The 144,179-nt window shown below is 36.1% G+C and overlaps 2 protein-coding genes and 2 pseudogenes across 4 annotated transcripts; all 4 read right to left on the bottom strand.

Annotated features, from left to right (window-relative positions):
• Nucleotides 1–38,134: 38,134 nt before the first annotated feature.
• LOC145791337 (disease resistance protein RPV1-like) lies at nucleotides 38,135–90,111 on the bottom strand. The gene is made up of 10 exons (XM_082871693.1): nucleotides 89,877–90,111; nucleotides 89,590–89,660; nucleotides 43,191–43,777; nucleotides 41,738–42,190; nucleotides 41,221–41,692; nucleotides 40,303–40,632; nucleotides 39,157–40,212; nucleotides 39,007–39,065; nucleotides 38,574–38,835; nucleotides 38,135–38,308 (listed from the first exon to the last, which is right to left on the bottom strand). Exons 1-10 carry the CDS (start codon nucleotides 90,109–90,111, stop codon nucleotides 38,135–38,137), a joined length of 3,699 nt encoding a protein of 1,232 aa, XP_082727819.1.
• Nucleotides 89,680–95,286, bottom strand: LOC114288366 (disease resistance protein RPV1-like; annotated as a pseudogene). Its single transcript, XR_014329393.1, has 7 exons — nucleotides 94,632–95,286; nucleotides 92,791–93,892; nucleotides 92,270–92,700; nucleotides 91,242–92,159; nucleotides 90,531–91,140; nucleotides 90,265–90,359; nucleotides 89,680–90,181 (listed from the first exon to the last, which is right to left on the bottom strand). The product of XR_014329393.1 is annotated as a disease resistance protein RPV1-like (transcript).
• On the bottom strand, nucleotides 90,264–92,638 carry LOC145791336 (disease resistance-like protein DSC1). Its single transcript, XM_082871692.1, has 4 exons — nucleotides 92,270–92,638; nucleotides 91,242–92,159; nucleotides 90,652–91,140; nucleotides 90,264–90,359 (listed from the first exon to the last, which is right to left on the bottom strand). Exons 1-4 carry the CDS (start codon nucleotides 92,636–92,638, stop codon nucleotides 90,264–90,266), a joined length of 1,872 nt encoding a protein of 623 aa, XP_082727818.1.
• Nucleotides 95,287–128,175: 32,889 nt separating the features above from the next.
• LOC145790567 (disease resistance protein RPV1-like) lies at nucleotides 128,176–133,511 on the bottom strand (annotated as a pseudogene). The gene is made up of 7 exons (XR_014329392.1): nucleotides 132,856–133,511; nucleotides 131,003–132,105; nucleotides 130,469–130,910; nucleotides 129,452–130,359; nucleotides 128,728–129,340; nucleotides 128,462–128,556; nucleotides 128,176–128,314 (listed from the first exon to the last, which is right to left on the bottom strand). The product of XR_014329392.1 is annotated as a disease resistance protein RPV1-like (transcript).
• Nucleotides 133,512–144,179: the final 10,668 nt, after the last annotated feature.

Here is a 144,179-nt window from a genome sequence, read left to right as displayed (position 1 = left end):
CTGAACTTAATTCTTTTCGTTCTTAGTATGTTTCTAAGTCTTATCCTCGTTTTTATGTCTTAATTAGGGCTTAAGAATGCCCAGGATGCAATGAAGATACCAAAATGTGATTCAAAACACTTAGTCAAATTTGCTGAAATCAGGGTCTTCTCTCAAGCGTAACTTCCTTCGCTCGAACGGAGGGTCAAAAAAAGAGTGGTCGCTCGAGCGGTCTATAAACTCTACAAAAGTACTGATTGTGTGAATTTTCCACTCGACGGTCACTCGAGCATGAGACTGAGGTCTTTGCACGAGTGCAACTCTAGTCGCTCGAGCGGTCTGCAAAACTTGTAACCTTCTGGGAGCATGCATTTTACGCTTGAGCCAACTTTTGGTCACTCGAGCGGAAGTGCAAAACAAAGGGTGGTCGCTCGAGCACAAGATCTGTCACTCGAGCGGTGAGGCAGAATTTTGGAATTCCTAGATTACACTCCCAAGTTCAAAACTCAAATTCAAAGCTGCAAAACATGTTCTTTTAGGCTAAAAACTTGAAGAAACATGTGTAAACTTGTAAAACATTGTGAATTCAAAATCATTTCGCAAAATCAAAGCCCAAAAAGCAAGTCAATTATTCAAACCAACTTTGAAACTTATATGTATATGACATGTGTGCAATGCTATGAACTCAAACTTGTCCAAAACTTCATCAATTTAGATAAAATGGTGTAGAATAAGATGAATTCCCAAAACTAAGTTTGAACAATGGCATGCATGATAGAATTTCTTAGAAATCAAACTCAAAATATGAGGAAATGAACATGCATGTGTGATTTAACTTCTAATTCACCTCTCAAAGCTTAATTCTTGTTCTAGTTCCTCTTGAATTCATGTGTTAAGTCTCAATTACACAAGTAAAGGTTTAAATCCTTAACTAAACTCTTCAATTAGGCTCTAGATTGCTATGTCTTTAAGCTTCCAAACCAATTCCCTTTAATTCTCTAGCAAATTCCTTCCAACCTCAAGTTTTGATCTCAAATCCTCTTGGTCTCTTCTTCCTCTCTCACGTTTTGTTTTTGTAGGCTCAAAGATGATAAAGAAAAGATGACTCAAGTGGTGTATAAGCCTTATATATGCTTGATTAGGGAATTAATTAAACTTAACATAAGCTAATCAAATTGACATTAATTATTCTCATTTAATTCGTTTCGAATTGAATTTCAATTAAATCGACCATAATTTTCTAAAAATTCTAAGTAAAACATATACTATGTCAATTTCGTGTTCCCATGCCGATAAGGCCTTCAATTTGCAGAACAAAACAGAAAGACAAACAGATATTCCTATATCAGACAAATATAAACACAAATAATGCAATACACATGCAATTAATTCAAAATTTCATCTTAATTACTTATTAGGAATATTTAATCATGGTTTATCGGCTAATCATAGGTCAGGGTTGTTACACAGATACACAAACAAAATATATACATATATATACAAATACAGCATATATGCATATATATATATATAGAATATATATACATATAATACATACAAATGCTTATACAAACCTCTCTCTCTCTCGCTCTCTCTCTCCTTGCTGTTTTTGTCTCTATTTTCCTCTCCTCTCTCTTCGTCAAACGCCGCGTCTAGCGTGCGATTTTAATAATCATAGCGCGCGTAACCGACAACAATTAAACCGATGTAATGCCCCAAACTTTATTACTCGAATATTATTATCTAATCCCTAATTTTAGTCCATTTCCATAATAATAAAAATAGTAGCAAGAATAAATAGCTAAACGATAAATGTTCTCTCTCATATGTACGGTAATGAACTGTTCAACTACAATAATTTATAACACGTGCCCTCAGGCTTACACAGAAGAAAATAAAACAAAACAAATAAATAAAAAGGGATCAACCCTTATTACAATAAGATGGCATTCCGCCTACAAGTAATAGACCTCGTGGCTAACAAATAAGGAGACTCCATGGTCTTGAACAATATTCCAAACTTCTAACCTAAAAAAATGGTTAACAATGTAGGATGAACACTAATGTCCAATAGAGATCCCAATGATTCTAAACAATAGTATATTATAAATATATATGATCATGAATACTCCAACTCAATAAATATATAAGGTAGTATTGTTTTCCATATCCAAAATAGACATACATACGTACACTTTTTCTCAAAAGAATCCTTCTTTATCATTTCAAGAAAATCCATTTTCAGACCTTTGTAACTTATCATTTTCAATCCAAAAAGATTTTCAAACCTAAATCACATCTCGAATATCATACATACATTAACCATTTCGGCAACTCTGTGTCTCATCTTTTATAATCCAAATGATTTCATCACATTGTTAATTTTTAAAATCAATCCACAATACTCTCGTGCTACTCATTTACATCAAACAACACTTACATTATTACCAAATTCAATATCCACCTCATAACACAATCTCAACGATATTCTCAATACATATTTTCATCAACAATAATCTCTACAAATATGCACACATTAGCAATAAAATCTCATAATAAAATAAACAACTTGTAGTCTCGCCAAGCCTCACATTACCATCGTGGTCTTGCCAAGACCCATGTCTGCCTGCTTTACCGGTTGCTAGCCGGAAGGAACACATTACCTCTATATAGCACAACCTGTTTTACCGAGTGCTAACCGGAAGGAACGCATTACCTCTATATAGCACATCAGCCCGCTTTACCGGTTGCTAGTCGGAAGGATCGCGTTACCTCTATATAGCATAATCACATTCCATAACACGTGCATCTCAATTTCCTTCCATTCATTCTCATATAATTACGTAATTATGTAGTTAATCAACAGCACATAAGGTTTCACATCAATTCTGCAACAACTACTACCATCCTCCACCGATGGCCAAGGACAAAACCTCTAAGCATTTAATAGTAATAATATAAATTCTTATAAACAAGATAGTGTGTTTCTCATAACATTTCCATACCTCAATATAACCAATATTGTCTAGAGTTAGATTAACAATTATATCATCTCGTAATGTCCACAATTGATTCCACTATTTTCAATCACCAATATTTACAACGTAAACCAATTTCATGATAATCATTTACTTCATTCTATTTCTACTTTCCACTTCTAGTTCACAATGATTATTACAACCATCTATTAATTACTTTTTAACTATCACATTTCTCAATTTACCAATAACAATACCTAACTCAATCATTCGTAAACATTAACTCTTTTCCATATTATATAACTGTAGACACCCCATTTTTGATCGCCCTTAAGACTTGGGCGCCACCGGTTGATCACCTGATGGTGAATGTACATGCTTGTCCAAATGTTGGACTTCCTCAGCAAGAAACCTCACTTTTGAGCCTCAAAAAAAGAAAAAAAAAACTACAAACCCAATGCCTTGTTTTTGGACCAAAACAGTAGTTTTTGAAGCCTTACCATCCGAGGAACCAGCAGACCCACTAGTGGCCTACCGCCCACTAGTAGTTGCCTGCCGGCCACTTGTGTAAAATTTCAGATCTTTTTGCCAACTCTGCCAACTGTGCCAACTCTCTATACAGATGCATGCACTACACCAGCTGTGTCTGTATGGATATTTCTGAGATAGTCACATATATTTCTATATATAGATGACTCCCTCTCATAATTTAGGGTTAGAAAATTTTGTGGAGTAAAAAATCTTGGAAAATATTTCTCTCTCTACACTTCTCTCTCTCCCTTACAACTTCAATACCCTTTGCCTAGACACTCTAAACAAAACCTTGAGGGTTATTTGCATAGGTGTTTCAGCTTGCATTTTAAGCTCTTGAGGATGTGAAATTAGTGATTTATAATTCTAAGGGTCATTCCTCTTCAAGAGGTATAACTCCAAGCTTCTTTCCCTTATTCATTTATCATCATTTATTATTGTTTTTGTACTTTTTTTTCACCTATATTTATAGGATGAAACTTGTGGTTTAAGGCCATTAAAGGTGGAAGGGTGGATAACCCTTCTTTGAACCTTGCTTTCTAGGGCTTTACCCTTGTGTTTCCAACCTTGTCATCAACTTTTTTTTAGGGTTTTTACCACTGAATTTTAGAGGTTTTCAGAGGTTAAAAATAGTGTTTTGAAGTCCCAAAAATGGAGGGGTTAGCCTCCCCTCCATGTGCTTGTTTGCTAGCTTAATTTTCTCCATATTGTAGCTCACTTGTTCAAGCTTATCCATATGAATTTCACTGCTATTTTTGACTGTCTTGGGACTGTTTTAGGCTGTTAGTTTCATTTGTGCTTTGTATAGCATGCTTGTAGTGTAATAGTCCTCATAGGTTTGGTGTTTTAGGCATTAGACACCAGCCTATTTGAGTTCATAGCATTTATTTCACCTTTTCCATACTTGTGTTCATCTCTAATCACCTCTGTACTTCCTTCATTTATTTGGCTTCTCCCTTGCTTTGAGAGTTGTTTCAAACCGATTGTTTGTTTAAGCTTGGGATAAAGATTGTTGCGCTTAATAGTTTAATCTCTTTGGAGGTTCATTACCAACGGCATGACATCTCTCTCATGCCTAAACTAACCCTTAGTTTGACACTTCCCTCCTTTAGTGGACTTAATCTTCATTTTGGACAAAAATGGACTAATGAATAGGAAGGTAATTAAAAAGGGGTAATCAATGGCTTAAAATGGGGCAAGATAATAAAATGGTTTGGGGTTCAATCGGACATTAATTGAACCCATTGAGTCATGAGTCATTTCATACTTGTTAGCGATGAAAATGGTTCAAGAGTCAATGTCAACCGCTTCCCTTGATCAATATCATGATGGGGCGAAGGTTCATGAGTCTTTCATTGTGCATTTATCGAAATTGTATCCCTTGATTCATAGGCCATCATGCAATGAATTTGCATCGATTTATGGTTTCCGAATTGAGCCTACCCCTCCTTTGAGTTGTTTGATGATAAGGAGAGGTAGGGTGGACCGGCATCCCCCGAGAATGCTCTGTTTGTTTTCTATTGCAGCACGAGAAACCCAACATTAGTGGCCGATAGGCCACCTTTACTGGGCGGCATGCCACTATTAGTAGGCGGCCAGCCACCACTTCTGGCATGCCAGCCACCTTTTTTTCAATTAGGTAGTTTTCTTTTTCCAACAGAACAGAGCAGAGGTAGAGGTAAAAAAACAGTGCCATTCTCTAAACGCAAATCATAAGCATTTTGGCAGCCAAACAGAGACATTTTCAGGTTAAAATTCATGTTCATTCATGAGTCCTCCCTAGCATTTCGAGGCCCGTTTAAATTATGTTGTTATCATAGTTTGTAATAGTTAGTTACTTAGTTTGTTCAATTCCTAATTTGTAATAATTAGCTAGTGTAATTAATTTATTTCATTTGGTTTGTAATAGTTAGTTAATTCATAGTAATTAGATAGGACATTTATTCGGACCCTCTTGTGCGAAGGCCAATATGTAATAATGTGCGATTGCCTTCCAACCCCACGTCTTTCTCCCTTTTATTTATTTGCTTATGATGGATAGTGTAGGACATCATGTTTCCTTAGCGTTTCCTATTATTAGCATTTCTTTGCCTTGCATGCATTAGGCTCGGTGCATCATGCTAACAAACATTGTCGTTTAAATGCCTCTATGAAAATGTGTTTAAATGGCATGCTATCAAATTGATTCACATGCCATATTAGTAGCTAAGTCTATTAATTGCATCTTGTTTGTGTCGCATTAGTCAAAATTACATTAATTAGGAGCATGCATGTTTTCTAATTCTTTTGCCTTGTTTTGGCTTGCCTTGGAGTACTAGGTGAGCACTTATTGCTTTAGCATATTGCATAAGTGTGATTGTTACCATATCAAGCATGTTTTCCATTAGGCTAAGTGCTTAATTGATATACCTGTTTGAATGCTTGTGGATGGAGGCTAATTGCTTAAATTGGTATAATTTGAGTAATATACATATGAGATTACTTTTTTAAGTGGTACATATGAAACAATGTTCAAACAAACATGAAAATCAAAGTGTTCCAATTCTTGCAAATTAGTCTATACTTGTGTGTGTCACATAATAATACTAGTCTAATAACCCGAACAAGAGCATATAATGTAAATAAGAATCGCATCATGATTAGTAGAGGCCAATCTTTGATCGGGTGAGTGGGGTGCTCAATTCGTGACCTTTCCCTCTCATACCTAAGTTCCTGAGCTGAGACATTTTGGTGATGACAGAGAAGTGGCCTTTGGCACGAGTCTCGAGTTTGCTAAATTTTTCAAAATATTTAGGTGGCAACTCTGTATCTAGCAAAGCAATCTATTTTTGGCATTTTGATTCAAAATCAATTTTCCAAATGAATTGTCGAATGTGGACTCATTTATGTTTATCTATTTCACATTGCACTTGTGGAATCAGATTCAGAACCACGAGAGTCCGAACTCTAGGGCTATCGTATCCGAAAGGAGCATGAAAAGCATGCTACAGTTTCTGGCAACTTTGCTGGGGACTTTAGAGAACTTGACTCGAACTTCATGATGTGAAATTTTATCTACACTTATATGTTATCTGCATTGCATTTGCATGGTTACTTTAAGTCACAGTGTTTTCCATCTACTATTCCTGGACAGTTTGCCGGAGTCTTACCCAAAAGGCTGATCAGCCATGGGCTATGCCATGTTGGAAACACAACCCTTTGATCTGGATTACCACTATACCGCTTGATCCACCTTTAACTTCTCGATATTAGGTGTGAGAGGTATATTAGGTAATCTTGCTGAGGTATCCTTTTGGACCAATTGGCTTAGTGCATATAGTACGCTCTAGTGACCTTTCAAAACTAAGGCAGGATGCCCTCCTTTTTTTAGGATGTTGTGATATCGTTTGTTTGAGTAGTACAGCTGTAGATCACTCCAAAAGCTAGGACAGGGAAACCCTAACCTCTCATAGGTGTGTTTTGAATGCTTTTATGTAAAATCTTTGGAAATGCGTTATGCAATCCTAGGAGGGTCTTAATCTTAAGGCGATTCCTTTCAAAACTTGAGGGTCATATCAAAATCAGAATTTGGGTCGAAATCCAAGGGTTTGTGTTTGATATGGGTGAATTTTCAGCAAGACCAAAACAAGGGCCAAAAATTGTATCTTGCTTTGCTTTGACTGGCATACCTGGTATCCTGATTTGATGAGGCATTTGTTTTTAATGTCAGGTTTGGCTAAGCCAAAGAAGAAGCAATACCCAACTCAGCAAAGGCCCAATCCAATCCAACCCGAAAGGGCTTAACCCATCACAGTCCATCCAAATCCCAAAAATACCCACTCAGCAAAGGCACAGCCCATCTGATCCCCAAAGGCCAACTCAGAAAAGATCCACCTACCACCGAAAGACCCATTCTAAAAAGCCCAATCCAGTCGAATCCAGTTCAGATACATCAAGTATAACCGGGTCGAAATCCTTGTTAGTCAGCTCTTATCTTACACCCATCTAATTCCCTGATTACCAACTCAGTAGACCCGTGATGGCACAGAGTCCAGAAGAAGTTGTGGCCATGATAAAGGCCCTAGACTAGGGAATTGTCGTGCAGGATGAGACCAGTAGTGAAATGCAACGCCCATCTGGGGCATCTACCACACATCTAGTCCCCACCCCCCAACCAAACTTTGACCCACCTCCGCCAGCTAAAGATTTGCAAGGTCCGGATCCTCAAGAAGGGTTGGCTTAAGCTCGAGTTTTCAAACCCCTGGTGTAGCCTAATAAGGGGCTTTATCCCCTTGATATTAATGATCTCAACCCGACCTTGTTAAAAATTGTTAACCTTGAGAAGCAATTCAAAAAGGCATAGGGAATTAACTCCATTCCCGACATTAAGGATGGGTACATCGAGACTGCCGTAAGGCTCTCAGACAGATTCAAAATGCCACACATTGACCGTTTTGATGGATCTGGAGATCCTATGGTACATATCTGGCTTTTCTTGGATGTCCTGAAACCGATGGGTCTGACTAAACCTCAGAAACTCTCTCTGTATGGAAGAACCCTGTCGGGGTATAGCAGGTACTTGGTACGCTAAGTTGGAGGATAAAGTGAAGCAGAACTAGGAAGATTTGGCTTAGGCATTTGTCAATCAGTATTCTTATAATACCCAAATTGAAATGACCACCCAAGAGCTTGAAGCAACCCACCAGAATCCTGAAGAACCTTTTGTGAAATTTGTTACAAGATGGAGAGCAAAGGCAACACAAATGACAGATCGACCTTCTGAGAGGGACCAAGTGCGGATAGTAGTGCAGAACCTTGAGCCTGATATGTTACAAAAGTTAATAGTCGCTCCACTATTCACTTTCAAAAATTTGCATGAATTAGGGATTCAGATTAAAAGTGCCTTTAACAGAGGGTTTATTCCTAGAACAAGCGAACCAATAAAGAGGGTGTTTTTCGGGAGTACCGATGCTAGCAGTAGCACTATTTCCAAACCCACTGAAATCAATACTGTCACCAATCCCAAAATTACCGACCCTTTTGCCAATACTAACCCACAAATAGCCAGCCCAACACAAGCTCAGGGCAGAACTTTCACACCCTCCATATGAGCCTAACTAGCGCACTAAAAATCCTTATGGAAAGAGGGTATCTCAAACCCCTTTATCCCCAACCTCTTCCTGATCCACTCCTTGTTAGACATAACCCCACCAAACACTGTGCATACCATCAGCAGCGCAGTCATGGCACCGATCGTTGCTACTACCTTCGTTATGAGGTTTAGAATCTCATCGACAACCAGATGATAGCTCCACCTCAAGACCCCAATGTTACCACCAACCCACTTCCCATCCATGACCAAGTGTCTCCTGCCCACCTTAACCTCATCTATGCCCTACCACCTTCCTTCAACCCCAGCATATACATCACCCTAGCTCATTTGCCTAAGGCAAAGGTGTTCATTGTTGAAAGTACCGATTTGTGCATGATGGATGAACCTAATTTAGTTCGAGTACGCCAAGAGCGCTAAATGACCAAACCCACTACTACTGAGATGTTAGGAGTGATTGAAGACCTTCAAGGAACCGTGGCCGATTTAACCTTCGGGGTTCCGAGCCCGTCAAAGGATTCTCTAATCTTGGGACAAGCTAAAAGTGGAATGAGCCAATCAAAAGCAAATAGGCCTTTCCCAGATATAGTCGTCTGACTCTATGACAAGGCTGAAGCAAGTAACAAAAATGAGTTTGGGGTGACTATTGACCCTTGTGCACATCTCTGACAGGTTGTCGAAGTGCTGAAGACCAAAGGTTTGAACTAATGGCAAGTCCTTGCAATTATTGAAAGGGTTGTAAATGAAACTTTTGCTGCTTAACACACCAATGCTCAAATGGGGGTTACTCACAGGTTGGCAAACAAAGGAAGGCCAAACAATGAGGAGAGACACTTTACCATAAATGCCCCTCCTGAGTCTAGTCCTAAGCTCAGAAATACCCAACCAACACCCGCCAACCCATTCGCCAATATTTCCAAAACTAGTGCTCCTTGCTCCCAAAAATGAACCTTTGCCCATCTCCATATGAGCCTAACTTGTGCATTGAAGGTACTGACAGAGAAAGGGTATCTCAAACCTCTCACTCCTTGACCTCTCCCTAATCCTCTCCCATCTAGACATGACCCTACCCAATAATACACATTCCATCAGCAGTACGATCACCATACTAATCGTTACTTTCGCCTTCGCCATGAAATTCAAGACCTAATTAACAATAAGGTCATCACCCCATTTGAAAATCCCAAAGCTTTCAATAACCATCTCCCTGACCGCAATAGATTGCCACTCCATAACATAAAACCCACCCACAACTTGCCACCAACCAACCACTACCCTAGCCAACACATCATACCTGCCAATGAACCCGAACCCATTGTGGTCATTCCTGAATCTTCTAATTCTGATCTGATCAAAGGAACAAAATCTTTGAAGAGATAGAAAGTTTACTCGTTCTTGGTGAGTTCAAGCTTGATAAAGCAGTGGGCTCTCTAGGGATGCCAGCACTGATAGTTAGAATGATGAACCTCAGTCTTAACTAGGGAAATTGTCAAACGCATTGGGAAAAGACCTTTTAAACTAGGGGCATGGTGTGAAAAAGCAATTGTTTCAGTCAAGAAGATATGTGGAGACAACATAATTATGAGATTCAATTTGTGAGACCCAATTTGAAAGTCGAAAATCAATCCTTCTAGGTGTGGATGTGTATTGCTAAACTGAATGCGGGTTTGGACCTTCTCGTGGGATACTTGAAGTTGTTTTTGAAATTCTGCAGATGGACTTGGAGAGTGAAAACCTCCTTTTGTCTCAAGGATGCTGATTTTGTTTTCAATCGTGTCTTGTAAATAGTTGAGTCTTGAGTTTTATGTTCTTTTTCTTTTCTTGCATTGTCACATCAGTTAAGTCTTTTCCTTTGAGTCGCTCTTGTATACCCTAGGGTCTTTGTTTTGTTGTTTTAAATAATAAGAAAGTGGGAGTCAAGTTTTTGATCATTTTGTTTTGCCTACAGGAATGCATGTGTGACCTTTTAAAAAATAGAAAAAGCTTTGAATTTGTGTTTTGAATGAGATTCTGTTAATAAGCTCTAGTGTTGAGAATGATCCCCTCAATGAATTCTGACTTATCGGCGCAAAGTCCTTCATGATTTCAAAATTTTAAGCTATTTCTTTTGTACACTTGCAAAGATAAGTTCAGAATTGTGCACGGTATTTTACATTGTCTTGGGGATTCTCTTCGCCGTTAGGCGATCATTGTGGCAAGCACAAGGCAGCTTTGAGACTTGCAAGCACAAGATGGCTTTCAGACCTCACAATTAAAGAATTTCTCCCCTTGGTGTTTTCAAAAAGAAATGGATAAGCGAAACCAAAAAAGAAGAAATAGAAGAAAAGAAAAAATAGAAAATGAAAAAAACAAAAGGGAAAAGAAGTCAACCATCAAGCTAGGGGTATTCATTGGAATGAAATTCAATCAACCATGAGGAAGGGAACTTGTGTCTGCATTCAGGGAAGCCAATGCGAGGAAGGTACCACATTGCGAGAAGAATAAACGTTACAAATGGAGCGAAAGAAAATGAGGAAGACATGTATAAGGGAATGGAGAACCAAACTCAAATCAAGGTGAAGCCAGTTCCAGTGTTAGGGCAAGGATGACTATTGATCAAATTCCATCACAAATGTTGTAACGCTATCCTTGAGAGGCTCTCTAGGCCGAAAACCCGAAAAGGCGACCTAGGAAAAATTTAGAGCATGAAAAATGAGAAATCAAATAAATAGAATCTTGAAGTTTGGTCTCAACCATATCCATCTCAGTCATCTCGATCCAATCATCTTTCCCAATTCACGTCGTCAGCTTCGTATCAATCCATGAGCTACTCCGACTGCTGTGCATATCACATACTTGCGTTGGGTAAGAAAGAACTAGCTTGAATCAACAACTGGAGAAATTTTCAATACTTGAACTTATTAGTAGAATCTCTATCTTAAGCAAAAAAGGATTTGAAACTTGGGTTTTGCGAAATTCAGTTTTAAAGGGAGCATAAGCAATACTAGGGGCACTATGAATGATCAGTGACCTTGAGTCTTTTTCTACTTTCAGGTAAGTTGTGAGTTCTATTGTGTCGTGCTTGGTGTTTGTCTCAGTCTGCGCTTTTCATCGAGTCACCATAACGTGTCTGTCGTTCAAAAGTGCTCTTCAGCGAGTCACCCTAGCAAGTCTATCGCTCAAGTTCAACAAAGTGGCATGGTCAACATTCTATACACGAGTGTTCGCTCTGAACTCAAAAATAAGTCCATGTGTGGAATTCATAAACAAACTGAGAGTGCCCATACATGGGGCATCACATTCATGATTACTGCAAAGTGTATATGAGGAATCTGTCACTACATTAGGAGAGGACTAGAGTAAGTTCTCAACATGTTAGGAAAGAAGAGAAGCATAAGTTTGATTGGTTGGAAGATGTTCCAATATATGATAATCCCCATCGCACGAGCCTGCATAATGTTGAAAACGAGGGCCAGTGACTGGATACTATGGGCAATTTTCAATGCATCTGATCAGGCCATCCATCAAACAAGGGGCATGAACCCAACTGGTGGCCAATGACTGGACACTAGGCGCAATTTTCACTGCATTTGATCGGGTCATCATTTCAATAAAGGGCATGAACCCAACCTTTCTCTCAATCCGCTCAAAGCCATTTGTTGGCTACTTTTCCCTGGATTAGGGTAGTTCACCCCCATGATGATTTTGATATGATTCAGCTTTCAAAGGTTGTCTCGAACCATTTCAAAACTCTCTTGGGCTTGCCATCTTCCCTCTGATTAATACATGTTCTTATGCATGCATGCTCATACACTTTGGTTGTTTTGAACTGTGTGATTGGTTGCTCTTGCTCTTGCTCTTGACTTTGTTTTGCACTTAACAGAGTTTCATTGAGTTACCTTCTGCAGTGTTGTGCTACTTTACATACTGCTCATTACCTTAGCATCGCACTGTCTTGTGCACTTGTATCGCACTATCTTGTGTAACTCGCATCGCATTGTTTTGTGCACTTTGTATCGCACTGTTTTGTGCAACTTGAGTTCGCACTGTTTCATGCACTTTGTATCACACTGTTTTGTGCACCCTATATCACACTATTTTGTGCACTTTGTATCGCACTGTTTTGTGCACCTTGTATCACACTATCTTGTGCATTTGACTTTGTATCACATTATTTTGTGGACCTTGAGATCGCACTATTTTGTGCACCTTGTATCGCACTGGTTTGTGCACCTTGCATCGTACTATTTTGTGCATTCACCTTGCATCGCACTATTTTGTGCACCTACATAGCACTTTCTTGGGCACCCTGTATCGCACTATTCTGTGCACTTTGTATCACACTGTTCTGTGCACCCCAGCATCGTACTGTCTTGTGCACTTGGATCGCACTATCTTGTGCAACTCGCATCGCACTGTTTTGTGCATTCACTGGCTTCACACTATTTTGTGCACTTTGTATTGCACTATTTTGTGCATTCTCCTTGTATTGCACTATTTTGTGCATCCACCTTGAGTTCGCACTATTTTGTGCACCTTGCATCGCACTGTTTTGTGCATTCACCTTACATCGCACTATTTTGTGCAGTCACCTGGTAGCCCACTATTTTGTGTACTTCATCTTGTACTGTTTTGTGCACCTTGCATCACACTGTTTTGTTCATTCATTCACCCGCACAGCTTTGTGCACCTCACCCACACTGTCTCGTGCATTCACTGGGTCTAGGAGACCTTAAATCCTCTAAAGGTGCAATTCCTTTGGTGTTTGTCATGCCCGAACGGCTTCAGGCTGTCTGGTATAGCCGTCTAACTGTGTTTGTAGTGAGTTCCTAGGAGATTAACTGAGACGGTGAAAACTAAAGTTCGAATGGCTGAGGCCTAGAACGCAAAGGTTTGGGATTTCCAAGACTAAAGTCTGGTTTAAATACCCAGGGTGTATCCTCGGCTTGAAATCTGTAAGGTAGCCCCATAGGTTGAGGTAGCTTCTGTGCAGCTCAATTCTGGATACTGAACCAATCTAGTCTGTCACCCTGTTGGAGAATAGGGAAAGTTGCAAACATAGTCAGGGAGAAAAGTAGCACCTGTGGTTTGGAAGCGTAAAATGCAGGAAGAAGTATTGAAACCAAGAAGAAGAGGTAAATCCCCAGCAACATAAGGTGAGTCATCACCAATTACCCTTGTAAGGTGCTTTCTAAGGCACCACTTCTTAGCTGCTACATCGCATCTATCATCTAGTACTTTTATTGCATTGCATATAGCATCTATCGCATGCATCTACTGCACTATCCATTATATTCATTACATCATACCATTTTATCACCTGCATCCTTTCCATGTTAAGCATAGTTTGGCATGTGCTCATACATTTCCCTCGTTGAAACATAGTTTTCTCATGTGTAAGTACCCATGGTGCGCTAAGGCCAGTATTGAGGGTGTCAACACCTTTTCTATGTTAGACGTGGTCTATTTTGTGTCCATGCCTTTTCTAGGTAAAATGTGGTTCGGCCTACGCCTTATTCACTGCATCCATTGCCTCGTACTTTGTCTTGTTACATTCAGCATTTAGAATTAATATCTTTTCCCAACAGATCATTCCTCACTTACATCGTACCACCTAATTACTTGTACTCTTTCTACAAAAACCATAGTTCTACATGTGCACCCCTTTCATGTTAAAACATGTGTAAGCACCCATGCTGCGCTGAGGCTAGTATTGAGGGTGTAGGCACTTAGCCAGTGTTAGGTGTCATTTGGTTGTGCCCACTTCTTTTTTATATAAAACGTAGTTTGATTTTGCATTCCCATTTCTTTATGGTATTCGTGTGTTTTGCACTACTTGTGGTTTGATTATATTATTGCATTGCAGTATATATCATTTGCATTCTGCCCCTGAACTACCCTGGTTTGATTCCTTTCAACGGGATACATAGGCAACCCTCGGGTTCAACCAACTACATCTGCATTTTGTTTATTTGTCGAAGTCTTATGGCCTTGTCAAAATGGGTCGTCTTCGGGCTTTGACATTCACTCACGTCATTTCATGACTTCGAGCTCTATCAAAGAGGGGCAAATGTAGACATCCCATTTTTGACCGCCCTTAAGACATGGGCACCACTGGTTGATCACTCGATGATGAATGTACACGCTTGACCAAATGCTCGACTTCCTCAGCTGGAAACCTCACTTTTGAGCCTCAAAAAAAAAAACTACAAACTTTGTGCCTTGTTTTTGGACCAAAACAGTAATTTTTTAAGCCTGACCATCCGAGAAACCAACAGACCCACTAGTGGCCTGCCGCCCACTTGTGTAAAATTTTAGATCTTTTTGCAGCTGTGCCAACTGTCTATATAGATACATGCACTGCACCAGTTCTATCTGTATGGATATTTCTGAGATAGTCTCATATATTTCTATATATAGATGACTCTCTCTCATAATTTAGGATTACAAAATTTTGTGGAATAAAAAATCTTGGAAAATATTTCTCTCTCTACACTTCTCTCTCTTTCCCTTGCAACGTCAATACCCTTTGACTAGACACTCCAAACCAAACCTTGAGGGTTATTTGCTAAGGTGTTTAAGCTTGCATTTTAAGCTCTTGAGGGTGTGAAATTAGTGGTTTATAATTCAAAGGGTCATTCCTCTTCAAGAGGTATAACTCCAAGCTTCTTTCCCTTATTCATTTCTCATCATTTATTGTTGTTTTTGTACTATTTTTCACCTATATTTATGGTCTGAAACTTGTGATTTAAGGCCATTAAAGGTAGAGGGATGGATCACCCTTCTTTAAACCTTGCTTTCTAGGCCTTTGCCCTTGTGTTTCCAACCTTGTCATCAACTTATTTTAGGCTTTTACCACTGAATTTTAGAGGTTTTTAGAGGTTTAAAATGGTGTTTTGAAGTCCCAAAAATGGAGGGGTTAGCCTTCACTCTTTGTGCTTGTTTACTAGCTTAATTTTCTCTCCATATTGTAGCTCACATGTTCAAGCTTTTCCATATGAATTTCACTGCTATTTTTTACTGTCTTGGGACTGTTTTAGGCTGTTAGTTTCATTTGTGCTTTGTATAGCATGCTTGTAGTGTAATAGTCCTCATAGGTTTGGTGTTTTAGGCATTAGACACCAGTCTATTTGAGTTCATAGCATTTATTTCAAGTTTTCCATACTTGTGTTCATCTCTAATCACCTCTGTACTTCCTTCATTTATTTGGCTTCACCCTTGCTTTGAGAGTTATTTCAAACCGATTGTTTGTTTAAGCTTGGGACAGAGATTGTTGTGCTTAATTGTTTAATCTCTTTGGAGGTTCATTACCAACGGCATGACATCTCTCTCATGCCTAAACTAACCCTTAGTTTGACACTTCCCTCTTTTAGTAGACTTAATCTTCATTTTGGACAAAAATGGACTAATGAATGGGAAGGTAATTAAAAAGGAGTAATCAATGGCTTAAAATGGAGCAAGATAATAAAATGGTTTGGGGTTCAATCGGACATTAATTGAACCCATTGAGGCATGAGTCATTTCATACTTGCTAGTGATGAAAATGGTTAAAGAGTCAATGTCAACCGCTTCCCTCGATCAGTATCGTGATGGGGCGGTGGTTCATGAATCTTTAATTGTGCATTTATCGAAATTGTACCCCTTGATTCATAGGCCATCATGCAATGAATTTGCTTCGATTTATGGTTTTCGAATTGAGCCTACCCCTCTTTTGAGTTGTTTGATGATAAGGAGAGGTATGGTGGACAGGCATCCCCCGAGAATGCTCTGTTTATGCGTTGTTTGTTTTCTGTTGCAGCACAAGAAACCCAACATTAGTGGCCAGTAGGCCACCTTTACTGAGCGGCAGGCCACTATTAGTGGGCAGCCAGCCACCACTTCTGGCCTGCCGACCACCTTTTTTCAGCCAGGCAGATTCATTTTTCCTGCAGAACAGAGCTAAGGCAAAGGTAAAAAACCAGTGCAATTCTTTAATTGCAAAACAAGAACATTTTGGCAACCAAACAGAGGCATTTTTGTGTAGAAATCCGCATTCATGCATGAGCCATCCCTAGTATTTCGGGGCCCATTTAAATTATGTTGTTATCGTAGTATGTTGGAATTAAAGCGATGAACTTGTAATAGTTAATTACTTAGTTAGTTCAATTCCCAATTTATAATAATTAGCTAGTGCAGTTAATTTATTTCATTTGGTTTGTAATTGTTAGTTTATTCGTAGTAATTAGCCAGGACATTTATTCGAACCTTCTTGTGCGAGGGCCAATATGTAATAATGTGTGAATGTCTTCCAACCCCATGTCTTTCTCTCTTTTATTTATTTGCTTATGATGGATAGTGTAGGACATCATGTTTCCTTGGCATTTCCTATGATTAGCATTCCTTTGTCTTCCATGCATTAGGCTCGGCGCATCATGCTAATAAACATTATCGGTTAAATGCCTCTGTGAAAACGTGTTTAAACCGCATGCTATCAAATCGATTCACATGCCATATTAGTATCCAAGTCTATTAATTGCATCTTGTTTGTGTCGCAATAGTCAAAATTGCATTAATTAGCAGCATGCATGTTTTCTAATTCTTTTGTTTTCTTTTGACTTGCCTTGGAGTACTAAGTGAGCACTTATTGCTTTAGCATATTGCATAAGTGTGATTGTTACCATATCAAGCATGTTTTCCATGAGGCTAAGTGCGTAATTGATATACCTGTTTGAATGCCTATGGATGAAGGCTAATTACTTAAACTAGGATAATTTGAGTAATGTACGTATGAGATTACTTTTTCAAGTGGTACATATTCAAAACAATGTTCAAACAAACATCAAAATCAAAATGTTTCAATTCTTGCAAATTAGTCTATACTTGTGTTCGTCACATAGTAATGCATGTCTAATAACCGGAACAAGAGCATATAATGTAAATAAGAAGCACATCATGATTAGTAGAGACTAATCTTTGATCGGGCGAGTGGGGTGCTCAATTCATGACCTTCCCTTCTCGTACCTAAGTTCCCGAACCGAGACACTTTGGTGATGACGGATAAGTGGCTTTTGGCATGAGTCTCGGGTTTCCTAAATTTCTCGAAAATATTTAGGTGTCGACTCTGTATCTGGCAAAGCAGTCCAATTTTGGCATTTTGATTGAAAATCAATTTTCTAAAACAATTATCGGATTTGGACTCATTTGTGTTTATCTATTTCACATTGCACTTGTGGAATCAAATTCAGAACCACGGGAGTCCGAACTGTAGGGTTATCGTATCCGAAAGGAGCACGAAAAGCAAGCTACAATAACCATCAAATAAAAATTAGGGTTTTCCATTTTAAACTTCACAACTAACTTTTAATAACATCAATTGATCATATATTAACCAAGACATCACAAGATCAACAATTTAAATTTCTTTTTCTTTTCGTTTTACATTTCTTATTCACAAAAAAAATAAAAATAAAAATAAAAATAAAAATAAAAAAATATCAACATGGTTCAATATAATCTTTTCCTTTCATTCTCATAAACATTAAATTAAAAATTAGGGCTTTTTATTCAACTATCATAAACATGTTCTATTAGCTTAAAATTTTCATAATCGACAACAAAATAAATGATTAAACTATTTGATTCAAAATCCTAAATCTCATCTGCATGTATTTCAAAAATCACTACAAACTCTTTTTTTTTTTTTTTATGAAATAGAAAGTACCACATATCCATCTATAGTGATATATTGAAAAGAATCAAAAAAATCCCTATCTCAAAATATAAAGAACGAATCCAAAAATACAAAGCTTTCAGGATCAAGAATCCGAAACTACCATCGCGAAGAGTGCAATGAGCTCTCCAACTTCCCTTTACAAAGATTGTGCAAAATCTCACTCCAAGCTCAAAGCTTGAGTAACAATGGTGAAACACTAAGAAAGAGAGGGAAAGAAAGAACCGAGAGAGAGAGGAAGAGACAGTCTGCTCAAAAGAAGAAATGAAAGACAAAATAAAGAGAAGGGAAACGAGGGGGGGCAACCACGTGGCTTGCTCCTCTCCATTTATTTATATATGTATAGATATGTATTCATCTATATATAGATCAATTAAAATCATTTTAATAATACCTTAATATTTTATAATATAATTAACAAAATGATGTAATTTTTTTTTCACCATAAAATATATATTTCGTTAGATGGTATTCGTAACTCTCTTATGATGACAATAATAAACAATTATAGATGAGATATAATTTAATCAATTGGGTCCAAAATGAATGAAATTTATCAATCTAAAATAAATCTCTAATTGAGACTATAGTACAAAATACTTTAAATTGACTCAAGATGGTCCCCACCGCTCACAATTAAAAATGACCAAACAGTTAAATATGGGTTGTACAAGCTCAAATTAAATTAATTCTAAATCATTGCTCTTGAATTAAATTTCCACCCATAAACCAAACATGGCCCACATTTATATCAAACTAAACCCAGCAAACTTTATCTCAAGTCATGGTCTAACACTCAAAATAAACACAAAATCGAAATTGGGTCATAAAAATTCTGTTACGTCAATTTATAAAATACCGATAAGTCCATAAATTTTATAAAATTAAATATTCATCCTTTGATTCTGAAAAATTTGCCCAATATACTAGATTAAAATGGGAACATCGTATAAAAATTTTATAAGCTTCTAAATTGTGAAACTATTTTTAAAAGTTCATAGAATTAAAATCTAAATAAAAAGTTTGAAATTTTTATTGGTCATTACAACCGACCTTGATTTGTCAAAGATTGCCTCGACAATCCGCTCTTCTTTGGCCTCTTCTTCCTCCATTCTCTTCTTAAATGAGCCTTGTGAGTTGCAAAGAATAGAGCAAAGCTGCAAAATCCCTCTACCATTACTCTGCCAATCTCTCTTCTTGGCATTATCCTCCCTTAAAATGGCCTCTTCTCGCCGTCCTCTCATTCTTTTCCTAGACCTTATTAATTCCCCAATCTACGCCTCGACAAAGTGCCCCTGCCCCTGCCCTTGTGATTAGCCTTCATGTGCTGTTAGTTGAACAGCTAATGGCAGCGCAGTCTGACATTGACGCCAATCACTACACGCTGAAGTCCTACATAGAGGCTGCAACTGAAGTCTACAATTTTTTCTCACCGGCTGCAGAATAGGACAAATGAGGTGCACCAACTCAAAGAAAAACTCTCTCTACTCCATAGCATGTTTCAGGATGCTCGAAAAGAGATCACCCAATTGAAAAAGCGCAACACAGAGCTGAAACGACAAGCAACCACTGCAGCTCAAGTTGGAGCTCCCCATTTGACAGACGATAAGGAGTAATCTCCTATGGAAGCTCTGCAAATGTTGAAGCAGACTCTTCCAGAGCTTCCAAAGAGTGAAGATATGGTGAGCCAAGCAAGGAAGAGTCAATGAAGCCATCAGAAAATGAAGTCGGTTATCGCTGAGCTGCCACTAGTGATCTAGGAAAATTCTTCCATCTTTTTTTTCTTCTTTTTTTTCTCTTATTTTTTTCCCCTTTTTTCTTGCCTATAGTTTTGCTTAGGAGTGGGCACTTATAGTTTCAACTCTCTTTTGTACCACTTTAATCGAGGTTTGATCCCTGTTATTCAATAAAAAGAGTTTTGTTTCGCAAATCCGAACGGCATGAATGGCACTTGAGCATGAAAACCATTCAGCATGCTTGGTTATCATTTTTCAAAAACAATTTTCAGAAAATTCTACTTTCTTATTTTCCGTGTTTTTTTGTTTTTACTGAATTTTTTTAATATTTTGAGCAATTTTTTTAATTTTTAGACATACCTAACATAAATATACCTAAAAAGTAAAAAAAAAAATTTGAAAAAAACCTTTTAAAAATTCACTAAATACCAAATATACAAAAAAAAATACGAGAATTCAGTACATTTTTTGTATTTTTATGTATTTATTAATTTTTAAAAATATTTTTTCACAAATTTTTTACTTTTTAGATACATTTAAGTAAAGTGCATCTAAAAAAGTAAAAAAAATGTTTAAAATTTTAAAAATATTCACTAAAAACTAAAAAACACGAAAACTAAAAAACTTAGTTTTTAAAAAACTTAATTCAAAAAACTCAAACCAAACACACTGATTTGTTTTGAATTTTGAAATTGAGAATGGTTGCATTCTGAATTGGACATCGAGCCTATAACTTATCAGAAATCAGAGAATGACTCAATGAAAGAACAAAGCAAAAATAATCCAAAGACAAGACTAAAAAACAAACCATTGAGCCTACACAAATTCTGCAGTTTTTTTTTTTTTTGATTAAAAAATTGGTCAGCTGACTAATTGATTGACCGGTCAATCGATTTGTTGTCTAACCAGCTGAAAAATTTACAGGCCGGTTGATTCATGAACCGCTCGACTGAACGAGCTGATGAACTAGTTGGAAAACAAGTGGTCAGAAACTAAAATGACTCAATGAAAGAAAAACAAAGCAAAAACAATACAAACACACCTATTGACACTTGCCGAAATAGAAATGACACAAAACTTCAACGTGGGCGCAATTAGAAACACCGTGGGCGTGACAATCGCGGGCGCAGTTTAGAATATTACAGGCGCGATACATTGTCGGAGACAACTATTATGCACTTTCCGGCGAGTGAGTTGACAATGGAGACTTTCAAGAATATGAGAAAAAAAAACTGATTTGATTGTGCCCCTAGTTTATCAATTTGACTATTTTTTTCGTTTTCTGCTAAAAAGATTTTGACCAACATGGGAGTTAGATTAGTGTGCTTGTTCCACTCTGCTTTGAAATCATGTAAGTCAAGTTGTGAGCACTAAAAAATTTCCTTTTTGAGTCTAAGAAATGGTTCAATTTTGGAAAAATAGAATAATTTTCAGGAAAATTAGTCGACTTCACTAAAAATCTTCAAAATCTATTTTCGCAAATGGCCACTACCCGACCAACATGGAATTAACCCTTGAGATGCACAAACTCAAAATAGATAACCCGAACTTGATTTCTCTTGTAGCTAAATATGTCATAAAGAAGAGATAGGACAATCGAACCAAATAAAGATAACCCAATTGAACATGGACAAGACAGCCAAGTCAAGTTAAACTATACCAATCAAACATGAACAGGATGAGTGAGTTGAACATGGTTGGAACCGAACTTCAAGATGAAATTGCCAACGTATCCCAAAGACAGGAATTAGGCCTTAAGTAGTTTTGGGGGATAAGGCTCACTCGAGTATTAACACTCTCCTTTTGTACTCTAACTTTTGCCAAAGTCGCCCTTCCAGGTTTTCAACCTTGCAAGCTTTTCTTCATTTTTTCACTTTCCTTTTTCTATTTTTTTCATTTTTCATTTTTCCTATTTTTTTGTTTTTTTGCTCTAACTTTTGCCTGGGTAGCCCTTTTGGGTTTCGGCCCAGCAAGCCTCTCAAGGGTAGTACCTGTGTAGCTTGTCCATGTTGATTGGTTGTGAGATCTCTAGGCCATCTGAATCCATGAGAATGGTTGTCCTCTTGACCAAAGAGACTTGATGATGTAGGGACCCATCCAACTGGGTCTAAATTTGCCCCTAGTGTTGTGGATGGGAACTCGATTGTCCTTCAGCACTAAATCTTCTTCTCTCAAATTCCAGGTTTTGACTTTCTTGTCGATCTCCATTGGCTTGAGAAACGATCTAGTTTTGATTCTTTGATCACATCAGACCTTATTGCCCATAGTTCAAGGGTTGCTTCCAATCCGGATCATATCTGAGCTTATTGCCCCTAGTTCAAGGGCTACTTCCAATCTAGCTATGCAAACCTTACATGCTGGTTGATTATTGAACATTCTGAATCAAAGATTTGAAAGCTAGGGGGTTAGACCTCAAGTCAAGAGAGGTCCTACGTTATACAATCTCAAGATCAATTCTAGGTATGTCTTCGTAGGACCAAGTAAAAACATTTTTTGAAATATTTTAATAAAGCAACTAATCGCTCATGCTCTTTTGAAGACAATGTAGAACTAATCCGGACTGAGCCACCCACATTAACAGAAATGATCTCATCCATCAAGAGCTTAGCACACCTCTCTTCCACTCAGTTGATCAAATTTTACAAATCGCAAGGAATTCCTTCCTCTTCGTTTTTATCAAATTTTTGGGGGGAAAAAAGTTTTGAAAATTTTGGTCAATGCAATGATTTAAAGTTACGGAGAAATAGGAAAAAATTACTGTATTTTCATTCAGAATTTCTAGCTCAATGGTCAAAACAGACTTGAAATAAAGAATGAAAGGACAGACACAAATAGGATAGTGATGTCCAAGTTATCACCCCTAAAATCACCAAACTTAGACATGCTAGAATAACTTGAGCCTGATCTCAACTCTACAAACTTGGTGGAATCAAACTTAGACTCAACACTCAATTCAAAACTTAAAATAAAACCATTCTCAAATTGCTAGTTAAAGTGTGGGCCATCCACCACATTGAAAATAAAGCTTGTGTAATTAACAGACAGTTATTGCCCAATCACAGAAATGGTCAGATATCCCACAAGTTCTATTTATTTACACTGGTAGACTTTGTGGGATATCAAACTTTTCTCAAGCTATAGTGCTACAACAACTTAGCAAAAACCAAAAACAAAACCCCCAATCAGAATTCCTACAACACTTTGACTCAATTGATCATTATGCACACTGAACTCAACCCCTTAAAATGATATACCTGACCTACTAATCAGATTTGAGAACCTTAGTTCCCATACGTTGCACATAGAAGGAAAGAGAACAAACACCCCTATGGAGGTGGGGTTATCATGTCCTGGCTTTGAAATGATCTAGAGCTTCACTATTCAAACAAGTGGTATCATACATTCTAGAAATGAGAGAGTATCATGTCCTAATTTTGGAAGGTACTATTGTAGCGCGCCTTTTCGCGCCCCCTTTCAGAAGGTTTGAAAGAAAGCCCTACAGTTCGGACTCCCGCAGTTCTGAATCTAATCTCACAAGTGCAATGTGAAACTGATAACCAAAGAGTCCAAATCTGGCAAATCGTTTTGAAAAATTGATTTTAGGGTCAAAAATGCCAAAGTCGGACTGTTTTACCAGATACAGAGTCGCCACCTCAATATTTTATTTTGGGGAAATTTAGGAAACCCATGACTCGTGCCAAAGGCCACGTGTCAATCATCACCAAAGTTGCCTCGGCTCGGGAACTTAGGTACGAGAGGGGAAGGTCATGAATTGAGCACCCCCACTCGCCCGATTAAAGATTGGCCTCTACTAATCATGATATAATTTTTTATAAACATTAGGTGCTCTTATTCCATTCATTAAACTAGCATTACTATGTGATGTGCACAAAGTATAGACTAGTTTGCTTAATTTGGAACAATTCAACTCATGTTTGTTTTGCGAAAAGGGTTTAAATTTGCCACCTCAAGTGGGCTTAAAGATTGTAGATTTGCCACCAAACATAGTGGGCTTAAAACACGATTTGCCATTTAACAAAGTGGGCTTAAAACGCACATTTGTAGAATTGTTTCAATTCAAACAACAAGCCTTCATCCACAGGCGTTCATGCAGTTTAGCATTTAAGCACATAGCCTCATGGCAAGCATGCTAATCATGGCAACATTCACACTTATACAAGTATGCTAAAGCGTAAAAACTCACCTAGTACTCCAAGCTAAAACAGAAACTAGTTAGAAAAATGCATGATCCTAACTATACAAGATGTCTAAGGCAACGCATGCGAATAATGCAATTAATAGGCTCGACTACTAATATGGCATATAGATCGATTTGAACAACATGCGATTAAACACGTATTCAAAGAAGATATTGAGCTAGCAATGCAATTTGAATGATGAGCTGTGCCTCGGTGCATGCAAAACAAGATGAAGAGACACAATCATAAGCTATGCTAATTTGAAACATGATGCTCCTAATCTAACCATCAAAAGCGGATAAATAAAAGGGAGAAAGACATGGGGTTGGAAGACACACATACACGCATGCATACTTATTACAGCATTACGCCCTCGCAAAGGAGGATCCGAATGAATAAAAGCTAACTAGCTAGCTAAACTAAATTAATTAAGCTAACTATTACAACACTTCAAAAGGATTAACTAACTATTCTAAGTTAATTAAGCAAAGCAAATAAATAATTAACTATCTAAGTTAATTAAATATTACAAAGCAAACTACTTAGCTAAATAATTAACTAATTAATTACAAAGCAACTAAGCTAACATGAACTAATTAACTAATCTACTTGAATAATTATATCACTTGCAAGCATTAGCTGCAACTAATTAACTAAACAAATTAACTAAAAGGCCATGGGAAACGAGGGATACATGCATGCTCGATTTTTCACCCCAAAGGCCATTGTTTTGCTGCTGCAAGCCTCTGTTGCACAGAAGCACTTACGCTTTCTCCTTCTCTAGATCAACTCTGTTTTGTCTCAGGAGCACACTATTGAATTTGCATTGGTGGCCGACAAGGGGGCCGGTCGGCCACTGCTGATGGTCGGTCAGCCAACAATGGTGGCCAGCTGGCGACTGATGGTGGCCGGTCGGCCAACAATGGTGGCCAGTTGGCTACTGATGGTGGCCAATCGGCTACTGGTGGTGGCCGTCAGCCACCACTAGCTTGGACTTCCTTGTTGCAACAGAGAGCAAACAGAGCAAAACAATGTACTTTTTGAAGGTTTGTTTGTACGGCTACCCTCCTTATCATAAAACAAGTTCAAAGGAGTGATACTCTTGGCTCTCAAACCATCAACCAAGCAATTTCATTGCATGATGGCCAAAGAACCAAGTTTGTACAAGTTTAATGAATGCAAAACAAGACTCAAATGACCATCACCCTATCATGCATGATCAACGGCAATGTAGACTTAGGAAAATGGCACATTTCATCACTTTTGAGTATGAAATGTTCCCTTTTCCTTGTGTTCAAACTAACGTTCGATTTGAACACATGCAATGCAACACAAAGAAGTGCTTATCTTGCCACTTTTACTTGCCAATTTTGTTTACACATTTTAATTACCAAATCATTCTTTAATCAATTAGTCCATTGGTGAGTGTCTTCTAAGGTGATAGAAGTGTCAACCAAGGGATAGTTTAAGGCATGAGAGAAACTTCATTCCATTGGTAATGAACCCTCAAAGGAGGATAAAACCATTAAGCATGAGCCTCTATCTCAAGCTTAAACAACCCTAGGGTTGAAAAAACCCTCGAAGCAAATGAAAAAGTGAAGAAATGAGAGAGATTGCGAAGATTATAAGTGATTAAATTAGGTGAGAAAAAGCATTAAAACATGCAATCAACTCAAACCAATGATGGTTAAAGCCTTAAAACACCACGCTAGTGAAAAGACTTACACTATAACTATGCAATACAAGACTCAAAAAGCACCAAACAGCCAAAAACAGAGTTAAAACAACCCTAAATATAGCCTAAAACATGTTGAAATTAAGCTACAAAAAGCTAGAAAAGCAAGCTAATACATAGAGCTAACTAGGCTAGCAAACAAGGCACAAGGAGAGGCGGCTCACCCTCCTATTTTGAATTTCAAAACATGATTTTTACAACTAAAAGTACTCTGAGAATCAATGTTTAAAAGCTTGAAAAAAGATAGTAAAAGGGTGGGAAACACAAGGGCAAAACCCTCCAAAGCAAGGTACAAAAAAGGGCTATCTACCCCTCAACCTTTAATGGCCTTAGGACTATCTATCCAGAGTGCTTGGGGAATATCTACTTGGTCTGAAGCAATTGTGCTAAACTACCTAGCAAAAAGATAAATAAAGCAATAAGGAAATAAACAACCAGACAAACGGACAGCATAACAGCGTAAATAAACACACAACACACAGTTGGGCATCACAACACACAGTTGATAAGCTGAATAGACTGTTCTCAAACACTGATCACTGTTCTCAAATCACTGCCCCCAAACTGAATCTGATACCCTCAGATAACTGACTCCGAAAATACTGAACTGGTGCCCGCAGGCTTGATACCCAAACTTGTAAACTGATACATGCATTCCTGTAGAGGCGCACTCTAAAAGCATATAGCAAACAAGTGAGAGCCAAAAACACCCCTATGTTGGAGTAGGATTTCCCTGTCCTATTTTGTCAAGAGCTAGGGTTTCACTACGCACGCAGTGGTTTCAAACAACCTATAATCGGGTAAGCAACCTGTCCTAGCTTGGAATGGTCACTACGGATTCTGAATATGCCCTAGGTCGAATGGTCAAAAAGGGTGCCCCGGTGAAAATCGGGATTTGTGTTCCCATCGTGGCAGAGCCCGTAACCGATCAGCCTTATGGCACGCTTCTCAAAGCGAGCCTCCGGCAAACCGTTCAGGAATAGTAGATGGCAAACACGGTGTCCTAGGCGCACCAATGCAAATGCAATGCAAAGAAACACATAAGTGTAATCAAAACAAGATATCATGAGTTCGAGTCAAGTTCTCTAACTCCCCAGCAGAGTCGCCAGAAACTGTAGACGTCCCCGAACATCCCAGGAGGGAATCCCGTTTTGTTCATTTGGGCTTACTACAGCTCAGGACTCAATGTCACGGTCCTGTATCTAATCTCGCAGAGTGCAATGCAAGACCGATGAATCATCAAAGAGTCCAAATCCGGCAAATCATTTTGAAAAACTGATTTTTTAGAAAGAAGTGCCAAACATGGACTGCTTTTCCAGATATAGAGTCGCCACCTAAATATTTTATTTTGGGGGAATTTAGGAAACCCTGACTCGTGCCTAAGGCCACGTGTCCGTCATCACCAAAGTTATCTCGGCTCGGGAACTTGGGTACGATTGGGGAAGGTCATTTCATGAGTACCCCCGCTCGCCCGATCGAAGATCGGCCTCTACTAACCATGATATCAAATTTTGAAAACATTATGTACTCTTATTCCGGTTATTAGCCTAGAATTACTATGTGATGCACACAGCATACAAGTATAGACTAGATTGCCTAAGTTGGAACAAAACATCGCATATCCTTGTGTTTTGAAAATGGATTGAAGTTTGCTACTCGCAAGTAGGCTAAAACACGGGTTTCGATGAATCATCCCAATTCAAGCAACCCAACCTTCATCCACAGGCATTCAGGCAGTTATATCACGTAAGCACATAGCCTCATGGTAAGCATGCTATCATGGCAGTCACTCACACGCATGCAAGGATGCTAAAGCATAAATACTTACCGAGTACTCCGAGCCAAAGAAAGAAGCTAATTAGAAAACATGCAAGCATCCTAACTATGCTGAGATGCCTAATGCAACACATACAAGAATGCAATTAAGATAGGCTCGGCTATTCTAATATGGTATATGAGATGCTATAGGTAACATGTATTCAACTTGAAATTGAAATATGATGCAGTTAGCATGATGCGCCGAGCCCGGTGCATGCAATACAGTTGAATGAATGCAAACATGCGAGCATAAGGATGCTAATTTAAACGTGCCTTAAAACTAACCATCATAAGCTGGTAAATAAAAGGGAGAAAGACGTGGGGTTGGAAGACATACATCACACACACACACTTATTATAATATTGCCCTCCTTGGAGGGTCCAAATAAATAATACATAACTGAATGAATAACGAACTACAGCTAATTATTACACGACATTAACTATTTAACAAACTAGCTAAGTAAGCATGTAAACTAAGTGAATGCGACTGCCTCGGCTCTGTTTTGCATGACAATGGATGCGTGCATGCTTGAATTGCCTTTGTTGGAAAATCCGTCGCTATGCTTCATCTCGCCTTTGTGTGCAATTTATTTCAGAAACTTGCACGAACCTCCAAGAGGCTAAAACTCCACTCTGGGGAGTTGTGGGAGGGCTGTCGACCAGCCAATGACATGGGGGACCACCTGCCGACCACTCATTTGTGGTGGAGACCAAAAAGGGTGGTCGGCCTGCCAGAAAACCTGGTCGGCCGACCACTTTCTGCCCCTGGATTCTGGTTTTCTGCAACACAAAGCAATAGGGAAGCATGGCAAGGTATTTTCAACAAATGTGTGCTCGACCACTCTCCCTATCATAGCATAGGCTCTAGGGAGTGTAACCCTCGATCCTCAGACCACCAATCACGCATCTCGATGCATGATGGACGAGGAGTCGGATTGCACGACTTAATGTGACATGAATGCACAAATAAGCATCTAAAGCCAACAACTCTATCATGGATAGTCAAGAGTGTCGGCGACCGGGAATCAAGGCACGTTTCATCACTTGGAGTATGAAACGCCCCTCGTTTCCCGTGTTTGGGCTACCTCCTATCCTAAACATGATGAAACAAGAATGGCATGCTCAATGCAACTTCTAGCATGCAATCCTAATGTAATGCAACTAAATGATACAAAGATGCAAGGAATGACATGCAAGCATGCAAATGGCATACATAATGCTATGAACTACACATGACATACTCAATGCTTATGGACTAAACAATGGCATACACAATGCACATGTGAAGATTAACAAACACAATGAGATGAACAAGGCATGCTCAATGCAATGATCAACTCATGCGACAACATGGGCTATGTGGCATACACAATGCAAGATGGACTTAAACCAAAGTGAATGGGCCTCGGCCACACCCAAATCAGTGGCCAAACATGATGAAATCAAAGCAACAAGACACACATAAGCATGCACAATGCAAAGGCTTGAATCTAAGGCATCAAATGCCACTCTACCAAAGCATGGCAAGGGATGAGATATAGCATACAATCATACATTTTTCAGCCCTAAAATGATATGCAAGATGGTCCCGAATCATGCAAATATGTCACACAATGCATGCTAGATGGCCCGAATACCGAAACTAGTGAAGTGCATTACACTAGAGGTATACAAAGCAATGCACAAATGGAAAAACCAGCCCCAAACAGACCCTAGGCAAGTCCAAGACAGTGGGAAAATGGCCTAAGATGATGGCTCAAAATGCATAGAAATGAAGCTGATGCTAAGGCTCGAAAATAAGGCATACAAGCACAACTCTCAAACATATTGAAGGAGTGATGAACATGAGAATATGGAAACCTTATATGCTCTAAAATATCATGCTTGATGATGCCAAAACATGTCAAGGGCCCAAACAAGGCATGCTAGTGGACCCGATATGCAAAGCTAGTGAGCTTAAATTGAACTACGGCCATATAAAACAATGCATGCATGACCCAAAACACTTCAAACAGAGATAAGGCAGCCCAAAATATGAATAAAATTAGTTTGGATCATGGCCAAAATATGCTAGGAAAGAGGGCCAAAACATCATGCAATACAAGCTAGTGAACCATGATTTACACTACAACCATATGAAGCACATGAGAGGCCCCCAAACCAGTCAAAAATAGAATCATGGCATGTCAAATAAAGCCCAAAAATCCACTGAAACTTGACCAATGCATGCAAGAATGACATGCCACTTTGATAGGCTATAAAGAGGGTTGTTCTACACATGCAAGATGGACACTCAAAATGGAAAAAAGGGCTCTGGAAAGGGCCTATACAGGTCCTAAAATCCACCAAAAATGGCCTGAAACATGGCTTGGAAGCATGCAAATATAGGCTCCTTTGATATGCTAAATATGCTAATAAATAAGACAAGGGGTGAGAGGGTCACCCCTCTCTGATTTTGGTGCTCAAAACAACATAATAACCACTAAAAATCTGTTGGATTTCAGTGGTCAAAAGGGCCAACAAAGCTCAACACAAAGGCCCAAATGCATGGCTTAAAGCAAGATGAAATGAAGCATGCAAGGGGGTAGATGCCCCCCAACAGAAAAATGGTCTCAAACAAACATGTTAAGGACCTCAAAATAAGACTTTTTTTAGTTTATGACAAAGCCCAAATATGCTTTCAAACTTGGCTAAGAGATGGAACAAAACAATGCTAAAAAGAGATAAATAGAGTGTTACCCTTGTAGCCAAAGAGACCAGCAGCTTCTGGACCAAAATAGCACACCTTCAACCTCTGAAAACCAGCTCCAAGGTGCTTAGGTTGATGGCGGAGGTGTTGTGCTAGGAGATGGTATGCAAAGGGGTCAAGAACTATGCAACTTTAGAGCCCGAGTGTAGAGATATAGAGAGGGAGGTGTATATGCCTTTGACAAATTTTTTGAACCTTTGCAAATGAGGGAGAGGGTTTCTCTTATAGAGGAACCAAGGTCCAAGCTTCTTCAAGAAGCTTGTGTAAAGGTCCAAGCTTCTTGAGGAAGCTAGAGCAAAAAAGGGTCAAGCTTCTTGAGGAAGTTAGAGCCAAAGGGTCAAGCTTCTTCGAGAAGCTAAAAAAGGTCAAGCTTCTCTTAGAAGCTTAGAGCAATGGGTCAAGCTTCTTTAAGAAGCCAAAAAAAGGTTGCCAATCCTCCATACACGTGTATGGAGGATGCAGTTTGTGCCCTCCAGCTGGCACACACTCACAGAGACAGATCAGGGGGAAGCTGGCCAACCAGTTCAAGTGGTCGTCCGACCACCTGCCCTGGTCGGCCGACCAGGGTCAAAAGGGTCAAGCTTCAAAAGTTGGTCGACAGCCTCTAGTGGTGGTCTCCCAACTCAATGCAAGCTAGTGGTATGGTAGGAGACCAATAATTGTGCCTCAAAAGTCAAGGAGACCAGCTACCTGACAAGAAAAATCGGCCGGCAAGGAAAAGTGGTCTCCAAGAAGAAAAGGTGGTCTCCCACCCTTGTACCACCTTCCAAACAATGAAAATAGGGTCCATGCCAAAAATGAACCAAGACGGATGCAAAACGAGGGTTCGAGGGCCAAAACACGCAGCCGGGTGCCCCGAAAACTGACTGTTAAGCATCGAAAGTGGCATGCGACCACGAAGGTGGTCTCCCGGGCCATAGTGTCCCTCTAGAGAGAGGAAACAAGGTGTGTGCTAAAAAACGGAGCAAACGGAGAAAGTTAAGCGGTCCCGAACCGAGGCACACGGCCGACGGCTCCGAAAATCAGAAACTGGTCTCCAAACGGGAACAGTGGTCTACGACCACGAAAAGTAGCCTACGGCCACTGAGAGATGGTCTATGAGACCTCTCCCTTCCTTCGGGAAGAGAAAACAAAACCTGGTTTGCAAATTGAGACAAAGCACAAAAGAGTCCCGAAGTCCAGAGGCAAGGCTCTCAGCCGAGACTCCATAACCTCAGAACGAGCACAACATGCGCAATCACCGAGCGCTCAATCGATGACGTCTGAGTCTTAAGGTCGGTCAAAAATGGGGTGTCTACAAAGGAGAGCTCCAATATTGGTTTAGGAAGCATAGAGAGAGGGTGTATAGGTTGTAAGATAGAGATAGAGAGAGAATTCCAAGAATTAGAGCTTTTGGAATTTTTTGGATCCTTAAATCAAGAGGTTTGGCCTGGTATATATAGAAAAACAGCCTAACAGGTCGAAAATATCAAGCCTTGAATAGCTAGAGCTTGTGGCAGATAGCTGGCCAAAAATATCTAGGTTTTTCACCGGTGGCCGGCCGGGCAGAAGTGTGGATTGTCAGCCACCAATGGTGGCCGGTCGGCCACCAAAAATCTGCTTCCAAACCCGACTTCAAACGGGCATATCTCTTTCATCTAGACTTGTTTGTAGGTCATTCTTGAGTCTAAATTGAAGCCCCGGAAGTATAATTTTCAATGAAAGTGGCCTCACACCTAAATTCTAAGTGTGAAAAGAGATATTCCTATTTTAATGAAGGTTGCTCATTTATGGCTTAAACGGATGGATACCTGACTTCACACAGCCATATCTCCCTCATCCGAACTCGGCTTTAGGAGATTCTTGAGTGTAAAATGAAGCCCCAGAAATCTAATTTCCAATGGTGGTGGCCTCATAACTTAAGTCCAAGTGCACAAAAAGATGGACCTAATTTAGTGAAGGCTGCTCGGTTCTCTTTTAACGGTGTATGCCCAACTTCTTCCCCAACTAGGTTTCTTCCCTCTCCTCCAATTTTCTTCAACTCCAAACCTCTAAATAAGATGTTTTAATCTCTTCCATTTATTTCCACTTTGTCCTTGCTTGCTTTACCGAAAAGTGCAATTTTTAACGAAATGCGAGCCTTGGAACATCGTAGAAGAATTTTCAAAAATATTTTAAAAGAGAGGGTTTTAAGGTCTAAAATAGTTTTGGTCAAAATAGTTTGGTCCAAAATTTGGTGCAAGGTTAGGATTTAGAAGCTCTTCTTGCTGAAGAAATCAAACATTTGCGTAGCACAACTTTCATCATCGAGTGATCAATTAGTGGCGCCCAAGTCTTAAGGGCGGTCAAAAATGGGGTGTCTACAACTATAGCTCACTATATATACAAGGTTGGCTCTACTCTAAGAGTTGAAGTCAAGGTGACATTACCAAAGAGTCCTTTGGGTAATAACCAATGAAGATCCCAGGAAGTTAGAAGAGTCAATATAACCGCTCTTCGAAGTCTAAGAACCTTAGATAGCAGAGCTACCGTTTTGACAGATCTCAAAAAGTTATAACACAAGGCCTCAAAAGTAACGTAGAGATAGGTGCAGTGTCACAAAAAGCTTGTCTGCGCTCCCACCATTATATGGGCAACACAGGGACTTTAAGTGCACTAAAGCATGCAATGTAATGAACATATAATTGAAAACAAAATTCATATCATGGAGTTGGAGTCAAGCTTTCTTAATGTCCGCAACAAAGTCGCCAGAAACTGTCGCATCGCCCGGGCGGTACCCACAAGTGCTAAACAGTTCGGACCCTCGGTCTCTTTGATCTAGTCTCACGAGTACAATGTGAAATGTGGATGAGAGTCTAGATTTGCCAACTTTTATAGAAAATTCATTTTATTGCAAAAATTCTTGCCAGAAATGGACTGTGTCATCAGATCTCAAAGTCGCCACCTAATATTTTGGGAAAATTAGGAAACCCGTGACTCATGCCAAGGCCACTGTTCGTCGTAATCAAGGATGCTTGGCTCGGAACCTTACGTATGAGAGAGGAAGGTCATTAATTGAACACCACTAATCACCCGATCAAAAATCGGCCTCTACTAAACCATGATATGATTTTATTGACTATATATGCTCATATTCTGATTATTAAATAATCCTACAAATTACTATGTGAAGCAAACAAGTATAGACCGTGTCATTTATTCTGGAACGATTTGAGTTCATGTATTTTGAAAAGGGTTTTGAGTTTTGTACAGCTAACAATTAAATTGAGCCCACAAACATGAAAACCAATATTGTTCCAAACTAAGCAACAGAACCTCCATCCATTGGCAATCATAGAGATATATCAATTAAGCATGTCGCCACATGGTAGGATGCTAGACATATCAAGAAAAAAAAGAACACACACAAGCAGGATGCTAAAACATAAACACTTAGATAGTATTTATTGACGTCCCGCAGAAAGCTGCAAAACAAAGTTACAAAATATGCATGATCCTAGATGTAAGAATCTAATGCAATACATTCACAGAAATGCAACTAAAAATTCGGCTACTAATACATGACATGTGAATCATCTCAAGAACATGAGGTAGCGCACATAATCACATAATAATTTATTAAATCCACAAATGCAAATGAGACGAATTCTAATGCATGAAATATGGATGTAAAGCATAGATATGATGAAAAAAATAAAATATGATACTATTTACAAATATGGAAAGCAAGTATATAAAATGGATAGAAAGAAATGGGTTTGGAAGACATACATATAAAGGGATACAAAGAAGTGGAGAGGGGAAATTATTACAACACCAAATATTTACAAAGCCAAATAAAAGACATGGGGTTGGAAATTATTACAACAAGATCATAAGAATATACAGAAATGATTTAACAGAAAGCTAAAATCATCTGCTAGAAATTGCCTTGTTTGTTGCTTGGAAACTACTCTGTTTTGCTCACCTGGGAATTCTTTTTTTTTTTTTTTTTTGTAGCAAAACCAAAACAAAACAAACAAAACCTTTCTAAGTGATGCTACATCATATGTACAAAAAGCTATAAAATGGAAAATCTAACAAGTATGTGAATTAAAGCTAGGAAACACCAAACCAAAGAAACAAAAGGAAACTTAACGTGATGTTTATAACAATTTATCAAATTAAATAAATTAAAACAAGAACAAATTCAGGCCTAAGAAATAGATGGGAACCTACATCAATCTCTTTGTGAATAAGGTCAAACTTATTCCCAAATCCATGCTATTAATTGGAGAGCATAGATTGGTGCACATCATTTCTTAGTGGAAGCTTTGCTTTTAAAGTAAGAGATTCTTCAAATTTATTGAAGACTCCTCTTCATCTCATGGAATAAGAATGTTTCCATCCCTTTCCATGTTCAAAATGGTTGAGAAGAGAGTTTTCAACATCTTTGACCAAAAACCTCTTACTCTACTTCCAAAAAACAAAATATCAACAAAATGAAAGCCAACAACCTCCTCAATACCAAATCTCAAGAATCATCCAACTATCTACATGCAACAACCATCACTACTCATTAGAATTGAGTATGGATTGAAGCAAATGAGCCAACATGTTTGGATGATAGGATAGATGATGAGAAACTATATAAAAATGAAAGAAATTACATTGCATAATCAAATATTCTAGGGAAAAAAAATCTAAGGAATAGAGGCTCGGCCTTCCATTTCTACAACCTAAATATCGTATATTTAAAACAGTCAAGAAAGTGCAAGAAAATAAATAAATTACATATAAAAATAAAGAAACTGCATACTTAAAACAATAAAGAAAATTTAAGAAAAAAAAATGAGAAGATTACAAAAATCCACCCTTGGAGAAAAATGATGAATTTTTCGATTATCAAACTTTCTTCTTTACACTCTCGCGATTATGATGTATGCTTTGGAATCTCAGGCAGATGTTTCAAGTTTTAGCTTTAATGTAGTTTGGGGTGGTATATATCGGTGGTTTTTTTTCTTTTTTTCTTGTTGATAGTTCACTAAATAAAGGAACGACATAGAGGATTACAACGAGTTAATAAAAAAAATGTTTGATAATGGGGGGATTTTATCAAAATTCATCATAATAAAATTTTAATGCATTAAGGATGAGTACAAAAAGTTTTTCTTCAAAAGTGTAACACATAGCACTATTATTAAAATATTAAACTTTAAAATGATATAACTTTTGATCTAGATGTTGATTTTTAATAAAATTAAGTTTTTTAGAATCCTCTCATCAAGATCTATAAAACAAGATATATGTTGACTACAAAATTCTTTTCAAAAAAAAAAATTTACTAATGTCAAAATTGATGTAAACAGCAACATGTTACTCTATCTCATAGTAACATGTTACTCTGACAATATTATCTAAGAAAAAAAAAAGATTATTTTACTTTGTCCTTGTTCAATTATGTGCTTCCTCCTTAGAGGGTTTATGAAGCAAAATAAATTAGGATGTCCTTTTCACCAAACAAAATAAGGGTCCAATGGATGGATTTTAACTAAATTTTTCTTGATAATCTAATTCAACTGTTGAAATTAGAAAAATTTATTCATAAATTCTATGTAGGAGAATATTGATCCATTTAGTCATAAGAGTTTTCTTATGAAACAGTTAGTCCTTTTTGTTTTGGAAAGTTTTATTTATTTGATTTCGTGCTATTTGAGTTTAAGTGAATACCCTTTTATGATTCATTTTTTTGATGGGAATGGAAAGGTGAGTTGTGAATTATTTATTTATTTTTTTTATTTTTTTTTTTGGGGGGGGGGAGGGGGGGATTGGTTACTAAAGTGTTGGTTGTCAAGCATTGAAATCTACATTTCTGTTAGTGTGATTTTCTCGTGGTACATTCATTTGCAAAAAGTACACTAAGGAGTTTTTGCGTGTTACGTTGATTGGAGAGTTACGTATGAGAAAAATATACTAAGAATTTTTTTGGAAATGTTACATTGGAAAAGTACACTAAGGAGTTTTTTAGTATATTACATTAGAGTGTTACGTTTGAAAAAAATACACTAAGGAGTTTTTTTGAAATGTTACGTTATTACATTTGGAAAAAGTGCGCTAAGACATTTTTTAGTGCGTTACATTGAAGTGTTACGTTCTTATAGTGTTACATTAGAATGTTACGTACGTCAAAGAAAAATATACTAATTAGTTTTTTTTTTTAAGTGTTACGTTTTGTAATTTCAACATTTTAAGAAAACCCACATTTATCCCTCAACACATAACACACGCTCGTTTACGTGTGGCTCTTTATGTAATTCACACTAAAATGAGACTTTTAGGTCCATAAGAAAAAATAGAGAATCAAATAATTCATAAAATCACTATTTGAAATTTATCAATGTTTCACTCTTAAAATTAAATGTATTAAGTGAAAATTAATTAAGTCCATTTGACAATCACAATTTAATATAATATACTATTTATTTAATGCTAATTGAATTTACTATAACCAATACCACCCCAATATCACCACCATGACACTATCCCTTCACCTGCACCATTAACGTCATAACTACTACATCCCCGCCTGCTCTAACGTCATTAGGGGTGGACATCGTCCCGTTGGTCCGCCCAACCCACCCGGTCAAGTCGTATTTTTGTAAGACTTGGGAACGTTGTTTAGTCCGTAGAGCCGAATTGGGCCAATATTTTCAACCCAAAATATTAATAAATTAGGCTTGGGATTTATACTATTAAATTAATTATTCATTTATTTATTCATAATATATTAAAATATATTTTTTTGTTAGCATCTAAACTTTATCTTTATTGATTTTATTAAAACTTACAGTTATGATAATGTATGATTGAATTTAATTATAAAACGTTTTAATTTTTTTTTAACATATAGCCCAATGGGTGGACTTGAAATTTATAATTATTTTTTGAACTGGGTTTGGATAGATATAGAGACCCGATTTTAGGACCGGGTCGAAGTTGAGCAGACACAAAATCTCTTATTATGTATTGTCGGCCCAGCCCAATGTTTGTCCACCCCTAATCGTCACAACCACAATATATACATTGAAAGATAAAATTTAAAAAATAATAAATAATATATTTTATTTTATTCATATTACCTACTTGTTTGATTTATCACTTAAATTTTTATCAAATATTTTTTCAAACTTAATATTTTAGCAGTAAGCTGTATCAAACAGCAATAAATTAGCCAAAGAGAGAGCTTTAAGAAAAAGCGACATCTCAATTAGGTTGTTACATACCGTAAACCAATTGTGAGCAAACACCTTAACCAAAAACAAAGACAAAAGAAAATGAACATAATTGGAAAGAAGAAGCAAGCAAAGCATAAGCAATTGCATCAAAACAAATTACAAAACACTCTCTCAAACTAACTAATCAACAACAAAATCTTTTGTCAAGCGACTAAGCAATAAAATCCAACTAGAATAAGAGCAAAACCAAGACAAATAGCAAGTCATTAGCAAACTGTCTTCTCCAATGAATGAATTGACTCTGTAAGCAATTGCATCAAAACAAATTACAGAACACACTCTCAAACTAACAAATCAACGTCAAAGTCTTCTGTCAAGCGACTAAGCAATAAAATCCAACTGGAATAAGAGCAAAACCAAGATGAGTAGCAAGTCATTAGCAAACTGTCTTCTCCAATGAATGAATTAACTCCCCAGAGAGCACATCCATCTCCAAACCAAATAAAGCAGAATATCTTCTCTGCCATGCTTGAAACTGACACTGGTTAGCAAAGCACATATCAGTAATTCCAAAGTAAAATAAATAACCCAGTAACAACTTCAACAAAAGCTGAGAAAAGAATGAAAATTCATTGTAGTTATTCAAAATCATTAACATCCTGAAGAATATCCAACATATATAACATATTAACATCGCACAACATAATAGAATTATAAGGAGAGAGAGAGAATTATTGCCTACCAAATCTCTCACTAGTCCGGAAGCAACCAATTGCCAAGTTAGTGCACAAAGGTTGAGGTTATAGACCGTCACAAATCGAACAATTCAACCAATGATCGCCAAGACGGATGACTTTTTTGCTCGCCGGATGTACTGTAGACGCATTTCCAGGAACAACATTTCCATAGAGAGAGAATTGTAATTGGGATGCTTCTTCACTAGTTGATTGGCTACTCTTCTCTTCTTGCTCCTTGTACACAAGGTGGACTCCGAATTCCTTCACTTGAAAATCTTCATTTCCAACCACTGAAATATTTAGTTCATCCCCACCTTCCAATTGATTTTCAAACTTCCAATAGCTTAACCACATCAAATCCTCATCAGCTTCTGGAATGCCAAAAACCGATGGGGAATGACTTCAAATCAGACTCTTCGTCGTATTATTGATAATAGTATGTGCGTTACTAATGTAGGGATATTTTGTATTATTGGAAAGTGCATAAATAGAACACACACTCAAGGCTTGAATTTTGAAATGCGATGGCACAATAAAAGATATTGAAGATCCTGTATTTTTAAGATTAAACCAAGTTGGAATCTCGCTTCCCGAAAGATAAGCATAAAATATATGTCGACCATGACACCCCTGTACCAAAGAAACCATAATTTACAATTTTTTTATTAATTTTATTTTTGTTTATTTTGAGAGAGAGAGAGAGAGAGAGAGAGAGAGAGACCTGTAGGGGAAGCTTCATTGAATTCTTTGAGTACAGACTTGAAAGCATAACAGTTGGGCTTCCCATGGATCCTAAGTTGGGCAAGCCCAAATTAGTCATTATCTCCACGTCAATAATCCCTATGGGTTCTAACTTGAACTCACCCATAATCTCAATTATATTGTCCCACGTACCATGGACTAGCAATGGTCTCCAGTAGTTTTTCACAACAAATTGATTCTCCCAAGTGCTATTATATTCCATGGTAAATGGACCTGGATTAAGCCCACATTTTGAGTAGTACAAATCCTTCAAATTCTGCCACATTATATATGCATCATAAAGATGCTTTAATTCTATGGCTGATGGAAATGATTGAAATGTTACTTTCTCCACCAATGTACATCCAACGGCCGACAATACTTTTAAATTTTTCTCCACTGTAAGTGATTGAAGCCTTTCACACTCATCTAATTCAAGGATCTGAAGTCTAGTAAGACCTTCGATGCAATTCGGGAGGCTATAAATTGGATTATTGCTCAGATTTAATAACTGCAATGAGGATAGGTTGCTAAGATCCCTTGGAAAAGCATCCCCTGATAAATTGCAATCCACAAGACTTAAGTGTACGAAATATCGTGGTAAAAGAGCACATGAAATTTCTACACTTTTTCTTGGTTTCGATAGAGAAGGCCAGATGAATGAATACCATGGTTTGACCTCCTTAGTGGTAGAGAGTAATTGACTTGCGGCAATTCCATTTGCATTGATCTTTGTTAAAGAATTCATAGTCCCTATGTCTAGTGGCAGTTCCTTAATATTTGAGCAACCTGAGATGTCAAGTGTTTCCAAAAATTTGAGCATCACAATGCTTCTTGGAAGCTTCCTTAGATTTTTGCAGTCTTTTAAATTTAATAAAACAAGTCTCTGAAGGTGTCCAACAGATTCATGAACCTCTACCAGCCGTGCACAATTTTCAAGTATTAGTTGCTCAAGATTGGGTACTTCCAAGAAATTAGGAGTTTCGAAAAGGCAATGGGAATGACTAAGATCAAGCATTTTTAATGACTTGAGAAACTGTAATAGAAAAAAAAGAATGTTGGTTATTAATGTTTCTTTTAATTCTCGAAAAAAATTGCAATGAAAACAAAGAAATGAGTAACAAACCTTGGTTCCTTCCCAAACCTTTTGCAAGTTGTTGTACCGCATCTCTAGAACAACCGGGCTCTCTAAAGGGAAATCATTGCATATAGATTTGAAAGGGAATCCATGCCAACACAACCATCGTAATCCTTTCGGAAAATCTTCAAAGCTTCCATTGACTTGTAAATTGTTGAGTTGCAAAAGTTTTAGTTTGTGCATCCTTGCAAATGCATCAACTTCCAAAGCTATCTTATTTGAATTTTGACATTTTCTATTGACACCAAAGACTGTCTTGTCATATTTATCCTCCAAAACATTCATATCAAGTATGAGGCCTGCAATTTTTCCTTTCCCCTGACAATGAATGAAAGGGAGATGACATTGATCAAGAAGAGTAATGCTATAATGAATGAAAGGGAGATGACATTGATCACGAAGAGTAATGCTATACAAACAATTTTTTTGTACAAAATTCATACATAATGATAGAACTTTCATTTCAAATAGAGCAATGCTATAGACCACTAATTTATCATTACTAATACCATAACTAGTGAGGTGGCAATTGAAAAAAAAAAAAGAAGAAAAAAAAAACAAGGCACAAAACACATGTGGCAGTGGGTGGGACCCACTGCCACATCATTAGAGCCACCACTAATTAGTGGTCTAAAGCATTTTTGTTTCAAATAAAAACACCACCAATGTAACTTATGAATATATATATTTAATGAAGTTTCTAAGTTTGGATCATTATTTGACAGTAAATAACTACACAAATAGATACGAATATAAAACAAGAGTAGAATTAATTCTTACAGTATTTTCTCTCAATACGTTCAAGGAATCCTCATCATTCCAGAGTCTACTACGTTCTCCTGGCTCGTTAGGTAATTCTTAGTGAACAATTTCTCTTCTCATTTCTTGAACCAATTGATGCATCACCAACTTTTTGCTTTCATCAACTGCTAACAAACATCTATCAATGAGATTTTGAATCCCAACCGCTGTGTAAAAACCACATCCATCTAAAATTGTAACTACCCGATCTTCATCTATCCCAATAAAGAAACAAGCAACATGGAGGAATAAATTCTTGTCATGGTCATCTTGTAAAGAATCGTAGCTTATTTTGAGTTTTTCAATGACTTGATAATCAGGAATCGCTTTCAATTTTTCCAATTGACTTTTCCAGACATTTAAACTTTTTCCTGATAAAGAAGAACCCAAAACTTTTATAGCTAGTGGAAGCCCTCCACAGTATTGTACCACCCTTTCTGAATCCTCTGTGAAACCATCAATGGGACGGTTTTGCCCAAAGGCATGCCAACTAAAGAGCTCTAAGGACTCACCATAATCCAAAATTTCAACCTTGTGAATGTGGCAAACTTCATGAGCCCTTAGCAACCGCTCACGTCTAGTGGTTATGATGATTTTACTACCTTGAAAAAGCCAATCTCACATTCCAAGTACTACATCTAATTGGTCCATTGTATCCACATCATCAAGAATTACAAGAACTCTTTTGCAACATAATGCATCTTGAACAATTCCTTGACCAACACTGTACAACTTTGTCTTTCTTCCCTTTAAAATGTCTGAAAGAATTTGTCTTTGTAATTGAAGTAAACCATTTGGTTGTTTTAGAGTTTCTCTTACATTTGCAAGAAAACTACTACCTTGGAATCTTGAGAAGTTCGAATTATATAGAAATTTGGCAATGGTTGTCTTCCCTATTCCACCTATCCCACAAATTGCAACTATACCAACATCACTACACTCATCTTGTAACCAAAGCCCAATATTTTTGGCTCGAGAATGCATTCCAATCAAGTAGGGCGAATTGCCCAAGATTGTGCATCTTAGTTTGTCTACAACCACTTCTACAATTTTGTGGATAAATTTTGACTCGAATCTGAAGATAAGATCAAGATTTAAAAAAAAAAGCACAATAAGAATGCCATGACTAGAACTTAATTATAAATTTTCATACAATAATGAACAAAATGACTATGTTATTCTCTTTAATGAAACAATTGGACGAGTCCTAGATGAAAAGGAAAGGGTTTTCACAATCATGGTTGTACATCAACATTCTTTTTTTCTAATATAAATTGTTTTATGTGTTTTGTAATTTTTTTTTTTTTTTATTTGTTATTTATATAGTAAGCTAAGCTATTAAATTTTTTAAAGAATAGTCTTTTTTTTTTCCAATAAAATTTTTAGGGTTAATTATACCAAAAACCCCCTCAACTATTAGTAAATATCATTTCCCTCCACAACTATGAATCAATACTTTTTGACCCTTTCAACTATAAACGTGTATCATTTTCAACCATCTAGACCACCTCTAGAATTAGTAAATTTGTATGATTTTTATACTTAAAGAGGGTCAGCAAGTACAGATTCATAAATTGGGTAAAGTGATATACACTTAAAGAGGGTCAGTAGGTACAGATTCACAGATTGGGTAAAGTGATATGCACTACTAGTTGAGGGGGTCTGTCTTGGTGTACTTGACCCAAATTTTTATGGTTGCAAATGAATAACTTCATATCATCTTTCAAATAAATTAAAAGGGAGAAGCATACTAAAAATATCGTAGTTAATAAGTTTGAGTTTCTTTAGAGTGTTATGAAGAACGTCTTGTGAACCTATACCAATTTGAAAAGAAATCGACTTGTAGTATGTTGGGATATTCCCTCGAGGACAATTTAACTCCTATATTTAAAGGTTAACCTCTAAAAATTAAAAGACGTCAAACTCTTGTATTTTAAAAAAAAAAAAATTATCTCAAATTTTGATTAAATAATTCTTAATCTAAAAGACCCTCGTATGAAATGCTCTAATTATGAAATCCCAAAAAGGGTGGTGCAAATAATGCCTAGCTAAAAGAGGACATGGGAGGAAATTACCCATCAACTTGATTTTGTAAACTCATCCCTGCTAAATCTGCAGCTTCTTTGAGTGCTGCCCTCCATTCTTGTATCTTGCCTTTCCATTCATCTTTTTTTTCAGCCCCTTCTGTATGGAATCTCTCTTCATGCCTCGTGAATGCTTCTTCGAAACTTTCCATTTGGTTCCTCACATGGGCTGGATCCACGTGATAGAAGACAGGTAGCACTACATGCTCAGTAGTCCTTCTACGTTTGAGGATCATTACAAGTTCATCAAGACACCAGCTCGAAGAAGCATAGTTTTTTGAGAAGACAACTATTGAAATCCTCGACTCTTGAATTGCTTTATGCAATTCAAACTTAATATTTTCTCCTCTTTCAAACTCGTCATCATCTCTAAAGGTGCGAAATCCTCTATGCTTTAAAGCTGTGTAAAGGTGGTCAGTGAACGTCTTGCGAGTGTCTTCACCTCTGAAACTCAAGAACACATGATAACTACATGGAGAATCTGAAGAGGAGGCATCTTGGGCTCTAACAATCCCTATTGGATTAAAGCTCTGCAAAGAATTAAGGACAGAAGAGCTATGAGATCGGATGAATGCTATCTGTCAAGGCATCATATATATTTTATAGATGTAACTATATGTAACCATACATCGAAAAGGAAGGACTGAATAAAAAATAAAATAAAATAAAGGTGAGGAAATGCTACCATAATTTACCTGTTGATTTATGATTTATCCTGAAAGCTTCAAAGCGAGTGTGAATGGGCATTTTAAGGACACCTGTTTGTGGACATTTTCGGCATGGAAGAAGCTGCTTGGAAGTTGGGGTAATAATATATATATATATATATATATGAAAGGGGGTACAAATGTGTGGGAAAAGTGGTTGGATGAGCAAAGTTGGACACAAATGCTGAGAAAGTGGAGATTTTTATTTTTATTTTTTTATCAAATTCAGAATATTTTACATAATTTTAAAACTTGAAAGGGTCCATTTTATAATACATTTTTTTGGGGGGGTTTATATCATGTATAATTTATGATATTTTTAGTCATAACTAAAAAAATATAATGGGTCATAATAATCGAACGTCATTTGAAATATAATAACAACTCTAATACACCAAAATGGGTCACAACACCAATTGAGCCATAGCCAAAACATCTTGAATCATAACTAAAATAACAACAGTAACTAAATCATAACTGTAGACGCGCCCGTGGACCTCATGCTACAGTTCGGACTCAATTTGTGTTGCGGTTCTTAATCTGAACCAAAGAGTCCAAATCCGGCAAATCGTTTTGAGAAACAGATTTTTGAAAAGAAGTGCCAAACATGGACTGCTTTGCCAGATACAGAGTCGCCACCTAAATATTTTGAAATGGGAGAATTTAGGAAACCCTGACTCAGTGCCGAAGGCCACATGTCCGTCATCACCGGAGTTGTCTCGGCTCGGGAGCTTGGGTACGATCGGGGAAGGTCAGCTATGAGCACCCCCTTTCGCCCGATCCGAAGACCGGCCTCTACTAACCATGATATCCGATTTTGAAAACGTTATGTGTTCTTATCCCGGTTATTAGCCTAGAATTACTATGTTATGCGTGCAGCAAACAAGTATAGACTAGATTGCCTAATTTGGGAATAAGCATTGCATATCCGTTTGTTTTGAAAAATGCTTTGGATTTGCTACTCGCAAGTAGGCTAAAACACGGATTTCAATGAGTTTTTCCAACTCAAACAATCCAACCTTCACCCACAGGCATTCGAACAGTTTATCACATAAGCATCTAGCCACATGGTAAACATGCTGTCATGGCAACACTCACACGCATGCGGGATGCTAAAGCGTAAATACTTACATCGTACTCCGTGCCAAAACAAAAAAAAAAACTAGTTAGCAAACATGCATGTCCTAGCTCATGTTAAATTGCCTAATGCAACACATACAGGATGCAATTAGATAGGCTCGGCTGACCTAAACATGGCATGTGAAATGCGATCAATTGATGCACGTATTCAATTTGGAATTGAAATACAAATGCAGTTAGCGTGATGTACCGAGCCTAATGCATGCAACACAAATGCATGAATGCACGCATGCATAGCATAAGGTATGCTAAATTAAACGTGCCCTAATACTAACCATCAAAGCAGGCAAGTAAAAGGGAAGAAAGAAGTGGGGATTGGAAGACATACACACCACTCACGCACACTTATTACAGATTTGCCCTCACTCGGAGGGACCGAATAAATAATACAAATTAATTAACTACGCAAGCTAATTAAATATTACAAATTAATTAATTAATTAACAAATTAACTAATCTAGAAAAACAGTAAACCGCCTCGGGAGGAGAGCCAGATGCAACGCACGCCCGGTCCTGCTCGGAAATGCACCGCCATGCATAAGCTGCCTCTGTTTTCCTTCCTTCACTCCTCTGGAGGCTGCCAAAACCTCAGGACTACTTCCTTGGATGCTGGGAGACATTACCGGCTGCATGGAATTGCCACCGGCAGTGGTATGTGGCCATCGGCACAAAATGAAGCTGTCGGCAGAGAAATGATTGCCGGTCGGCACTTTACACTGCCGGTCGGCAGAGTGTTCCTGCAGAATCTGCAAATGACAGCAACAGAGGGCAAGGCAAAGCATGGCAGCACAATTCAAGGCATATATGCAACAATCATGTCCCTTATCATGGTAATGACTCAAAGGGGCATGTGCCACGATTCTCGGACCACCAATCACGCATTTCCATGCATGATGGCCCAAAGAATCAAGTATGCAACTTTCATGTCAAATGAAATGCAAGTCAAACAAACAAACCAAGGCCCAATTCCTATCACCAAGTCAAGGAACAAGGCATGCATGCAAGATGCAATGCAACCTAGGCATACAAGCTAAGGATGCAACATGGCATGGCAACAAACTTATGCAAGCATACAAGCAAACATGAGGCAATGCTAACCAATGAAAAGGTGGTCTTAAACATGATTTGGGCAGCTCTAATAAGGCCCAAAACAGTGGCTAAAATGACCAAAACAGGGGACCAAAACACATGCACACATACATATGATTAAGGGCCAACACTTAGGCGCAAATCAGACAACCCTCAAGCACACTTGAAAGGGGGAATCATGGACTAATTAGCATGCATTACAAGCCTTGAAAACATGTAGGAAATGATGCCAAATTAACCTACTCATGCAAGCTATACATACAACGAGGCCCAAGGACCTAAAGCATGATCATATGACTCATGAAGCAAATGACCAAATTGGGTCAAAACAGTCCCAAATCATGCAAAAACAAGCCTCAAGAATCACTTAGATGGCATCTAAGCAACCTAATCCTAGAGGTACGCATCATGGCACAAATATGAAGCATGGAGCATCAACTCTTGAAGCAACAAAAGGGCCACAAAATGCCAACATTTAGGCATGCTAAAAGGACTGAAATAACATGTAGGGTGGTTCCAAACCACCGAAATGATGCAAGCAACGCATACTACACATCCACATACTTGAGGCCAACAAGCCCGAATACAAAGGAGCTATACTAAGCATGCCAAATCTGACCCGAACAACCTAGGACAGACCTTAAACATGGCGAAATGTACACAAAACCTTCACAAGGTTAAGCCTAAAACATGCTTGAACAAAGGCTAACAACCTAAGGCCTATTAAGGCATAAATATGGCATTATAAGGTAGGTATGCTAAGCATGCATGGTGTACCAAAACCAACAATAAACAGAGGTATATTACAACATATTAAGCATGGAAAGCAGCCAAGACATGGTCAATACACACTTTAACATGATGCTCTCTCAAGAGGCCAAAAATGGTCCATTTCAAGGACAACAAGGAGAGGGGGTGGCCCTCCCCTTTTGGAGACTTCAAGGCACCATCTTCACCACTGAAATCCCTCAAGATTTCAGTAGTGAAGAGGCCCAAACACCAAAGTCTCGAAACTTGCACAAAATAGCACAAAATGGGGCCTTTCAAGGCCTAGGAGGGGTCAAACACCTCCAAACCACAAAACACTCTTAATAAACAATCAAGAGGGCCTAAAAACAGAACTTTTTTGTATTATACACTAAGCTCAAAAACGATTTTAAGATAGGTAAAAACAAGATGCAAAAATGGGGGAAAAAGGGGTAAGATTCTTACCCTTGAAGTCCTCTTCAACAATGGTGCTCCAATGGCCCTCCTTGGCTTGAATCCAACACCAAAACACCAAAATCAGTCCCTTAGAACCTCAGTAGCTAAGTGAAGGTGAAACACTTTGTGTTTGTGTGCAATAGTATGGACTAAAACACAATTTTACACACACAAGGGTAAAAAGAGAGATAGAAAGTGTATCAAACCCTAACCCTAGAACTCAAACCCTGGCTGTCTAAATATCTCTCAAGTGTTTCAAGTCTCTAACCCTAGCAACAAGAGAGAGCCCCTCTCTTTATAGAAGCTTTTGTCTTGTAAAGCTTACAAGACAAGCTTCATAAGAGGGAGATCCCTCCATACACGTGTATGGAGGGGAGCAAAAGCAAGACAGCTGTCTTAAAATATCTGCAAAAGCAGATGCACAGTAGTCGGCCGACCAAAAATGCCATCTTGGTCAAATTTAGTGCCGACCGGCACTAAACAGTGCCGACCGGCAACAAATAGTGCCGACTGGCAATAAACATTACCGGTGGAAGCAAAAACCAGCCGGTGGCCTCTAGCCACTGCCGATGGTGTGTGGGGATGCCTCACAAGGCATTCCCTGCCCTTCCAAGGCAAAACACAAGTGTTTGGTGCAAAACCAAACACTAAACGGTCGAGTTCGGAGATCCTGAGGCAAGGCGCGTAGCCGAGACCTCCGGGAACTCCAAACGAACACAAACATGGATGATCACCGAGTGTTCAAACGGTGACGTCCAAGTCTTGGGAACAGTCAAAAATGGGTTGTCTACAATAACCAACTCCGTAATTAGTCATAATAAACACCACAATTTTATTTTTAGTGGCAAAGAATTTTGTTTGATGAAAATTCAATATGCATAGGATGCAAAATCCAAATTTTTATGTGTAGAATTATTTTTTTTGAATAAAGTAATAGTTAAATTAATTTATATGGGTCATTTAGTACTATTAAGGAATTAGTTATGAGGTGGCTTCATAATTTTTATTACTTAGATGGTTAAGTTTGTAATTTTGGGAGATTGGGTTATAAGCCCACTTGGGCTTTAGGTCTTGGAAACATATAAGCACAAACAAATAGAGGTATTGGATGTTGTGGCTGCTGCGGCAGATTTAGGAGTAGTAAAAAAAAAAAACAAAAAAAAACAAAAACAAAAAAAAAACAAAAAAAACAGAGAAAAAGAGGAAGAAGAAAAGAAAAGAAAAAAGATTCATAGATTGGTGATTTTGATCTAATCATCTCTTGGAGGTAAGATTTTTTTTATGGTACTCCTAACTATTCCTTTCTACAAGTATCTAGTATGTGGTTTGGGTGTGCGTGTTTGGGTCTGATATGTGATAAGCAATCCTATTGGCTTTGACTTCTAACAACTATGGGTTAATATATGTTAAAAAAAAATAACAATAGAATAGATGAAGTCTTGAAGATTGAGGAAACTGTATTTTGGGGTTTGGGGTTTTGGATTTTACTTGTAGACTATATTATTAGATTATTATATTATAAAGAAAAGAATGATAGATGCATCATGGTGATCAATAATAATTGTTTATGTGGTATAATATTTTATTAGGTTTGTGTGATTGAAGTGGTGGAGCTGGGTGTTTAGAGTTAGTATTGGAATATTATTTTAAGCGTTTGAGGTAAGTAACCCTCTATCGCTGTTGGTTTATTTTTAATCCTATCGAATCGTTTAAAATCATAAATATTTATTCGTAGCTTTCCTGTTCTCTTAAAATAAAATATGGGTCAAGTATAAAACAACATCGAATATTATTATAAAAGTTATTTGAATATTTTGTGAAACTATTCTGAAAATTATACCAAATGTTTATTCCGAAAATATCGAATATTTTATTTAAAAGTTGTGTATTGTTTGAATTTTGAACATCACTCTAGTCTGACTATGATTTGGACCCTAGCCAATGGGGGTTATTTATTGGCACAGAAACTAGTTTCTTTTGGGGTTTTACCACCGGCCTATGTGTGGTTTTAGGCCTTGTCACGAGCTAAGTGACCGTAGTCATTAAGACTTGGGTTTTGTGAATCGATCATTGAACCATCTGAATATCGATCTATCAATTTTGGATAACGAAATTTCATCGAGTTACCCCATTGACTTTTAATTAAAATGTATTGCTACACTGTTTATTTTCAGCTATGAAACCATCTTACAAATAATCGTGTCATTTATTGATTTGCATCAAGAATTATATTTATTGGTTATCGACTATTTATTTACTTCTTTTTGATATACTTGATCCAGCTGGCAATGATGGTTGGTTATTTACTAGGCTGTCTAGCTTACCCTTATTTTATTTTTTTTTTAGATTCTGAAGAGTAGAGCTGCGCGGGATTTTTTTTACATGTGGGAGTGCCGAGAGTTGGACTATGATTTAAGTACTTGGATTATTTGTTTTGTTAATGGATTTTATTAGTGGACTTGGTGGATAATTTCATATGATAAGAATAATCAATTTTTATGGATTTTAGCATTATGATAATTAAGGATTTAATTGGAGTATTTTACATTGTTGGTTATGTGTTGGACTCTTAGCCTTGCATGCTCACTTAAATGAGTGTGCGGCGTTGTCACGGAGCTTGGGACGTGACAAACAATTAATCAAAACCAAAGACTACAATACTTGTAAGTGGATATATATATTTTTTAACTTGGTATAATTGTAAGTGGACATATAGTACACCTCTTTTTTGAAATGTGTATTATGGAATTTTTCAACTTAAAGTTATTTTGAATTTATATATCTTTATATTTTATTTTGTAAAATGATATTTTAAAAATACAATTTTAAATTTTGTTTTCAACTTCAATTAATTTATTAAAAAAAATTAATTCGTAATCATGTTTTGAAAATATACTTCAATATAATATAGAAATGAGAAATAAGTAAAAAAAAATTACTTAAATTTTAAAAATAAATTTCGACTACGAGTGTCTTCACCTCAAAAACCCAAGAACAAATGACAACTACATGGGGAATTGGAAGAGGAGGCTTGTTAGGCTCTAACAACGTCCACTAGATTAAAGCTCCACAGAGAATTAAGGACAAATGGGATGAATGCTATCTGTCAAGGCATCATAGATATTTGGGCAAATTACAAACACCCCCCTCGAGATTTGGTGAAAATACAGATTCCTCCCTGAGGTTTGAGAAATTACATCCCGCCTCCCGAGGTTTATATTTTCATAACAAATTACCCCCTAAGGTTTTTATTTTCATACAGATTCCCCCTTAATTTTTCCTAATTTGTTATGAAAATTTGACCTTCAGGGGGCAATTTGTAATTTCTTAAACCTCAGGAGGGAATCTGTATTTTTACCAAACCTCGAGGGGGTGTTTGTAATTTGCCCTAGATATTTTATAGAAGACGTGTCTATGGAATGTTTTGAAAAGATGGTTAAAAGTTAATTTTTTGATTTTTTTAACTTTTTTTTATTGTTTTATATGACATATGATGTGACTCAAAATAAATAAAAAATTAATTTTTGACTTTTAATCATGTTCCTAAAATGGGCCTATATCTAACCATATATCTAAAAGGAAGAACTAAGTAAAAAATAAAATAAGGTGAAGAAATGCTACCATAATTTACCTGTTAATTTATGATTTATCATGGAAGCTTCAAAGCGAGTGGATGGACATTTTAAGGAGAAGTAAATGCTACCATAATCGATTGCTGACATTTTGGGCTTTGAAGAAGCTGCTAGGAAGGTGGGAGTAATCAAAAATAATAATAATAAGTCTATATATACCGAAATTATTTACAGAATGTGACACACCTTTTATAAGAGGTAGGCCTATCCAATCCCACCCCTTTTGAGAGGTCTGTGTCTCGTTCTGTGTGTATGAGTCGCACATACACCTTAGTACATGTTCCTTGACGCTGAGGGCATCCCCCAAGAGCAGAGGATTTCGTGACATTTCTGATTGGCTGTCTTGTATTTCTAATAAGTTGTTTAATAGTTGGCATGTTGAATAGTGACATAATGGGCTGGTTTATATCGATCATAACCAAATGATTATGAATTACTTCTATTTAATAGAATATTAAACTCGGTAAGAAGATAAAATCTCAAATCACGGATTTGCGTTGCGCGAAATCCATATCCATGCTATTTTCATTAAACTGCTACAAGATCAAAAATTCCATAAGCTTGGGCTTCTGTCGCTGACATAAAAACATCTCTTTCCATATCTTCAGATACAATCCATAAAGGTTTGCCCGTTTTAGCATTACTCTGGGCAAGGTTAGACTGATACTGAGAAAGTGGGGATTTTTATTTTTATTTACCAAATTCAGTATATTTTACATGATTCTAAACTTAAAAATGTCATTTTATAATGGAAAATTTTCCGGTATGCATGCACACCGTATGCAATCCTATCATAAAATTACTTAAGTTTTTACGAACTTATTATTTCACAAAAATGTGTAAATTGAACATAAATTTGCATAAGTCTTAAATTTTCACGAACTTACTTGAATTTGTATTTAACTTACGTAATTTTATAATAGGGTCGCATATGATTTGCATTGTACACCGGAGCATTTTCCTTTTATAATAAACTATTTTTTTGGTGTGTATATAGATTATGACAATTTGTAATATTGATACGATAAATATTATAATTAAATTATTTTTAGTTATAACTATAAAAAAATATAATGAGTCATAACTAAACACAATTTAAGATATAACCAAATATTGTTTTTGTCATAATTAAAATAATAACCACAATAGCTAATAATTAATATCACAATGAGTTATAACTAAGTCATAATCAACACCAAAATAAGTCATAACCAATAACCTGGTCAATTTGTACTTTAGGTTCTTTCATCAATAATAATTATATTTTGCCGAAAAAAAAAAAAAAAAAAAAAAAGAGTTACAACCAAACATCACTTGAGGCATAACAATTACAATAGATCATAACTAACACCGTATTGAGTCCAAATAAAGTCATAACAAACACCAAAAACACACACAAAAAATATATATAGCGATCCCGGTTTTCCCTTTCGTGCTTAACTGTAATCCGGATTCGGTTTCGTGAGGGTGCTGTCGTCTTATCCTCTTTCTATCCCTTTCTCTTTGTGTTCAAGCTTTGGGTTGTGTTGGGCAAGTTGGGAATAAGTTGGTTGCATTTTAAAACGTAAAGTCTTTGCCCAGTTTTTGGTCTCTCCGCTCGAGCGGCGCTTTTAACGCTCGAGCGGGACTCTGTTGTTGCTTGTCCGCTCGAGCGGGGGTGTTGGAGCTCGAGCGGGGAAATCACCCATCCAGTATTTCGTCTGCAGTGGTATACGCTCAAGCGGGGGATTGGTCGCTCGAGCGGGAGTTTGTGTCTGACGCTCGAGCGGGGAGTTTGACACTCGAGCGAGCATCTGTCTGTAAAAGTTCTAGGAGCGTGCATCCGCCGCTCGAGCGGGGGATTGGATGCTCGAGCGGGGATCTGTGAGTGACGCTCGAGCGGGGAGTTCGACGCTCGAGCGGGGCAACTTTTATAAAGCCGAGATCTGACTTTTTTGTTCACTTTTCAACATCCTTTCTCTCTCCTACTTTTCCAAAAAGCTATTTTGAGAGTTCCTCTCACTAAAACCCAAACTTCTCTCTTAGGATTGATCTAGTAGGAGTTATTTTCTCACCTTGGGCCTTTACAAAAGTTGTGTTGATTGTCGAGGGCTATCTTTTAATCTGAAAATTTCGAGATTTGGAGCATTTCCGTTTCTTCATCTTCTTTGTTGAGCCCCATCATTCGAGGTAGGGATAACCTACTCCATCTTATGAGCTTTGTCTTTGAATTTTAGCATATTGATATGTTGGGGGTTGTTGGGAAATTTTGAGAAAGTTTGGGCCTTTGTGTAATTTTACAAAAGTTGGGGTTTTAAATATATAAACCTATATGCATGTTAGGCATAGAGAAATGAGATAAATGTTAGGACATTGGTGGGAATGGAACCTTAGGGTTGTTTTGTGAATTATGGTAATTTGCCCTAATTGGTTTAATTAATTAATGCATATAATTAATTGAAGAAAGCGGGGAATTGAATTGAGAATGTTGAAATTGGGAAGGTATGGGATTAAAGAGTGTAGACAAATCATTTGTTGCTCACCTAATTGGAATGTTGATATATTATCCATTTGTGCATTTATTTCTTGTTTAGAAATAATTACTTTGGGCTACCGGTAGAGGGTAGTGTTGATTGTTGTAGACAATGCATGATGATTAGGTAAACTAAAACTAATCAATCGGATGTGTCATAGAGTATGACGGTTGATAGAATACATTAACTTTATGTATTGAGTGATTGTGTATATGACCAATGTGTTTATATGCATTATGTGTAGACGGTTGGTAGAATACATTAACTTTATATATTGATCGATGTGTATATGATTCTGTGTTTATATACATTGCATTGTATAGAGGAGGAGATGGGGGATGTACTCCGCGGTTTAGGGGAAGATGGGGGATGTACCTCTAAACCGGATAGGATTGGGAGGAGATGGGGGATGAACTCCGTAGATACAGCTCATATGCTTGTCTAGAGAAGTGAAGATACAGCTCATATGCTTATCTTTGTGAAGTGTAGATACAGCTCATATGCTTGTCTAGTGAAGTGTAGATACAGCTCATATGCTTGTCTAGTGAAGTATAGATATAGCTCATATGCTTGTCTAGTGAAGTGTGGATACAGCTTATATGCTTATCTGTTGATGTGTAACATGCTAATCTGTTGTGGTATTGATATAGCTCATATGCTTATCTGTTGATGTGTAACATGCTTATCTGTTGTGGTATTGATATAGCTCATATGCTTATCTATTGGAATGTTGATATAGCTCATATGCTTATCTGTTGTAGTAATGATATAGCTCATAAGCTTATCTATTGAAAGGTTTGTTTGATTTGATATAGCACTAAAATGTATATCATCATCGTTTGTGAAGTATGGAAGTAGTTTATATGTTATTGATACAACACTAAAATGTGTATCCACCGTGAATTTCGAAAGTGTTCTAGTGATGAACTATAACCTCATTAAATGTTTTGGCCAGAGTACTGAGCCTTGTTTCAAACTCAAAGTCGATCAAGAAATGGAAAGTGAATTGTAATATAAACTTGACTGTCATGAAATTTTAAGGAGATACAAGTTGTAACGCCCTCAAAAAAATAAATGGGTTTATTTTTTTGAGGGCGTTACAACTTGGTATCAGAGCGTACCGGGTTTGAATACTTTGGATACGTGGGAAGTGATTAGTATCACATTGGGTTCGTCTCGTTTGATAGAGACTTAGTGTAATGTTATATGCTTATGTGATAACATGTTTATGTGATTATGTGGGTATGGAATGTAGTTTCTAGGATGTTGATTGGACCTTGAGTTTCCTATAGTCTTGTTGGAAAGGCACTTGATCACTGCTGCTTCCAACCGGAACTATAGTAACGCATTGGGACTATCATTATTCCGGGAATGAAATTCGTAGGTGCTTATGTGATTATGTGCTTACGTGGATTGAATTATTGTTTTCCAACGCATTAGGACGCAAGTGTTTAGCTTCGGCACATCTATTAATGTGCTAATGTCTGTGTTTCCTTTATTAGGATGTCAGGACGGGGACGAGGACGCGGTAGGCGTGGTAGGCCGGGTAGGCAGGAGGTGCCTGTGCCAGAGGAGATTCCGGTAGTTCAGGAGGGTATTGGCCAGGCCAATGTGGCCGAGCCAGTAGGCCAGCAGGCTATGGGCACTTTAGCTTGAGAGATAGCAGGGGCATTCAGGGAGTCAGTAGGCATTCTCAGAGCTGAGAATCAAGCTCAGGTTGTTGTTGCGGATGCAGGACCTTCCTTTCTGAAGAGGGAGTTCTTCCGGTCTAACCCGGAGGAATTTGTGGGTGATCCTAAAGAGCCGCTTAAGGCAGATGAATGGCTCGAACAGACAACGAAGACGTTTGAGATGCTTGGCATCGAAGACGAGGGGTTGAAAGTGACCTTGGCATCTTTCCAGTTGAAGGGGGATGTGGGTCAGTGGTGGAAATTTACTAAGGGTCGTATAGGACGTACATGGGAGGCTTTTGTGAATGCTTTTCAGGAGAAGTTCTTATCTCCAGCTGTTAGGGAGAAGCTGAGAGACCAGTTCTGCCAGCTTAAGCAGTTGAGTTCTTCAGTGGCTGAGTTTGAGGCTGCATTTACTAGCTTGTCCAGGTTTGCACCTGAGTTGGTGGCGTCTGAGGAACGCCGTTGTATCGAGTTCGAGAAAAAGTTGAGGCGTGGCCTCAAGCTGAGAGTTGGGGGAACTATGATTCGGGATTATGGGCGTATGGTTGATGTTGCAGCCCATATGGAGATCATGATGCAGGAGGAGGAGGAAGGGCAGAAGGGCTCCAAGAGGAGTCAGGATGGTCAGAGTGATGGTAGGAGACAGAAGGGTTTTAATCCCCAGCAGTCTCAGGGTAGCTTTTCTAGATCGACTTTTCCTGTGCCAAGTGCTAGTTCGGGGAAAGGCAGTCAGGGAGACATTACCTGTTTCAAGTGTGGCCAGCTGGGCCACAAGTCTCCAGTTTGTCCTCAGAGGGGAGGAGTGCAGAGAGCAGCATCATCTTCGGCTCGATCTCAGAGCCAGAGTCAGGGTAGAGGCCAGCCACTCTCGTGTTATCATTGTGGTCAGCCAGGGCATATGAAGAGGTATTGCCCGCAGTTGGGTGGCACACCTGGTGCATCTGGTTTGAGGCCGATTCAGGGTCAGCAGCCAGCTCAGTCAGGTCAGGCCTCGAGGGCCAATCAGGGGGCTTCATCGTCCCAGTCAGTGCAGCAATCTTATGCTCCTAGGGGTGAGCAGGTTGATCAGAGGTTGTCTGGGCGCGTGTACGCTGTTACCGCGCAGGATCTTGTACCGGCACCATCAGTTGTGAGAGGTACCTTCTTGTTTTGCAACTCGGTTGCTAATGTTTTGATTGATACGGGTGCATCTCATTCCTTTGTGTCTGCTGCATTTGCATCTGTTTTGGAGTTGGAGTTAGCACAGTTAGCATCTCCTATATGTGTAGTGTCACCTCTTGGGGGTGAATTGATTTTGAAACAAGGTGTTAGGGGTTGTGATATAGAGGTTGATTACCATAGAATCCCATTTTCCTTTGTCGTTATGCCTATGAGGGGTTTCGATGTTATTTTGGGTATGGACTGGTTATCGTCATACCGGGCAGTTATTGATTGCTACCGCCAGAGAGTCACTTGTTGTACTGTGAGCGGGGAGTATTTTCATTTTCTGGGGGACCGGGTTGGTAATGTGTTGCCACCGGGGTATGTTCCGCGAGGACGGAGTGAGCTTAGTGGTCTACTTGCTAACATTTCGATTAGTGAGGATGTTGAGACTCTGATTGTGTTGCCAAGGGTGGTTTGTGAGTACTCGGACGTCTTTCCCGAGGATCTTGTTGGTTTGCCACCGCATCGAGAGATTGAGTTCTCTATTGACCTGGTGCCCGGTACGGCGCCGATTTCTATGGCACCTTATCGTTTTGCCCCAGCTGAGTTAGTTGAGTTGAAGATTCAGCTCCAGGAGTTACTAGACAAGGGTTTTATACGTCCTAGTGTTTCGCCGTGGGGAGCACCGGCCCTCTTTGTTAAAAAGAAAGGTGGTGCTTTGAGACTTTGTATAGATTATCGGAAATTGAATCGGGCTACGGTTAAGAATAAATACCCTATGCCTCGTATAGATGATCTGTTCGATCAGTTGAAGGGTTCCCGTTGTTTCTCGAAGATAGACTTGAGATTGGGTTATCATCAGTTAAGAGTCAGGGAGGAGGATATTCCGAAAACGGCTTTCCGTACGCGGTATGGCCACTATGAGTTTCTGGTGATGCCATTTGGGCTCACCAATGCACCGGCAGTCTTTATGGACTTGATGAACCGGATCTTCCGGGAATTCTTGGATCGGTTTGTAGTCGTTTTTGTGGACGACATTCTTATCTATTCGCCTTCTGAGGAGGAGCATGAGGCACACTTGAGGGTGGTGCTTGAGTTACTTAGAGCACATAGGCTGTATGCCAAGTTTGGGAAGTGTGAGTTCTGGCTGAGGGAAGTCAAATTCTTAGGCCACGTGGTGTCTGGGGAAGGAGTGTCTGTTGATACATCCAAGGTAGAGGCAGTGCAGGATTGGGCACAGCCTAAGAGTGTGTTTGAGATCCGCAGTTTTCTGGGATTAGCTGGGTATTACCGTCGGTTTGTGAAAGATTTCTCCAGATTAGCTTCGCCTTTGACTAGATTGACTCGGAAGGGAGTCAAATTTGTATGGAGTGAGACTTGTGAAAAGTCGTTTCAGGAGTTGAAAGTTAGACTGACCACCGCTCCAGTCTTGATTATTCCAGAGAGAGGGTTGGGTTATGTAGTCTATTGTGACGCCTCACGAGAGGGTCTGGGTTGTGTATTAATGCAAGAAGGGAAAGTAGTTGCCTATGGTTCACGTCAGTTGAAAATTCACGAGCAGAATTACCCTACGCATGATCTAGAGTTAGCAGCTGTCATATTTGCCTTGAAGATTTGGAGGCATTATCTTTATGGTGAGAAATTCGAGGTATTCTCGGATCATAAGAGTCTGAAATATTTGTTTACACAGAAAGACTTGAACTTGAGGAAGAGGAGGTGGATGGAGTTCATAGAGGATTATGATTTTGAATTGCATTATCATCCGGGAAAGGCCAATGTGGTGGCCGATGCCCTTAGCAGAAAACCTGTTGGTGTCATAGCTAGTATAGCCATCCGAGAATGGGAGATGTTGAGTGCACTTGGGGAGTTTGATTTACTTCTGGGCGAGTCCGTTGAGGCTGCAGCCTTGTTTTCTATTGTTGCACAGCCTACGCTTGTGACTCGAGTGTTAGAGGCTCAGAGAGGTGACCTTGAGGTAGAATCTCTCCGTGAGAAGATTTCCGGTGGGAAGGTTGAGAAGGGTTTAACGGTGTATCCCGACCTGAGTGTGAGATACCGAGACCGTCTGTTTGTGCCAGAGTCTTGTCGAGAGGAGGTACTCCGAGATTTTCATCATTCACGTCTTGCGATGCATCCGGGGGGCACTAAGATGTACCGGGATTTGGGTCGTCAGTTCTGGTAGCGGGGTATGAAGAGAGAAGTGGCAGCTTTCGTATCTAAGTGCCTTACTTGTCAGCAAGTGAAGGCCGAACATCAGAGGCCAGCGGGTTTGTTGCAACCCTTGCCTATTGCCAAGTGGAAGTGGGAACACGTCACTATGGACTTCGTTGTGGGTCTTCCGAGGACTCAGCGGGGTAGTGATACTATTTGGGTGGTTGTAGACCGGTTGACTAAGTCAGCGCACTTCATTCCTATGCGCGTGAGAGATTCGGTAGATCATCTTGCCGCCTTGTACATTCGAGACATAGTGAGGTTACACGGGGTTCCAGTGACGATCGTCTCAGATAGGGATCCTCGTTTTACTGCCAGGTTGTGGCAGAGTTTGCAGAGTGCCTTAGGCACTAAGTTGACCTTTAGCACGGCTTACCATCCTCAGACTGATGGGCAGTCCGAGCGTACTATTCAGATCCTTGAGGATATGCTGCGGGGTTGTGTTCTAGACTTTAGTGGGTCGTGGGAGAGGCACTTGTCGTTGGTGGAGTTTGCTTACAACAACAGCTTCCAGTCGAGTATCGGTATGGCACCATTTGAGGCCTTGTATGGCCGACCGTGTAGATCTCCTGTTTGTTGGGCCGAGGTGGGTGATGCACCTCTGTTGGGTCCGGAGTTGGTGAGGGAAACAACGGAGAAAGTTGAGCTTATCCGTAAAAGGCTTGTTACAGCACAGAGTCGTCAGAAATCTTATGCCGACCGTAGGAGGAGACCTTTGGTGTTTGAAGTGGGTGATCATGTCTGTCTGAAGATATCACCAAGATGGGGATTGATGAGGTTTGGGAAGAGCGGGAAGTTGTCCCCTCGGTTCATTGGTCCTTTTGAGATCCTTGAGAGGATTGGTGAGGTTGCTTATCGTCTAGCTTTACCGCCGCAGTTGTCCAGAGTACATGACGTGTTTCATGTGAGTATGCTTCGGAAGTATGAGCCGGATTCATCACATGTGTTGGATTGGACCGATTTAGTGGTTGATAAGGATGTCTCGTATGAGGAGAGACCGGTTCGAATCTTGGATAGACGGGATCAAGTTTTGCGAGGCAAAACCATCCCTTTGGTGAAAGTTTTGTGGAAACATCACGGAGTGGAGGAAGCCACTTGGGAACGCGAATTAGAAGTCCGCGAGAAATATCCGGACATGTTGGTTGATTTGTAATCTTATAATTAGATTCTGTTATATTGTTGAACTTAAGAGCTTTATATATGTCTTAAGTTATAAAACATTGAGTTTGTGTTGGTAAATGGGTGTATCTTGAAACTTGCTTCATTATAGAAGTTTAGTGTAATATTGCATCTGTTGAGTACATTGTTGAATGGGTTGTTTATATCATGCGATTGAATATGATATGGGAATTGTTAACATTGAAAGGAATAATGCATAATTATGATACAGGTTGATATATATGTTGTGTTATATATTTAATGTGAGATGCCTCTTGATAAAGAGATGAAATGACCAGTTTTGGGTCAAGATGTTTACTAATGAATTGTAAAAAAAAAAAAAAAAACCTGTTTTCAAAAACTTATGCTTAATTTCGGGGACGAAATTCTTTGAAGGGGGGGAGGTTATAGCAACCCCGGTCTTCTCCCATTTCATTATTTTATCCGGACTTAGGTTCCGTAGATTCTGTCATTGTATAATTGTTGTTATTGTCCCTTATTTGCTCATTTGGACTTATAGGATGTGTTGGGCAGGTTTGTTTCAGGTTGGTTGGGTTTAGAAACCAAGTGTTGCTGTCCAGAATTTTGGATCTTCGCTCGAGCGAGGAGTTTGTCGCCCGAGCGAGCTGTTATTTTTGGTTCTTCGCTCGAGCCGGGGTTTGGTAGCTCGAGCGAGAGGTTGCGTCTGATTTGGACCTGTAGCTGTGCATTCTTGGCTCGAGCGAGCTTTTCTTCGCTCGAGCGAGTTAGTTTGTTCTTCGCTCGAGCAATAGTTCCTTCGCTCGAGCGTGAGTCTGGTTACAGACCTGAGGGTTTGAGTTCGTCGCTCGATCTAGTTTTCTTTCGCTCGAGCGAGCTTTTGGGTTGTTGGCTCGAGCAAGGTTTTCTTGGCTCGAGCGTATCTTTTCTGTGTCTGGTCGCTCGAGCGACCAAGTCTTCGCTCGAGCGAGCCTGTCAGGTTTAAATAGGCAGCAGCGTGTTTCAGATCTGTTTTTCATACACTTTCATATTCCAAAACCCTAGTTACGAGTTCTCTCTCCCTCTACACACCTTCTCTCTTAGGATTGATCTACTTAGAGTGAGTTTCTACCTTAGATCCTTTATTAAAAAGATAGAGTGGGTCGAGGGCTTCCATTTAATCTGAATTGTTGGTAGTTTGGAGCACTTTGGAGTTTGGGCTTTCATCTCCATCTTCTCTTTTGGGGCTATTTCTTTGAGGTAGGGATTTCCTACTCCATTTTATAGGTTTTGTTCTAAGTTTTGGTATTTTGATATGTTGGGGATACTTTGGAAAATTTTGGGAAAAACCCTGGTTGTATTATTAAATCAATTTGTATGGTTAAATTCATGGAATTGGGAAAAGATGGTTAAATTCATGGAATTGGGGAATTTATGGATTAAATGGCGTAGTTGGATAATTTGAAACATTTGTCTATTGAATTGTTGACATAGTTATTTTCAGTTTAGAAATAACTGTTTTGGGCTATCGGTGGAGGATAGTCGTGATTGTTGTAGACATTGCATGTGGATTAGGAATAACTGAAACTAATCACATTGGTTAAGTCATTAATTTTGTCTGTTGCATTGATACAGAAAATATGTGTGTTGATTGAGCATTGCATTTGCATACATTGTTTTGTGTGGGAGGAGATAGGGGATGTACTCCACGGTTTAGGGGAAGATAGGGGATGGACCTCTAAACCGGATTTTGTTTGGGAGGAGATAGGGGATGGACTCCATTAGCATCACTTTTATGTGTGCTTATTTATATTGAAGTGTTTTATTGATACAGCACTAAAATGTGCATCAATCTGGAAGCATGAAGTGTTTCGATTTGAGCTTGAGTCTCATATGGTTGTTGATATTCGAAGGACGTGAATATGATATATGTAATTCACTGTTGTAAGTTTGGCCAGGTTCTGAGCCTTGTTGATAAAAATTGGAAAGTAAAACATGTGTTAGACAATAGTGTCATGAGACTGTAAAATGAAGTAATTGATTATCTTGGTTAACCATCTATTGAATGCCATTGCTTTATTCATTGCTTATATGTGGTTTAGTATATTTCTACTGGGCTGTGGCTCACCCTTTATGGGAACATCATTTTCAGGTTCAGGTGATAAGCTACCTCCAAGGACTTAGCTTGGGAGGGTTCGGTTTCTGGATTTTGAAGAAGACTATCTTTAGTTAATTGTCTTTATTAATTAGTACATGTAAACATTCAAGCCTAAGGCTTTTCTTGTATTGAGTTAGAACTCATATTTTGTATCCAAGTGTTGGCTTGGAGAGATGTAAGCCTGTAGGGCATTTTATTTGATGTTACATGTAACGCTTCTATTTAGTAATACTCTGATGAATGAATTAATAAATTGTTTTCTTTAAATAATGCATGTCAATGATATATATATATATATATAATGGATTTATTTTTTTGAGGGCGTTACATAAGTGGAAGTGTAAGTATTGACCATCTATCAGTTGCTAATCTTTTAATCATTGTTCATAGTTGGTTTAGTATATCTCTGCTGGGCTGTGGCTCACCCTATATGGGAACATCATTTTCAGGTACAGGTAGCATGCCACCTCTGAGGACATAGCTTGGGAGGCTAGGGGCAAACATACTTTTGTTGCCTTATTTTTCCTTTGATGTATTACATATAAATTCAAGCCAAGGGCTTAATGTGTAACCGAGTCAATACTCTCTTTTGTAACCAAGTGTTAACTTGGAAAGCTGTAAGCCCGTAGAGCATTTACTTTTGTTGTTAACGTGTAATACTTTTGTAATGAAGTACTCTGATAAATTGAGGAAATGTGGATCTTTTGTATATAAATGTATGTTTATATCGATGGGTTTAATGTTACTTTTTTTGAGGGCGTGACAATATATATATATATATATATATTGAGCAACAAAGAAAATTTATTTATCATAATTAAAAATCACAAATTATAAGTGAACGTATGATACATGTCTTTTTTAAGGTGTGTATTATATAATTTTGTTACTTAAAGTTATTTCGAATTTCTTTTATATATATTTATATTTTGTAAATTTGTATTTTAAATATATACTTTAAAATTTAAAGTTGTATTTTCGACTTCAATTACTTTATTAAAAAAGACGTAATGATGTTTTGAAAATATATTTCAGAAATAAGGTAAAATTTATTTAAATATAAAATATAAATTTCAAAAAAGCATAAGTTTGATAATAAAAAAAATGAATAAATTACAAATACACCTCTTGAGTTTTGCTTAAAGTACAGATTGTCGTATGTGGTTTGGAAAATTACAAATACCCCCTTATTAGAATTTTTTATTTAACAAAATTAACTAAAAAAATAAAATTCATAATTGTTTTCCTATACAATAATAAAGTTACCTAAATTATTAATTGAAACATATTTCTAGCATCATTAAAAACGGTTAATTATTTGACGATTTATTAATAAAAGAGACGATTTGTTATGAAATTAGAAACCTCAGGAGGTGGAATGTAATTTTCAAAACCACAAGAGGCGATTTGTATTTTAATCAAATCTTAGGGAGTATATTTATAATTTACCTTACAAAAATAGTCAAAAAGTAAGATTGGACAAAAGTAGGGTTGGTGGTCAAATCGAATTTGGGGATGCTGCTGCACAGCCCGCGCAGCAGCATCTGTTATGCGGAAAAATAGGCTCATTTTTTAATCCATTTTGATAATTCAAACCGTTCACATTTTGGAATCTACTTTTAGAATATATCAAGTAGCACATGCCTGCAAAAAATTAAGTTAATTGGATGTCATTTGCCCATTCATTCACTCACATTTGTATTCATTTTAATACTTTAAATCACAATTATTATTTATTTTTGTAAATACAAATCTGAGTAGATGAATGGGTAAGCAATATCCGATTAAGTTAATTTTTTACAGGCATGTTCTACTTGATGTATTCTAAAATATGAACGGTTTAGATTATTAAAATGAGTCTCGAAATTGGCCCACTTTTCCGCACAACAGATGCTGTTGCACAGGCTGAGCAGCAGCATCCCCAATTCCGGTCGTCAAATCATAATTATAGCGATCCCGGGTTTACCCTTGTTGTACAGTGATCCGGACATGTGTCCGTGAATGTTGGTAGTTGTTTATTTTCTAGTTTGCATCCTCTTTACTTTGTATATTGAGTTATGGAATGTGTTGGGCAGGTTTGTTACAGGTTGGTTGTGCTTGGGAGCCTAGTGTTGCTGCCCAGGTTTTTGGTCCTTCGCTCGAGCGAGGAGTCTGTCGCTCGAGCGAGTGTTGTGTTGCACCTGGTTCTGGACCTGAGAGTTATAGTTTCTGGCTCGAGCGAGCTTTTCGTGGCTCGAGCGGTCTGGGTTTTTCTTCGCTCGATCGAGAACTTCTTGGCTCGAGCGAGAGTTTTCTGTGTCTGGTCGCTCGAGCGACCAATCCTTCGCTCGAGCAAGAGTGTTTTATATTAGCGGACAGCAGCGTCTTAAACATCACTTTTTCAGTCCCTTTCTTTGAGCAAAACCTAAATTCGACACTCTCTCTTCCTAAACTTACACTCTCTCTAAGATTTGATCTCCCTAGGGTGTGAATCTAGCCTAGGGCCTTTGTTAAAAAGATAGAGGGTGTTGAGAGCTTCGATTTAATCTGAAAAAGTTTGGATTTGGAGCAAGTTGATCTTGGAGTCTTCATCTCCTTTTGGGCTAAAACTTCAAGGTAGGGATATCCTACTCCTCTCTATGGGTTTTGTCTTTGAATTTTGGTATTTTGAGATGTTGGGCTTGGTTTGGTAATTTTGTGAAAGTTTGGGGCTTTTGTGCAATTATACGAAAGTTGGGGTTTTATTCATAATAAACCTAGATGCATGTTAGGCATGAAAAAAAATGGAATGATTGTTGAATCATTGATGAAAATGGGACCTAAGGGTTGAAATGGTAATTATGGAAAATGGCCTAATTACATTGTTTAAGTAATTGGGATAATTAATTGGTGAGAAATGAGGAAATGAAATGTTGATTGAATATCCATTTGTGCATTTATTTTCTGTTTAGAAATAACTGCTTTGGGCTATCGGTGGAGGATAGTCGTGATTGTTGTAGACAATGCATGATGATTAAGTAAACGGAAACTAATCAATGGAATGTGTCATGGAACTTGACAGTTGATAGAATACATTAATTGTATGTATTGTGTGATTGTATATAGAACCATTGTGTTTATATACGTTATGTGTAGAGGAGGAGATAGGGGATGTACTCCGCGGTTTAGGGGAAGATAGGGGATGTACCTCTAAACCGGATAGGTATTGGGAGGAGATAGGGGATGAACTCCGTAGACAGAGCTCATATGCTTGTCTAGAGAAGTGAAGATAGAGCTAATATGCTTATCTTTGTGAAGTGTGGATACAGCTTGTATGCTTATCTGTGGATATTGTTGATATACATATCTGTTGTGAAGTGTGGATACAGCTTGTATGCTTATCTGTGGATATTGTTGATATACATATCTGTTGAGAATGTGAGATATAGTTTTTATACATATCTGTGGAAATGATGATAGAGCTAGCACGCTTATCTGTTAAAAAGGGAAAATGAAAAGTAATTGGGACTTGTAAGTCGTTGACATAAATATGTAATTTATGTGATGGTATTAGTGTTGACCAACTATCATTTGCTAATGTTTTAGTCATTGTCCATGGTTGGTTTAGTGTATTTCTACTGGGCTGTGGCTCACCCTATATGGGAATATCATTTTCTGGTACAGGAAGCATGCCACCTCCAAGGACATAGCTAGGAGGCTAGTGGCGGGCATAGTTTTGTCGTTTTACTTTTGATGTATTACATGTAATTTCAAGCCAAGGGCTTAATGTGTAAACGAGTTAGAACTCTTTGTTGTAACCAAGTGTTAACTTGGAAAGCTGTAAGCCCGTAGGGCATTTTGTTATGAGGTTAACATGTAATACTTATGTCTTGGAATTCTAATGAAATAAAGAAATGTGGTTAGTTTATATGTAAATGCATGTTTTATCTGATGGGTTTAATATTATTCTTTTGAGGGCGTTACAATAATGAAAGAAGTGCAGGTAGGAAATTAAAGGAAAAACTATTGATTGCTCCCGCATGTAACGCGACGATTCTTTTTACAAATTATAATTTATTATATCCCTCATATCCTTAATCATTCAACATAAATTTATGAATTTCATTCCCTTTATCAAATTTAAAACAAATTTATGAATTTCATTCCCTCTATCAAATTTAAAGAGGAAATACACAATAACCTCTCGAATTAAAGAGGGGTTGGCCTAGATGAAGATGCTGAGAAAGAGAGAGTGGGAATACACAAGCACAATAGCTGCATTCACACTGAGTCACTGACCAAAACAAACAAAACTCGGAAAAGTATTATATTAAAAAAAATGTCAAAGTCGAAGTCAAATCAACTTGCTCTTATTAAAACATTATTATTTAAATTTTAAAATGAGAGGTATTTCTCAAATTTAATAATATGACAATTAATTAGAATATTTAAAGTAATATTTTTTATATCTCTTATAATCATCAATTAATCATCTCACTTACACATCATTAAATCTAAAAAATGAGTTAAAAAAATAGACTTATATATTATTTTTCTTATTATTATTTTTAAAATAAAGCCCTCGTTTGGCATAAAGGTTTTGGGGGCTTAAAGGCTTAAATAACTACAAAAAGATAAAATGGCTTAAAAAGTCAATAAGACAAAATGTCACATCTAAATCATAATTATTTCATTTTTTTCTTTCACAAAAGTCAAAAAGGCCAAAAGTCTAATCCAAACAAGACTTTTTAACCCTAGATTAAAATAGCCAAAATGTCAAAAAGCCAAAAAACCAACCTACCTCCCAAATGAAGTCAAATTACATTAAGACATCATTAACTATTAATGAATAAGTGCAGTAAGTTGTCTTGGACTAGACTGTGTTTTTCAGGCTCGTGCGACCCATTATGGATCTCATCTCAATGATTTAAATCGTTCATTTTTTTGATTTGCCAATATCCAAATTTTAAGTAAAATTTAGAAAAGATGACAGCATCCTAAAGTCAATCTAAAATATCTTTGTTATTCAGAATCGGATATCTTATCCATTTGAGGGCATTATTAAGATGTTTATAATTAATAACCAATATTGACACACCTCTTTCTTTTTCTGCATTTTTATTAATATAAAATGCTATACAACTCCAAGGAGAATAGCTAGGTCTAATAAGCTTTTTCTAAAGAAGACTATCAATTTCAATTCTGCATAATTCCAAATACTCAAATTTCATCTGACTAGGTCTAGCCTTAGTCAAAATATGGCGTTCATCAAAATCGGGTTCACAAAAGAGAAACTACATGTTTCTTTCTGTCCCAGAATGCATTAGGAATGTCACTATAGATTTCATATTGGAATTCTTTTTCAATCTTCTTAATATGTTGTTGAATGATAGATTGTTGTAATTTCTGATCAATTATTAAATAAAAAAGCTTCCTTTTGAAAAAAGTTTAGTTGTTTTTCTTTAAAATTGACAAGATCCTTGACTAGTCTAATTTCTTTGTTTATGGTTCAGTCATGAATTCAAGAACAATTGATTGATTATTGATAGTAGTATGGATTCATGCTAAATCAATTTTGTCTATAGGCATTAATAGACATAAGCATGGTGTTCCCAATATAATGGTCTGGGACATATTTCTTATAAGAACAAAAGATGTAGGAAGATAGATTCCTTGGTTGCAGATTAATACTTCGGGTAGCTCATATTTGATTATCATTCTAGTTCCACTTGCACTGATGACTGATTGTGTGGTTTTTTCAAAATGTTGTGTAGAAATTAATTCTTCCTAAGTACAGTTCATGTCAGCACCACTTTCTACAAGAGCAATGGCTTTTTCAAGAATGAATTCTTTTTCAATAACAAAAGTAATGCGGAGATATCATTTTTGATAGGTAACTTGATTTAACAATAATAAATACAGTTCAACCTTTTCAAATTGTTGTTGGATTCCAAAATTAATTTCTTGTTTATCTTTCTTTTCCTCTTTTAAAGTCGACAGTTGTTGGTTTATTTGAATAATGTCTAAAAGGAATTTCTGATGAGAAGATTTTAGATCTTTCAATTATATGTTTTGCAAATTGATTTATGCATTTAAATCTGTAATGCCTACGAGTCTAGTTTCATATTTGGATGTGGACTCGAAACGATTCATGAGCTCTTTCATGCTGTAAATATTAGCTGATAATAAATTTTCAGATTTAGCTTTTTGAGCCTCAGAATAACAAACTTCTAATAGTTTAAGCTTTATTTCGGGATCATGAATTTTATTAATGACTTTCAGAAGTGATTTTTGATTATCAGAGAGAACATTGATACTTGGTCCTTCTATATTGAGACCATTCATTTCGACAATGGCTTTCCAATAATTATTGTCGGATATAGAACATTGATTAATATTGGAGCAACGACAATTTGGCTGCTCATCATTTTCTGATGATTCGATGTCATAACATAATTTAGCTAATTCTTCATCATTATCGGAAGGATGTTCGGATTCAAAGGAATATAACATGATTTTGTATAATTGTTATTTTAACCCTTCATCAAGGTTTAGCTCTTTAATCTTTTGTTTGGTCCTGCATTTATTGGCATAATGGCCAATTCTACCACACCTGTAACATTTTGCGGTTGATTTATTTTTTTGTGGTTATAGATTGTTTTTTCTTGTTTTTCCAATAAGAGATTGAGGATCTTTCTTTAGGATAATACTTCTTTTTCCTTTTTTACTTTTTTTTTATTTTATAGGATTTCATTTTTCTTTGTTGTTTTGGTTTCGTCGGATATTCAAGTTTGGTTTCATAGGTAAATTGATCACAAAATTCACTTAATTCTTTGCGGCCTGTTAGATTTTATTTTTTCATTTGATGTGTAACGGTCCGAGTCGAGATCCAAGTTTTCTGTCAAAAATTGGACTTTAGTCTGAAAATTTTCTAAGTGTAAAAATTAGATTTTTCAAAACTTACGATTTTGAAAATAATATTTAGCTGTAATTGTTTCTTATACATTAAATAGTCTAATTTGATTTTATGGGATTTTTTTACAAGATATTAATCACTTTACTTCAACGTCAAACTTGTAAATTTCAATCAAAAAATTAATTTTATACTAAAACTAGGGGAGTCACTTTTTGATTTAATTGGATTTTTATTTTTTTGTATTTTATCTTTGAATCCAAATAGGGGGTATTTCCTTATTTACATTATAAATTTAAGTAAATGAAATATAAATGTAAGAGACTAAATGAAAGTACTTACTTATGGAAATAAGGTTGATGTGCTGGGAGTGCCTTAGGAACTGTGTTGTGTGACTAGTTGTGTCTAGGGTGACCACAAGAGCAGTCAAGTGGTCGCTCAAGCCGAGATGCGAGGCTCCTAGTATTTTCACTATAGACCTGCAAAACTTCTGAGAGATTACATTCACCGCTCAAGCGGTAAAATGTTCACTCAAGAGGTCTGTTCAGGATCAACACTTTAAAAAGTCATTTTTGGACCACTTTTCTTTATTCTTTCCAAAATTTTCTCTCTCCTCTCCCTCTCTTTTAGCCATTGTTGAGCTCCAAGCTCATTAAACCCTAGATTTCATCTCCTTAGCGTCAGAATCTCACCCTAGTTCCTTGTACAAAAATGATGAGCACAATGAGGGCTTTCTATTAATTTGAGTGGATCTTGTTTTCGTTGAGGTTGTCTTCCGAGTTTCTTCCTTTCCTTGCTAGAGATAGGGATTTCTTTGCTTCTCTTCAATATTTTCATATAAATAGATGAGTAATATGTTTTTATTGCATAAATCTTAAGTTGAAATAGATTTCTCGAAATACATGTAGAGAAATGTTAGGGTTTCTAACTCAAAAGAGATCACCTATGATTTTAAGTTGATTATGGAAGTTTTGAGCTAGTGAAATATGATTACACCTTTGAAAATGAAAAGCTCCAATTTTTGTTCAAACCCTAGTTTTAAATTTTAATTAAACAAGGGATTTTCTTCAATTAACCTTAAATTCTTGAAATTGAGTTGAGGTTTGCTTGAATTGGGTCTAAACATTGATTATTAAATGTCGTGAGAATGATTATTGAGCAATGGGATTCATGTATAGTAAATGGATAATGAGAAATGGGTGTAATAAACTATGTAATGTGTATGGAATTAAATGGGAATATTGTGGATAACAAATTATGTTCTTGCCTAAAGATAAATTTTACTTTAATTGTTATGTGTTGTGGACATGATTTGGTTTTTGAATTAAAATGATGAATTGTGGAATAAAGTTTGGAAAGAGGGTCCGTTTCCTTCCAGCTCGTGACCGGTAAAGTGTAGTGCTTGAAAAAGGTTCCGCCTTCCTTCCGGAGTAGCATCTGGTAAAGCGTGTGGATTGTTGGGCTATATAGAGGTTCCGCGTTCCTTCCAGAGTAGTGCCCGTTAAATTGTGTTGGTATGGCTTAGTGAAGCCGATTATTGGCCTGTGGATATTTGTTGAGAATCTTGTGATAATTCCGTTATGTGATTGTGAAAATTATTAGATGTAAAAGTTGAAGTGTGTAAGGTGGAATACATTGTTAGTGAGTTAATTCTTGTAACTCAATTATTTGGAATTTGTTGACTTATGCATGAGTCTAGTGTTATGTGGATTATGTTGAGATGGAGAATCGTATTTAGAAAGCAAAACGTTGAAATGAGACAAGATGGAAAACAAATCGAATAGAATAACTATCATATGCGAAATGTGTTATGGCGTGCAAGTGTTTAGTATTTTGGGGAATTAATGAGTGTGAAACGAGAACTAGAAGTAATTAATGATAAGTACGCTTAAACCTTTATCTAAGGAGACAAGATTTAAGGGAATTACTGGACTGAATTTTTGTAAGATAAATAGTTAACAAAGGAGGTTTCAATGAAATGGCAAGTGGGATTTTATGAAAAAGCTTATCTATTTGTGTAATCTATTTTCCATACAAAGGACACATTAATTATATATGTATCACCTAATAGCATTCATGATCACATTTATCTATTGATCTTATTGTCGGAAATCATTGTAGATCCCTATTGGACCTAGTGTTCATCACATGTTGTTTAACCATTTTTACATGAACGAAGTTGGTGCAACAATTTGAAGATCATGAAGTCCTAGTTCATTAAGACTTATTGTAAATGAAGTGTTGGAATGTTGTATTAACGATGTTATCCTTTTATTGTATATGATTATTGTGTAACCTTTTATGTAAGTCTTGAGGCATGTGTTGTGAACATTTGTGTAGAACATTTCAATCATTGTAATTATGTGAGAGAGAACCTTATTTATTCTATCAAACTTGTCTGATTCCTATAATTATAATTTAGAAATGGATGTTTATAAGAAATTTGGTAATGTATCCAAGTAATAAAATTCGGGGTGTGACAGCTGAAGTTTAAGGTCTAACATAATACATGACCTTCTAGGATTACTATGGAAATCAATTGACCATAGTTATATTGGTGATATGCAATGCTTAGGCCATCATGTTTGTCCCTAAGCTTTTTTGCGGATTTTCTCAGTAAAAAGGTTCGGTAAGCCATCGATAAATTTGGCCCACCAATGTTCGCTATTAGCATCGGAACGTTGCATGAATTTCATAAGAAAAGCATCCTTGTACCAACGAAAGTGAGTGAGAAATAGGCATCTCCAATTCTGTAAAAGTTCACAACCTCTATCAGTGTCGGAACTCCAAGTGTAAAATGGTATAAAATAGCTTGAGAGAGTGTATAAACGACATCTTCTCTAGACTAATTTAGATGGGTAAGAGGATTAACCTCAACCTTGACAACATCAAGGATTTCAAAATGTTATGCTTTGGTGAGAACATTATCCCACCATCCCTTTAGGATTCTCGTAAAGCCAATGACTATAAAAGAGGTTATTTGCCGATCAGAATTATCATTTTGCTTATAGACACAAGCATACATACACATTTGATATACAATTTCAAAGATATGATATTCAGATTTACCATCTATAGTTTTACCCTGGTAAGATTTCTGATAATGATGAAAGTCTTCTTCTTACAAAATATCCTGAGGGGTTAATCTTTGATAATAATACCGACTAGGTCCTGCAAAAGTAGTCCTACTAGTTCCTCCCAAATAATTAACTTTGTTAATTGAGTCTTTGATATATTGAAGACTATGCTGAATTAGAAAGATTTGGGTAAGGATCTAAATCAGTTTCAAATCCTAAAACCACTCCAGGTTGAGCGATAAAATATTGATATTGTTTCAGATGAAGAGATATTAATATTCTTTATTCTCTTAACAATATTATCTAGAAATTCATCATTCCTTTTAGTAAAATTTTAATTTAAAATTTACAAGTTCTAGAGGTGGTTTCATATTGTTTTATGGATTGGACCTTCGGGTTTGTCCTTATCCTTGTAATTCTGTTCAAGATTCTGAATAGATTCTTCAATTCGAATTAATTGCTGAACTACAGTTTGAAAACACATGTTAGTGTAATTATTCTACTTAAGAATTGTTTTAACATGAGCCACGGTGGCCAAATTGGTTGTCATAATTAAGTCATAATCAACACCAAAATAGGTCATAACCAATAACTTTCATCATTAATAATTCTATTTTGCCCATAATAAATAAAATAAAATATAAAATAAAAAAAGTTACAACCAAACATCACTTGAGGTATAAGCAAAACCTCTTCGATCATAACTAAAATAACAATCACAATATGTCATAATTAAATTATTACCAACACGGTATTGCGTCCAAATAAAGTCATAACAAACACCACCAAAAAAAAAATTCTTTTTGAGCAAGAAAGGAAATTTTATTTATTATAATCAAAGACCACAAAAATCATAAGTAGACGTATGATACATGTCTTTTTTAAGGTGTGTATTATATAATTTTTTTACTTAAAATTATTTTGAATTTATTTTTTATATATTTATTATTTTGTAAAGTTGTATTTTAAATATATAGTTTAAAATTTAAAATTGTATTTTTGACTTCAATTACTTTATTAAAAACCGCCGTAACTATATTGGAAAATTTATTTATAAATCTCATCTTGAGGAATGGTGATTTGTTTAGTTTCAAGATTTTTTTTTATAAACTAATTAGTCCCATTGATTTTGGAAAGATAGGTTTAATATATTATTTGAAAATTAGGTTTACAGTTATATTCTTATTTCTATTATGTTTCCTTTTTTTATTTTTTATTTTTTGTAATAGAAAGGTAAGATACACAACTTATGAGAATCAAATTCGGGATGAATTTTTATATGAAAATCTTTTTTATTTGGAATAACTTAAAATGTGAGATTCTTCAAACATTCCAAAATGAGTACAAAAATGACTTGAAATGTGAGATTCTTCAAACATTCCAAAAGGATGTGGGATTCTTCAAATATTTCAAAAAGAGTACAAAAACTCCTTAGTATGTTTTGGATAAATGTATAATTTCAGACTGTAACACTCCAATATAACACTCAAACGTAACAATCCAAAGTAACACTCTAAAAAAATTCTTAGTATACTTTTTCTAAACGTAACACTCCAATGTAACATACAAAAAAATTTGTTTGTGTCCTTTTCCCAAGCATAACCCTCCAAAAAAAAATGTGGGATTCTTCAAACTATTCCAAAATGAGTACAAAAATATCTCACTAAGCTTTGGGTAAATGTATAATTTCAAACTGTGAATGTTACGTTTAGAAAAAGTATACTAAGGAGGTTTTTAGTATTTTTTATATGTTATATTGGAGTGTGTTATATTGGAGTGTTACGTTTGTGATTATATTGATTATAATGTTACGTTTGGGAAAAGTACACTAATGAATTTTTTTGTGTGTTATATTGGAGTTTTACGTTCTTATTCGTAATGTGAGATTTGTTCCAAAATGAGAGAAAATCCAAAACTTCTACAATACGGATTGCCCAAATGTGTAATTTCACATTTGGTGAAACTCACTTTTATCCCTAAAAAATTAAACGCAAACGTGTAAGTAACTACTCTTTTGTATAATTTCCACTTTAATCGGATCTTTGAGTTCATAAGAAGAAATGAAAAACTAAACAATCCGTAAGATCATATTTTAGAATTTATTAATGCTTTACCTATTTTGAAAATATATTTCAAAAATAAGTTAAAAATTATTTAAATATAAAATATAAATTTTGAAAGTTTGATAATAAAAAATAAAAAAAAAAGTGAGATTGGACAAAAGCAGCGTCCGTGGTAGAATCAAAAGTAGGGTATTAGAAGGAAAATTTGTTAGTTGCTCTGGGGAATCACGTGACGATACTCCTTATCGATTATAATTTATTATCTATTTTATATTTTTTAATCATTAAACACAAATTTATGAATCTCACTCCTTCCATCAAACTTACGTTATAATTAACATCAAAATAGGTCATAACCAATAACTTCATCAAATTATACTTTATGTTCCTTCATCAATAATAATTCTATTTTGCCCATAAAAATAAAAAAAATAAAAATAAAAAGTTACAACAAAACATAAACAAAATTTTTCCGGTCATAACTAAATAACAATTATAATAGATCATAACTAAATTATAACCTACACCGTATTGAGTCGTAAAGTCATAGCAAATATCACAAATTTTTTTCTTTTTTTGAGCAACGAACAAAATTTTATTTATCATTATCAAAGATTAAAAAAATCAAAAGCAGACGTATGATACATGTCTTTTTTAAGGGGTGTATTTTATAATTTTTTTACTTAAAAGTTATTTTGAATTTGTTTTATCTATACTTATTATTTTGTAAAGTCATATTTTAAATATATAATTTAAAATTTAAAATTGTATTTTCGACTTCAATTACTTTATTAAAAAAAGCTGTAATCATGTTTTGAAAATATATTTCAGAAATAAGTTAAAAATTATTTAAATATAAAATATAAATTTTGAAAAAGCATAAGCTTGATAAGAAAAAAAATGAAAAATGATTGAGAGCTCTAAAAACAGAACTCTAATGGAGCTCTAATTTGTCTTTTTCTTCCTCTTTTTTTGTCTTTTACTTCACTATTTTTTTTTTTTTTTATACGGGGACAGCTCATTAGAGCTGTACTGCAATAGCTCTAATTAGAGCTCTGCAGCAACTCCAAAAAAAAATAGTCAAAAAAAGTGAGATTGGACAAAAAACAGGGTTTGTGGTCGAATCATACAGTGGCTAGCAAGACGAAAGGATTTTTAAATAAGTAATGATATGGAGCTCGAAAACAGCCCCCCCTCCCCGAATGCCCCTAATTTTTTTTTTTTTTTCAGAAGCGGAAAATCCGAAGGAAGAGGGAGAAGAGAAGGAAGGAGGAGGAGAAGGAGGAGGAGGACTGGAGGGGGCCATAATCACAGGGAGAGGAGGAGGCGGAGGCGGGGCTGGGCAGAGGCGGGGCTAGGCTGCGACGGAGCTGGGCTGCGACGGGCTGGGCTGCGACGGAGCTGGGCTACGACAACGACCGGGCTAGGCGACAATCGGCGATCGGCGAACCACCTCTCTTCCCTCTCTCTCTCTTTCTCTCTTCCCCTCTTCTTCTCTCTTTCTCTCCCTTTCCCTCTTCTGCGTTTCTGTAACGCCCTCAAAAATAATAACATTAAACCCATCAATATAAACATACATTTATATACAGAAGATCCACATTCCCTCAATTAGTCAGAGTACATCATTACAAAAGTATTACACGTTAACAACAAAAGTAAATGCCCTATGGGCTTACAGCTTTCCAAGTTATCACTTGGTTACAAAAGGGAGTATTAACTCGGTTACACATTAAGCCCTTGGCTGGAATTTACATGTAATACATCAAAGGAAAATAAGGCAACAAAAGTATGTCTTGCCCCTAGCCTCCCAAGCTATGTCCTTAGAGGTGGCATGCTACCTGTACCTGAAAATGATGTTCCCATATAGGGTGAGCCACAGCCCAGCAGAGATATACTAAACCAACTATGAACAATGATTAAAAGATTAGCAACTGATAGATGGTCGATTCTTACACATCCATTTACATCTTATTACAATTCCATGACAACCAAACCTATGTTACAATTCACTTTTCATTTCTTATTCAACTTTGAGCTTGAAAACAGGGTTCAGTACTCTGGCCAAAACATTTTGATGAGATTATAGTTCATCACTAGAACATTTTCAAAATTCACGGTGGATACACATTTTGGTGTTGTATCAATAACACATAAACTACTTCCATACTTCACAAACGATGATGATATACATTTTAGTGCTATATCAAATCAACAGACTTTTCAATAGATAAGCATATGAGCTATATCACTACTACAACAGACAAGCATATGAGCTATATCAACATTCCAATAGATAAGCATATCACACATCAACAGATAAGCAAATTAGCTGTATCCACACTTCACTAGACAAGCATATGAGCTGTATCTATACTTCACAAAGATAAGCATATGAGCTGTATCAGTATTCCAATAACCGGTTTAGAGGTACATCCCCCATCTTCCCCTAAACCATTAACCGGTTTAGAGGTACATCCCCCATCTTCCCCTAAACCGTAGAGTACATCCCCCATCTCCTCCCATACACAAGTAATGCATATAAACACAGAATCACATATGCAATCAATCAATACATAAAATTAATGTATTCTATCAACCGTCTACACATAATGCATATAAACACATTGGTCACATGCACAATCCACAGATACATAAAGTTAATGTATTCTATCAACCGTCATACTCTATGACACATCCAATTGATTAGTTTTAGTTTGCCTAATCATCATGCATTGTCTACAACAATCATCACTACCCTCCACCGGTAGCCCAAAGCAATTATTTTTAAACAGGAAATAAGTGCACAAATGGATATTCAATCAACATTTCATTTCGGTGAGTGATAAATAATTCAACTACACCCTTTAACCCCATACATTCCCAATCTCAACATTCCTATTTCAAAATCTCACTTCTCACGATTAATTAACCCAAATAATCAAACAATATAATTAGAGCATTTCCCATAATTAACATTACAACCCTTAAGGTCCCATTTTCATCAATGTCCTAACATTAATCTCATTTCTCTATGCCTAACATGCATATAGGTTTATATATTTAAAAACCCAACTTTTGTAAAATTACACAAAGGCCCAAACTTTCTCAAAATTACCCAACAACCCCCAACATATCAAAATGCTAAAATTCAAAGACAAAGTTTATAAGATGGAGTAGGTTATCCCTACCTCAAATAATGGGACCCAACGAAGGAGGTGAAGAAACGGAAGTGCTCCAAATCCCGAAATTTTCAGATTAAAAGGTAGCCCTCGACGATCAACACAACTTTTGTAAAGGCCCAAGGTGAGAAAACAACTTCTACTAGATCAAATCTAAGAGAGAAGTTAGGTTTTTTTGTGAGAGGAGCTCTCAAAATAGCTTTTTGGAAAAGTAAGAGAGAGAAAGGATGTTGAAAAGTGAACAAAAAAGGTGATTTCACGAACTGATATAAAACAGGTCCGCTCGAGCGTACAACACCCCGCTCGAGCGTCAGACACAGGTTCACGCTCGAGCGTCCAAATATCCGCTCGAGCGCCGGATGCACTCTCCCAGAATTTTCTGCAGACGACGAAAATGCTGAGAGGAGGAACTTCACGCTCGAGCGTCCCAACTGCCGCTCGAGCGGAAAGGCAACAACAAAAACCCGCTCGAGCGTCAAATCGCCGCTCGAGCGTAGAGACCAAAACCTGGGCAAAAATTCTAAGTTTTAAAACACAACCAACTTATTCCCAACTTGTCCAACACAACCCAAAACTCTAACACAAAGAGTAAGGGATAGAAATGAGAATAAAACAACAACGAATCCACGGAACCGAGTCTGGATTACGGTTAAACAATAGCAGGGAATACCGGGATCGCTATAACCTCCCCTCCTTAAAGAATTTCGTCCCCGAAATTAAGGATACGCCAAAACACAAGGCCAATTAATCACAGAGCATTCAACAACCGAGTCCCCAAGGAAGGAAATCACTTTCACAACAAACCTCCGACTTACTCTTAGCAAGGAAGATACTAACCAAGGAAACACATTCTAAACGGCCACACCTTAGGTACGCAAGCCTCAACAAACCAAACCTCCCCCGAAACAATTCACCAACAACCGACTAGCACTCCAAACTAAGTCACTACTCAACAACACGACCAAAACAAATCTTTAGAGTAGATAATAAGAAAACATTTTCTTGTTCAAGAGGCATTTCCCAAAGATGTTTAAATTTTCAACGTTAACGTTCCGGAGTAAATCTTGCATGTTCCATACGAAAACTCAAAAGCTTTGCAAACATTTTTCACAAATACGGTGTTACCCAAAACGCAGAGTCATCCACAGTTTGTTTGCCCAAAAGATTAATCGGGAATTCTTTAAAATCCTTGAATTAAATCAACTTTTTAACAATGCATCAAGACGGTCCCAAACACTAGGAAAAGTTTGTTTTCCATTTCTTTCCAAAGTGACACTATCAACAACCATCACTCACATGGTGATGCCACAACCAACATGGGACACAACATTTCTATAATGATAGTTAATAGAAATAACAACAGTACTATCAACACATAAGGTATAAATACGGCTCAGAACCTGGCCAACAACCAAATGAGATCACATCTCATCCCCACAATACCCCTCTTTAACACACAAATGATACACATCTTAGTGCTATATCAATATCAAACCAAATATCATACATACATAATGTATAAAAGCCAATCATTCACAATAATCAATCAATACATATATTTGATGTATTATTCCGACCTTCAGACTCTACGACAAAACATGTTCGATTAGTTTCAGTTTTCCCTAATCAACATACAAAATTTACAACCAACGAGACTAAACTCAAGGTGACCAATGCCAACCCAAAACCCGTTACCGACAGGCTGACTAATCAACTCAATAAACTCTACACTCAGCAATTCACACACTGATGTGCCACTCTAGCCACTGACCCCAACCACGGAGTTCTCTACATAAACCACAAATTTTGGAATCTCACCGGATCTCCTAAAATTTAACCGCCTCAACACTGCGTCTAAGGGAATCACCATCCCCCGCCATGGTTATCTAGCAAGCCTGCTCACTTCCTTGACCAAAGACCGACATGGTCAACCTCAATCACAACGTCCCGAATACGAAGGACCACTTTGACCCACGCTATACTCATTACTTTAGAACACGAATTGCTCTTCCTTCAAAGAATGTTGCCAACATCCACTCACAACCCAAACCCAACAATTGATAACCAATCACACTACGAACACTACCCCTGTACAACCGATGGGGTCACCACGGACTCCCTATCTAGCAAGGCCCTCTTACTCCTACACCGAATCCCCCAATAACCTATAGGGTCCACTCGTCACTCTACATCTTACTTGTCACTCATCTAGAGAGTACTATCAAGAGGCCCGGCCTCCGTGCTAAACCACTAGTCCCAACTATTGCTAGGCAACCATCATGAACTAAACCCCGACACCGTCACAAGTCGCCGACAGGGCTTCCAAAGATTCACTCTTCTAACTTTCCAGAGGAGTAAAAGTCCTCGCCTCCCTCGTCATTAACCCACATCTTCATCCGCAAACACCATACCACTGTGACTCCACCCACGGGTCACACTCTAACCACGGGCTATACGCCCAATCAACCCTTGCGATAGCATATCCCGACCTAACCAGTGTTAAGGTACAAACCTATCACATTCGATCAAATGAAGGAGCCCAAAAACTTAGGAAATACCCATATACTACTACCCGAGATATAGCACCAACTGCTTACAATACATCACTCCCCGATACCAACAATCACGACCTTATATAGGGACTAACATCCCCTCACTTAAAACGGCCAATCAGTACACCTGTAATCTCGGCAACGCTACTTACCACGAAGGTACAAGTCCAACCTTAACAAAATTATACGCTATGCTCCCGTAGGACACCATACCAAATACGTGCTACATCTAGTACTAATCGCACACTTCACATCCTCTTCAATATTGCCTTGGCTAGGACACGCACCCCTCGGTGGTTCTTTCAAATTTAAAAAAAAACATGGCTCCTCAGCCCTCATCTTTCCCAATCAAGTCACACGCCTAATACCAAAAAAAAATTTTTTGTGGTTTTACAGCAACTTTATACATTAATAAAACTTCAGAGCTACAACATGCTCCAATTCACCCATTCCAGGGAAATTAACAAACAAAGCACACATGTATACATATAGACAAACAAACAGTTTAGATGTTTCAACATTCCCAAGACATATGGGTTACACGCTAGAACCCAATGGCCACAAAACAATAATCCACTGATTACAAAACGGATTAGTCAAAACAAAACCAACCCCTCGGTATTACCACCACTGCCGTCCCTCGCTGGACCGCCAAAATTGGTCATCTCCAAACACAAGACAACCTACGAGCTTACTAACCGCGGACAAGAACTACTGATGTGCCCCCTCTGTCCACACCTGGAACAACTACAAACTTCCCTAACTGGGGCTTGGGAACTCAACTCTACTGAGGCCCTCGCAATCTGGCCTGCTAGTCCTCCAACACGATACTGTTCCTGCCTGTTCCTGCCCAGTCAAAACAAACTGAGCCTGGCTAGGTTGCAAAACCCCTACAGAAGCCCCCGGCTGAGTACAAAAACGTCGAATATGACCCGGCTGATTACACACCCAACAAGTAGGCGATGCCTGAGCACGAGACTGGTTCAGAATCTGGGCTAATGAAGACCCCAACAACTGCCTTGCCACTGAGCATTTGATCGACCCAAAGCCCGGCTGGTTAGATGATCCTGGTGGTACGACTACTGGTTGAACTGCTAACCCTGCCCCCTTCCTCTGTGGGCAAACCGAAACCTTGTGGCCCAGCAGACCACACCTGAAACAAATAACACCCCTCTGTTTACTTTCTCCCGAACCCAAATCCGACGCTGGAAGGGTGGTTCTAGTCTGACCTCCCTGTTGCGAGTTTAAACCCCTCTGCCACTTAAAAGGTCTACCAACACCCTGAGTCACGGGAGTTGCCGAGATGGCTCCCTCCCCATTCTGCCCCATTGCTAGCACCGCAACCTCTACATGGGCAGCTGCCTCAACAAGCACACTATATCTTTTATGCCAAGACCCCGCTATCCTCACACGGATGTCGTCACGCAGCTTACTCTCAAACTCGAAACAACGCAAGTCCTCCGTCTCCACCAATTCTGGAGCAAACCTCGACAGATTAGCAAACCACCTTTCGAACCGCACCAAAGGTGTAGTACCTTGGCGTAACTCCACAAACTGTTTCCGCAACTCTTCCCGAGCGGAAGGAGGGAAATCACAACTTCCTCGCCTAGGCATCCTAGTAAGAGTAACAGAGACACGTTAGCACACTCATACATGTGCCGAAGCTAAACACTCACGTCCTAATATATGGACAACTGTAATTCACTCCACGTAAGCACATAAACACATAAGCATTTACGAATTTCATTTCCGGATAATGATAGTCCCGAGGCGTTACTAGAGTTCCGGTTAGAAACAGCATTGATCAGGTGCCTTTCCAACAGGACTCCCAGAAACCCAAGGATCCAATCAACATCCAAGAAACTACATTCCATACCCAAATAGTCACATAAACATGTTATCACAAAAGTACGTAACATTACGTCTAAGTCTCTAACAAGCGAGACAAACCCATTGTGATACTAATCACTTCCCACGTACCCAAAGTATTCGAACCCGGTACGCTCTGATACCAAGTTGTAACGCCCTCAAAAATAATAACATTAAACCCATCAATATAAACATACATTTATATACAGAAGATCCACATTCCCTCAATTAGTCAGAGTACATCATTACAAAAGTATTACACGTTAACAACAAAAGTAAATGCCCTACGGGCTTACAGCTTTCCAAGTTATCACTTGGTTACAAAAGGGAGTATTAACTCGGTTACACATTAAGCCCTTGGCTGGAATTTACATGTAATACATCAAAGGAAAATAAGGCAACAAAAGTATGTCTTGCCCCTAGCCTCCCAAGCTATGTCCTTAGAGGTGGCATGCTACCTGTACCTGAAAATGATGTTCCCATATAGGGTGAGCCACAGCCCAGCAGAGATATACTAAACCAACTATGAACAATGATTAAAAGATTAGCAACTGATAGATGGTCGATTCTTACACATCCATTTACATCTTATTACAATTCCATGACAACCAAACCTATGTTACAATTCACTTTTCATTTCTTATTCAACTTTGAGCTTGAAAACAGGGTTCAGTACTCTGGCCAAAACATTTTGATGAGATTATAGTTCATCACTAGAACATTTTCAAAATTCACGGTGGATACACATTTTGGTGTTGTATCAATAACACATAAACTACTTCCATACTTCACAAACGATGATGATATACATTTTAGTGCTATATCAAATCAACAGACTTTTCAATAGATAAGCCTATGAGCTATATCACTACTACAACAGACAAGCATATGAGCTATATCAACATTCCAATAGATAAGCATATCACACATCAACAGATAAGCAAATTAGCTGTATCCACACTTCACTAGACAAGCATATGAGCTGTATCTATACTTCACAAAGATAAGCATATGAGCTGTATCAGTATTCCAATAACCGGTTTAGAGGTACATCCCCCATCTTCCCCTAAACCATTAACCGGTTTAGAGGTACATCCCCCATCTTCCCCTAAACCGTGGAGTACATCCCCCATCTCCTCCCATACACAAGTAATGCATATAAACACAGAATCACATATGCAATCAATCAATACATAAAATTAATGTATTCTATCAACCGTCTACACATAATGCATATAAACACATTGGTCACATGCACAATCCACAGATACATAAAGTTAATGTATTCTATCAACCGTCATACTCTATGACACATCCAATTGATTAGTTTTAGTTTGCCTAATCATCATGCATTGTCTACAACAATCATCACTACCCTCCACCGGTAGCCCAAAGCAATTATTTTTAAACAGGAAATAAGTGCACAAATGGATATTCAATCAACATTTCATTTCGGTGAGTGATAAATAATTCAACTACACCCTTTAACCCCATACATTCCCAATCTCAACATTCCTATTTCAAAATCTCACTTCTCACGATTAATTAACCCAAATAATCAAACAATATAATTAGAGCATTTCCCATAATTAACATTACAACCCTTAAGGTCCCATTTTCATCAATGTCCTAACATTAATCTCATTTCTCTATGCCTAACATGCATATAGGTTTATATATTTAAAAACCCAACTTTTGTAAAATTACACAAAGGCCCAAACTTTCTCAAAATTACCCAACAACCCCCAACATATCAAAATGCTAAAATTCAAAGACAAAGTTTATAAGATGGAGTAGGTTATCCCTACCTCAAATAATGGGACCCAACGAAGGAGGTGAAGAAACGGAAGTGCTCCAAATCCCGAAATTTTCAGATTAAAAGGTAGCCCTCGACGATCAACACAACTTTTGTAAAGGCCCAAGGTGAGAAAACAACTTCTACTAGATCAAATCTAAGAGAGAAGTTAGGTTTTTTTGTGAGAGGAGCTCTCAAAATAGCTTTTTGGAAAAGTAAGAGAGAGAAAGGATGTTGAAAAGTGAACAAAAAAGGTGATTTCACGAACTGATATAAAACAGGTCCGCTCGAGCGTACAACACCCCGCTCGAGCGTCAGACACAGGTTCACGCTCGAGCGTCCAAATATCCGCTCGAGCGCCGGATGCACTCTCCCAGAATTTTCTGCAGACGACGAAAATGCTGAGAGGAGGAACTTCACGCTCGAGCGTCCCAACTGCCGCTCGAGCGGAAAGGCAACAACAAAAACCCGCTCGAGCGTCAAATCGCCGCTCGAGCGTAGAGACCAAAACCTGGGCAAAAATTCTAAGTTTTAAAACACAACCAACTTATTCCCAACTTGTCCAACACAACCCAAAACTCTAACACAAAGAGTAAGGGATAGAAATGAGAATAAAACAACAACGAATCCACGGAACCGAGTCCGGATTACGGTTAAACAATAGCAGGGAATACCGGGATCGCTATAGTTTCAAACTCAAAAATGGAAGGAAAAAAAAATGCCCAAAACGACGTTGTTTTGGGCATTAGGGGGATTCGGGGGAAAAAGTTTCGAGGGAAAAATCATTTCTCTTTTTAAATTGGTGAGAATTCTGAGAAAGTTGAAGAAATAAGAGACGGAAGATATTCAAGATGGGTCTGGTTTCCACCAGTCATTGGAGGATATTGTTAGATTTGTGGAGATTCATTACAGATTTTATTTTGATAATTTGAATAGTTTAATGTGCAAAATTCGTCGAATACTATATGTTTGAAAAAAATTACGTTGATCAGATATTGGTAACTATATGATCAAATTAGTTTTGTATTAAAAAAAATAGACGGTAAAAAAATAAACGGTTGATAAAAATCTGATTCGATGAAATAACTATCGATATCTGATAGACGTGATTTTGTACAGGCATATAGTACTCGACGAGCTCTACACATTAAACGATTTAAATTATCAAAACGAGACCAGTGATAAACTTCTACAGACCCAACAACACTCTCCAATCTAATCCGAAACTGGAGGAAAGTCAGACCCATTCAAGATATTAGGCGTGATTATGGATCACAATTTCCTGCTTCCTGTGTCAATAGTGATATCCAAAGTCACCTACTTCCTCCACTCATTAAGGCAGAAATTTTTTTTTCTTTTTTTTTTTTTTTGATCGGAAGAAATATGTCAATTAAGAGAGCCAAACGGTACTTACAGGAGTCCAAACAATCCAAAACTTACACCATACAAAGTGAAAATAAATCAAGAAGCACTAAGGAGCCAAACGGCACTCATTAAGGCAGAACTAAGGAGCGAAATTATTGCCAAGGATGACCGGGCTACACGTTGAAGATGTGCACAATAGCTGGATTCACACGAACCAAAAAAAAAAAAAAAAAACTATTAAAAAAAATGTCAAAGTCGTAGTCAAATCAACTAATTATTATTTAAATTTAAAAATTAGATTTATTTTTTTAATTTAATAATGTAATAATTAATTAAAATATTTAAAATAATTTTTTTTCTTCTATTTTTTATAATTATCGATTAATTATCTCACTTACACATTATTAAATTTAAAAAATGAGTTTAAAAATAGACTGGTATATCATTTTCTCTATTATTATTTTTAAAATAAATTGCATTAAGATATCATTAACTATTAATGAATAAGTATAGTTGGTTGTCTTAGACTAAACCGTGTTTTTCAGGCCTATACGGCCCATTACAGATTCCATCTCAATGATTTAAAAAGTTCATTTTGTGAACAACGTGTAAATCATTCACTATAAAAACCAGGTCGATTCGATAACCGTAGCCACGTTAATTTATTATATTTGTTTCCTAAAAAATGAATCGTCTAGTTTTCAAATAATATTTATTGTTCTTTTTTTTTCAAATAAATGCCATAAAATAACACAGTTACAGTTATTGGATCAACTTGATTTTTTTCATGAATGAACAACACGTCGTGATTTACAAAATGAACGATTCGAATTATCGAGACGGGACCCATAATGGGCCCCTCGGACATGAGCAACACGATCAAATCCACAAAATAGATTGAAGACAAGCTAATCCCTAATGAATATAATAGAACATGGACAGATCCAATCTAATATTTACAAACACGAATTTCATCTATCTAACAATTGAATCAATTAAACATAATCAATTTTAACATGGAAAAAATCACTATTAAAACATTTCCAATGATGATTGAAAAAATCACGAGCCCAAAGGTCAAGTACCAATTCATTTTGAAGAATAAGATACAATACGAATCAAAACCTTTCACAATACCTAGCAAATTCACGCCCTATTCCTTTGGATCCTTTGTGTTGTTTCTTTTACCATTTTTATCATTGGAATTGGAGCACCCATGTTGAATCCTCAACTCAATTCATCTCTTGAATCTTTTAGACTATTTTTTTTTTCTATTTTAGTTATAAAAAAATAAAATAAATTAAAAAGTCAATAAGATAAAATGTCACATCAAAACAATAATCATTTTTTTTTCTCACAAAAGTCAAAAAAGTCAAAAGTTCATCCCAAACAAATATTTTTAGTCCCATACTAAAATAGTCAAAAAAATTCAAAAAATCAACCCACATCACAAACAAAGGTTGTATTTGGTTGGAAGATTTGATGAGAGAAATAGAAAAAGAAAGGAAAATAGAAAGAAAATGAGAAAAAAATTATAGGATTCGAATTTTAAATTATGTTTGGTTGAGTTGAGAATTAAAAAAAGAAAATAGCCAAGTAAACTCAAAAGACAAAAAGTGAAATTGTATTTTCCTCTCACTTTTTTTTTTTTTCCTGTGTTTTCCATTATAACCAAATAAAAAAATGGAATTGCATTCCCTTTTCACTTTCCATTAAGCTATGTTTGGTTGGAAGATTTGATGCGAAAAATAAAAATAGAAAGAAAATGAGAAAGAATTGATAGAATTTGAATTACAAGTTATGTTTGATTAAGTTTAAAAAATAAAATAAAAATAATAAAAATAAAAAACACAAAAAAAAAAGTAAGATTACTTTTTCTTCTCACTTTCTTTTCCTTTAATTTTCTATTAGAACCAAACAAAAAGGAGAACGGGGGAGGGTGCTGTGACCATCAAAATGGGACCGTTTTGTTTATTTAAAAAAAAAAAAAAACAAACAAACAAATGAAACCAACGCAAAAAAGGGGTGGGTGCTGTGAGGTACTAGACAGTATTGGTGTTGTGCATCTGAAACGTCGTAGTTTTACGAATATTTTTGAACTCTGTACTTGAGTCAACTCCGTTGTTTCCTCTGGCCTTGTTTAAATTAAACAAATATGTTCACTTTCATTTTCCAATTATCAATGCCAACTGGATTTTATGTTTTAAATTCTTTAAATAATGTAATTAGATAATTGGTTAAATTGAGATTAACGCAATGGGTTGGATTTTTTTCAAGTTCAAGTTAACGTAATAAGTCACATTCTGATGATTCAAATCATTTATGTATATTATTCATAAAAAAAATTAAGTCAATCATTTATGTGGCACAATTGTAATCTATTAAGGAAGAGTTTTGAAATATTTGTAAAATTACGCGTTTTAGACGCACAGCACCAATGCTGTCTACTACCTCATAGCACCCATCCCTCTCCCTAATAACTTAATCGATTCTTAGAAAATATATTATATTACCGTAATTGATAATAGATAAAAATATTGGCTGTATGCTATTATTACAATTTCCTGAGTGGTCTGAGGATTTAAATGATGGAATAAAGAAATGCATGTTAAATGCACCTATAATGGTGTTCAATTATCAGAAATAGAATTTTCAAAAAATTGGTTAATAGACGATATTCAAATAAAGATGCTATTTCCTTTCTGTTTGAAACCCTAGCACAAACCTAAGCCATGGTCCTCTCATATAGATCGAATCAAAAAGAAAGGACAAAAAGATGATTTTGAGCCACCGTTTTACTATAGTGTAATTTTTAGGCTTAGGTTGATTTTAGGAAAAAATTTGTCTCAAATCAATTTTTTGTTAAATTTTTTTTAGGATAAATTGCACTGATAATTTTTATATTTTGTCTCTATGTTTTTGATTCATGTAATTTTAACTGACTCTATTTGATATAATTTTGACATTGTCCTAATTTGATTTAATTCATTATAATAGTTAATTGTTTTTAATGAAAAATACGCGTATAAGCGATATGTGTCACGTTTTAAGAACAAATTTATAAACTTTATCAAGTTATTGAGTTAACATCAACCAACTCATTGGGCATGTTGGTTTTAGGGCCAAAAAGACTAAAATAGTCATAAAATGACAAAATGTGTTAAAAAGTCAGTAAGACAAAATGTCACATCTAAATTATAATCATTTTACTTTTTCTCTCACAAAAGTCAAAAAAATCAAAAAATCTAAGCTAAACAAGACTTTTTAGCTCAGGCTAAAATAGACAAAAAGTTAAAAGCCAACCTGCTTCTTAAACGAATAATTATTTTTAATCAAAAATCTAACATCAATTTCAATTGAAACAAATTGACATAAAAAAAGTAAAATTAAAGATCAAAATTTACCCTAAATTTACCCTAAAGGACAAATTTACCCTAATTTTAGTTTTTTGTGTCAATTTGGTTCAATTGATAATGACATTCAGCTTAGTTTTTACTAAAAATTTTTAATATTTTAAACAAATTTTTTAATTTTTAAATACACCTAACATAAATACACTTAAAAAGTATAATATTTGTGAAATTTTTTTTTAAAAAAATTCACTAAATATCAAAAATACAAAAATACAAAAAATTTATGAAAATTCAATATATTTTTCGTATTCTTGTGTATTTATTGATTTTTAAAATATTTTTTTACAAATATTTTACTTTTTAAATACATCCAACTAAGGTACATCTAAAAAAATATTAAAAAAAAAAATTGTTTAACATTTTAAAAATATTCACTAATATATATATATATATATATAATACGAAAAACGTAAAACTCAATCAAAAAATTAAATTCAAAAAATTGAAATCAAACACATTGGTTAAGATTTTTGATGAAAAATAATTACTAAGTTAGTTGACGTTAACTAAGTAAATTGATAAAGTTTATAAATTTGCTCTTAAAACGTGACACATGTCGTTTATATGCGCATTTTTTATAAAAAAATATATATATATACTTAATAATTATAATGAATTGAATCAAGTTGGGAAAAAGTCAAAAATATAGAGTTAGATCGAATCAATTAAAGATTACATGAACCAAAAACACAAAGACAAAATATAAGAACTACTGGTGCAATTTACCCTAAATATTTTTGGACAAATTACACCGATGGTCTCTATATTTAACCCCTGCGTCATTTTGGTCCTTACACTTTCAATTGGCTTAACTTTAACTCTTAATTTTAGATTTTATTTCAATTTGGTCCAATTGACAATATGGTTAGTGTTTTTTAAAAAAATTATCACTAAATTGATTGAGATTAACTAATTGAACTGAGTAAGTTTATAAGTTTATCTTTAAAAATATAACACATGACATTTATCTACATATTTTTCATGAAAAAAATACTAAGAATTGTAATCAATTGGACCAAATTGAAACAAAATCATAAATTCAGTGTCAAAATCAAGTCAATTGAAATTATAAGGACTAAAATGACATAAAAACCAAAGTATATGGACTATTGTCGTAATTTGTCCAAAATATTGATTTTGAGACATAAAAAGATGATATATATATATATATATTACTTCTCAAAAAGAGTTTGTTTTAATTATTATTATTTTTTAAAAAACAAAACGGTCCGTTTTGGCTGTGACAACACCCACCCCACTCTTCACAAAGAGTGAGATTGCATTTCATTTCTCTTTTCATTTTTCTCATCAAATCTTCCAATCAAACACGGTCAGAAGAGATTGGATGTATACAACTTCATAATCCACTGAACAAAGGAATTATTTAAGGTTGAAAACGAACTCTCCTTGATCTAGTCCGTAATCAACCATCAATAATCAAGAATTACAAGCAAAACTCTGTACGGTTTGAATGCTCTATTTATTTTTTTATTTTTTTTTCACACTTTTAAAGAGAAAAAGATGAGAGAGTTAATCAGATTTGAATTGTTTTTCACACATGTAATAGAATTTGGCTCCCTTAGACTGCCTGAACAAATCGCAAAAATGTTTCTAAATTTACCAATACAAGATAGAAAATAGCCGGATTCAGTGCAGATTGGGCTGAATTGAAAACAGAAGAAATTGGAACTGCTGAAAAATAAGGACAATGGAAACTAAAAAGGAATTATTGGATATATTATTTGTTATTGATTTACCACTTGTAATTTCATACATGTAAACTCTTATTTTGGTTGGACTTTCAAAATTTATGACAAAATATGGTGCTGTGTCAATTGAGCAGGTTCCATTATGACTCCATGAATAATCCAAGAACAAATCCAAAGATGGAAAATCTGAAGCACAAACCTGCATCAACTCCTTCAGGACATCCAGTTTGGCAGAAGGATAAGTCTCCCTTCTTTTCCAAATGCAACAGCATTCTTAGAAAGGCTGAAAGTCCCATCACAATTGATTTTGCTAGTCCCTTCACCAAGAGTTGACCAATGGTTGATACCTTCACTGCCTGGGACTGACCATCGATTTCAGAACAGGGTAGTCCTTTCATGGCCTGCTCATGCTCAGATAAAGCTTCTTTAGTCATTAATATCCGAAAACATAAACATTGTTATGTTGTTTTCAATATCAAATCTCAGCATTTTCGGAAGGTGGCACTAGAATAACACAAGGGCTATTATTGCAAATAATCAATAAAATTGAGTAAAACAAAAACATATCAAAGAAAAAGGGAGTTTACTAATGTTCTCGTCCCAGCCATTGCCAGCAGCAAGTCACCCTTTTGCTATTATCCTTCCTTTCTATCTTCTTTTCTTCATTCTTCATCTGTAAACCCTGCACATCAGATCGGAATAAATGTTGAAATAAAATTGCAGATTTTGATAGCATTCCCTAGATTACCAACAACTCACATCAACAACTACAATCACTATTTATGCTTATTTGCTATCAGTGATATGATTTTTATGTACTAATCATATTTATCAAATGAAAAGATACAATCACCTGTTGTTTCTTCAGAGTTCTCAAACAAAATCTTGTCTGTCTCAGGCGACCAACCGTCTTGGTGGTGGTCTTGATGGATATCATAACAATGATGGCATAGAAAGTATGAGCCTGTTCTTACATGATATTCGGATAAATCTCCAACATTCATGACATTGTGATGAGTAGGATGGGCATTGTGGTGTTGAATGCCTTTCTCTTCACACTCATCATACACAATCTGGACTCCAACTTCCTTTACCTGAAAAATCTCATCAAAAGTCGCAGAGAGATTCATTTTATCGCCACCTTCCATCAAAAGATGCCCAATTTCCCAATGGCTAAACCATATCATACTGTTGTCATCGGGAATGCCTCTGAACATTGGGCTGTAGTTCCACCTCAGACCTTTGGTCTTATTGTTGATTTTAATATGTTCAGGTTGATAGCTTTCAAGGCTTATATCATTGGCAAATGCATAGACAATATATACGTTCAAGGCTACAATCTTGAGATTAAGGACTAAAGGCACATTAAATGATATCGAGGATCCCTTTCTCTTATTGCTACACCAGCCTGGCACCTCATTCCCAGGAACAAATATGCTATATATACCACATTCATACAGTCCCTGTGCCATGGTATTCAAAATAACATTAACGATTAATTATGCAAACAACTATATATACACATATACATACATAAACACACACACACACACACAGAGAGCACCTGAAGTGGACCCTTCTTTCTTGTGAATGTCATGTTGTTCAGCAATTCCACCTCAAGGCTTCCCATGGATTCCAAATCAACTAGGACCAATTTGTTAATCATTTCTGCACCAGCATTTCCAATAGGCTCTAACTTGAACATCCCCTGAACCTCAACTAGTTTTTCGCAATTCCTTGAGAACAAAAACAGAGATCTCAACAAGTTAGGAAGATTTGTTACCATTTCCAGTGAGCTACATCCTTCTATATTCAACATTTCTAAACTCATTGGAAGTTCTGGCAGTGATTGGAGTCTAGTGCAACCAGATAACGTAAGTGCTTGGAGCACATTAAGACCTTTGATGCTCTCCGGTAGGCTAGAAATTGGATTCTCACTAAGATTCAAATCTTGCAACACAGATAAGCTACCAAGACTTTTCATAAGATCATCATTTGACAGATTGCAATTTGAAAGGCTTAAGCTTACTAATGAGCCTGGTAAAGAAGCTAATGGAAAATAGATGGATTCTGTACTTTTTCTTGGTTTCAATACCCAAGACCAGAAGAGCAAACTCCATGATTTATCCTCACTAGTGGTAGTCGCTATTCTATTTATGGCAGTTCCATCTGCGTGGAGCACTGTTAAATATTTCAACTTTCCCAACTCAGGCAACTGATCAAGCTTTGAGCAACCAGAGAGAATGAGTTTTTCAAGGGATGTAAGATGACCAATTTTGCTCGGAAGCTTCTCAAGATTTTTGCAACCTTTTAGATTCAAGAAAACAAGCCTCCCTAATGTCCCTATTGATTCATGAACCTCTACCAAGTTTATGCAATCCTTAAGGATCAAATTCTCAAGATTAGGGAGTCCGTTGAAGTTAGGGGTATTGGTGAGGCCATAGGAATGACTGAGATTGAGGAATTTCAATAATCCCAGCAACTGTAATAAAAATACAAAAAACAGTTTACAGAATTCATATGTTGGTCCTGAAAATAAAAGATCAGTAGAAGAAAAAAATATAAAAATAAATAAATAATAATTAATCATACCTTGGTCCCCTTCCAAACTTGTTCCAACCTACTATTGCACAAGTCAAGAGCAATTAGGCTCTCTATAGAAAAATCACTCGGTATGGATTTTAGAGGAAATCCATGCCAACACAACCATCTTAATCTTTTAGGGAAGTCACTGTACCCTCTCGTGGTTTCTACATAATTGAGCTGCAGCAATCTAAGTTTGTGCATCCTTGCAAATGCATCAGTTTCCAACTCAACCTGATTTGAATTTCTTACACCAATGTTTATTGGGTGCCAGGAGAAGAAACCAAAACAATGTCGTTTCAGTGAGTTGCCTTGGTCTGCAAGCAATGATTTGTTACTAGGTTCTTCAAAGCGGGGTCGTTTTGCATTACTTGTCATGGAACAATTATCTTCCCCTAACACATGCATGTCAAGGAAAAGACCTTCAATTGAATCTGTTCCTTGATAAGATAAAACATCTTGAATAAGAAAAGAACATCCATGAACCCAAAAAAAAAATTAAATAGGTAAAAGAGTAGTATGTTTCTCACAGTTTTATCTCTCAAAACGTTAAAGGAATCATTGTTGTGCCATAATCTGCTGCGTTTACCCGGCTCCTTGGGTGATTCTTGGCGAACAATTTCTCTTCCCATGTCTCGAAGCAAGTGGTGCATCATCAATTTGTTTTGTTTATTAATCGTTAAGAGACATCTGTCAATGAGATTTTGAATCCCAACTGTTGGGTAGAAACCACATTCATCTAGGATTCCAATAGTGAAATCTTTGCCCTTTCCAATAAAGAAGCAAGAAATATGAAGGAATAGATTTTGGTCATGGTCATCTTGTAAAGAATCATAGCTTATTTTCAGCTTTTTTAGAATTTGAGAATCAGGAATAACCGCCAATTTTTTTATTGCGTTTTCCCATATATTTAAGCTTTTCCCAGATAGAGAAGAACCCAAAACTTGAAGAGCTAAAGGAAGGCCTCCACAGTGTTGTACTACCCTTTTTGAATGCTCAACATAACAATCAATGGGATGGTCTTGTCCAAAGGCATGCCAACTGAAAAGCTCTAATGATTCATCATCATCAAATCTCTCCACCTTATGCATCATATCAACTTCATTAGCCTTTAAAAGTTGCTTGTGCCTGGTGGTTAAGATAATTTTACTTCCTGGATGAAACCAATTGCGCATTCCAATTATTGCATCAAACTGGTCCCGCTGATCCACATCATCAAGAACTACAAGAACTCTTTTGCAACCAATGGCATCTTTAATCTTAATGATTCCTTCATCAACACTGCTTATTTTTTCCTTTTTCCTTTTTAAAATGTCCGAAAGAAGTTGCCTTTGTAAACGAATTAAACCATTGGATCGTTCTGAAATTTCCCTAACATTTGCAAGAAAGCTGCTAGCTCCAAATTTTTCAAAATTCAAATTATAAACAAATTTGGCAATGGTTGTTTTCCCTATTCCACCCATTCCATAAATCACTGCTATGCCAACATCAGTTGATTCATCCTGTAACCACGAACTAATGTTTTTGACTCGAGATCCTATTCCAATTAAGTAGGGAGCAACATTTAAGACTGTGCGGTTCAACTTATCCCCAATCACTTTGACAATTTTTTGGATAAATTTTGCCTCATGCCTACAAGTTGCAGATAAGTGGAAAGTAAAGCACGATAAGCATGCCATGACTTAAAATAATACTAAACTACTTGCATAAGTAATGTAAAATACCAAATAGTTTGTCCAAAGTTTGATAAGAAAATGCGAATACACAAAATGTGTGGTTGTGCAAGATAATTTTGAATTAAAGAACAAGACAATTTTGAATTAAAGAATAGGCTAGCCAAGCAAGGAATGTTATAGAAAAAGCATAATAGGATTTCTCTACTCGCTTAATTGTTGTGCTATTTTTGGGAAGACTTCAACAATCAGGAGAGAGAGAGAGAGACAGAGAGAGAAGAAAAAGAAGAAGACTCCACTAAAAATTAAATAAACAACTGCCTACCAAAATAAAATGATATGCAATATTTATGCAAAAGGGCTATTCCTAAAAACTTTTACCACAATGGCAACTATCATCACAATAATCAACTTCTACCGGCACATGTTTTTGTATAAAGTATATTAACATATATGTTGTTCACTTATATATGTTTGACAGTACCTCAGCCCCACTTTTTTGGTAGAGAGACTGATTCTGCTAACTCAAATCCACACAACCACATACAAATCTGAGGTGGGATAGCACTCGCCACAGCACTAGGTGGCAAACTCTTATTAAAACAAAATAATGAATATTACAGTTTTTAATAACTCAAAAATAGTTTCATAATGCATTACCAAATGAAGTCTAAGTAATAAAGATATGAGGAAATTACCCATCAGCTTGATTCTGTAAGACCATCCCTGCTAGATCAGCAACTTCTCTAAGTGCCGCCCTCCACCCTTCCACCTTTTTCCTCAGGTATTCCTTCTTCCTTTCATTAGTTTCCCCCATGAATCGCTCTTCGTGTCTACCAAATGCTTCTGCAAAACTCCCCATTTGTTTCCTAACTTGGGAAGGATCCACATCGTAGAAGACGGGTAAAATTACATGTCCAGAAGTCCTCGTGTTCAAGGATCATCACAAGTTCATCAAGGCACCATCTGGAAGAAGCATAGTCTTTGGAAAACACAATTATTGAACTCCTTGATTCTCTTATTGCATTGTCTAGTTCTGATTTAACATTTTCACCTCTCTCAATACCATCATTATCTCTAAATGTGCGAAAACCCGAACCTAATAATGCTGTGTAGAGGTGGTCAGTGAAGGCCTTGCGGGTGTCTTCGCCTCTGAAGCTCAAGAACACATGATAAGTGCATCGAGGCGGCGTGGAAGAGGAGGCCATTTGACTTTGAGCAAACCCTTATGATATTACTGAAGGAATGCTACATACAATTTCTCAAAGAAGTAACTCTCTGAACCACAAAATTAACCATGAAACTACCAACCCAACTCAAAATGAACAAATATCAACTAGAGCATCTTCAATCCTTCATTTTATTTTTTTAATTATTTATCAAATTTGAGTAAAAAGACTGATTAAAACCTTAATTTATAAGTATGGGATGCTCCAATAGCTTTCCATCAAATTTAACTAAAAGCTTGATTTGGTGAAAAAATTGAATGCTCCAATCCTCACTTACTTAAAAACTTCATCAAGCTTATCCCAAAAGATTCTTTCATCAAATTTGGTGTGTTTTTGGCTTGATTTGATGAAAAAATTGGTGAAAATTTAGTAACTGATGAATAATGACAGTGGGAAAGATGAGTTGTTTGTAATTGAAAGGTTACCTGTTTTTGCTGTTGGAAGGTCCCTAAGATTTGGATTGAGCGCTTTTTAGTGTCAGAGATCAAACAACGAGAGAGAATGAAGACAGACCAAGCAAGGGTGAAGAGTAAAATTTGTCTAGCACAGCAAATTGGTAAAGGAATAAGTCAACCTAGTGGACTGACTAATGTTAAAGGTTCGACTTTTGTCAAATTTATATTTAATAAAAATAATTGGTAGTTTGAATTTACATAATTCTAAACTTAAAAATGGTATATTTTACATAATTCTAAACTTAAAAATGTCATTTTTATAATGAAAAATTCTCCGGTATGCATGCACACCGTATGCAATCCTATCATAAAATTACCTAAGTTTTCAAGAACTTATAATTTTACAAAAATGTGTAAATTGAATATAAATTTGTATAAATCTTAAATTTTCACGAACTTACTCGAATTTATATTTAACTTACGTAATTTTATAATAGGGTCGCATACGATGTGCATTGTGCACCGGAGCATTTTCCTTTTATAATACACTCTTTTTTTTGTGTGTGTATATACATTATGATAATTTGTAATATTGACACGATAAATATTGTAATTAAATTATTTTTAGTAATAAAACAAAAAATATATAATAAGTCATAACTAAATCTAATTTAAGATATAACCAAATATTGTTTTTTTGTCATAATTAAATTAATAACCACAATAGTTGATAACCAATATTGAGTTATAACTAAATCATAATCAACAGTAAAATAAGTCATAACCAATAACCTGATCAAATTGTACTTCATGTTCTTTCATCAATATTAATTCTATTTTGCCCAAAAAAGTATAAATAAATAAATAAAGTTACAACCAAACATCACTTAAGGCATAACAATCACAATAAATCATAACTAACATTATATTGAGTCCAAATAAAGTCGCAACAAACACCCCACACACACACAAAATATATATATATATATTGACCAACAAAGAAAATTTTATTTATCATAATTAAAAATCACAAAAATTATAAGTGAACGTGTGATGCATGTCTTTTTTAAAGTGTGTATCATATAATTTTGTTACTTAAAGTAATTTTGAATTTCTTTTATATATAATATATTATTTTGTAAATTTATATTTTAAATATATAATTTAAAATTATATTTTCGACTTCAATTACTTTATTAAAAAGCCGTAATCTTGTTTTGAAAATATATTTCAGATATAAGTTAAAAATTATTTAAATATAAAATATAAATTTTAAAAGAGCATAAGTTTGATAATAAAAAATAGGTAAATTACAAATACACCTCTTGAGATTTGCTTAAAATACAGATTGTTCTCTGTGATTTGGAAATTTACAAATACCCCCTTATTAGAATTTTTTATTTAACAAAATTAACTAAAAAAAATAAAATTCATAATTATTCTCCTATATAATAATAAAATGACTTAAATTATTAATTGAAACATATTTCTAATATCATTAAAAATGATTAATTAACTTGATGATTTATTAATAAACATGACAATATGAAATTAGAACCACATGCAGTAGAATGTAATTTTTAAAATCATAAAAAATTATTTATATTTTAATTAAATCTCAACAAATTTATTTATAATTGACAAAAGAGGTTCTGTGGTCGAATCATAATGAAAGAAGTGCAGGCAGCAAATTAAAGGAAAAATTATTAATGATGTTACGCGACAATGGGGTGTTTGGGAAGAAAAAAAATAGCCAAATTTAGGTTAAAAATCACAAAAAGACAAAATAGGCTAAAATAGCTAATAAGACAAAATATCACATCAAACCCATAATCATTTCACTTTTTCTCTCACAAACATCACATCCAACCACAAAAAAATCCAATCATCTTTCCAAACACAAAAATTTTAGCTTACTTAAAATAGCCAAAAATTAAAATAGCCTACTAAAATAGCCACTTCCCAAACGAGGCCAATATTACTTTTTACAAATTATAATTTATTATATTCCTCATATTCCCTAATTATTGAACGCAAATTTATTCCCTCTATCAAATTTAAAAGAAAAATGAGTGAGAGTACTAATTAGTGCTACCACTAATGATGTGGCAGTGGGTCCCACCAGAAATGATTTGATGTTTTGGCCTTGATGTTGTATTTTTTTTCTTTTTTTATTGAGTGCCATGTCATTAGTGGTCTTTTTAGAGTTCCAAAATTAGTGGTCTCTATCATTGTTGAATTTAAAAAGGGAATACACAATAACTTCTCGAATTAAAGAGGGTGGGCCTACATGATGATGCTGAGAAAAAGAGAGTGGGAATACACAAGCACGATAGCTGCATTCACACTGTGTCACTGACCAAACAAACAAAACTCGAAAAAACTATTAAAAAAAAGAAAATGTTTGGTAGCTCAAAATTTTGTGATTCAAATGATTCAAATTTGTCAAAACGACGTCATTTTACACTCAAAATCTATCAAAACGACGTCATTTTAAGTGATTTGAGCCATTTGAGGCACAAAATTTTGAGCTACCTAGCATTATTGTAAAAAAAAAAATTTCAAAGTCGAAGCCAAATCAACTAACTCTTATTAAAATATTATTATTTAAATTTAAAAATTAGAGGTATTTCTTAAATTTAATAATATGACAATTAATTAGATTATTTAAAGTAATATTTTTTATATTTTATATAATTATCGATCAATCAATCATCTCACTTACACATTATTAAATCTAAAAAGTGAGTTAAAAAAATAGACTTATATATTATTTTCCTTATTATTATTTTTAAAATAAAGCCCTCATTTGGCATAAAGGTTTTTGGGGCTTAAAAGCTAAAATAGCCACAAAAAGATAAAATAACTTAAAAAATCAAAAAAATAAACTGTCACATCCAAACCATAATCATTTTATTTTTTCTCTCACAAAAGTCAAAAAAGTCAAAAGTTTAACCCAAATGAGACTTTTTAGCCCAGGCTAAAATAACCAAAATGTCAAAAAGCCAACCCGCATCCCAAATGAAGTCACTATTAATGAATAAGGGCAGTACATTGTCTTGGACTAGACTGTGTTTTTCGGGCTCGTGCGACCCATTATGCATCCTATCTCAATGATTTAAATCGTTCATTTTTTTGATTTGAAAATATCCAGATTTTAAGTCAAATTTAGAAAAGATGACAGCATCCTAAAGTCAATCTAAAATACCTTTCTTATTCAGAATTTGATATATTATCCATTCGAGGGCATTATTAAGAGGTTTATAATTAATAACCAATCTTGTCACACCTCTTTCTTGTTCTGCATTTTTATTAACATAAAATGCTATACAACTCCAAGGAGAGTAGCTAGGTCTAATGAGCTTTTTCTAAAGAAGACTATCAATTTCAATTCTGCATAATTCCAAGTACTCAGATTTCATCTAACTAGGTCTAGCCTTAGTCGGAATATGGCATTCATCAAAATCGGGTTCACGGAAGAGAAACTACATGTTTCTTTCTGTCCCATAGTGCAGTAGGAATGTCACTACAGATTTCATATTAGAATTGTTTTTCAATCTTCTTAATATGTTGTTGAATGATAGATTGTTGTAATTTCTGATCAATTATTAAATAAAAAAGCTTCCTTTTGAAGAAAGTTCAGTTGTTTTTCTTTAAAATTGACAAGATCCTTGATATGGTCTAATTTCTTTGTAGATGGTTCAATTATTAATTCAAGAACAATTGATTGATTATTGGTAGTAGTATGGGTTCCTGCCGAATCAATTTTGTCTATAGGCATTAATAGACATAAGAATAGTGTTCCCAATATGATGGTATGGGACATATTTCTTATAAAAACAAAAGATGTAGGAAGATAGATTCCTTGGTTGCAAATTAATACTTCAGGTAACTTATATTTGATTATCATCCTAGTTCCACTTGCACTGATGAGTGATTGTGTGGTCTTTTCAAAATACTATGTAGGAATTAATTCTTCCGCTATCTACAAGAGCAACGGCTTTTTCAAGAATGGATTCTTTTTCAATAACAAAAGTAATTTGGATATATCAGTTTTGATAGGTAACTTGCTTTATTAATAATAAATATGGTTCAACCTTTTCAAATTGTTGTTGGATTCCAGAATTAATTTCTTGTTTATCTTTATTTTCCTCTTTTAGGGCTGAGAGTTGTTGGTTTATTTGAATAATGTCTAAAAGGGATTTCTAATGAGAAGATTTTAAATCTTTCAATTATATTTTTTGCAAATTGATTTATGCCTTTAAATTTGTAATGCCTACGAGTCTAGTTTCATATTTGGATGTGGACTAAAAACAATTCATGAGCTCTTTCATGCTGTACATATTAGCTGATAATAAATTTTCAGATTTAGCTTTTTGAGCCTCGGAATAACAAACTTCTAACATTTTAAGCTTTATTTCAGGATCTTGAATTTTATTAATGACTTTCAGAAGTGATTTTTGATTATCAGAGAGAACATTGATACTTGGTCTTCTATATTGAGACCATTCATTTCGACAGTGGCTTTCTAATAATTATTGTCAGATATAGAACATTGATTAATATTTGAGCAAGGGCAATTTGGCTGCTCATCATTTTCTGATGATTCGATGTCATAACATAATTTAGATAATTCTTCATCATTATCTGAAGGAGGTTTGGATTCAGAGGAATATAACATGATTTTGTATAATTGTTGTTTTAACCCTTGATCAAGGCTTAGCTCTTTAATCTTTTGTTTGGTCCTGCATTTATTGGCATAATGGCCAATTCTACCACACCTGTAACATTTTGAGGTTGATTTATTTATTTTATTTTATTTTTGTGGTTATAGATTGTTTTTTCTTGTTTTGTCAATAAGAGATTGAGGATTTTTCTTTAGGATAATACTTCTTTTTCCTTTTGTGCTTTTTTTATTTTATTTTATAGGATTTCATTTTTCTTTGCTGTTTTGGTTTCTTCGGATATTCAAGTTTGGTTTCATAGGTAAATTGATCACAAATTCACCTAATTCTTTGCGGCCTGTTAGATTTTATTTTTTCATTTGATGTGTAACAGTTCGAGTAGAGATTCAAGTTTTCTGTCAAAATTTGAACTTTAGTTTGAAAATTTTCTTAAGCGTAAAAGTTAGATTTTTCAAAACTTACGATTTTGAAAATAATATTTGGCGGTAATTGTTTCTTATACATTAAATAGTCTAATTTGATTTTATGGGATTTTCTACGGGGTATTAATCACTTTACTTCAACGTCAAACTTATAGATTTTAGTTGAAAATTTATTTTTATACTAAAACTGGGCGAGTCACTTTTTGATTTAATTGGATTTTGATTTTTTTTTGTATTTTTCTTTGAATCCAAATGGGGGGTATTTCCTTATTTATATTATAATCTTAAGTAAATGAAATATAAATGTAAGAAGCTAAGTGAAAGTATTTACTTATGGAAATAAGGTTGATGTGCTAGGAGTGCCTTAAGAACTGCGTTATGTGACTAGTTGTGTCTAGGGTGACCGCAAGAGCAGTCAAGTGGTCCCTCGAGCCGAGATGCAAGGCTCCTAGTATTTTCACTATAAACCTGTAAAACTTCTTAGAGATTACATTCATCGCTCGAGCGGTAAAATGTTTGCTCGAGCGATTTGTTTAAGATCAGCACTTTAAAAAGTCATTTTTGGACCATTTTTCTTTATTCTTTCCAGAATTTTCTCTCTCCTCTCCCTCTCTTTTAGCCATTGTTGAGCTCCAAGCTCATTAAACCATAGATTTCATCTCCTTCAGTGTTCCTTTTATCAGTCACACTCTCACCAGCATCTATTTAAAGAGTCCATAGGCCCTATACGCGCCTGGCTACCCCGCATATTAATTGCGAGTACGATTACGAAGCGTTCACTGTCTTCGCCTACTTATGTATTCAGCGGTTACTCTTAGTGGTTAGTTAGGACAAGGGCAGATTTATTAATCAATTCGGCTCTTCTTTAGTTCTGTTGAATTCGGACAGTTGCCCCACTTGACCCCACGAGCTGCTTTCAGAATGTATTCGGCGATTACTCTCAATGGTCAGCTTTGGCAGGGGCAGATTTATTAATCAATTCAGTTGTCCTTTAGTTTTGCCGAATTCGAACAGTTGCCCCACTTGACCCCATGAGCTGCTTTCATAATGTATTCGGTGGTTACTCTCAATGGTCAGCTGGAGCAGGGGCAGATTTAATAATCAATTCGGCTCTCTTTTAGTTTTGCCGAATTCATACAGTTGCCCCACCTGACCCCATGAGCTTCTTTTAGACTTTATTCGATAGACATTTTCATTAATAAACTGCACGGATACATTCGATACTTTATACATGAAAATAGCCCTAGCACAAAGCCTTAATCGTTTAACGCATCTATTACAAAAATGGTCGATCAAAGTAAGCAGTTGAAAACAAAAATCTATTACAAAAATGGCCGATTGGAGTAAACAGTTGAAAACAAAAATATCTACTACAAAATTGGCGGCCCAAGAGTCGTATTCCTCTCGATCTGATTCTAGTGGTTCAACTTCTAATTGTTCATAGGGAATCGGCTGATCGAGAGTCACAATGGCAGCCGCCAAAGCTTTGAACCATCCGTGCTTAAAATCGCGATTCTCGAATTTCACGGCTTCTTCGGCATATAATTCCTTTGCCTTAGTCTCTCTGGCGTCAAAAGCCTTAGCCGCATCCGCCACAACAAGCTCCCTCGCCTTCCTCTCAACCTCAAGTTCGCCATTTAGTTTTGATATTTCCTCTTGAACTGATTTGAGGGAACCATCTATCAAATTTGCCCTTTCTTCAGCTACCCTACTGTGATAACTCTGTTCCTTATTATGCTAATCGGTCCTTATTATGAATGTGATTATGTGTTTAATATGATTTTGTGTGCCATTATGTGAAAATACGTGGTTTTGAATTTCTATCTGTTCATCGTAGGAATATCTGTTTGATTATCTGCTTTGGAATTTAAATTGAAGGCCTTATCGGCCACAGAACCCGAAATTGATTACGCCATTGTGATTGGCATAATTTTTAGAGGCTACAGTGAAATTTAATTAAAAATTGATTCGGATCAAATTAATTAGATTAAATTAATGGATTAGTGCTCAATTATTTAAATATTGATTATTGTGATTATGGGGCTTATATAAAAAGGGGCACTATACATTCAACGCCTCTCTTTTGTTCATTTGAGAGGAAAATTGCTCTAAGGAAGGAGAGTGAGGGTCGGCTACAGAGAGAGAGAGAGAAACAATTGAAGTTTTGATCTTGCACTTGAATGATTTGAAGACCAACTCAAGATTTGGCCATAGTTTGGGAAGAATGAGCTCCTAGGTGAGTAATTGATTATGAATTCATGAGTTTAATTTTGTAATTTTGTGAATTCAAAGTTGAATGGTGATCAAGAGCAAGAATTGTGTTGTATTTGATGAATTTGAAGTCAATAGATGCATGCATGTGAGAAATTGCTTTGAATTTCCATGTTTGAGCATAAAGTGTGTAATCCATGTTGAATTTTGATTAAAGTCCATGTATTTGATTATCTCTTCACCAACTAAATTGAGAATGTTGTGTATATCCCACGTGCATGTACAATTCACAAGAGGGTAAGCTTTGAATGTTTGAATTTAGCATGTTGGTGATGAGTTTGGGATAATTTGAATCATGTATGCAATTGATTCAAGGAATTGAGCTTCATTGTGTTGTAATTTGGTGTTTGTACCATGTGAATACATGTATATATGAAGTTTGAGCCATAATATGCAAGAAATGTTGGTTGGAATGATGAATTTGAGCTCAAGAACCATTCTGGAAAACCCAGAATTTATGATGTCCGCTCGAGCGGGAAATTCATGTTCCCAATATTTTTGCAGACATGGATGTCCGCTCGAGCGGGTAAGTTCACGCTCGAGTGGGTAGCCATGTAGTGAGGCCTTCCGCTCGAGCGCAGACTTCGAGCTCGAGTGTAAAATTGACATAACCAGTACTTTTGCAGGCCTCATGGGTTCGCTCGAGCGGGGAATTCCATGCTCAAGCTAGGACCCTGTTTCTGAAAATTTTGAAAGTGCATTTTGTGTTTCGTTTTCTGTTCTCTTTCACTTCTAAGTACTCTTAGGCATGCATTAAGCATTATAAATGAATTAAAGGGATGAGAATAAAGCCTAAAGAGGAATATGTGAATTAAAGAACAGATTGAATCATTTGTGACCCGGATGTGTTATGTGATGTGTAGGGTCAAGCTCCAGGGCAAATCAACCAACCGATCACAGTGAGTAATATCTTGACAAAGATATCTGAAATATGTTGTTGTCCAATTGCCTACTTCTATGTAAGTTTATAAGTTTGTTAATTTGATTGGTGGACAATGTTTGCTATGCCAAATGAATGGACCAAAGGCCAGTTTGACATGAAAGTTTGAATGGGCCAAAGGCTAGTTTGACATGAAAGTATGAATGGGCCAAAGGCCAGTTTGACATGAAAGTATGAGTGGGCCAAAGGCTAGTTTGACACGAATGAATGAATAAATGGGCCAAAGGCCAGTCTGGCATAAATGAATGAGTGGGCCAGAGGCCAGTATGACTTGAACGATAGAATGAATGGACCAGAGGACAGTACGATCTGAATGATAGAATGAATGGGCCAGAGGCCAGTATGATTTGAATGAAAGAATGAATGGGCCAGAGTTCAGTCTGACATGAATGAAAGACAAATGGGCCAAAGGCCAGTTTGACATGAATGGATTGGGCCCGAGGCCGTCCGAAATGTTTGGAACCAAAGTCACTTGATCTATAGCTATTTATATACTAGATAGAAATATGAATTGGGCCTAAGGCCATCTGATGTACATTGTTCCAATGCATCTTCTTCAATTGATATTATTCACTAGGCTTTTGCTCACGCTCATTCATGTGTTTATAGGTGAGCCAAGAGAGGTCCAGACCCAGCCTCAGTGAAGTCTGTGTAGATCAACCAAGGTTTTAAAGAGTCAGCCCTTGCGTCTCACGCACGAGACTTGTCTTCGCCCTTTTGTTATGTATTTATATTTTGTCAAGTTGGTGAAGACTTTGAATCTGTTGTATATAGTTTTCAACAGAACCTTGTGTCACTATATTTTCTGAAGTGAGTTATTAACATGTATGTGTATGGTTTGTTATGACGTGCCATGTAAGCACAGCTCTATGGACAAAGTTTTAAATTTTGCTTCCGTTTGGCCCCTTTACTCTGACGAGTTATGTCTGGTTTGGTTTGAGGCCGTAGATAATCTCATGATTACTGGCCGGTTATGTCCTTAACCCTTGGGGGTGGGTTCGGGTCATGACACCTACGAAGCAAGTCGGCGTGCTACGCTTTTTCCCCAACAGCAATGGCCTTTGTTTTCTCTTCTTCCACCTTAGCAGTCGCCACGAACAAATCGGCCGCTGCAGCAACAGCCTTGTCTTTTTCAGCTTCAAGTTGGCCTTCAAGGATACCGAGTTGCTCTACGGCATCATAATGCCGTCGACCGATCTCAGCAAGCCTTCCCGCCGTCTGATGTGACATCAATAAAGTCAAGACTTTAGTCGAATTCAAAAAGGAAATTTCACAAAGTCGGACATTTTTATCAAAACTTACTAGTATGGCGGACTGCGCCGCTAGAGCAATCACAATTACATCCGGTTCGGCACGAAAAGTTGCCCTGTCTACCGGAAGCGAGAGAGTTGAAGCCACACTAAGGGCCACAACCGGATCTTTGATAGCCGACCTGCTAGATGGAACTGGCGCATTAGAATCTCACCCTAGTTCCTTGTACAAAAATGATGAGCACAATGAGGGCATTCTATTAATCTGAGTGGATCTTATTTTCGTTGAGGTTGGTCTTCCGGGTTTCTTCCTTTCCTTGCTAGAGATAGGATTTTTTTTGCTTCTCTTCAATATTTTCGTATAAATAGATGAGTAATATGTTTTTATTGCATAAATCTTAAGTTGAAAGAGATTTCTTGAAATACATGTAGAGAAATGTTAGGGTTTCTAACTCAAAAGAGATCACCTATGATTTTAAGTTGATTATGGAAGTTTTGAGCTATTTAAATATGATTACACCTTTGAAAATGAAAAGCCCCAATTTTTGTTCAAACCCCAGTTTTAAATTTTAATTAAACAAGGGGTTTTCTTCAATTAACCTTAAATTCTTGAAATTGAGTTGAGGTTTGGTTGAATTGGGTCTAAACATTGATTATTAAATGTGGTGAGAATGATTATTGAGCAATGGGATTCATGTATAGTAAACGGATAATGAGAAATGTGTGTAATAAACTATGTAATGTGTATGGAATTAAATAGGAATATTATGGATAACAAATTATGTTGTTGCATAAAGATAAATTTTACTTTAATTGTTATGTGTTGTGGACATGATTTGGTTTTTGAAGTAAAATGATGAATTGTGGAATAAAATTTGGAAAGAGGATCTGTTTTCTTCCAGCTCGTGATCGGTAAAGCATGGCACTTGAAAAAGGTTCCGCCTTCTTTCTAGAATAGTGCCCGGTAAAGCATGTGGATTGTTGGGCTATATAAAGGTTCCGCGTTCCTTCCGGCTTGCCACCAGTGAAGCGTGGCGCTTGACAAAGGTTCTAGCATTCCTTCCGAAATAGCGCCCTTTAAACTATGTTGGTATGGCTTAGTGAAGCCGGTTATTGGTCTGTGGATATTGTTGAGAATCTTGTGATAATTCCGTTATGTGATTGTGAAAATTATTAGATGTAAAAGTTGAAGTTTGTAAGGTGGAATACATTGTTAGTGAGTTAATTCTTGTAACTCAATTGTTTGGAATTTGTATACTTATTCATGAGTCTAGTGTTATGTGGATTATGTTGAGATGAAGAATCGTATTTAGAAAGCAAAACGTGTAAATAAGACAAGATGAAAAACAAATCGAACAAAATAACTATCATATGCGAAATGTGTTATGGCGTGCAAGTGTTTAGTATTTTGGGGAATTAATGAGTGTGAAAGGAGAACTAGAAGTAATAAATGATAAGTAGGCTTAAACCTTTATCTAAGGAGACGAGATCTAAAGGAATTACTAGACTGAACTTTTGTAAGATAAATAGTTAACAAAGGAGGTTTCAATGCAATGGCAAGTGGGATTTTATGAAAAACTTATCTATTTGTGTAATCTATTTTCCATACAAAGGACAAATTAATTATGTATGTATCACTTGATAGCATTCATGATCACATTTATCTATTGATCTTATTGTCGGAAATCATTGTAGATCCCTATTGGCCCTAGTGTTCATCCCATGTTGTTTAACCATTTTTACATGAACGAAGTTGGTGCAACGATTTGAAGATCATGAAGTCCTAGTTCATTAAGACTTATTGTAAATGAAGTGTTAGAATGTTGTAATAAGAATGTTATCCTTCTATTGTATATGATTATTGTGTAACCTTTTATGTAAGTCTTGAGGCATGTATTGTGAACATTTGTGTAGAACATTTCTATCATTATAATTATGCGAGAGAGAACCTTATTTATTCTATCAAACTTGTCTGATTCCTATATTTATAATTCAAAAATGGATCTTTATAAGAAATTTGGTAATGTATCCGAGTAATAAAATTCGGTGTATGACAGTTGAAGTTTAAGGTCTAACATAATACAGGACCTTCTAGGATTACTATGGAAATCAATTGACCATAGTTACATTGGTGATATGCAATACTTAGGCCATCATGTTTGTTCCTAAGCTTTTTGTGGATTTTCTCAGCAAAAAGGTTCGGTAAGCCATCGATAAATTTGGCCCTCCAATGTTCACTATTAGCATCAGAATGTTGCATGACTTTCATAAGAAAAACATCCTTGTACCAACGAAAGTGAGTGAGAGATGGGCATCTCCAATTCTGTAAAAGTTCACAACCTCTATCAGTGTCAGCAACTCCAAGTGTAAAATGTTGTAAAATAGATTGAGAGAGTGTATAAACAACATCTTCTCTAGATTGGTTTAGATGGGTAAGAAGATTAACCTCAACCTTGACAGCATCAAGGATTTCAAAATGTTATGCTTTGGTGAGAACATTATCTCACCATCCTTTTAGGATTCCCATAAAGCCATTGACTATAAAAGAGGCTATTTGCCAATCAGAATTATCATTTTGCTTATAGACACAACCATACATAAACATTTGATATATAGTTTCAAAGATATGATATTCAGATTTACCATCTATGTTCCATTCATCGATAGTTTTACCATGGTAAGATTTCTAATAATGAAAAAAGTCTTCTTCATACAAAATATCCTGAGGGGTTGGTCTTTGATAATAATACCGACTAGGTCCTGCAAAAGTAGTCCCTACTTGTTCCTCCCGTATAATTAACTTTGTTAATCGAGTCTTTAATATATTGAAGACTATGGTGAATTTGAAAGAATGGGGTAGGATCTAAATCAGTTTCAGATTCTGAAACCACTCCAGGTTGAGCAGATAAAATATTGATATTGTTTACAAATGAAGAGATATTAATATTCTTTATTCTCTTAACAATATTATCTAGAAATTCATCATTCTTTTTAGTATAATTTTAATTTAAAATTTATAAGTTCTAGAGGTGGTTTCATATTGCTTTATGGATGAGTTCTTCGAGTTTGTCTTTATCCTTGTAATTCTGTTCAAGATTCTAAATAGATTCTTCAATTCGAATTAATTGCTAAACAACAGTTTGAAAACACATATTAGTGTAATTATTCTACTTAAGAATTGTATTAACAATAGCCACGGTGGCCAAATTGGTTGTCATAATTAAGTCATAATCAACACCAAAATAGGTCATAACCAATAACTTTCATCATTAATAATTCTACTTTGCCCATAATAAAAAAATAAAAAAATAAAAAAAAAAAGGTTACAACCAAACATCACTTGAGGTATAAGCAAAACCTCTTCGGTCTTAACTAAAATAACAATCACAATATGTCATAATTAAATTATTACCGACACCGTATTGAATCCAAATAAAGTCATAATAAACACCAGAAAATAAATAAATAAATAATCAGCAACAAAGGAGATTTTATTTATTATAATCAAATATCACAAAAATCATAAGTAGACGTATGATACATGTATTTTTTAAGGTGTGTATTATATAATTTTTTTACTTAAAATTATTTTGAATTTATTTTATATATATTTATTATTTTGTAAAGTTGTATTTTAAATATATAATTTAAAATTTAAAATTGTATTTTTTACTTCAATTGCTTTATTAAAAACAGCCGTAAATATATTGGAAAATTTATCTATAAATCCCATCTCGAGGAATGATGATTTGTTTAGTTTCAAGAATTTTTTTATAGACCAATTAATTCTATTGATTTTGGAAATGTAGATTTAATATATTATTTGGAAAATTGGGTTTACAATTATATTCTTATTTTTATTATGTTTCATTTATTTTATTTTATTTTTATTTTTTGTGATAGAAATGTAAGATACACAACTTTATGAGAATCAAATTTGGGATGAATTTTTATATGAAAATCATTTGTATTTGGAATAACTTAAAATGTGAGATTCTTTAAACATTCCAAAATGAGTACAAAATGACTTGAAATATGAGATTCTTCAAACATTCCAAAAGGATGTGGGATTTTTCAAACATTTCAAAAAGAGTACAAAAACTATAGCGATCCCAGGTTTACCCTTGTTGTACAGTGATCCGGACATGTGTCCGTGAATGTTGGTAGTTGTTTATTTTCTAGTTTACATCCTCTTTACTTTGTATATTGAGTTATGGGATGTGTTGGGCAGGTTTGTTACAGGTTGGTTGTGCTTGGGAGCCTAGTGTTGCTGCCCAGATTTTTGGTCCTTCGCTCGAGCGAGGAGTTTGTCGCTCGAGCGAGCGTTGTGTTGCGCCTGGTTCTGGACCTGAGAGTTGTAGTTTCTGGCTCGAGCGAGCTTTTCGTGGCTCGAGCGGTCTGGGTTTTTCTTCGCTCGATCGAGAACTTCTTGGCTCGAGCGAGAGTTTTCTGTGTCTGGTCGCTCGAGCGACCAATCCTTCGCTCGAGCGAGAGTGTTTTATATCAGCGGACAGCAGCGTCTTAAACATCACTTTTTCAGTCCCTTTCTTTGAGCAAAATCTAAATTCGACACTCTCTCTCCCTAAACTTACACTCTCTCTAAGATTTGATCTCCCTAGGGTGTGAATCTAGCCTAGGGCCTTTGTTAAAAAGATAGAGGGCGTTGAGAGCTTCGACTTAATCTGAAAAAGTTTGGATTTGGAGCAAGTTGATCTTGGAGTCTTCATCTCCTTTGGGGCTAAAACTTCAAGGTAGGGATATCCTACTCCTCTCTATGGGTTTTGTCTTTAAATTTTGGTATTTTGAGATGTTGGGCTTGGTTTGGTAATTTTGTGAAAGTTTGGGGCTTTTGTGTAATTTTACAAAAGTTGGGGTTTTATTCATAATAAACCTAGATGCATGTTTGGCATAGAAAAATGGAATGATTGTTGAATCATTGATGAAAATGGAACCTAAGGGTTGAAATAGTAATTATGGAAAATGGCCAAATTACATTGTTTAATTAATTGGGATAATTAATTGGTGAGAAATGAGGAAATGAAATGTTGATTGAATATCCATTTGTGCATTTATTTTCTGTTTTAGAAATAACTGCTTTGGGCTATCGGTGGAGGATAGTCGTGATTGTTGTAGACAATGCATGATGATTAGGTAAACTGAAACTAATCAATGAAATGTGTCATGGAACTTGACGGTTGATAGAATACATTATTTGTATGTATTGTGTGATTGTATATAGAACCAATGTGTTTATATACGTTATGTGTAGAGGAGGAGATAGGGGATGTACTCCGCGGTTTAGGGGAAGATAGGGGATGTACCTCTAAACCGGATAGGTATTTGGAGGAGATAGGGGATGAACTCCGTAGACAGAGCTCATATGCTTGTCTAGAGAAGTGAAGATAGAGCTCATATGCTTATCTTTGTGAAGTGTGGATACAGCTTGTATGCTTATCTGTGGATATTGTTGATATACATATCTGTTGTGAAGTGTGGATACAGCTTGTATGCTTATCTGTGGATATTGTTGATACACATATCTGTTGTAGAATGTGGATACAGCTTGTATGCTTATCTGTGGATATTGTTGTTATACATATCTGTTGAGAATGTGAGATATAGTTTTTATACATATCTGTGGAAATGATGATAGAGCTAGCATGCTTATCTGTTAAAAAGGGAAAATGAAAAGTAATTGGGACTTGTAAGTCGTTGACGTAAATATGTAATTTATGTGATTGTATCAGTGTTGACCAACTATCAATTGCTAATGTTTTAGTCATTGTCCATGGTTGGTTTAGTGTATTTCTACTGGGCTGTGGCTCACCCTATATGGGAATATCATTTTCAGGTGCAGGAAGCATGCCACCTCCAAGGACATAGCTGGGAGGCTAGTGGCGGGCATAGTTTTGTCGTTTTACTTTTGATGTATTACATGTAATTTCAAGCCAAGGGCTTAATGTGTAAACGAGTTAGAACTCTTTGTTGTAACCAAGTGTTAACTTGGAAAGCTGTAAGCCCGTAGGGCATTTTGTTATGAGGTTAATATGTAATACTTATGTCTTGGAATTCTAATGAATGAAAGGAATGCGGTTAGTTTAAATGTAAATGCATGTCTTATCTGATGGGTTTATTGTTATTATTTTGAGGGCGTTACAACTTGGTATCAGAGCGTACCGGGTTCGAATACTTTGGGTACGTAGGAAGTGATTAGGATCACAATGGGTTTGTCTCGCTTGATAGAGACTTAGATGTAGTATCATATGCTATGTGCTTAAGTGATAACATGCTTATGTGACTATGTGGGTATGGGATTTAATTTCTAGGATGTTGATTGGATCCTTGAGTTTCTGGGAGTCTTGTTGGAAAAGCACTTGATCAATGCTGTTTCTAACCGGAACTCTAGTAACGCCTTGGGACTATCATTATCCGGAAATGAAATTCGTAAGTGCTTATGTGTTTATGTGCTTATGTGGAATGAATTACACTTGTCCATGCATTAGGACGTGAGTGTTTAGTTTCGGCACACCTATGAATGTGCTAACGTTCTGTGTTACCTTTATTAGGATGTCAGGACGAGGAAGAGGTGCTAGGCGTGGTAGACCTGCGAGGCAGGAAGTACCGTTACAGGGTGAGATTCCGGCAGTACAGGAGGGAGTTGGGCAGGCCAATGTGGCCGAGCCAGTGGGTCAGCAGGCTATGGGTGCCTTGGCCAGAGAGATAGCGGGAGCTTTGGGTATTCTTAGAGCTGGGAATCAGGCAGCTGAGGCAGGGCCTTCTTTCTTGAAGAGGGAGTTCTTCCGGTGTAATCCGGACGAGTTTATCGGGGATCCTAAAGAGCCGCTTAAGGCAGATGAATGGCTCGAACAGACAACGAAGACGTTTGAGATGCTTGGCATCGAGGACGGAGCACTGAAAGTGACCTTGGCATCCTTCCAGTTGAAGGGAGATGCGGGTCAATGGTGGAAGTACGAGAAAGCTCGTGTTGGTGGTACTTGGGAGGCGTTTATAAATGCTTTTCAGGAGAGGTTTTTGTCTGCAGTAGCAAGGGAGAAGCTGAGAGATCAGTTTAGCCGGCTTAATCAGCAGGGCTTGTCAGTGGCCGAGTTTGAGGCTACTTTTACCAGTCTGTCTAGGTTTGCACCTGAACTGGTGGCGTCTGAGGAACGCCGTTGCTATGAGTTTGAGCGGAAGTTGAGGCGGGGCCTCAAGTTGAGAGTTGGTGGGTCTTATATTCGAGAGTATAGACACCTAGTGGATGCTGCAGCTCATATGGAGCTTATGATGCAGGAGGAGGATGAGGGTCAGAGAGGCTCCAAGAGGAGCCAGGATAGTCAGAGTGATGGCAGGAGATAGAAGGGTAATAACCCTCAGCAGTCTCAGGGTGCAGTCTCTAGATCGACCTTTCCAGTGCCTAGTGTAGGCTCGGGGAGAGGCAGTCAGGGAGAATTCACTTGTTACAAGTGTGGCCAGCTGGGTCACAAGGTTTCTGTTTGCCCGCAGAAGGGTGGGAGTCAGAAAGCTGCTTCTTCTTCAGCTAGACCGCCGAGTCAGAGTTTGGGCAGGGGGCAGCTCTTGACTTGTTATCAGTGTGGACAACCTGGGCACATGAAGAGGTTTTGCCCACAGTTGAGTGCCACTTCGGGAGCGTCTGGTTCTAGGCAGACGCAGGGTTTTCAGCCAGCTCAGTCTGTGCAGGCCTCGAGGGCCAATCCGGGAGTTTCGTCATCCCAGTCTGTGCAGCAGTCTTTTGCTCCGAGAGGTGAGCAGGTAGACCAGGGGCCTACGGGGCGCGTGTATGCCGTTACCGCGCAGGATTTAGTACCAGCTCCATCAGTAGTGAGAGGTACTTTTCTGTTTTGCAACTCGGTTGCTAATGTGTTGATAGACACGGGTGCATCTCATTCTTTTGTATCTGCTGCATTTGCATCTGTTTTGGAATTGGAGTTAGCACAGTTAGCATCTCCTATTTGTGTGGTATCGCCTTTGGGCGGTGAGTTGATTCTGAAACAGGGTGTTAGAGGATGTGATATAGAGGTCGCCGACTATAGGCTTCCTTTTCCATTTATTGTCATGCCCATGAAGGGTTTTGATGTTATTTTGGGTATGGACTGGTTATCGTCATACCGGGCTATTATTGATTGCTATCGCCAGAGGGTCACGTTATGTACCTTGAGCGGGGAGTGGTTCCATTTCTTGGGAGACCGGGTTGGTAGTGTTTTGCCACCGGGGTATGACTCGCGAGGGCGAAATGAGCTTAGTAGTCTACTTGCCAGCTTTGAGAGTGGTGAGAGTGGTGAGACCCAGGTTGTGTTACCGAGGGTGGTTTGTGAGTATTCGGATGTCTTTCCCGAAGATCTTGTTAGTTTGCCACCTCACCGAGAGATAGAGTTCTCTATTGATTTAGTGCCTGGTACGGCGCCGATTTCTATGGCACCTTACCGTTTTGCTCCAGCAGAGTTGGTTGAGTTGAAAGTTCAGCTCTAGGAATTGCTCGATAAGGGCTTTGTTCGCCCTAGTGTTTCACCGTGGGGAGCACCGGCCCTCTTTGTTAAAAAGAAAGATGGTGCCTTGAGATTGTGTATTGATTATCGGAAGTTGAATCGGGCTACGGTTAAGAATAAGTATCCTATGCCCCGTATAGATGATTTGTTTGACCAGTTGAAGGGTTCCCGTTGTTTCTCTAAGATAGATTTGAGATCGGGTTACCATCAGTTGAGGGTCAGGGAGGAAGATATTCCGAAGACGGCATTCCGTACGCGGTATGGCCATTACGAGTTTCTGGTGATGCCATTTGGGCTTACCAATGCACCGGCAGTCTTTATGGACTTGATGAACCGGATTTTCCGGGAGTTCTTAGACCGATTTGTGGTTGTTTTCGTGGACGATATCCTTATCTATTCGTCTTCTGAGGAGGAGCACGAGGCACACTTGAGAGTAGTGCTTGAGTTACTTAGAGCCCATAGGCTGCATGCCAAGTTTGGGAAGTGTGAGTTCTGGCTGGGGGAAGTCAAATTCTTAGGCCACGTGGTATCCGGGAAAGGGGTGTCTGTCGATACGTCCAAGGTTGAGGCAGTGCAAGATTGGGCACAGCCTAAGAGTGTGTTTGAGATCCGCAGTTTTCTGGGATTAGCTGGGTATTACCGTCGGTTTGTGAAAGATTTCTCCAGGTTAGCGTCACCGTTGACTAGACTGACTCGGAAAGGAGTCAAGTTTGTGTGGAGTGAGACTTGTGAAAAGTCGTTTCAGGAGTTGAAAATTAGATTGACCACCGCTCCGGTGTTGATTATTCCGGAGAGAGGGTTGGGTTATGCTGTATATTGTGATGCCTCACGAGAGGGTTTGGGTTGTGTGTTGATGCAAGAGGGGAAAGTGGTAGCTTACGGCTCACGTCAGTTGAAAATACACGAGAAGAATTACCCCACACACGACCTAGAGTTAGCAGCTGTGATCTTTGCCTTGAAAGTCTGGAGGCACTACCTTTATGGTGAGAGGTTCGAGGTGTTCTCGGACCACAAGAGTTTGAAGTATCTGTTTACACAGAGAGACTTGAATCTGAGGCAGAGGAGATGGATGGAGTTTATCGAGGATTATGATTTTGAGTTACATTATCATCCGGGAAAGGCCAATGTTGTGGCCGATGCCCTTAGTAGGAAGACCATTAGTGATGTAGCTTGTATAGCCATCCGGGAATGGGAGATGTTGGGAGCACTTGGCGAGTTTGATTTGCTACTGGGCGAATCTGTTGAGACTGCAGTCTTGTTTTCTGTTGTTGCGCAGCCTACACTTGTGATTAGAGTGTTAGAGGCACAGAGAGGTGACCTTGAGGTAGAATCCCTCCGAGAGAAGATCTCCAGTGGGAAAGTTGAGAAGGGTTTGACGGTGTATCCCGACCTGAGTGTGAGATACCGAGACCGTTTGTTCGTACCGGAGTCTTGCCGAGAGGAGGTACTCCGAGAGTTTCACCATTCGCGCCTTGCGGTGCATCCGGGAGGTACTAAGATGTATCAGGATTTGGGTCGCCAGTTTTGGTGGCGGGGTATGAAGAGAGATGTGGCTGTTTTCGTATCGAAATGCCTTACTTGCCAGCAAGTGAAGGCCGAGCATCAGAGGCCAGCGGGTTTGTTGCAACCCTTGCCTATTGCCGAGTGGAAGTGGGAGCATGTCACTATGGACTTCGTTGTAGGTCTTCCGAGGACTCAACGGGGTAGTGATGCTATTTGGGTGGTTGTAGACCGGTTGACTAAGTCGGCGCACTTTATTCCTATGCGCGTGAGAGATTCGGTAGATCATCTTGCCGACTTGTATATTCGGAACGTAGTGAGATTGCACGGGGTCCCAGTGACGATCGTCTCAGATAGAGATCCTCGTTTTACTGCTAGGTTGTGGCAGAGTTTACAGAGTGCCTTGGGCACTAAGTTGACCTTTAGTACGGCTTATCATCCTCAGACTGACGGGCAGTTCGAGCGTACTATTCAGATCCTCGAGGATATGCTTCGGGGTTGTGTCCTGGACTTCAGTGGGACGTGGGAGAGGCACTTGCCATTGGTAGAGTTTGCCTACAACAACAGTTTTCAGTCTAGCATCGGTATGGCACCGTTTGAGGCCTTGTATGGCCGACCGTGTAGGTCTCCAGTTTGTTGGGCCGAGGTGGGAGATGCACCTTTGTTGGGTCCGGAGTTGGTTAGGGAGACGACGGAGAAAGTTGAGCTTATCCGTAGGAGGCTTGTTACAACCCAGAGTCGACAAAAGAGTTATGCCGACCGTAGGAGGAGACCTTTGGCGTTTGAGGTAGGTGATCATGTCTTTATAAGGATATCACCTAGGCGAGGCTTGATGAGGTTTGGGAAGAGTGGGAAGTTATCCCCTCGGTTTATTGGTCCTTTTGAGATCCTTGAGAGGATAGGTGAGGTTGCTTATCGGTTAGCCTTACCGCCGCAGTTGTCCGGAGTGCATGATGTGTTTCATGTGAGTATGCTTCGGAAGTATGAGCCAGATCCATCACATGTGTTGGATTGGACTGATTTAGAGGTAGATGAGGATGCCTCGTATGAGGAGAGACCGGTTCGGGTCTTGGATAGGCGGGATCAGGTCCTGCGTGGCAAGACCATTCCTTTGGTGAAAGTCTTGTGGAAACATCACGGAGTGGAGGAAGCCACTTGGGAACGTGAGTTGGAAGTCCGAGAGAAATATCCGGACTTGTTTGTTGATATGTAATCTTGTATTTAAATTTTACATTTTGTTGAACTTAAGAGCTTTTATATATGTCTTAAGTTGTGAAACATTGAGAATGTTTTGGTTATTGGAAGTATGTTTTGGAACTTGCCTCATATGGAAGTTGAATGTAACATTATATGTGTTACGTATATTGTTGACATTGGAAAGTTAGTGCATAATGTTAGTGCATGTTAATAAAACATATGTTTGTGATATGTCTCTTGTTAAAGGGATGGGATGACCGGTAATGGGTCGAATTGTTGAATGTTAAATTGTAACATTGTTTAAAATGGAGGAAAACCTGTTTTTGAAAACTTGTGCTTAATTTCGGGGGCGAAATTCTTTAAGGGGGGGAGGTTATAGCGATCCCAGGTTTACCCTTGTTGTACAGTGATCCGGACATGTGTCCGTGAATGTTGGTAGTTGTTTATTTTCTAGTTTACATCCTCTTTACTTTGTATATTGAGTTATGGGATGTGTTGGGCAGGTTTGTTACAGGTTGGTTGTGCTTGGGAGCCTAGTGTTGCTGCCCAGATTTTTGGTCCTTCGCTCGAGCGAGGAGTTTGTCGCTCGAGCGAGCGTTGTGTTGCGCCTGGTTCTGGACCTGAGAGTTGTAGTTTCTGGCTCGAGCGAGCTTTTCGTGGCTCGAGCGGTCTGGGTTTTTCTTCGCTCGATCGAGAACTTCTTGGCTCGAGCGAGAGTTTTCTGTGTCTGGTCGCTCGAGCGACCAATCCTTCGCTCGAGCGAGAGTGTTTTATATCAGCGGACAGCAGCGTCTTAAACATCACTTTTTCAGTCCCTTTCTTTGAGCAAAACCTAAATTCGACACTCTCTCTCCCTAAACTTACACTCTCTCTAAGATTTGATCTCCCTAGGGTGTGAATCTAGCCTAGGGCCTTTGTTAAAAAGATAGAGGGCGTTGAGAGCTTCGACTTAATCTGAAAAAGTTTGGATTTGGAGCAAGTTGATCTTGGAGTCTTCATCTCCTTTGGGGCTAAAACTTCAAGGTAGGGATATCCTACTCCTCTCTATGGGTTTTGTCTTTAAATTTTGGTATTTTGAGATGTTGGGCTTGGTTTGGTAATTTTGTGAAAGTTTGGGGCTTTTGTGTAATTTTACAAAAGTTGGGGTTTTATTCATAATAAACCTAGATGCATGTTTGGCATAGAAAAATGGAATGATTGTTGAATCATTGATGAAAATGGAACCTAAGGGTTGAAATAGTAATTATGGAAAATGGCCAAATTACATTGTTTAATTAATTGGGATAATTAATTGGTGAGAAATGAGGAAATGAAATGTTGATTGAATATCCATTTGTGCATTTATTTTCTGTTTTAGAAATAACTGCTTTGGGCTATCGGTGGAGGATAGTCGTGATTGTTGTAGACAATGCATGATGATTAGGTAAACTGAAACTAATCAATGAAATGTGTCATGGAACTTGACGGTTGATAGAATACATTATTTGTATGTATTGTGTGATTGTATATAGAACCAATGTGTTTATATACGTTATGTGTAGAGGAGGAGATAGGGGATGTACTCCGCGGTTTAGGGGAAGATAGGGGATGTACCTCTAAACCGGATAGGTATTTGGAGGAGATAGGGGATGAACTCCGTAGACAGAGCTCATATGCTTGTCTAGAGAAGTGAAGATAGAGCTCATATGCTTATCTTTGTGAAGTGTGGATACAGCTTGTATGCTTATCTGTGGATATTGTTGATATACATATCTGTTGTGAAGTGTGGATACAGCTTGTATGCTTATCTGTGGATATTGTTGATACACATATCTGTTGTAGAATGTGGATACAGCTTGTATGCTTATCTGTGGATATTGTTGTTATACATATCTGTTGAGAATGTGAGATATAGTTTTTATACATATCTGTGGAAATGATGATAGAGCTAGCATGCTTATCTGTTAAAAAGGGAAAATGAAAAGTAATTGGGACTTGTAAGTCGTTGACGTAAATATGTAATTTATGTGATTGTATCAGTGTTGACCAACTATCAATTGCTAATGTTTTAGTCATTGTCCATGGTTGGTTTAGTGTATTTCTACTGGGCTGTGGCTCACCCTATATGGGAATATCATTTTCAGGTGCAGGAAGCATGCCACCTCCAAGGACATAGCTGGGAGGCTAGTGGCGGGCATAGTTTTGTCGTTTTACTTTTGATGTATTACATGTAATTTCAAGCCAAGGGCTTAATGTGTAAACGAGTTAGAACTCTTTGTTGTAACCAAGTGTTAACTTGGAAAGCTGTAAGCCCGTAGGGCATTTTGTTATGAGGTTAATATGTAATACTTATGTCTTGGAATTCTAATGAATGAAAGGAATGCGGTTAGTTTAAATGTAAATGCATGTCTTATCTGATGGGTTTATTGTTATTATTTTGAGGGCGTTACAAAAACTCCTTAGTATGCTTTGGATAAATGTATAATTTCAAACTGTAGCACTCCAATGTAACACTCAAACATAACACTCCAAAGTAACATTCTAAAAAAATTCTTAGTATACTTTTTCTAAACGTAACACTCCAATGTAACATACAAAAAAATTTCTTTGTGTGCTTTTCCCAAACATAACCCTCCAAAAAAAGGTGTGGGATTCTTCAAACTATTCCAAAATGAGTACAAAAATATCTTACTAAGCTTTGGATAAATGTAGGATTTCAAACTGTAAATGTTACGTTTAGAAAAAGTACACTAAGGAGTTTTTTAGTATTTTTGTATTATATTAGAGTGTGTTATATTGGAGTGTTACGTTTGTGATTATATTGATTAAAATGTTACGTTTAGGAAAAGTACACTGATGAATTTTTTTTTGTATTATATTAGAATGTTACGTTCTTGTTTATAACATGAGATTTGTTCCAAAATGAGAAAAAATCCAAAACCTCTACAGTGCAGATTGCTCAAATGTGTAATTTCACATATGGTGAAACTCACTTTTATCCCTAAAAAATTAAACTCGAATGTGTAAGTAACTATTCTTTTGTGTAATTTACACTTTAATCGAATCTTTGAGTTGATAAGAAGAAATGACAGACTAAACTATTTATAAGTTTATATTTTATAATTTATTTGTGCTTTACCTATTTTGAAAATATATTTCAAAAATAAGTTAAAAATTATTTAAATATAAAATATAAATTTCGAAAAAGCATAAGTTTGATAATAAAAAAACAAAAAAAAAAATTGTCAAAAAGTGGGATTGGACAAAAGCAGCGTCCGTGGTCGAATCATAAGTAGGGAATTAAAGGAAAATTTGTTGGTTGCTCGAGGGGAATCACATGACGATACAATTTATCAATTTTTTTTTTAATTATTAAATACAAATTCATAAATCCCACTCCTCCCATAAAACTTAAGTCATAATCAAAACCAAAATAGGTCCTAACCAATAACTTCATCAAATTGTACTTTATGTTCCTTCATTAATAATAATTCTATTTTGCCCATAAAAATAAAAAAAAATTACAACAAAACATAAGTAAAATCTTCTCAGTCATAACTAAAATAACAATAGAGAGAGAAAGAGAAAGAGAAAGGTCAGTTCTAAACCGAAGCGTCGTCCAACGATTCAGCAACCTAGAGCACGACCAAAACTGTAAAACATACCTGCATCAAGAGGGGCTTCTCGCAGCTGGGCAATCTTCAGTCTGACCAAGTTTCAATCTTGCAGCTGGGTATGCTCTATGCTTTTCTTCTTTGAAACTGGTAATGTAATGCCAAGGTTCCTGAGGTTGTGTTGATTTCCATTCCAATTTGTTGGATTAAGTAAACTGCTCTCCCTACCTCCTATTCTTTGCTGCGTTGACAAAGCTCTGTTTGCTGGTCCTGAATTGCTCAGTTGAAGGTTTAGCCCTTTACCTGTTCGACAAAATGCCCCAGTGAAAACCTTGTCACTGTGCTATCATAAGATGATTAAGGAGAAGGAGAAAGAGAAAGAGAAGGACAATGAGAGGGACATAGAGGGTAGTAAGCTATCATTGAAAAAGGGCAAACTAGCCAAGAGCAAACTAGCCAAGAGTAAATCAAAAAGCAAATCTTCGACTAAGGTATCTTTGAAGGAGTTTGTAAATCAGGTGGATCAACTATCTACTGATGATATGCCTAATGTACTTCCCTGCCTGTCTACACGCATTCGAGGCCCCCCCAAATCTCTTTCACTTGGAGATTTTGTGGGACCGTGGCAAGGGCCCTCAAATGTAAACAAGAGGGGATTGAGGGACGTAGATTCAGAAGATAGCTCAATTGAGTGTGATTGTGATCTTGGTACAACACAGTTTCGCTGGACTGTGGAAATGCAAGCCTCACCTGAGCAATCACTAAAGCAGCATCAAACACCTAATGAATGGAACACACCAACTAGAGTGCTAACTGATGTTGAGCAGTGGCCAAAATTGACCACTGTGTCCCCATTGGTGGCAAACGAAATGATGTTGTCAAATAAATTTGGCTCACTTAGTGCTAATCAAAGGAAAGAAGTAATGGGTTCCAAGCAACGAGAGAGCGATAAGCCCGTGCGAGCTTGTCGAAATGAGGATTCGGTTGATCTACATATGGAAGATGGTAGTGAAGGTCTGGATACACTTGCTATATCAGGTAAACCTCTACAACTTGGGAGCTCTTTAATTAAAGAAGAGATTAACAAGGTGTCAAAATTGAAGTATAAAATAGGTGCCCATAAGATTGAGAACCAAATAGATGGCATTTACAATGTCCCTATTGAGATCTCAAAAAAAGGCTTTTCTCATTGGGAAAATGCTTTGGTTGGATACTTCATTGATAAAAGATTCTCTTTCTATTATGTGAAAACTTGGGCGGAGAAACTTTGGGAAAATTTGCTTGAGGACGTTGTCTCCATTGACAATGGTTTTTTTATTTTTAAAGTAAAAAATGAAGAGGCTATGGACACAATCTTAGAAAATGGCCCCTATTATGTTGGGGCTAGATTGATTGTTATTAAAAAATGGCAACCTGGACTAAAACTAACAAAGTGTGAATTTTCAAGTGTGCCATTGTGGGTGAAGTTGTACAATGTTCCTTTGGAACTTTGGAGTGAAGAGGGTTTGGGCTACATAGCTAGCATCTTGGGAACTCCTCTTTATTTGGATGAGCCAACTTTCAAGAGAAGCAGACTTACATTTGCAAGAATTTGTATTGAAGTGCCAGCAAATAAAAAGATCCCTAAGTCTTTCAAAATAAATCTTGGTTATGGTGACCCATATGAGATTCAAGATGAGGTACCATGGAAGCCTCAAAGGTGTGATGGTTGTAAGACTTTTGGCCATACCACTAATTTGTGCCCTCAAAAGCCAAATTCTTTGAACCCTCCCTCCTTCAAACATGAGTAGAGAGTCAAGGACACTAAAACACAAATTCCGACTAAATGGGAAGTGGTGAAGAAAAAGGGGAGAGATAGTGGGCAAGGTTCAACGCCATTGATCAACAAAGAGAGAGAGAGACGCAGTCTTCTGTCCCCTCAACATCTAATGCCTTTGATGTCCTTGAATCGTGTGATATGGACAAGTTAGGAAATGGAAATTCAAGTCAAGAGTTGAGAAATAGAGGGAGTCCATCTCCAAGTGATCCTAGTTATGGGGAGACTTCAAAAGAGAATAACAGAAACTTAAAGTGAAACTTCATGACTTGAAGAATGCTAGAAGGAAATTCTGAATTCTTGTTTTGTTGGGAATGTTGTGCTTGTTTTCTATAAGCTCAGTTTGTCTTTTGATGGAGTAGTTTATTTTGATTATTTTTGTGCTCCCATCAAAAGCTGTGTATTGAATTTCATTGTATATCTTTCTTTTTTGGTTATAATATGACTTACTTATCCAAAAAAACTAAAATAACAATTATAATAGATCATAATTAAATTATAGCCAACACCATATTGAGTCCAAATAAAGTCATAACAAAAATCACAAATATTTTATTTATTTATTTTTTTTGAGCAACAAAGAATTTTTTTTTTTTATCATTATCAAAGATTAAAAAAATCATAAGATACATGTCTTTTTTGAGGGGTGTATTTTATAATTTTTTTACTTAAAGTTATTTTGAATTTATTTTATATATACTTATTATTTTGTAAAGTCATATTTTAATTATATAATTTAAAATTTAAAATTGTATTTTCGACTTATATTACTTTATCAAGAAGTTGTAATCATGTTTTGAAAATATATTTCAGAAATAAATTAAAAATTATTTAAATATAAAATATAAATTTTGAAAAAGCATAAGCTTGATAATAAAAAAGGAAAAACAATAGTCAAAAAAAGAGAGATTGGACAAAAAGCAGGGTCAGTGGTCGAATCATACAGTGGCTAGCAAGAGAAAATGATTTTTAAATCGGTAGTGCTGCTGAGCTCTAATTAGAGCTGTATTGTAGCAGCTCTAATGAGCTAGCTACATAAAATAAAATAAAAATTAAAAAAAAAAATGAGGTAAAGGACAAAATATGGGGAAGAAAAAGATAAATTAATGCTCCATTAGAGCTCTCCTTTTAGAGGTTTAAATCATTTTTCTTTTTAAATTGGTGAGAATACTAAGAAAGATGTAGAGATAAGAGGGGGAAGATATTCAAGATGGTCTGGTTTCCCTCTAGTCCTTGATTGGATTTTCGGATATTATTAGATTTGTTGAGGTTTATTATAGATTTTATTTTGATAATTCGAATTATTTAATGTATAAAACTCGTCAAAAATAGACAGTAAATGGTTGATAAACGTCTGATCAAAAAAAAAAAAAAAATTATCGATATCCAATCAATGTGATTTTTCACAGACATAATTCTCGATGAGCTCTACACATTGAACAATTCAAATTATCGAAATGAGACCAGTGATAGACCTTCACAGATCCAACAGTACTCTCCAATCTAATCCGAAACTAGAGGAAAGCTAGACCCATTCAAGATATTAGGCGTGATTAGGAGTCACAATTTCATGCTTCGTCCGTGTCAGCAGTGATATCCAAATTCAACTACTTCCTCCACTCATTAAGACACAACATAAGGAGTGAAATTATTGCCAAGGGAGACTGGGCTACGCGTTGCCCCTTCACATATAAAAGGATTAGTTATTGGAGTGTGGCGCAAGTGGGAAATTAAAGGAAAAATTATTGATTATTTCAAAAGTGTCACCTCGTGATATTTCTCACCAATTATTTTTTATCATATTATTCATATTATTTAATCCGTCGACACAAATTTATAAGACTCACTCCCTCCATCAAACTTAAAAGGCAAATGCACAATAACTTCTCCAATTAAAAGGGGTGAGCCCACATGAAGTTGTGGCAATACACAAGCACAATAGCTGGATTCACACTGACCAAAACGAACAAAAAAAACTACTAAAAAAATGTCAAAATCGTAGTCAAATCAACTAATTATTATTTAAATTTAAAAATTAAATTTATTTTTTTAATTTAATAACATGACAATTAATTAAAATATTTAAAATAATACTCTTTCTTTTATATTTTATAATCATCGACTAATTATCTCACTTATACACTATTAAATTAAAAAAAATAGTTTAAAAATAGACTTTATATATCATTTTCTCTATTATTATTTTTAAAATAAATTATATTAAGACATAATTAACTATTAATGAATAAGTATAGTAGGTTGTCTTAGACTAACCTTGTTTTTCAGGCCCATATGGCCCATTACGGATTCCATCTCAATGATTTAAATCGTTCATTTTGTAAACAACGTGTAAATCATGCATTACAAAAATCAGATCGCTTCGATAATCATAGCCTCGTTAATTTATTATATTTGTTTCCCCAAAAATGAATTGTCTAGTTTTCAAATAATATTTATTGTTCTTTTTTTTCAAATAAATGTCATAAAATAACATAGTTACAATTATCAGATCGACTTGATTTTTTTTATAGATGAACAACACGTTGTGGTTTTAAAAATGAACAATTCGAATTATCGAGATGGGACCTATAATGGGCTTCTTGGACCTGAACAACACGATCTAATTCACAAAATAGATTGAAGACGATCTAATCCCTAATGAATATAATAGAACATGGATAGATCCAATCTAATATTTCAAACATGAATTTCATCTATCTAACAATTGAATCAATTGAACGCAATTGATTTTAACGTGGAAAAAATTACTATTAGAACATTTCCAATAATGATTGAAAAAATCACAAGCCCAAAGGCCAAGTACCAATTCACTTAGAAGAATAAGATACAATACGAATCAAAACTTCTCACAATACCTAACAAATTCACGCCCTATTGCTTTGGATCCTTTGTGTTGTTTCTTTTATCATTTTTATCATTGGAATTGGAGCACCCATGTTGAATCCTCAACTCAATTCATCTCTTGAATCTTTTAGACTATTTTTTTTTTTTGGCTATTTTAGTCATAAAAAGTTAAAATAAATTAAAAAGTCAATAAGACAAAATATCACATCAAAATCATAACTATTTTATTTTTTCTCTCACAAAAGTCAAAAAAGTTAAAAAGTTTATTCCAAACGAAACTTTTTAGCCCCATGCCAAAATAGTCAAAAAGCCAAAAAATTAAAAAGTCAAATCCCAAACGAAGGTTGTATTTGGTTGGAAAAATTGATGAGAGAAATAGAAAAAAAAGGAAAATAGAAAGAAAATGAAAAAAAAAATTGATAAGATTCAAATTTCAAGCTATGTTGGGTTGAGTTGAATATTAAAGAAAGAAAATAGCTATGTCAATTCAAAAGATAAAAACTGAAATTACATTTCCCTCACTTTTTTTTTTTTTTTTCTGTGTTTTTCATATAACCAAATAAAAAATGGAATTACATTTCCTTTTCACTTTCCATTAAGTTATGTTTGGTTGGAAGATTTGATGAGGGAAATAAAAATAGAAAGAAACGAAAAAAGAATTGATAGAATTTGAATTACAAGTTATGTTTGGTTAAGTTAAGAAATAAAGAAAAAAATAACCTAAATAAACACAAAAGATAAAAAAGTAAGATTTCAATTTTTTTCTCACTCTCTTTTCCTTTAATTTTGCCATTAGAACCAAACAAAAAGGATAACGGGGGAGGGTGCTGTCACAGGAAGGTACTGTGACCGTCAAAATGGGACCGTTTTGTTTATTTGAAAAAACAAAAAAAAAAAACAAATAAACAAATAAACAAAAAAAACCGTTTTGATGAGCCACGGTTTTACTGTAGTGTAATTTTTAGGTTTAGGTTGATTTTAGGAAAAAAAATTTGTCGCAAAATCAATTTTTTGTTAAATTTTTTTTTAGGATAAATTGCACCGATAATTTTTATATATTGTCTTTATGTTTTTAGTTCATGTAATTTTAACTAACTCCATTTGATATAATTTTGACTTTGTCCTAATTTGATTTAATTCATTATAATTGTTAATTTTTTTGACGAAAAATATGCATATAAACGATATGTGTCACCTTTTAAGAGCAAATTTATAAATTTTATTAATTTACTGAGTTAACATCAACCAATTCATTTGGCATGTTGCTTTTAGGGCTAAAAAGACTAAAATAGTCACAAAAAAACAAAACAGGCTAAAATGTCAATAAAACAAAATGTCACATTTAAATCATAATCATTTTATTTTTTCTCTCACAAAAGTCAAAAAAACCAAAAAGCCTAACCCAAGAGAGACTTTTTAGCTCAGGTTAAAATAGGTAAAAAGCCAAAAAGTCAACCTATTTCCCAAACGAAAAATTATTTTTCATCAAAAATCTAACGCCATTATCAATTGAAACAAATTGACATGAAAAAGTAAAATTAAAGATCAAAATTTACCCTAAAGAACAAATTTACCCTTCTTTTAGTTTTTTGTGTCAATTTGATCCAATTGATAATGACGTTCAACTTAGTTTTTACTAATTTTTTTTAATATTTTAAGTAAATTTTTAAATTTTTAGATACACCTAATATAAATACACTTAAAAAATATAATATTTGTAAAAAAAAAAATCTTTAAAAAATTCACTAAATATCAAAAATTCATTACATTTTTCATATTCTTGTGTATTTATTGATTTTTAAAATATTTTTTTACAAATATTTTACTTTTTAAATACATCTAACTAAGGTACATTTAAAAAAATATTAAAAAAATGTTCAAAATTTTAAAAATATTCACTAAGAATAAAATAAAATAACTTGAAAAACGAAAAACTCAATTAGAAAATTAAATTCAAAAAATTAAAATCAAATACATTGGTTAAGATTTTTGATGAAAAATAATTACTAAATTAGTTAATGTTAACTCAGCAAATTGATAGAGTTTATAAATTTGCTCTTAAAACGTGACACATGTTGCTTATATGCACCTTTTTTATAAAAAAAATATTTAGCAATTATAATGAGTTGAATCAAGTTGGAACAAAGTCAAAAATATATAGTCAGATCGAATCAATTACAATTTTATGAACCAAAAACACAAAGACAAAATATAAGAACTATTGGTGCAATTTACCCTGAAATATTTTTGGAAAATTACACTGATGGTCTCTATATTTAACCCATGTGTCATTTTGATCATTACACTTTCAATTGGCTTAACTTTAACTCTTAATTTTAGATTTTATTTCAATTTGGTCCAATTAATAATATGGTTAGCGTTTTTTTTTTTTTAACATTATCACTAAATTGATTGAGATTAACTAATTGAGTTGAGTAAGTTTATAAATTTACCTTTAAAAATATGACACGTGACATTTATCTGCATATTTTTCATAAAAAAATATTAAGAATTGTAATCAATTAGACCAAATTGAAACAAAATCATAAATTCAGTATCAAAATCAAATCAATTGAAATTACAATGACTAAAATGACATAAAAACCAAAGTATAGGGACTATCGTCGTAATTTGTCCAAAAAATTGATTTTGAGACAAAAATATAACATATATATATATTTACTTCTCAAAAGGGATTTGTTTTAATTTTTATTTTTTTTAAAAACAAAACGGTCCGTTTTGGCTGTGACAACACCCACCCCGCTCATCACAAAGAGTGAGATTGCATTGCATTTCTCTTTTCATTTTTCTCATCAAATCTTCCAATCAAACACAGGCAGAAGAGATTGGATGTATACAGCTTCATAATCCACTGAACAAAGGAATTATTGAAGGTTGAAAACGAACTCTCCTTGATCTAGTCCATCTTAATCAACCATCAATAATCAAGAATTACAAGCAAAACTCTGTACGGTTTGAATGCTCTATTTATTTATTTATATTTTTTTTCACACTTTTAGGGAGAAAAAGATGAGAGAGTTAATCAGATTTGAATTGTTTTTCACACATGTAATAGAATTTGGCTCCCTTAGACTGCCTGAACAAATCGCTAAAATGTTTCTAAATTTACCAATACAAGATAGAAAATAGCCAGATTCAGTGCAGATTGGGCTGAATTGTAAACAGAAGAAATTGGAACTGCTGAAAAAATAAGGACAATGGAAACTAAAAAGGAATTATTGGAGACTCAAATCATGTGAAAAGAATACTACATATTTTTTGTTATTGATTTACCACTTGTAATTTCATACATGTAAACTCTTATTTTGGTTGGACTTTCAAAATTTACGACAAAATATGGTGGTGTGTCAATTGAGCAGGTTACACTATGACTCCATGAATGATCGAAGAACAAGTCCAAAGATGGAAAATCTAAAGCACAAACTTGCATCAGCTCCTTCAGGACATCCAGTTTGGCAGAAGGATAATTCTCCCTTCTTTCCAAACAATAATTATCCCTTGATGATTTCTAAGCAGGACAGCAAATGCAACAGCCTTCTTAGAAAGGCTGATAGTCCCATCACAATTGATTTTGCTAGTCCCTTCAGCAAGAGTTGATACCTTCACTGCCTGGGACTGACCATCGATTTCAGAACCGGGCAGTCCTTCCATGGCCTGCTCATGCTCAGATAAACCTTCTTTAGTCATTAATATCTGAAAACATAAACATTGTTATGTTGTTTTAAATATCAAATCTCAGCATTTTCGGAAGGTGGCGTTAGAATAACACAAGGGTTATTATTGCAAGTAATCAATAAAATTGAGTAAAACAAAAACATATCAAAGAAAGAGGGAGTTTACTAATGTTCTTGTCCCAGCCATTGCCAGCAGCAAGTCACCCTTTTGCTATTATCCTTCCTTTCTATCTTCTTTTCTTCATTCTTCATCTGTAAACCCTGCAGATCAGATCGGAATAAATGTTCAAATAAAATTACAGATTTTGACAGCATTCCCTAGATTACCAACAACTCACATCTACAACTACAATCACTATTTATGCTTATTTGCTATCAGTGATATGATTTTTATGTACTAATCATATTTATCAAATGGAAAGATACAATCACCTGTTGTTTCTTCAGAGTCCCCAAATAAAATCTTGTCTGTCTTAGACGACGAACCGTCTTGGTGGTAGTCTTGATGGCAATCATAACCATGATGGCATAGAAAGTATGAGCCTGTTCTTACATGATATTCGGATAAATCTCCAACATTCATGACATTGTGATGAGAAGGATGGGCATTGCGGTGTTGAATGCCTTTCTCTTCACACTCATCATACACAATCTGGACTCCAACTTCCTTTACCTGAAAAACATCATCAAAACTCGCAGAGAGATTCATTTTATCTCCACCTTCCATCAAAAGACGCCCAATTTCCCAACGGCTAAACCATATCATAGTGTTGTCATCGGGAGTGCCACTGAACATTAGGCTGTAGGTCCACTTCAAACCTTTGGTCTTATTGCTGATTTTAATATAATCAAATTGATAGCTACTTGCAAGACTTATATAATTGGCAAATGCATAGACAATATATACGTTCAAGGCTATAATCTTGAGATTAGGGACTAAAGGCACATTAAATGATATCGAGGACCCCTTTCTCTTATTGCTACACCAGCCTGGCACCTCATTCCCAGGAACACATATGCTGTATATACCACATTCATACAGTCCCTGTGCCATGGTATTCAAAATAACATTAACGATCAATTATGCAAACAACTATATATACACATATACATACATAAACACACACACACACACACACACACACACACAGAGCACTTGAAGTGGACCCTTCTTTCTTGTGGATGTCATGTTGTTCAGCAATTCCACCTCAAGGCTTCCCATGGATTCCAAATCAACTAGGCCCAAGTTGTAAATCATTTCTGCACCAGCATTGCCAATAGGCTCTCACTTGAACATCCCCTGAACCTCAACTAGTTTTTTGCAATCACTTGAGTCCAAAATCAGAGATCTCAACAAGTTAGGAAGATTTGTTACCATTCCCAGTGAGCTATTCAACATTTCTAAACTCATTGGAAGTTCTGGCAGTGATTGGAGTCTAGTGCAACGAGATAACCTAAGTGATTGGAGCACATTAAGACCTTTGATGCTCTCCGGTAGGCTAGAAATTGGATTCTCACTAAGATTCAAATCTTGCAACACAGATAAGCTACCAAGACTTTTCATAAGATCATCATTTGACAGATTGCAATTTGAAAGGCTTAAGCTTACTAATGAGCCTGGTATAAAGAAGCCAATGGAAAACAGATGGATTCCGTACTTTTTCTTGGTTTCAATACCCAAGACCAGAAGAGCGAACTCCATGATTTATCCTCACTTGTGGTAGTCGCTATTCTATTAATGGCAGTTCCATCTGCGTGCAGCACTGTTAAATATTTCATCTTTCCCAACTCAGGCAACTGATCAGGCTTTGAGCAACCAGAGAGAATGAGTTTTTCAAGGGATGTAAGATGACCAATTTTGCTCGGAAGCTTCTCAAGATTTTTGCAACCTTTTAGATTCAAGAAAACAAGCCTCCCTCATTTCCCTATTGATTCATGAACCTCTACCAAGTTTATGCAATCCTTAAGGATCAAATTCTCAAGATTAGGGAGTCCGTCGAAGTTAGGGGTATTGGTGAGGCCATAGGAATGACTGAGATTGAGGAATTTCAATAATCCCAGCAACTGTAATAAAAATACGAAAACAGTTTACAGAATTCATATGTTGGTCCTGAAAATAAAAGATCAGTAGAAGAAAAAAATATAAAAATAAATAAATAATAATTAATCATACCTTGGTCCCCTTCCAAACTTGTTCCAAGCTTATATTGCGCAAGCCAAGAGCAATTAGGCTCTCTATAGAAAAATCACTTGGTATGGATTTTAGAGGAAATCCATGCCAACACAACCATCTTAATCTTTTAGGGAAGTCCTTACCCTCTTGTGGTTTCTGCATAATTGAGCTGCAGCAATCTAAGTTTGCGCATCCTTGCAAATGCATCAGTTTCCAACTCAACCTGATTTGAATTTCTTACACCAATGTTTATTGGGTGCCAGGAGAAGAAACCAAAACAATGTCGTTTCTGTGAGTTGCCTTGGTCTGCAAGCAATGATTTGTTACTAAGTTCTTCAAAGCGGGGTCGTTTTGCATTATTAACACCAAAGCTTGTCATGGAACAATTATCTTCCCCTAACACATGCATGTCAAGGAAAAGGCCTTCAATTGAATCTGTTCCCTGATAAGATAAAACATCTTGAATAAGAAAAGAACATCCATGAACCCAAAAAAAAAAAAAATAAATAGGTAAAAGAGTAGTATGTTTCTCACAGTTTTGTCTCTCAAAACGTTAAAGGAATCATTGTTGTGCCATAATCTGCTGCGTTTACCCAGCTCCTTGGGTGATTCTTGGCGAACAATTTCTCTTCCCATGTCTTGAAGCAATTGGTGCATCATCAATTTGTTTTGTTCATTAATCGTTAAGAGACATCTGTCAATGAGATTTTGAATCCCAACTGTTGGGTAGAAACCACATTCATCTAGGATTCTAATAGTGAAATCTTTGCCCTTTCCAATAAAGAAACAAGAAATATGAAGGAATAGATTTTGGTCATGGTCATCTTGTAAAGAATCATAGCTTATTTTTAGCTTTTTTAGAATTTGAGAATCAGGAATAGCCACCAATTTTTTTATTGCGTTTTCCCATATATTTAAGCTTTTCCCAGATAGAGAAGAACCCAAAACTTGAAGAGCTAAAGGTCGGCCTCCACAGTGTTGTACTACCCTTTTTGAATGCTCAACATAACAATCAATGGGATGGTCTTGTCCAAAGGCATGCCAACTGAAAAGCTCTAATGATTCATCATCATCAAATCTCTCCACCTTATGCATCATATAAACTTCATTAGCCTTTAACAGTTGCTTGTGCCTGGTGGTTAAGATAATTTTACTTCCTGGATAAAACCAATTGCGCATTCCAATTATTGCATCAAACTGGTCCTGCTGATCCACATCATCAAGAACTACAAGAACTCTTTTGCAACCAATGGCATCTTTAATCTTAATGATTACTTCATCAACACTGCTTATTTTTTCCTTTTGTCCTTTTTAAAATGTCCGAAAGAAGTTGCCTTTGTAAACAAATTAAACCATTGGATCGTTCTGAAATTTCTCTAACATTTGCAAGAAAGCTGCTAGCTTCAAATCTTTCAAAATTCAAATTATAAACAAATTTGTCAATGGTTGTCTTCCCTATTCCACCCATTCCATAAATCACTGCTATGCTAACATCAGTTGATTCATCCTGTAACCACGAACTAATGTTTTTGACTCAGGATCCTATTCCAATTAAGTACGGGGCAACATTTAAGACTGTGCGGTTCAACTTATCCTCAATCACTTTGACAATTTTTTGGATAAATTTTGCCTCATGCCTACAAGTTGCAGAAAAGTGGAAAGTAAAGCACGATAAGCATGCCATGACTTAAAATAATACTAAACTACTTGCATAAATAATGGAAAATACCAAATAGTTTGTCCAAATCTTGATAAGAAAATGCAATTACACAAAATGTGTGGTTGTGTAAGATAATTTTGAATTAAAGAACAAGACAATTTTTGAATTAAAGAATAGGCTAGCCAAGCAAGGAACGTTATAGAAAAAGCATAATAGGATTTCTCTACTCGCTTAATTGTTGTGCTATTTTGGGGAAGACTTCAACAATCAGTCGAGAGAGAGAGAGAGAGAGGAGGAGGAGAAGAAGAAGAAGAAGAAGAAGAAGAAGAAGAAGAAGAAGACTCCTCCACTACAAATTAAATACACAACTGCCCACCAAAATAAAATGATATGCAATATTTATGCAAAAGGGCTATTCCTAAAACTTTTACCACCATGGCAACTATCATCACAATAATCAACTTCTACCAGCACATGTTTTTCTTTAAAGTATATTAACATATATGTTGTTCACTTATATATGTTTGACAGTACCTCAGCCCCACTTTTTTGGTAGAGCCCGTAACTCAAATCCACACAACCACAAACAAGTCTGAGGTGGGATAGCACTTGCCACAGCACTAGGTGGCGAACTCTTATTAAAACGAAATAATGAATATTACAGTTTTTAATAACTCAAAAACAGTTTCATAATGCATTACCAAAAATAAAGATATGAGGAAATTACCCATCAGCTTGATTCTGTAAGACCATCCCTGCTAGATCAGCAACTTCTCTAAGTGCCGCTCTCCACCCTTCCACCTTTTTCCTCAGGTACTCCTTCTTCCTTTCATTAGTTTCCCCCATGAATCGCTCTTCATGTCTACCAAATGCTTCCGCAAAACTCCCCATTTGTTTCCTAACTTGGGAAGGATCCACATCATAGAAGACAGGTAAAATTACATGTCCTGATGTCCTCTTGTGTTCAAGGATCATCACAAGTTCATCAAGGCACCATCTGGAAGAAGCATAGTCTTTGGAAAACACAATTATTGAACTCCTTGATTCTCTTATAGCATTGTCTAGTTCTGATTTAACATTTTCACCTCTCCCAATAACATCATTATCTCTAAATGTGCGAAAACCCGAACCTAATAATGCTGTGTAGAGGTGGTCAGTAAAGGCCTTGCGGGTGTCTTCACCTCTGAAGCTCAAGAACACATGATAAGTGCATTGAGGCGGCGTGGAAGAGAAGGCCATTTGACTTTGGGCAAACCCTTATATGATATAACTGAAGGAATGCTACATACAATTTCTCAAAAAAGTAACTCTCTGAACCGCAAAATTAACCATGAAAACTACCAACCCAACTCAAAATGAACACAAGAACAAACAAATATCAACTAGAGCATCTTCAATCCTTCATTTTATTTTTTTAATTATTTATCAAATTTGAGTAAAAAAAGCTGGTTAAAAGCTTAATTGATAAGTATAGCTTTCCATCAAATTTAACTAAAAGCTTGATTTGGTGAAAAAATTTAATGCTCCAATCCTCACTTACTTAAAAACTTCATCAAGCTTATCCCAAAAGCTTCTTTCATCAAATTTGGTGTGTTTTTGGCTTGATTTGATGAAAAAAATGGTAAAAATTTAGTAACTGATGAATAATGACAGTGGGAAAGATGAGTTGTTTGTAATTGAAAGGTTACCTGTTTTTGCTGTTGGAAGGTCCCTAAGATTTGGATTGAGCGCTTTTTAGTGTGAGAGATCAAACAACGAGAGAATCAAGACAGACCAAGCAGCATAAGAGTGAAGAGTAAAATTTGTCTGGCGCAGCTAATTGGTAAAGGAGTAAGTCAACCTAGTGTACTGACTAATGTTAAGGTTCGACTTTTGTCAAATTTATATTTAGGAATTGTTTAGGGTGTCTTAAATAAGTGTATTTTTTATTTTTTTGGATTAAAAAATTGAGGAAGAAAATATAGATGTTTGGGTTAATTTTTTGATTTTTTATAAAAAAATGTGTAATAAAAAATTATAAAAATTGGTTTATAGGAGAAAATTAGGTTTAAGAGTTGTGTAGCCGTAATTGTTAACTTTTGATGAATAGTGTTAACTTTTTAACTTTTTGACTTTTTGACTTTTCCTGGATATGCCAAACTTGGTCTTAATAAAAATAATTGGTAGTTGGAATTTAAGTTTGTCTAAAAATTTGAATTTGTGCTTTCTAGTTGATTGCTTGGACAATTATCCACACGATCGGTGCAACATTTATCGATTGCGATTGTCACTTTTGTCGACTTTAGCTATCACCTTCTTTCCAGATGATTAGCCCGATAGCCAACAAGCTAAAACTTAGGCAAATTGAGCAAGTCAAAATTCAGAAGATGTTGCGGTCCATATTTAATCATCAAAATTATTTAATTTGCAAAGCTATTTATGTGTATTATTCATAAAAATAAAAAATAAAAAAAATTAGATTAATTTGATAATTATAATATTTTTATTTTATCATATTTGTCTCATAAAATTGGATAACAAGTATGTTTTTAAAATATATCGTATTCTTTTTTTGAGACAAATATAATAAAATAAAAAGACTATTGCTATTAGATTAGCTTAAATTTTTTTTGGTAAATTACATTAACACCCCCTAAGGTTTCTGTTTGATACAGATCCTCCCTCACATTTGAAAAATTACATTTACCCGCTTGTCAGATTAAAATGACATATTTGTCCCTTATCCTTTATACATATAAAAAATAAAATATAAAATAAATAAAAAAAAGAATAAACTACCAATAGGTCCTAATAGTTAGACTTAATTCTCATCAAGTCCTATTGAAAATAAGTCTTGGTAAAATCGTTGCTAAAAATAATTTTTTTGTGACGATTTTTTTACACACGTCACTAAAAATTGACAATTAGTGACTTTTTATTGTCATAATTTTTATAAATTGTTACTAAAACTTACAATTAGTGACGTTTTTCTATGACAAATTTTTTAAATTGTCGCTGAAAGTTGTGAATTAATGACACTTTTTTGTGACAATTTTTTTAAACTGTCACTAAAACTTATAATTAGTGACATTTTTTGTGACAAAATTTTCATATTGTCGCTAAAAATTAACAATTAGTGGCATTTTTTAATAGTGTTTAATAAAAAATGTCATTAATTATCATAGGACCTATTGGACAATAAGTCCACTTATTATGATCTACACGTAAGTTTCCCATAAAAAAATAATGCAGATATTTTGTTTATGTCATTTCAAGGGAAATAACAATAATCTTTTTTGATTTAACTCAACAAAAAATTGAGTTTTTTTATTTTTATTTTTTGTGTTCTTTTTATTTTTACTGATTTTTTTTAATATATTATGCAATTTTTTTTTTATTTTTTAGATACACATAATCTAGATATACTTAAGAAGTATAATATTTTATGACTTTTTTTTTTAATTCACCAAATACAAAAAAAAAAATACAAAAATATAAAACTTCAATACATTATCTTATTTTGTTGTATTCAATAATTTTTTTTAAAGTTTTTTGTACAACTTTTATACTTTTTAAATATATCTAGATTAAATTGATCCAATTTGGATTTTTAGGTTATGAAGTTTACCAAAGTATTATTCTTCCTATAAGTCGATCTATTGAGTTTTCTTCTAAGTTTCTTGATGAAATCTTAGACAAAACCCAATTACAAAGATTTTTAGGATCCCTTAATTACATAGCTGAATTACAAATGTCATCAAATAGTCAAATAGCCATACATCAACAAGTAAGACTCTTGAAAAATCACTAATTAACCTCTCAAATGATAGGAATAAACCAAGTTTAGTCACCCAAGATACACATACAGTTGATGCAATTGAATAAATATTTAACAAATTAATTACTAAACTTTCCAAAGACAAAGGTATAGTAGTCATAGCTCAACAACCTTCTTTAATTACTAATCACGAATCAGATATGAAAAATCTAGAAATCCCCTAGATGTTGATTTGTTATTATGTATCAATTTTAAGCAGAATATAATAATCTCAATCAAACAATCAAGACAAATTGACACAACAATTTTACGTAGAAAAACCACAATTGGACACCTTCAATCGTGATCAAAAAACCACGGGCAACAGCCACAAGACAATCCACTAAGAAGATTTAAAAGAATTACACAGGTATACTCTCAATTACCTAGCGAATCCACGCACAAATTGAACCAACCTCTATGTGCCTCTTCCAACCCCGTCTTCACCTCGAAATTGTCTTTACGATGAGCCACTCCAGAATCCACCGAAGAACAATTCTCTCTTTTGTGTAGAATAAACAAACAAATCTTTGATGTATAATCTTTAAACCATGAGTTGAATACTCAAACAAAACATAAAAGAAAACTAGCAAAATATCCCCAGATATAAACCCTAGAATCCAAAAAGAAGATCTGGAGTAGTAATCCTAAAATCTGACCCAACACGTGAATTTATAGAATCTGTCCCGCGATCTCCGCTCGATCGCCCAACAGCCCGCTCGAGCGGCTTCAGCAAAATATGTGTGTGATATAACAGAGGTCCGTTCAAGCGCTAGAGAACCCGCTTGAGCGCGAAATCACACATCTCAGTACTTTTACAGGCGACCAAAACTGCTGGAACCAGGGATTCTCCGCTTGAGCGGGGTAATGTCCGCTTGAGCGGACAGGCAACTTGGAATGCATTTTTGCATTTTGCTTCGGGGGCGCTGCCCCTCGACCCCGCCTGGGCGCTGTCCCGGACTCGCCAAGGGGCGCTGCCCCCTCGACCCTCGCAATCTGACCGGGCAGCTCGATCCCCGTCATAATCAGTGAAGGGATAATCTTGAAAGCATTAGCATCACAAACTTCTCTGAAAGGCATAATTCGGGTTGGATTTGCATCTAAACACTCATAGCCTCACTGAAATAAAAGTGCGAAAATAAATACAACTGAAAGGAGTTTTGTCAAATGGGATTGCCAAGAATAAAAATCTAACAAGATACTTCCACTGATAATGAAATTAGCCACCTAGAGCAACAATTCCAATAAAATAATCTTAATAGAATAGTACATCCCAAAATTAATCTTACCACTTTTACCAAAAATTGGTACACTAAACTCACACCACTTAATCTTCAATTTGAAGAAACCAATATAAATAAGCAGTTTTCTATTTATGTTAAAAAATTATATGAATGGAATACTGATGGTCTTAGTGAAAATCAAATCCTCCAAAAGTTAAATCACATGTCTATGGTAGCTAATAGCTATCTCAGTAATTATCCCGACTATACTCAGCTTGAGATAGTCTCACTTATTACCTCTGGTGTTACTAGCATGCTTAAGTCATGATGGGACAAATATCTTACTAATGATATGCGCGAAACCATTCAACATGCAGTATAAGTTGATGAAAATGAATTTTCTATCTTCGATGAAGAAATAGGCATGAGTAAACCTGATGGAATTAATACTTTAATATTTACAATAATTAAACATTTCATAGGAACACCTACTAATGTTCATTCACGAATTCATGATCAACTTACAGTTGAGTGTCTGAAGCAGTTGGCAAAGATGATCGAAATTTACAAAGATTTCTTTTTTCTTAATTTTAGATGTCAAGTCAGAAGCCTTCCTCTAAACCACTTGCTATTATTCCAACCAGTCAACCCATTGTTGCACTCCAAAATTAATCTAGTCAACAGATACCAAATTTTTAGTACTATTCCCAAACCTAATTACACCTCTGCTCTTGGCCCAGTCAATTATGCCCATGCCTCCTAATTATCTATATCGGTTAACATCAAGAGCAGGTTATGTTCTTAAACCTCAAGCACCCAAACTTTTTTACAAAGAACCAGTCCACAAAAACAGTTATAATGTCATTGACTTAGTCAAAACCTATTTCCCTCCTAATTGGCATTTCATTCCATCTCATCCAGACAAGTCAATTACCTTCTACAAAGATATCCTCTTCCATCATAAGTCTATAGTTATTAAACTCATTTATGACAGAGTCAATACCAGTAAAATCATTTACCATTCTTTGTATATACACAACATTGTATCCCTTGATGAATGGAGTCTCCCTTTCTTGTTATGAGATCTTCCTAATCATACAATACAATACAGTTATTTTTATTATATGGATGCATGGTTCAAAGTCCTCTTGCATCAAAATAAAACATACAGTCACTCTTGGTTTTTCTCTTTTGATCATCAATTCAAGTCATAATTTCCTTCTTGGTTTCTGAGATGGTGGTCTCAACATGCCATCTCAGAGATCATCCATTCAAACCTTATGGATCTAGTCACTCATTTCTCCACACATGATAAGTCTTGAAGAATTCAACTATTTTAGGATTAGTGTATAAATCTTAGAATCATGAGTCGATTATTCAGAAGTAATTTTTCAGTCAGCTCTAGATCTACATCATTAGCTCCCATACCTGATACAGTAGTAAATGAAGAAGAATATGGATTTCAAGATGTAAAAATAGATTTCGGATGGAACATACCAAAAGTACCAATCAAAGAAATTTATAAAGCTAGATATAATGGTGGAAATAAAAATGAAAAATTATATTCATATATAAAAATTTATAAAAAAAAAATTATATATGTATATCATAAAAATATTGTGATAGTGATATTGTTGTAAATATAAATAATGTTTATGGGTATTTTGTTTTAAAGTGAAAGGTCACCATTAAGCTATATCATTATGTTTGAAAATTTTATATAAAATTTATATTTGTATATCAATACTCAATAAGAATATGATCAGGTAGAATTTAACGATAAAAAATTGTAGGATGTGATTATGATGATAGAAAGAAGAAATGGTAGGAAAAATGGCAAGATGGTCATTTAGAAAATTTTAGGATATGACATCAACATGGGAAATTTGTAATTAGATTAAAAACCTCAGGGAGAGGAATGTAATTTTTTAAATGTAAGGAGGGATCTGTATTAAACAGAAACTTCAGGGGATGTTAGTGTAATTTACCCTTTTTTTTATTCTTCATAAATGATAGATACGAAAAGCTCTACCAAATAATTGATTTGAAAACAAAACCCGTGGTTGGTCTCACAAACCTTTCAAATTCAGATATTTGAACTTCAGAGAAGTCCAATCCAATCTTAATTTGGAGGATCCATATTTGCTAAATTGAAAATCTTAGCTTTACTACAAAATTGACTTATTATTATGAGGCTAATTTGGATTTACATCAATGATCTAAATTATTCATCTTATACGATCAATTAAGAAATTATTCATACAAAAAAATTGGTTGATCTAATTTCGATTGTCATAGTATTAATGCCGCATACATGTTTTTAAGAATAGATGCTCTATTTTTATAATATATATGTGATTTGATCATATAATTGCTTATATCTGATCAATCTAAATTTTTGCATGCATATTCTTCTCAAGTTGTCATATGAGATGAATAATTTTGATCCCACAATGCATGCAACTTCACTAGTGAAGGTGAGATTTTCAATTTTAGGTAATCTGAACTCCTATTGCTCATTTTAAATAAAATAAAATTTTAATAAATATTTTTTAAATATCATGTGATATTATTTACCTGATATTCCCACGAAAAATCACATTCACATTAAGTATATCATTAGTTATCACCTAATTACTTAATAAGGTGAGTCATCATATCATACTCCTAAAATTCTTTGCCACATAATTAGTTTGGAATACCACATCGACATTTTCACATAATGCTTTAGAACTGCTGAATAATATTTCCTTCGTTTACAATCTAATGAGTTGATCTAATTGTTTAATACTACAAAAGGCAACATCATTAATTTTAATTTATCAGCAATGCGTGCAACTTCGCTAGCGAACTTTTTAATTTAAAATAAAAAGTCTACAAAAGGCAACATCATTACCATTATCATTATGTATAAAGTTGAATTTAAAAATCAATAAAATAAAGTAACTAAATATGATGGCCCTAGTGTTACTGTTATTGAAGTAGAAGACCTTAGAACTTTAGTATGGCTGAAATAGTTGTACGTTTAAATAGTTTGAAATTCCAGTTTATCAAAGAACATACTAACCCAAATTTTTAGAAGTTGAACTTGCTCAAAATGCATATTAATCTTTTACCTGTCTATAATTCTTCCCCATTTCCTCTTTGTTATCAGCAAGTAGTTAGATTAGCTCTCAAGAGTTAAAATTCCTAACCTCTCCCTTGCAAGCACATAAGTGCAGCCTCCATTGAGAATATCCACATTGTGGGGATATGGGGATTCCAATAGTCCAGGTCTCTTAACATCACTACTAGTCAAGCAAACCAAACAAAACAAAGAAACCAAAATAAGGGTAGACACAATAGCTATGAGGAATGCAGGGTGGCAATAGGAATAACATAAACACTGTTTACAGCACTAGTATTCCAAACTTCATTACCAGTCCCACCATGTTCAACAATCCTAAGGCAACAAACCCATGTCAAATGAAAGTCCTATTGAACATCAGTAGAGCACAAGTAAAATTGGTATACACAATCAAGGTCCATTCCTTGTACCAGTGCACCTGCAGAAACAAAAGACAACATTCATTAAAAAACCGATTACACGAAAACAAATATAGTTTTTGGAAGGAGAGAGACAAAGAAAGAGATGCAAAAATGGGGAAAGACCTGGCATGGAAGAACTTCAGCTAGCCTTTTCTGGTTAACGATAGAGCAGCGAAGCTAACAGCAGGTAATACTTTGTAAGTAAAATAAATATGGAAGAACATTAACATTATCATCAAAATTTAATATTTTTCCATTGAATCAGCAAACCATGTGCTGGTCATTAACTTCAGGAGCTCCAGGTAATACTTGAATCATCTATATTTTCTACATGTAAATTTAGCCCAAAGCAATACACAACAAAAACAAACATCAAATATACAAAACTCATAGTTGATCAATAAACATCAAAGAAACATGTGCTCATGATTTACAAGGATCAGCACCACTTGATCAAAAGGTAAACACATCAGAACATCAAGGGTTGGCAACAACCTGCACAAAGGGAAATCCTTAACCATCATTATGGCTTTAACCTGAAAATTTCAATTATCGCTGTTTTATGCAGCATGTCAGCATTCCTTTTTGATTTTTCTATTTGGCATGCCAGCTAAGAAACACGGACACAGACACCATGACATAGATATGACATGTAATCCCCGACACAGCAATTTTAAAAAATGTAGGACATGGCACGTGAGGGACACGCACAAAATATATAATTTTATATATTCTATGCCATCATAGTTGTCAAATCGAGATTCGAATCGTGAATCAAAATAGCCTTGTGCCAAATCATGAATCGAATCAAATCGTGAACTGTAAAGATTTGGTCAATTTTTTTTCTAAATTACTTTAAAAAAATATATATATCTACACACTTGAATGTTAAATATATATTATAAATATAAAATATCTAGAATTAAATCAATGAAAACGCTGTTTTGAATGATGATCACGTAGTTTAATAGGTAATAAGGTAACAAATGTTCCTATGTGAGATCACCATATTACTTTTTTGTTTTTTTCGATGTTTCTTATCAACCATTCTTAATAAAAGATAGTAAACAAAAACAAACTCTCAATTTCCAAAGTAATAATAATTTGTCAATGATATTGATATTTGGACAATAAGCATACACACTTTTATAAGTAACAATGACAAAATAATAAGAAAGAATTATTTAGAATCTTTTATTTTAAAGCATAAGGTATAACTGACATCACCTATGTAATAGTCAACTATATTTAATTTAATAAAATAGCAATAGATAATTCATGGTGTAAGTTACTTTAATTTTAAACATCTTTAGAATATGTATTATGATTTTTTAAAAGAAAAAAATGAGAAGAAATGTTAAAAATATGCTGAGTCTGACTGAATCTGATTAGATCCTATTAAAAACTCCATGATCACTAAAATAACAACAAATCATGTATATATTTTGATTGTTTTGGCATTAATCACTATTAAAAGTTGTATTATGTCATTTTTACTAAAAAGATTGAGAAAAAGAGTTGAAAATATATCGAACATGATACTTTTAAGAATTGTATAAATCATACTTTTAAAAATTGATGGTGTGCTGCTATGGTGGCTGGGAACAAAACTTAAGAAGCCAGTTATGAGGATTTGGAGGCTTGTTCCAATTGCAATGCTGTGGTCAGTATGGAGGCTAAGAAACGATTGTGTTTTTAAAGGAAGTCAGCCTAATTGTAACATGCCCGGGGGGTACCCGCACGCGTTAAACAGTTCGGACCCTCGAGATCTCTTTGATCTAGTCTCATGAGTGCAATGTGAAACATAGATGAGAGTCCAGATTTGGCAACTTTTATTGAAAATCCATTTTATTGCAATTTTGTCAAAAATGGACTGCGTCATCAGATCTCAGAGTCGCCACCTAATTTTTTGGGAAATTAGGAAACCCATGACTCGGTGCCAAGGCCACTGTTCGTCGTAACCAAGGATGCTTGGCTCGGAACCTTAGGTATGAGAGGGGAAGGTCAATAATGACCACCCCCGCTCACCCGATCAAAAGATCGGCCTCTACTAAACAATGATATGACTTTTTATTTTCTTTATATGTTCATGTTCTGATTATTGAATAAATCCTAAAATTTACTATGTGAAGCATACAAGTATAGACTAGTTTGCTCAAATTGGAACAATTCAATTTTATGTTTGTTTTTCGAAAAGGGTTTGAATTTGCCACTTGACAAAGTGGGCTTAAAACGTACATTTATTGAATTATTCCAATTCAAACAACAAGCTTTCATCCACAGGCATTCATACAGTTTATCACTTAAGCAAATAGCCACATGGTAGGATGCTAAACATAATAAGAAAATCACACACAAATGAGATGCTAAAGCATAAAAACTCACAAATCGACCGGTGTCCCTCGAACAACTACAAAACAAAGTTAGTAAAATATGCATGATTTTATATACAGAATCCTAATGCAATTCACTCATGAGATGCACTAAAGATTCGGCTTCTAAAATATGGCATGTGAATCATCTCAATAACATGAGGTAGCGCATAGAATCACAGAAGAATTGATTAAATCCACACATGTAAATGTAGCTGAATCTTAATGCATGAGACATAAATGTAAAGCATGGATATGCATGGCATATCAGATATATAAATATGTACAATTAGGGAAAGCGATTAAAGAATGGGATAGAAAGAAACGGGGTAGGAGATTATTACAACCCTTTAATATTACAAATCCAAATGAGGGAGAGATGAGAGAATAATAATAAAATAAAATAAAATCTCACAAAACACTCAAAATCAAAATAAAAGTTTTAAAACCTCCGACTACTCATCAATTATCAAAGATCCATCTGTCTTCAATCAAATCCAGTCTGGACACCAGCAAATTACTGTGGTCCCAATAACCCACTTGCAACTCATCAGCACATATTATGGTATATACAAATCCAGCCCATGTACTCATGCTATGCATCTTCAATGGAGGGCCCCACCCTCTTATGTAAACCTGCACTTTGCCACCCCGAGAGGGAGAGGGGAAGAGAGAAAGTGCTTGTTTTGAGCCAACTTCATCTCCCCATGTGTGTGCATCTGTGTGTGTGATAGCCAAGATAAGGAGCCTCTCTTCCCGTCACATTTTTCACTCACTCACTCTCTCTTTTGAAACTGCTCTCTCCCGAGAGCCAAACCCAAAATTCTCTCTATTATTTCCAAAAACCGAGAGGGAGGGATCTAGAGAAAGATCAATAACCCCTCAGACCCCTGTGTGTGTGTTTTTTGGGTCTGTCTTTTGTCTCTAAACCGTGTGTATGATGTATCTGTGAATCATGTGTGTTGAGTCTGCATGTGTGTGCATGTGTGTCAGTCAATCCCGTGGGTGTGTGTGTGAGTGTGTGTTGTGTTGGGTGTGTGGAGTGTGTGTCCTCTCTCTCTCTAAACCGTGTGTGTGTGTTGTGTGTCTGCTGTGAGTGCCGTGTGTGAGAAGTGTATGGTGACTGGATATG

This window comes from Camellia sinensis, chromosome 5, assembly GCF_055761805.1.
Source record: "Camellia sinensis isolate YWXY chromosome 5, ASM5576180v1, whole genome shotgun sequence".
Lineage (NCBI taxonomy): Eukaryota > Viridiplantae > Streptophyta > Magnoliopsida > Ericales > Theaceae > Camellia > Camellia sinensis.
The sequence above is the reverse complement of the archived record's forward strand: the minus strand, read 5'-3'. Positions and strand labels throughout refer to the sequence as shown.

What these genes read in the sequence shown, in the direction of transcription:
- LOC145791337 (XM_082871693.1), bottom strand. Translation starts at nt 90,111, where the DNA reads ATGACTAAAGAAGCTTTATCTGAGCATGAGCAGGCCATGAAAGGACTA. An exon ending in TTAGATGTAGTACTTGGAAT is followed by an intron (nt 41,693 to 41,737) that starts GTGAGATTGGCT and finishes CATAACCACTAG; the next exon opens with ACGTGAGCGGTTGCTAAGGG. An exon ending in TTCCTGGAAATGCGTCTACA is followed by an intron (nt 38,309 to 38,573) that starts GTACATCCGGCG and finishes TTCTTTTCTCAG; the next exon opens with CTTTTGTTGAAGTTGTTACT.
- LOC145791336 (XM_082871692.1), bottom strand. Translation starts at nt 92,638, where the DNA reads ATGACAAGTAATGCAAAACGACCCCGCTTTGAAGAACCTAGTAACAAA. An exon ending in AAGTTTGGAAGGGGACCAAG is followed by an intron (nt 92,160 to 92,269) that starts GTATGATTAATT and finishes TTTTTATTACAG; the next exon opens with TTGCTGGGATTATTGAAATT. An exon ending in GAGATTTATCCGAATATCAT is followed by an intron (nt 90,360 to 90,651) that starts GTAAGAACAGGC and finishes TCTGATGTGCAG; the next exon opens with GGTTTACAGATGAAGAATGA.